The 144,179-nt window shown below is 45.5% G+C and overlaps 2 protein-coding genes across 3 annotated transcripts; both read left to right on the top strand.

Annotated features, from left to right (window-relative positions):
- Window positions 1–62,708: 62,708 nt before the first annotated feature.
- CNR2 (cannabinoid receptor 2) lies at window positions 62,709–82,272 on the top strand. Its single transcript, XM_073665758.1, has 2 exons — window positions 62,709–62,841; window positions 80,750–82,272. The coding sequence occupies exon 2, from the start codon at window positions 80,803–80,805 to the stop codon at window positions 81,880–81,882; it is 1,080 nt and encodes a 359-aa protein (XP_073521859.1). The 5' UTR covers window positions 62,709–62,841; window positions 80,750–80,802; the 3' UTR covers window positions 81,883–82,272.
- MTFR1L (mitochondrial fission regulator 1 like) lies at window positions 62,720–119,801 on the top strand. Of its 2 annotated transcripts, none has more exons than XM_073665760.1 (6): window positions 62,720–62,841; window positions 105,313–105,417; window positions 110,002–110,108; window positions 110,909–111,117; window positions 115,307–115,607; window positions 115,715–119,801. In XM_073665760.1, the coding sequence occupies exons 1-6, from the start codon at window positions 62,827–62,829 to the stop codon at window positions 115,824–115,826; spliced, it is 849 nt and encodes a 282-aa protein (XP_073521861.1). In that variant the 5' UTR covers window positions 62,720–62,826; the 3' UTR covers window positions 115,827–119,801. The 2 variants fall into 2 exon arrangements, with proteins under 2 accessions (XP_073521861.1, XP_073521860.1); XM_073665759.1 differs by lacking the exon at window positions 62,720–62,841 and adding an exon at window positions 96,112–96,379 and having other exon boundaries at window positions 115,715–119,800.
- Window positions 119,802–144,179: the final 24,378 nt, after the last annotated feature.

Raw genomic sequence — 144,179 nt, 5'->3', positions numbered from 1 at the left:
GCCGGAGGACTTCATCATATATAAGGCACCTCCTCCAAAATGGAGGTGCCCGAGCAATGTTGTTTGCACCTGTGTCTCACCTGTGCTTCAGCCCTCAGGTCCCGTTGCTAGTTACCTGCCAGTTACCTGCCAGTTTCCTGCCAGTTTCCTGCTAGTTACCTGCCTGATTCCTGCCTGAATACTTGTTACCTGCCTGCCTGAGGTCCGACGGTCTGCCTTACAACTCCGGTCAGTCTGTCTAAGGACCAACTTGTCCGCTCACCTGGGAGCGCACATCAGCTACCTGCCTGCTTGCCTGAGGTCCGACGGTCTGCCTTACAACTCCGGTCAGTCTGTCTATGGACCAGCTTGCCCGCTCACCTGGGAGCGCTTCTCCGCTACCTGCCTGCTTGCCAGCCCGGAGGCTCCGTTGTCACGTGCTGTGACCACCAGCTATCTCAGAGACTCTTGCCCGCTCACCTGGGAGCGCATCTCCGTTACCTGCCTGCTTGCCAGCCCGGAGGTCCCGTTGTCACGTGCGGTGACCACCAGCTATTCCAGAGACTCTTGCCCGCTCACCTGGGAGCGCTTCTCCGTTACCTACCTGCCTGCCAGCCCGGAGGTTCCGCCGTCACGTGCCGTGACCACCTGCTATTCCAGAGACTCTCGCTTGCTCACCTGGGAGCACACATCTACCATCTGCCTGCTAGCCTACCCGGAGGCTCTGCCATCACAGGTCGTACCTACCCCTTACCCAGAGACTGCCCTGATCACTTGCCGTAACTCCCTGTCCGTTCTCCCAGAGACTGCCACCCGCTCCCTTACAAGGGCCGCCCCCTTGTATAGTAGCTCAGAGGTTCCGCCTCCCGGACCCGTTACTGTTTGCTCGGGCCATGGAACCCGGTGGCACCCAAGCTCCCTCGCTCTCGGACCTCTGTCTTGAACTGTCCCGTCAGAGGTCCCAACAGGAGGCCATCCTGGGTCACCTGCGGAATGTTAATACTCGCCTGAACACTCTGTCTGATCCACCAACAACCTCCGCCAGTGCCATATCTTGCAATCCGGCAGCTCCGCTGCCCACTAATACTATGGTATCCTACCCCGGACCCCGGCTCTCTGCACCTCCTCGCTTCGGAGGCGACCCCGTCCAGGCTCGGGGCTTCATAAATCAGTGCACCCTGCACTTTGAACTTTTGTCCCATCAGTTTAATTCCGACCGGGCCAAAATTGCCTTTATCATGTCCCATCTCACCGGAGAGGCCCTGGCCTGGCTAAATCCTCTATGGGAGAGAGGAGACCCCCTGGTGTCCAACTTGCCTGCTTTTCTCTCGGCTTTCCGGAAAGTCTTCGACGAACCCGGACGGAAGACCTCATCCGCATCCTCTCTGCTACGCCTCCGTCAGGAGGGTCTCACCGTGGGCCAATATGCCATACGGTTCCGCACCCTTGCCTCGGAGCTGGCCTGGGATAACGACGCTCTGGTATCCGTCTTCTGGGAGGGTCTGTCCGGTCGTATTAAAGATGAACTTGCTGGTCGGGACATTCCTACCTCTCTCGATGATCTAATAACCCTTGCCACCCGGATTGACCTACGGTTCCAAGAGCGTGCCAAAGAGGTCACCCGTGAGAGAAGGATTCCACGTTTAGCTCCTACTTTCCAGAAACCCGTCATTCCCTCCGTCTCTCCCCAGGTACACTCTCCTGAGCCTATGCAGGTCGACCAGACCAAGATGGTCAAAACCCGTCAGGACTCACGCCGTGCCGAGGGGAGCTGCTTCTACTGTGGCAGTAAGGAGCACCGGATCCGTGCCTGCCCGGAGAGGTCGGGAAACGCCTGTGTCTAGGTTCGCTCAGAGAGGTCCACCTAGACAAGAATAAATCCTCTCCATCCCTGCTGTTGTCTGTTTCGATCATCTACGGGGAGAACCGTTATTTCGAACTAGCCCAACTTGACTCTGGAGCAGCCGGGAACCTTATTTCACAGTCCCTGGTTGAGAAATACCGCATCCCCACCAAACCTCTGGCTGTACCCTTGTCTGTCGCTGCCGTGGATGGGGGCCTCTTACCTCGCCCCATTCAACTCATCACCGAATCCATTACCCTGCAGGTGGGAATGCTGCATTCTGAAAGTATCTCCTTTCATGTTCTGCCTGGACTCTCTCACGCCCTCTTGCTAGGTCTGCCCTGGCTCCAGAGACATGCACCCGTGCTAGACTGGCAAACCGGAGAGGTCCTTCGCTGGGGACAAGACTGTCATAAAACCTGCCTGGTTCCCGTCCATCCCGTCCGTCCTTCTCCTACCCCAGCTAATCTACCTGGACTTCCGATTCCTTATTGGTCTTATGCAGATGTCTTTAATAAAAAGGAGGCAGAGACATTACCACCACATAGACCATACGACTGTCCCATCGATCTGCTACCCGGTACTACTCCTCCCCGTGGGCGTATCTATCCTTTATCCGCTGCTGAGACCCGGTCAATGTCCGAATATATTGAGGAGAATCTGGCCAGAGGATTCATCCGGAAATCTACCTCCCCGGCGGGAGCAGGCTTCTTTTTCGTCAAAAAGAAGGACGGCTCTCTCCGTCCCTGTATAGACTATAGAGGCCTAAACCTGATCACGGTGAAGAATAAGTACCCCCTTCCGCTCATTCCAGAATTATTTGATCGTCTGAGGGGGGCTAGGATCTTCACCAAACTGGACCTTCGTGGGGCGTACAACCTGGTTCGTATTCGTCAGGGGGATGAATGGAAGACGGCATTCAACACCCGGGACGGCCACTATGAATACCTGGTAATGCCCTTTGGTCTCTGTAACGCTCCTGCCGTCTTTCAAGAGTTGGTCAATGACATCTTCCGGGACCTTCTCTACTCCTGCGTAGTGGTGTACCTGGACGACATCTTGGTCTTCTCTCCGGATCTCCAGACTCACCGGAGGGACGTTCGTCAGGTCCTGCTCAGGCTAAGGCAGAACCATCTCTACGCTAAATTTGAGAAGTGCCTCTTTGAGCAGACCTCGCTTCCGTTTCTGGGCTACATTATCTCTCAGACCGGCCTACAAAAGGATCCTGAGAAACTGTCTGCCATCGAGAAATGGCCCCGACCGGAGGGGTTGAAGGCCATTCAGCGATTCCTGGGCTTCGCCAACTACTACCGCCTCTTCATACCACACTTCTCTTCCCGGACGGCCCCAATTTCTGCGCTCACCCGTAAAGGTACTAATCCCAAAGAGTGGCCACCCGAAGCAGAGGAGGCCTTTCTTTCCCTTAAACAGGCCTTTTCTTCCGCCCCGCTGCTGCATCGCCCAGATGGCAACAAGCAGTTCTTCCTGGAAGTTGACGCCTCCTCCTCTGGAGCCGGAGCAGTACTTACTCAAAAATCATCTTCCGGGAGGATGGTAACTTGTGGCTTCTTCTCAAAACTCTTCTCCTCCTCAGAGCGCAATTATTCCATAGGAGACCGAGAGTTATTGGCCATCAAACTGGCATTGGAGGAGTGGCGTTACCTGCTCGAGGGGGCTCTTCACCCGGTAATAATTTACACTGACCACAAGAACTTGGCTTACCTCCAGCATGCCCAGAGACTTAACCCGCGCCAAGCCCGGTGGTCCTTGTTTTTTGCTCGTTTTGATTTTGTCCTTCATTTTCGCCCGGCTGACAAAAACGTCAAGGCGGACGCCTTGTCTCGATCCTTTCTGGTGTCTGATCTCGAGGAGGATCCGAAACACATCATCGATCCCGCCAGAGTAATGCAGGTGGCTCCCGTGAGTCTAAATCGTCTTCCTCCTGGTAAGACGTTCGTACCAGTACCTGATCGGGAGAAGATCCTACACTGGGGTCATTCGTCTAAACTAGCTGGCCACGCCGGTCAGAAAAAGACCCTCCAGCTTATTACCCGGCACTACTGGTGGCCTAACCTGCACAAGGATGTAATTGACTTTGTTTCTGCCTGTGTGTCCTGCGCCCGCAACAAAGTTCCGAGACACCTGCCGGCCGGCCGCCTCCTACCTCTGCCAGTACCTGCTGCCCCCTGGCAGCATATAGCGATGGACTTCATAACTGATCTGCCCGTCTCTGCCGGTTGTACGGTCATTTGGGTGGTCGCTGACCGCTTTTCCAAGATGGCTCACTTCATTCCACTGCCAGGTCTTCCGTCTGCACCCGAGCTGGCTAAAGACTTTATCCGCCACATCTTCCGTCTTCATGGCCTGCCCCGTCACATCGTGTCGGATCGAGGAGTACAGTTCACTTCCCGTTTCTGGAGAGCCACTTGTAAATTGCTGGACGTCACCCTGGACTTCTCCTCCGCTTACCACCCACAGTCTAATGGTCAAGTGGAGCGGATCAATCAGAACCTGACCAGTTACCTTCGGCACTTCGTTAATGCCCACCATTCTGACTGGGTGGATCTCCTGCCATGGGCCGAATTCTCGTACAACAATCACGAGAGCGAGTCTTCCTCCAAATCCCCGTTTTTTGTAGTCTACGGTCAGCATCCTCGGATCCCGTTTCCCGTCTCCACCTCGGTGGACAATCCGGCTGCGGAATCTCTTGTTAACAAATTTTCCTCCATATGGGAGAGTACCCGGTCCGCACTCCTTCTGTCATCCGAGCGTATGAAAAGACACGCTGACAAAAAACGTCTGGACCCTCCTCAATTCCGCCCTGGGGATAAAGTCTGGCTCTCGTCCAAATATGTCCGGCTCAAGATCCCTTCCTATAAGTTAGGGCCTCGGTTCATCGGCCCACTGGAGGTCATCAGTCAGATCAACCCGGTGGCCTATAAATTGAAACTCCCGGCCAACTTACGGATCCCTAACTCCTTCCATGTGTCTCTCCTCAAACCTGTGGTGCTTAACTCTTTTTCCAAGTCTACAGGTACGCCTCCTGCTCCGGTTTCTGCTGAGGACGAGTTTGAGGTAGAGAACATTCTTGCCACCAAAAGGGTAAGAGGAAAGACCTTTTTTCTGGTAGATTGGAAGGGGTTTGGTCCTGAGGAGAGAACGTGGGAGCCCCGGGAGAACATCCATGCCCCTCTCATCCTAGCTAAATTTCTGTCTGGCCTAAAAAAGGGGGGGCCTAAAGGGGGGGGTACTGTAGTGCCGGCGTCCCTGCCCTCTGCTAGGCAGGGACGCTGCTCCTCTCACCGCTCTGCTCCGTGCCCGGCATCCTCCCCCCGCTCTGCTGTCAGCGCGCGCTCCGTCCCGGCGTCCTCCTCCTGCTCTGCTCTCAGCGCGCGCTCCTTCCCGGCCCCTGTGCTTAGGGCGCGCGCGCGCGCGCTCCCCTCCTCTTAAAGGGGCCGCGCGCGCCGCCCTAAAGAGTCCCCGGCCAATGGCCGGAGGACTTCATCATATATAAGGCACCTCCTCCAAAATGGAGGTGCCCGAGCAATGTTGTTTGCACCTGTGTCTCACCTGTGCTTCAGCCCTCAGGTCCCGTTGCTAGTTACCTGCCAGTTACCTGCCAGTTTCCTGCCAGTTTCCTGCTAGTTACCTGCCTGATTCCTGCCTGAATACTTGTTACCTGCCTGCCTGAGGTCCGACGGTCTGCCTTACAACTCCGGTCAGTCTGTCTAAGGACCAACTTGTCCGCTCACCTGGGAGCGCACATCAGCTACCTGCCTGCTTGCCTGAGGTCCGACGGTCTGCCTTACAACTCCGGTCAGTCTGTCTATGGACCAGCTTGCCCGCTCACCTGGGAGCGCTTCTCCGCTACCTGCCTGCTTGCCAGCCCGGAGGCTCCGTTGTCACGTGCTGTGACCACCAGCTATCTCAGAGACTCTTGCCCGCTCACCTGGGAGCGCATCTCCGTTACCTGCCTGCTTGCCAGCCCGGAGGTCCCGTTGTCACGTGCGGTGACCACCAGCTATTCCAGAGACTCTTGCCCGCTCACCTGGGAGCGCTTCTCCGTTACCTACCTGCCTGCCAGCCCGGAGGTTCCGCCGTCACGTGCCGTGACCACCTGCTATTCCAGAGACTCTCGCTTGCTCACCTGGGAGCACACATCTACCATCTGCCTGCTAGCCTACCCGGAGGCTCTGCCATCACAGGTCGTACCTACCCCTTACCCAGAGACTGCCCTGATCACTTGCCGTAACTCCCTGTCCGTTCTCCCAGAGACTGCCACCCGCTCCCTTACAAGGGCCGCCCCCTTGTATAGTAGCTCAGAGGTTCCGCCTCCCGGACCCGTTACAGATACGTGGAAGCGTTCCAGAGTTCTTACTTCATAAATTGACACTGGTCAGGATTGTAAAATTTGGCCTGGTCGTGAAGGTGAAAACAGGTTCAGGATTGAAGGCGTTGGGTACCCAGGCTCATACAGTTCCATTGACAGAAAATTGTAAAACTTATGGCTCTCAGGCGATACAAAAAGTAATGATTTTTTCTCAGTATATTTCTTCTACAAAAGTACAAAGTATTATCATAGCCGCCCTCACCCACAGAATAATGATAACATCTTATTTATACAGCACGGAAATAGTGGAAAATTTAGAACATTAGAAAATAACATAACTACTGTTTTTTTCCCTATTTTTTTTCCCCATGAAGAGTTAATAAAAATTTGGTAATATGTTATATGTACAATAGAATCTTGCCACTTCGAAATACAGCACTTCCCGAAAAAAGAAACCCTGATACCGCTACGTCAATGAAAAAATATACAGTAGTGTTCAAAATAATAGCAGTGTGTTCAAAACTATGAGTTAAGCACAAAATCTTTATACTAGCTTTTATTTCCATGCATTGGGAACATTACACTGTTTTCTAATTCAAAACATTAAGAGAAATATACTGTATATAATTTTTAACTACTTTACAGAAAATAACAAAAAATTAACATTGGGCTGTTCTAAAAAATAGCAGTGACGGCATTTGTCTTTACAAACTCACAATATCTACCGTATTTTTCGGACTATAGGATGCACTTTTTTCCTCCAAAAGTTTGGAGGAAAGTGGGGGGTGCGTCTTATAGTCCAAATACTATATACCTGGCTGTGCGTGGTGGTGGGTGTGGGAGAGCGGCAGCGGGGGATCAGCTACCTGCTGCAGCCTACGCTGTGCCGGCTACTAAAGAAAATGAATATTCCCTGCTCCCCACACCCATGGGCGTGTAGAGCAATGAATATTCATTTCTCTTAATAGCTGGCACACTGGAGGCGCAGCGCGGCTCCTGCTGCCGCTCTGCGGTCTTTGTGCCCGCTATTAAAGCTCATAAATATTCCCTATAACCCACTCCCATGGGTTGTAGTGAATATCCATGGTCTTTAATAGCAGACACACTGACCGCAGAGTGGCAGCAAGAGCCGCGCTGCGGTACAGTGTGCCGGCTATTGAACAGACTGAATGGTCACTGCTCCCCACGCACTGCATGGGGAGCAGTGACTATTCCAGCACAGCGTCTCACACTGTGTGAGGGCGCATGGCAGGGACGCCATGCGCGCCCTGCCATGCGCGGCTCACACGGTGAGAGTGTCGGCAGCAGAGCGGGACAGCGCTGGAGGAGAGAGGAGGTGAGTATGATTGTTTATTTTTTTTGTGGGCAGCGTAATGGGGGCTCAAAGGGTGCCATACATACCAGGATGGGGGCTCAGAGGGTGCCATGCATACCAGGATGGGGGCTCAAAGGGTGCCATGCATACCAGGATGGGGGCTCAAGGGGTGCCATGCATACCAGGATGGGTGCTTAAGGGGTGCCATGCATACCAGGGTGGGTGCCATGTATACCTGGATGGGGGATCAAGGGGTGCCATGTATACCAGAATGGGAAATAAAGGGTGCCATGAATACCAGGATGGGGGATAAAGGGGTGCCATGAATACAGGATGGGGGATCAAGGGGTGCCATGCATACCAGGATGGGGGATCAAGGGGTGTCATGAATACTAGAATTGGGATCAGGGGGTGCCATGCATACCAGAAAGGGGGATCAAGGAGTGCCAAGCATACCAGGATGGGGGACCAAGGGGTGTCATGCATACCAGGATGGGGGATCAAGATGTACCATGCATACCAAGATGGGGATGGGGGCCACGTATACCAAGAAGGAGGGACCATATATACCAGGATGGAGGATATTAACAGAATTGGGGGACATTATCCCAATACCAGTGTCAGCATAAGCCCCCCTCCCCCATAACAGGGCGTCATGACCACATTTTTTGCTTACACTTTTTTCCCCTATTTTCTTCCTCTAAAACCTAGGTGCGTCTTATGGTCCGGTGTGTCTTATAGTCCGAAAAATACGGTACTTTTTTTTTTGAGGATTTAGCATTCCTGTGGATCACTAACCTAATAATTTGTATACCAACTGCTTCACATCTATGTTGCATAGAGTCACCCAACTTCTGGCACCCTAAGGGTAGTTAGCTTTGCAATACTCCACAGGCTCCGTGCTTTCTTGGGGCAACTGTCCACTAAGTCACTAGCAAATTCAGAGACGTGGAGACCACGGGTTCGCACTATTAAAATCATTCAGCATATGCATGGCCTCCATGGGAGGAGCCATTGCTTTATGACATCCAGTCACATGACTATGGAATGGGCGGCTACTAGCCCACATGATGTAATAGAGTCACATGACCGCTGTCAAATGACATCTAGCCACATGACTATGGAATGGGCAGCTACTAGCCCACATGATGTAATAGAGGCACATGACCTCGATGTAGTGACATATGATCACATGATATATGCATCAGAGCACCAGGAACACATACAGCTGGTGTAGGGGGGAGCTATTAACACCTAATTGGATACATCCATAAACTGTGCACCTGTCATGCAAGGTGAGGTGAGGGAAAGACTAAGTGCAATATGATGGGAAGAGGGGGAGGAAGCCCAAACACTAGGGAAAGGGGGAGTGGAGACCCCTAGGCTGATCTTATATCACCCTGCCTACCCTATCATCCCTATATAGGTTCCACACCTATCGCCGAGCAGGAACCTGAGCCCTGAATATACCTAGAGCTTGACCCTAGATAGGGAGGGGACAGGGTGAGCACTAGTCAAGCCTCACTACAAACTAGTGACAACAAGGTAGACAAACAAAAGGGATACACTTGGCTGAGCAGACACCAGCGAGATAACGCCAATTGTCCTCCAAGGGCACCAGAGAAGAAACTAGCCGACTGCTAGTGCTCCAAGCCTATACAGAGGTACACAGAACTATCACCGGTGACTCTCTGGAGAAACTGAGGCTATTTAACTACCTATAAAGGGTGTGTCAATCAGCAGCAGAAGGTGGAGGTTGCTGCAGGGTCCTAAAGGAAGAAGGATAAAACTAAACGACAGAGATGAGGGAATCTCTGTAGTATAGAAGAAAAGAAGACGTCTGCAATGCCAAGCAAAGTGACCTTCTACAGCTGGCTCAAGAGCGACTGTCTGTCACACCTGACACACCCGTGACAGCACCAATGCCTGATACACTGACATGGGCAGTTACACCTAAGCTTGAGAGATATTACCTGATTGGTGTTTCCATAATAGGGGCGTTCCCCCTTCCTCTTTTGAACTATGGGATGAATACACTACAGCATTATGATCATGAGCATACTGTCAAGATGACAAGGCACTGCACATCACTGATAATCTTCTTACTTCGCTAAGTCATTTTATGTAAGTGTTGTTTTTAAATTGTATTATGTTTTAACGATGTCTTTCAATTGTATACAGTCTCCATGGTAACATGGAATGCGATGGCTCCTCCCATGGAGGCCATGCATATGCTGAATGATTTTAATAGGGCGAACCTGTGGTGCCCACGTCCCTACATGGAGGCGGTTATTCTCAGCTTAGATAAAGCCGCACAGTACCGCTAAACAGTCACTGTATATGAAAGTGTGCACTAATTGCATATAAAAGACATCACATTCTGTATATGGATGGGTCATTTAATGCTGTGTTGTTGTGATCAGCCCATATTAGCCACTAGGGACCTAATGATTACCAATATTTTTGCACATATTCATATATGGTAAGTATTAAAAAGTAGATGTATATATTATATACAGTTGAAACCAGAAGTTTACATACACTATATAGAAAGACACATATGCATGTTTTCTCAATATCTGACATGAAATCAGAATAAACCTTTCCCAATTTAGGTCAATTAGGATTACCATAATTTTTAATGCAAAAAAAGAAGTGAAAAATTCCAGCTCCAAAAAGTTATATTAAAAAATTCCAAGTTTTTATTACATCATTTTAAAATCTGACAAAGAACAAGCTTAACAAAGCTTGACAAAGAACGCTGGTTGGCGTTGGAAACGTTGTGAATTTCCATGTACCTTGTGACCTCATCAGATTTTAAAATGATGTAATAAAAACTTGGAATTTTTTAATATAACTTTTTGGAGCTGGAATTTTTCACTTCTTTTTTGCATTGATTCCACGTGTGACCACACGTTGTTCTTGGCTTCGACATGCTGAAATCCATGGAGGGTGAGCTGACTTCCATTTGTTCCCTATTGTTACACACAATTTTTAATGTTTGCCAAATGCCAGAGTAATGAGAGAGAGAGAATATTTTAAGGCATTTTTATTACTTACTTTTTCATTAGTATTTGGTACCATTGCCCTTAAAATGAATGACTTGGGTCAAACGTTTGGGATATCCGTCTACAAGCTTCTCACAATAGTTGGTCAGAATTTGGGCCCATTCCTCCTGACAAAACTGGTGTAACTGATCCAGGTTAGTAGGTTGCCTTGCTTGCACCTGCCTTTTCAGCTTTGCCCATAAATTTTCAATAGGATTGAGATCAGGGCATTGTGATGGCCACTCCAAAACATTGACTTTGTTATCCTTAAGCCACTTTGTTACCATTTTGGCAGTATCCTTTGGGTCATTGTCCATTTGTAAGACCCATTTCCGCCCAAGCTTTAACTTCCCAACTGATGTCTTGAGATGTTGCTTCAGTATTGCCATATAATCTTCTTTTCTCATGATGCCATCTATTTTGTGAAGTGCACCAGTCCCTTCTGCAGTAAAACTACCCCACAACATGATGTTGCCACCCCCGTGTTTCAAAGTTGGGATGGTGTTCTTAGGCTTCCAAGCTTCTCCCTTTTTCCTCCAAACGTAACGATGGTCATTATGCCCAAAAAGTTCAATTTTAGTTTCATCAGACCACAGGACATGTCTCCAAAAATTAAGGTCTATGTTCCTATGTGCATTTGAAAACATTAATCTGGCTTTTTTATGTTTATTTTGGAGTAATGGCTTCTTCCTGGCAGAGTGGCCTTTCAGCCCATGTTGATACAGTACTCGCTTCACTGTGGATATTGACACACTCTTACCAGCTTCTACCATCATCTTCACAAGGTCTTTTGCTTTTGTCCTTGGGTTGTTATGCACATGTCGGACCAAAACATGTTCAGCTCTGGGACACAGAACCTGTTTTGCTCCTGAGCGGTATGATGGCTGGACATTCCCATCTTGTTTGTACTTGCGTATAAATGTTAGTACAGATTAACGAGGCACCTTCAGGTATCTTGTACTCAAGGATGAGCCAGACTTGTGCAAGTCCACAAATCTCTTCCTGATATCTTGACAGATTTCTTTAGACTTTCCTATGATGCTACACAAAGAAGCAGTGGGTTTCAGGTATGCATTAAAATACATCCACAGGTGTGTCTCTAATTAACTCAGATGTTGCCAAAAAAAACACAGAAACTTCCAAACACATAACATCATCATATAGGCAGTCCAGAATTGTTTAAAGGCATAGTAATCTTAGTGTATGTAAACTTTTGACTTTGCAGTAAGTAATAAAAGTGCCTTAAAACATTCTCTCTCTCATTAATCTGGCATCTGGCAAATATTAAAAAATATGGTAATCCTAATTGACCTAAAACGGGAAAGGTTTATTCTGATTTCATGTCAGATATTGAGAAAAACATGCATATGTGTCTTTTTATATAGTGTATGTAAACTTCTGGTTTCAAGTGTATACTGTGGGTACGAAAAGTATTCAGACCCCTTTAAATTTTTCATTCTTTGTTTCATTGCAGCCATTTGGTAAATTCTAAAAAGTTAATTTTTTTCTCATTAAAGTACACTCTGCACCCCATCTTGACTGAAAAAAACAGAAATGTAGAAATTTTTTGCAAATTTATTAAAAAGGAAAAACTGAAATATCACATGGTCATAAGTATTCAGACCCTTTGCCCAGAATTGTGTAGAAGCACCCTTTTGAGCTAGTACAGCCATGAGTCTTCTTGGGAATGATGCAACAAGTTATTCACACCTGGATTTGGGGATCCTCTGCCATTCTTCCTTGCAGATCCTCTCCAGTTCCAACAGGTTGGATGGTGAACGTTGGTGGACAGCCATTTTCAGGTCTCTCCAGAGATGCTCAATTGGGTTTAGGTCAGGGCTCTGGCTGGGCCAGTCAAGAATGGTCACAGAGTTGTTCTGAGGCTACTCCTTTGTTATTTTAGCTGTGTGCTTAGGGTCATTGTCTTGTTGGAAGGTGAACCTTTGGCCAAGTCTGAGGTCCAGAGCACTCTGGAAGAGGTTTTCATCCAGGATATCTCTGTACTTGGCCGCATTCATGTTTCCTTCAATTGCAACCAGTCGTCCAGTCCCTGCAGCTAAAAAACATCCCCATAGCATGATGCTACCACCACCATGTTTCACTGTTGGGATTGTATTGGGCAGGTGATGAGCAGTGCCTGGTTTTCTCCGCACATACCGCTTAGAATTATCACCAAAAAGTTCTATCTTCGTCTCATCAGACCAGAGAATCTTATTTTTCATAGTCTGGGAATCCTTCATGTGTTTTTGAGCAAACTCTATGCGGGCTTTCATATGTCTTGCACTGAGGAGAGGCTTCCGTCGGGCCACTCTGCTATAAAAGACCCGACTGGTGGTGCAGTGATAGTTGACTTTGTGGAACTTTCTCCCATCTCCCTACTGCATCTCTGGAGCTCAGCCACAGTGATCTTGGGGTTCTTCTTTACCTCTCTCACCAAGGCTCTTCTCCCACGATTGCTCAGTTTGGCTGGACGGCCAGGTCTAGGAAGATTTCTGGTGGTCCCAAACTTCTTCCATTTAAGGATTATGGAGGCCGCTGTTCTCTTAGGAACCTTGAGTAATGCAGAAATTCTTTTATAACCTTGGCCAGGTCTGTGCCTTGCCACAATTCTGTCTCTGAGCTCATTGGGCAGTTCCTTTGAGCTCATGATTCTCATTTGGTCTGACATGCACTGAGCTGGACTCCAATGAAGGAGTAGAACTATCTTAAGGAGGATCACAAAGAAATGGACAGCATGTGACTTAAATTTGAGTGTCTGAGCAAAGGGTCTGAATACTTATGACCATGTGATATTTAAGTTTTTCTTTTTTAATAAATTTGCAAAAATTTCTACATTTCTGTTTTTTTTCAGTCAAGATGGGATGCAGATTGTACTTTAATGAGAAAAAAATGAACTTTTTAGAATTTACCAAATGGCTGCAATGAAACAAAGAGTGAAAAATTTAAAGGGGTCTGAATACTTTCCGTGCCCACTGTATTTATACGAGGGACGTTCATTAAAGATTTCCCCTGACCCACTTCAATTTATCACAGGATGCTGAAACTTCACATGTGTAATGATAGAAGTCTCTATAGGCTACGTGCCAATTTGCAACTCAGAACTGATAACGGTCTTGATTTTACAGGTGCTGAAGTGGTGTGAGGTTTGATAATGGACCCAGTGGAATACAGAGCAGTCATCAAGTTCCTTTACTTGAAAGGCCGCACACCAAAGGAGACGTTCGATGAGATGAAAGAGGTTTATGGTTATGATTACCCATCATATGATGTAGTCAAGAACTGGTATCGTCAATTGAAATATGATTGAACTTCGGTGCAATCAGCTCCAATTCCAGGGTGACCCCACTCTGCTACTGATGAAAACACCATCCCACAACTGGAGGTCGCCATTTTGGAAAATCACCGAGTAACCATTCGGCACCTAGCCCAAAATGTCAAGATTAGTGTGGGGTCCGTGGAAAAAAATCATCCAAGACCATCTTCACATGCATAAGGTATCCGCTCACTGGGTTCCCCAGCTGCTCACACCTTTCCAGAAGCAGGAACGAGTCAAATACTCTCAGGCTCTATTGACGATGTGCCATGGAAATCAGGGGGACTTTTTCAACAGACTGATCAAACAGAATGAAAGCTGAGTCCATCACTATGATCCTGAGACTAAAGTCCAGTCGATGCAATGGAAGCATCATGGCTCACCGCCTCCAAAGAAGGAACGTGCCCAACCCTCGGCAGGCAAGGTCATGCTCACAGTATTTTGGGACCAACACAAAGTAATATTGATGGATTTCCTAGCAAAGGGTACCATGTTCACTGGGACATACTACGCTTCATTGCTGCAGAACTTTTGGGAGGCCATCAAAACCAAGAGACGTGCATGCTCACCAAAAGTGTCCGCTTTCTGCAAGAGAATGCACCAGTTTACAACTCACATGTTGCCCAAATGGAAGCATGCTCCTGTGGCTTTGAAATTCTACCGCATCCCCTTATTCACCTGACCTTGCACCATAGGACTTCGACCTCTTTCCAACAATGAAGGTATTTTTGAAGGGCAAGCATTTTCCAGATGATGAGACCATGATATCCAAAGTCACAACATGACGTGATAAGTTATCTCAGAAGTTAGATATTTTAATAAAAATATGAAGGCTGAAGCCCAGCCCACGTCATGTCATCATAGGGGATGTGTGGGCAGGCCCCCTCTTCGACATAAAAGACTCAGCCGAAGATGGATCAGTACTCATGTTGGAAGTTACATATTTATGTGTAGCACGGGTCATGTTTGCTGAACTGGGCATTGGAGCGCTTCCCTCCAGCTAAACTGAATAGTCTCTGCGATCTTTATATTAAGTTTTTCTTTAATCCCATTTTATTTGTGTAACTATATATTCTGTATTGTAATATCTCCTTTTGTAAAACCTTTTGTATATTTTTCATAAACACTGCCTCCCTTTTGGGTTAAATATAAAATTTAATAGTCCTGTTTCTTTTGTCCTGTAATCGTTCCTTCCCCGAAACCATATATGGTCCAGGAAAGCTGGCGTCCAATCAGGCCTGTATTATATTTTAAAATTGATCGGTGGTGGCAGTGAATAATATTAATTGGACTCTCGTGAAGCTGGCAGTGACCGTACGGGGGCGTCTACACATATTCCATGCATTGGAATCCGGAGGTGTAAACGCAATATTCTTACTGGTCGCTGCCGATAGCTACGTAGTGAGTAATCGGGATCGTATGCGCGAGAATCCCTGACAAATCTTGACAGAGTGATCGCAACGGTGGGATATTGTGTCATCTCCCCAGTTTCATTCCTGTGAAACCCTGACAGGTAATATAATTTATACCAAAAACAGTGATTAATCTGGTTAGTCATATTGGACTGCTATTATTTTAAACACTACTGAAAATACTATGGGGGCAATTCATCAAAGTGTTTTCGCCAGAACACTAGAGCAAAATGCATTGAAAAGTTGCCAATTTTTTGCGCAAGGTGGAGTTGGTCTAAAATTTTACAACTTTTGGCATTTCACGCCAGTTTCAAATAGTTCTGCCAAAATGGGTCTAACTGGGGAGTAGCCAAGGTGGAAAAGGCCATGACTACAGCCACCTGTCAAATTCATCATTAGTGCCAGCATTTCATATGCAAAAAATGTTACTCCACTCTCTGACTGGAGTAATATTTCTGGCAAGGTGCACGCCACTAATAAGACCAATAAAATGCGCCAAATTCATTAAGTGGTGTGCGCTTCTTAATTAATTTGTCAAAATCAGTCTTAATATATTGGAGCCTGTGGCTTCTGGAGTGTCAGAATGAATAAAATTAAAAGAATTACTTTGTTCTAGAGCCTCAAAATGGGCAAGTCCTCCAGTGGTTAACTAAAAACAGCCCTGTTGAAATATTTACAAAGCAGTTACTGAAGCATAATATCATTATACCTGCTACCGATTAGTAACGGCTTTGTACATAAGGCAACAGCGCTATTTTAGCTAAAAGCATGAAATCTCACAATAACACATGGGATCTTGTGCCTTGACAGATAAGGGGGGATGTGGAAGGGGGGATGTGGAAGGGGGGATGTGGAAGATAAGAGGCACTGTTCTAGGCATTTTTGCTAATAAGTGTTATTTGGTAAAATTGTGTGCCTACGGCTGCCCATTGTTTCTTAAATTAAAGGATAACCATAGACAGATGAGAGGTATTCTAAATATTAGCTCTAAAATCATGAGTATTCTGAGTACAGAGATTATTATCGTCCAAATCGCATCAAATGCAAGGTTAATAAACAGTATAAGTAGGGCTCTAATATATACTGTAGTTTGGAGCCAGATAGTTTATGGAGCAATGTAGTAAGTGTATTAAGAGAGGAATCTTTAGAAAGCCAATGGGACAGTGGGACTTGAGTCAATCGCAGACGCAGGGACTGATGATTTAAAAGAGGAAACCTTGGTGATTATCCTATGACTATTGCTGACGTAGAGGCCTGAGGCCTTGTCTTGGTGATATAATTTATCCATATGTCATAACATAACTGTGGTGCATGTTGCATTTCTAGATACTAAGGCATTTCTTTTGAACAAGAAGAATAGAGTATCTTACAAGATATGGCCACAAACTTGTGTAACCTTCTTGGCTGGAATCCCATTTATACTTTACACTTTCATGTGGGTGTAGAAGTAGAGAAGGCATTTCTGAGAACTGAAACATAGCTATTCTCTCACAGACAACACAAAATCTCATCAATTGGCCAGCTGGATTTAAAGAGACATTAACTGTGATGAATCTCACTGTTTAGACTAGAGTATGGAATATAAACAATTCTCTAATTAATAGCTCTTACCTAAATCACATCTTTTTGAAAAGAGAGTGATTCATGAAAACAGTGAGAGATGAGGCAGGGAAATCAAGCCGCCCAGCCATCATTGAAGCCATCAGCAGAAAATATAGAACATGCACAGGGCAAAGTACCCCTTTCTTGCATACATTAAAAAATATTTAGCCCTTAAACATCATAGTATTTGCACCTTTTCTCTGGATTAAAAATTGAAAAATGATTCTAACAGTGAATTTTATTTTTGCACTTTATGCAATTTTTAATTTGTGTTTTTTTTTAGTTACATTATTGGAGTGGCTTTCCTCATCCAGATGTTTTAATTCATGTCTAATTCATCCTTTATGACTTTTCACAAAATTTTTGCACAATTGTACTTTAGTACACTTTGTAGCAGCCTTTGTTGGGTACCGCAGCTCAGCTCCAATTCACACCAGTAAGAACTGAGCTGCAGCACTGAGAACAGGTGCCACACAGTGTATGAAGCTATACTGTTCCAGCTCCTTACACTTTTTGCATCTTGCTATGGATGGAGCTGCAAACAGCTGATCATTGGGAGTACCAGCTAACGTAAATGGAATCTCAGGAAGATTTCACAACCCAAACCATGTATATGTGCATGTAGCTCTTTCAAAGACAAGTCTAGCAATACCTTTGCATGACTAGTCCATTCCTCCATTCCTGAGAAATAAGCATTTAAATTTATATGTAAATGGATGTTGATCTGAAGCCTCTGTCACTCCAGCTCTATTCCTCACCGCTCGTCTCTTTCTGCTTGATGGACAGCTTCTTTGCTTGAAGTTACACAGTAGAGATCAACAACCTCATTTGCATATCAATTCACACTGAGTTTTCCATAATAGAGGCATGGACTAATATATATATATTATGTATTTATTTTTTTAATTTATTCAATTTACTCACTTATATAGCGCCATTAATTCCACAGCGCTTTACAGACCTCAGCATCGCTGTCCCCATTGGGGCTCACAATTTACATTCCCTATCAGTATGTCTTTGGAGTATGGGAGGAAACCAGATAACCCGGAAGAAACCCACGCAAACACTGGGAGAACATACAAACTCCTTGCAGATGTTGTCCTTGGTGCTAACCACTGAGCCACCATGCTGCCCTGCATGTATATATGTATATATACACACATACATACATGTGAGAGTGAAATCCTGCTGACAGATTCACTTTAAAGATAGAATATTCATGAACAGATGAACAACTGAACAAAAATTAAAACTGTTACTTACTGGGGTCTAAAGAACTGTATACCACACTACAAATAGTTAAAGGGTATATCCGGGACTTTGTGAAAAACTAATGTCACACCCCAGGGGTCTGGTTGCCACAGTAATAGAGATATTATGTCTGAGAGCAAGTGGGAGGTTTCTCTGGTCAGGATCCCTAAACATGCAACACGGCCCACCCAGACCTGGGAGGGGAGGAATCTGCCCTTATAAACTGGGTCTGGGGCGGGATTAGACAGTTCAGTTCCAGACACAGGGAAAGCAAGAACAGGAGCTCTGTAGGAGCAGTAGCTGAAGTCCAGGGGCTGGAGCTGAGCAGAGATATAGCTCGCCCTGGACGAAGACACTAAAACCGGAAACAGGAGTCCGAGGCTGTGGGGACTGATATACACCCAGCAGCAGAAACCAGCCGGCAGGGGATTCCAGGTCCTCTGGCCATAGAAGCCCAGAGGCTCAGTCACAAGTAAGGGACCAGCACCGCCATCCAGGAGAGGAGGCTAACAGAAGGCCCCAAGTCACCAGCCATACGGGTGAGCACCACACGGTATACTCAGGGACGTGGGCTACTTGTAACCGCTGACAGCAAGGTAGCCAGGAAGAGTGCAGATAAACGGGGAGGCCTACAACTCCACCAGGCCAGGGGAACTCCTGCTTGCTCGCAGACTGACCAGGCCCCTTATACTAGCCAGTACTCCCGGGAGGGTCTGCCTTGTACCATCAGTAAAGACCCTGAACTGCACCTCACGTCTGATTCCTTGCCGCACCAGCACCATTAGCACTGGGACCCTCACACCATCACTCCCATCATCTCTCACATTAGCTGCCCTGAGGCAATACTTCTCCCGTGGGGAGTTATCCCATACTCGGCTGCGCAACCAACATCAGCCTCAGCGGTCGGCAGCGCAGCGGCGGTCCCCACTGACCGCAATCCACGGGTGGCGTAGTCGGACACTTATTATAACACAAAGACTGCCACAAAGACTGCCACTGGTTTGACCACCCTGGGCACGGACCGGGTCACCGCCACGGAGAACTACAACCCCCAGCGATCCGGCTCCGGGTATTCCCCCTGCACAGCAGCAGCAGCACAGGCCCAGGGGGCGCATCAACTTTGGCGTAGTCGGCAGGATTTCGTGCCCGCAACCACCGGGTACTGCGTGCCTGAAAAAAGAGACTTTTATACTTACCTGTGGTGAAGTTTCCCGCCGTCCGGAGCCGATTCCCGCCATCAGACGCCATCTTGGACTGTTTCCCGCCGTCTTCTGCCTTCTTCCCCCCATCCGCAGCTGCATCTTCGGGACGCCGCACGGGAAGAAGAGGGGCGTGGATGCCGAAAGCGCGCGAGATCCGAAGCTCCGCCCCACGCTCCGCCCCACACAGTGACGCTGCGCAAGGTCCTGGAAGGGAGGAAGAGCGACGCTGACGTCATCAGAGCGCGACGCCAGGTCCTCAACCCCGACGATCGACTGCGGAGCCGCGGCCTACGGAAGAAGAGCATCACAAGGTAGGCCACGGTCCACTAGGGGGGAGGAGGATGCCGGATACCGAGGGGAGCTCCACTGCCACAGCCACCGCCAGCGCAACCGCTGCAGCAGTCATGCCATTCACCATGCCCTATATCCCGGGGGCAACCTGGCTACCCCAGTACTCAGGGGAGTCACATACTCTAAATGACTTTAGAGAAAGATTGGATAGCCTCTTCCAGGTGTACCCCCTCACAGAAGAGCAAAAAGTGAGCATCCTGGTGGCCCAATTAATCGGGGCAGCCCAAAGGGAGGTAAAGTCCTGGCCACCTGGGAGGAAGAGGACTGTCAGAGACATACTAACCCGGCTGAAAGACACATTTGACACCCGCACCTCAGCCGAAATAAAACTAAGATTTTATGGGTGCAAACAACGGGCACATGAGAGTATAAGAGACTATGCTTTAAACCTACAAGAGGCCCTGAGAGCCATTAAGCAGGCAGACCCTGACAGCGTGGGAAATGAAGATAAGCTGTTGACTGAACAATTTATTGAGGGTCTACTATGCAATGCCCACCGAACCCAGTTGCGGGCAATGGCCTTACAGGACCCTGACCTGGACTTTGCACAGTTCAAGGACAGAGCCATCCGGGTGCTCCGAGAACCGGCACCAGGTGGCGCTGTGACCCACAGGCGCCCTGCTATCACTTATCACCAGGAGATGGCGCCCTTGTCTGCAGGGCCTGTGGGAGCTGATGCACAGGCTTTAAACAGTGACCCGGCTACAGACCTGCACCATCAGGTCCAAGAGCTGACTAAGAGCGTTGCCGCGCTAACCAGAACTGTGCAGTCTTTACAGGTCTCTTCTCCAGGAAAGATCCAGCTGGCATCCGGACCGGAGGACGTCCCGTGGCGCCGACTGAGGAGGACCCCACCGGCCAGAGGAAGACCCAGCGACAGATACAACGAGGACGGACGACCCATCTGCCGCCGCTGCAATCAACCCGGACATGTGGCAAGGTACTGTCATTTAAACGGGCACAACCTGGGGTAGAGGGCCAACCCTCAGGCATAAGACCATCAGGCCCATCAAACTGGCGTGATAAATACGTAGGGGGACGTCCAATCTTGCCTGTGGTACTGGATGGCATTCCTATGAGTGCCCTACTAGACACCGGGTCACAGGTCACCACCATCCCGTACGTGCTCTTCAAGCAGTACTGGAATGACTCGGACATAACCCGCTACCCAGATGACGACCTGAGTATCATCGCCAGCAATGGTCAGCCCGTGCCGCAGGTGGGATTCAAAGAGGTGACCATTAAGATCGGTAAAGTCGAACTGGCGGCACAAGGACTGATTATAGTGGACATAGACCGTCATAAGAGTCACCCTAGAATAACCTTGGGAACTAATGTGATTGAAAATTGTCTTGCAGAGGTGATTCTCATTTTACAGCAGGTTGCCAAGAACGCCAGTTCCGGCCAGCAGCGTGTGCTCCAAAAAGAGATCCGGGCACTGATGAAGCGGCAACAGGTGGAACTATCTGGTGGTGAGATAGGTAGCGTGAGAATGTGTGACCCGTTCCCTATTGCCATGCCCCCAAAATGTGAGATGATGATTTGGTGCCGGGCAGCTATTGGTCTAAGAGGTAGAGACTACCAAGCAATGGTAGAACCCGTCTACTCAGACAGTAGGCCCACCATTTTGACAGCACGGGGGGTGGTCGATGTACGCCATGGGAGGGTGCCCGTTCGCATCATAAATATTGGGGAGAGAGAAGTACACCTGCCCCGGTATGCCACACTAGCCAAATTGTTCACCATAAACCAGAATTCTGTACAGGCCGTGGAACCCTTGCCTCCATCTCAACCAGAGGAAGGTAACGGCTCTAAGAGACCAATGGAGGACTGGTGTCAGCAACTACATTTGGGTACTGACTCCACTCCCTCACACCAGAAACAGGGAGTCTATCGGGTGGTTCAAGAGTACGAGAGAGTGTTCAGCAAACACCCGTTAGACTTCGGGCGAGTAAAGGGGGTAGAACACCACATCCCGACGGGAGACCATCCTCCCATAAAGGAAAGATACCGACCCGTACCCCCGGCACACTACCAACACGCCAAGGGGATGCTTAGAGACATGAGGAAGGCTGGGGTAATCAGGGACAGCTGTAGCCCCTGGGCAGCTCCACTAGTCTTAGTGAAAAAGAAAGACAACACCATGAGGATGTGTGTAGACTACAGGAAGGTCAACCGTATCACACACAAAGATGCGTACCCGTTACCAAGGATAGAAGAGTCCTTAGCTGCATTAAAATCTGCTAACTTCTTCTCTACTTTGGATCTCACTAGCGGGTACCGGCAGGTTCCTGTAGCAGAGGCGGACCGGGAGAAGACCGCATTCACCACCCCGATGGGTCTCAGTGAATTTAACTGCATGCCGTTCGGGCTCTGCAACGCACCAGGAACCTTCCAATGGTTGATGGAATGCTGTCTGGGACACCGGAACTTCGAGACGGTCCTGTTATACCTGGACGATGTCATCGTCTATTCCAAGACCTACAAGGACCACCTGAAACACCTGGCAGAAGTGTTCGAAGCTCTGGCAAATTACGGCCTAAAGGTGAAACCCTCCAAGTGTCACCTCCTGAAACCAAAGGTGCAGTACCTGGGACACGTGGTGAGTGCTGACGGAGTGGCTCCCGACCCTGATAAGATCACTGTGATTAAGGACTGGCCAAGACCCTCCAGCATAAAGGAAGTGCGGCAGTTCCTCGGGTTGGTAGGCTACTACCGAAGATTCATTCCCGGTTTCACCAAAATGGCAGCCCCTATGCAGGACCTCCTGATAGGTCAATCTCGGAAAGCCAAAAACCAGAAGCCGCCCTTCAGGTGGGAAAAGCTGGAAGAGGAGTCCTTTTGCCAGTTGAAGATGGCCCTCACGGGGGATGAAATCCTGGCATATCCAGACTACAGCCAGCCCTTTATCCTCCACACGGACGCAAGCAACATCGGGCTAGGAGCCGTACTGTCCCAGATCCAGCAAGGGAAAGAACGGGTAATCGCTTACGCCAGCCGAAAGCTACGGCCCACGGAGAGGAACCCTGAGAATTATAGCTCATTGAAGCTGGAGTTCCTGGCAGTAGTGTGGACAGTGACCGAACGTTTCAAGCATTACCTTGCCTCCTCCAAATTCACCGTGTACACGGATAACAACCCGTTGACACACCTGGACACTGCAAGGCTCGGTGCCCTGGAACAGAGATGGATGGCCCGCCTGTCCAACTTTGAATTCACCATCAAATACCGGGCAGGACGCTCAAATGCCAACGCGGATGCCCTGTCTAGAATGCCGAACTTACCGGACGTAGGGGAAGATCCAGAAGATCTGGAAGAAGTTGAGCTCCCTGCATTCCACCATCATGGGATTACCCTGTATTCCCACCGTGTGAAGGACAGGCGCTCCGTGACGTTCAATCCCTTGCCCCACTACAACTGGGCGGAGACGCAAGACAGTGATCCCGCAGTCCATTTGGTGAAGGAAATGCTGACCCAGGCCGATGCCCGTCTTGACCCAGATGCTCCGGAGGAGACCAAGCAACTGTGGAAGGAGAAAAGTAAGCTGTTCCTCTACAGGGAGAAGCTGTGCCGGAGAATGGTTAACTCTCGAACACATGAGTTGACCTGGCAGGTAGTGGTCCCAAGACGAGACGCGGCTATGGTTCTGGAGGCATACCACAACGGAGCAGGGCATTTCGGATGGAAGAAGCTGGAGTTCTTGTTGCGTGAACGGTTCTACTGGGTAGGCATGAGAGGAGCCATCGAGAGGTGGTGCAGAGACTGTGGCCCGTGCCACCTGAGAAGAAAGGACCGTGCCAGCCAGAAGACTCCCTTGCAGCCCATCATCACCAGACAGCCACTGGAACTGGTAGCCCTGGACCATGTGAAACTGGCTCCAAGCAGATCTGGGTATGTCTACGCCCTCACAATCGTAGATCATTACTTCCGGTTCCTGGTGGTGGTCCCGGTTAAGGACTTAACGGCTCAAACAGCAGCTAGAGCCTTCCAGCAGCACTTCTGCCGTCCACACGGGTACCCGGACCAAGTGCTGACAGACCAAGGACCAGCCTTTGAAGCGGAGGTCTTCCAGGAGTTCTGCAACCTGTATGGCTGCAAGAAGATAAGAACAACGCCCTATCACCCTCAAACCAATGGACTCTGTGAGAAGATGAACCAGGTGGTGATAGATCTGCTAAAAACACTGCCCCTGGAAGAACACAGTCTGTGGCCTGAGAAACTGCCCGATCTGGTGGACCTGTATAACCACATCCCTGTAGGTTCCACCAACTGTACCCCGGCTTACCTAATGAGAGCAAGACCTGGTAAGCTGCCTATTGACCTGGATATGGGAGTCCTGACGCCTGAGGACACCTCGCCAGAGGCAGACTGGGATACAGAACGGCAGCAGCAGTATCGGAAAGTACAGGAGAGCGTCGAGCGAAGTCTGTCTCAAGCTAGAGAAAGGCAAGAGAAGGCTTATAACCAGTATGCTCCCGCTGTTCCCCTGGTACCTGGAGAGCAGGTCTTGAAGAGGAAGAGGCGGCTCCACAAGTTGGACGACCAGTGGGAGAAGGACCCGTACACCGTACTGCCATCAAGCCATGAGAACCCAAAAATCTGCGTAATCAGTAAGGATGGAGGAGAAACCACAGCCATTGTCTCCAGAGACCACCTGAAGAAGTGTCCCGAGCAGCTGCAAAGCCCTGAAGAAGATCAAGAAAACCCTCAACCCGCAGAGGAAAGGGAAGAAATGATCAGTACCGTACTCGGAGACTTCCCCCAGTCTTGGACACAAGTAAACGGCGCTGTCGTGGTATCCGTCCTCACCTTTCTCCAGCCAGCCCCGCAAGTGCCTACAGAGGAACCAGTAGAGCTGGAAGAGCAGCCGGCCCAAGAGGCAGAAGAGTCCACACCAGCAGTCCAGGAGGATCAATCCTCTGCTAGTAGTGAGCCTGCCGTGCCCCTAGTGAGCCAAAGAGTGCGCAGACAGCTGCCCAGCTTACCCATAACACCTCCTACACCCTGTAGTGCAGAACCAGTTAGTGAGCTCCGTAGGTCCACTAGAGTCACTAGAGGTCAGATGCCCGCTCGCTGGAGAATCTAAACCAATGCACTGTAAAGTTGACTGTTTATTGAAAAATGTTTATGGTTTATGTTTGTTGCCTGTTACTAATTATGTTTCTCAGTTACCCTGCAGATTTATTTGGACTAACAGGTTATGGACACTGGATAACCAGAACAGTTTTGTAGATAGTTGCACCTTGGTGCCTCTTGCGAAGACGGCCGCGGAAGAGAAAACCTGTCTGGCGTGGCCTCCTTGCGGCCCAAAGTAGTTAGTCTACCCTTGCAGCCACGCCCAAGGACAACGCAAGGGGTTTGCTTTGGACAGGTCCCCTATTCTGTGCCAAGACTTCGCCTTGTTGGGTGACATGGACACCCCCTTTGTTTCATAAACTTCACCTTGGGTGATATGGACACCCGGTCACGGAAACGCCGTGACCTCTACAGACTAAAGTTTCTTGTGAATATGTTATTGTATTATTGTTATACCTTGTATTTATGTTTCTTTAAAAAAAAATGTGTTTAGTCCCGGAGTACTAAAATTTACTAGGGGATAATGTGACACCCCAGGGGTCTGGTTGCCACAGTAATAGAGATATTATGTCTGAGAGCAAGTGGGAGGTTTCTCTGGTCAGGATCCCTAAACATGCAACACGGCCCACTCAGACCTGGGAGGGGAGGAATCTGCCCTTATAAACTGGGTCTGGGGCGGGATTAGACAGTTCAGTTCCAGACACAGGGAAAGCAAGAACAGGAGCTCTGTAGGAGCAGTAGCTGAAGTCCAGGGGCTGGAGCTGAGCAGAGATATAGCTCGCCCTGGACGAAGACACTAAAACCGGACACAGGAGTCCGAGGCTGTGGGGACTGATATACACCCAGCAGCAGAAACCAGCCGGCAGGGGATTCCAGGTCCTCTGGCCATAGAAGCCCGGAGGCTCAGTCACAAGTAAGGGACCAGCACCGCCATCCAGGAGAGGAGGCTAACAGAAGGCCCCAAGTCACCAGCCATACGGGTGAGCACCACATGGTATACTCAGGGACGTGGGCTACTTGTAACCGCTGACAGCAAGGTAGCCAGGAAGAGTGCAGATAAACGGGGAGGCCTACAACTCCACCTGGCCAGGGGAACTCCTGCTTGCTCGCAGACTGACCAGGCCCCTTATACTAGCCAGTACTCCCGGGAGGGTCTGCCTTGTACCATCAGTAAAGACCCTGAACTGCACCTCACGTCTGATTCCTTGCCGCACCAGCACCATTAGCACTGGGACCCTCACACCATCACTCCCATCATCTCTCACATTAGCTGCCCTGAGGCAATACTTCTCCCGTGGGGAGTTATCCCATACTCGGCTGCGCAACCAACATCAGCCTCAGCGGTCGGCAGCGCAGCGGCAGTCCCCACTGACCGCAATCCACGGGTGGCGTAGTCGGACACTTATTATAACATAAAGACTGCCACTGGTTTGACCACCCTGGGCACGGACCGGGTCACCGCCACGGAGAACTACAACCCCCAGCGATCCGGCTCCGGGTATTCCCCCTGCACAGCAGCAGCAGCACAGGCCCAGGGGGCGCGTCACTAACTGTGATGAACCTGTAGCCGCCATCTTGGTAATGATAAATCATATCCAGGGATGGCCACACTTCAGCAGCCCCCACCCTTGGGACCTTCTGTTAAAACGTCAACTAGATAGTTTCCCCCCATCCAGGCTCCTGTAAGATAAGAAGCCTACTTAACACTTGAATGCTAGGAGCTTCAAAGACTTCGAGAGGAAACACAGCCAGCAGGGGGGGGTGCTTCGTCTATCTGTACCTGACCATTTGTCCCATAGGACTAGTTTCTTTGTCTGTCACAAGCATGGAGGCATAAGATATAGAAACATGAAAAGTACACGCATGTTGCATGGGATGGGCCAATAAAAAAATATCACGGCGTCCCGGAGCCATTGCGCACACAAGCCTCCGCGGTAGACGTTTGTACGTGCTCTGGAAGCCAAGATATAGCGCGGAGCCATTCCTGAGGACCGTATGGTATCATAATTGATATCAAAAGGTCGGTTACGGCGGCCCGAATCCATGGGAACCCCTGGGGGTATCATGAGACCATCCCAGAAGAAGTTATTGGGTTCCATAGAATTTGGGCTTCTGATCGAAGTTAGACCTGAGGGTGGAGACTGAGCCAGCTGACCTCACCAGCAGTGGGCGGGACGGGGCAGGTAAGATAGCAGGACAGACAAGAGACAAGTCAGTCTTGACCCAAGAGTGGGGTGCTGAACATCTGAGCACCAGCTGAGGCCACCAAGGGGAGGAGCAGTTTGACCATGCGGTGGTAGGCCTCAGCCTGTAACAAAGAACCGTGCCTGCGACCGCAGAATCCTCTCCCTGCGTCACAAGAAAATCAAGAAACCGGTAACTGATATGCTGTGGTGATTCTGTGTGTTGTATTCCATTGTTGTATAGTTTAGCCTGACCTTATACCTGTGTATATTTAGTTGTATATCGTGTATCTAGTGTATTATTATAATCAATTACCTCAAGTAATTGTGGGCCTGCCTTTTATTCTGCATAACGAACGCACGTCCGTGTGAGCTCGGCTCAAGCCAAAACGCTACCCAGGGTTGGTTCCTGACCCGATATAGGCCCATTCACGGACTGGGCGTATATCTAAAATAGGGACTGGTGGCAGCATACCAACTGGGGATTGGGGAAGGCTGGTAGTGACGGTCGGAGGTTCAGATATATATATATTCCTGGCGCGGCCAAGGAAGATATATATACCGCCCTCACTACAGAGGGCCCCGATACCCAGTAGGTTACAGGACAGTCTCCCTGGCGACCGCTTATCCTAGGTGCAGTTCCTTGACTGACCTGAGGCTAAGAGGGCGCTAGCGAGTTGTGCTGTGTAGTGACGTTACGGTTTAGTGACGTTGAAGGGATAACACACTACCGTGTTCCCTGCGCTGGTTGCAGCTTCCTGGCACTACTTTCTCTAGGTGCAGTACCTTGACTGACCTGAGAGGTAAGGGGGCGCCAGAGAGCTGCACCCACCGGCCGGCTTTCATCACATTGGTGGCAGAGCGGTGGGATTGCAGAATAATAGTGTTGTGGGACCCCTACTCCCAGGCACTAAAGACTGCCAGTGGTAACTTCCACTGCTGGAGTCTTAAGGTCAGCCCAACGTTAGACGGTCAGGCTAAAAGTATAACAAGGTGTGTGCAAACTCAGAGTTGCAGCGGTGTCGGTTACCAAGATGGCAGACGGCACCAGGAGCAAGACCCTGCAGGAGGCTAATGCTACGGTCCGTGTGGCAGGAGGGGAGGACATTGTTACTCATGGCGAGGAGGAGTCCAGCCCGGGCACCTCAGGGAGCCAGTCCCCAGTATACGGTCCCGCAGTGGGCTGCCCACCACCTACCCAGCCCAGCCTGTCCAGATCACAAGCCCTTTTACAAGCGGCTATGGCAAGTCTCCAGTCTCATGGCGATGCCGTCTACAAAACCCTCCTGGCAGCATCAGAGAAGGCAGCGGAGGAGGAGCGCGAAGCTGCGGAGCGCCGGGAGGCTGCGGAGCGTGAAGCTGCAGAGCGCCGGGAGGCTGCGGAGCGTGCAGAGCGAGCTGCGGAGCGCCAGCACCAACTGGACCTGGCCCAGCGGGGGCTTCCGCTAGAGCAACCAACCCATCAGGAGACCAAGTCGTCCAAAGTCCGAGCTGAGGACTTCCCTCTACTGGAGAAGGATGGGGACCTGGACTCCTTTCTGGTGGCATTTGAACGGACCTGTCTTCAGCACCATCTGGCCCGGGATCAGTGGGCCAGATACCTGACCCCCCGTTTGAGGGGTAAGTCCCTGGATGCCTTGGGGGACTTACCTGCCGGGGAGGTACAGAACTACGACTGCATCAAGCGGGCCCTGATCCGGCAGTACAACCTCACTCCCGAGTCGTACCGCCAGAAGTTCCGGAGCCTGCTGCGTGGCCCCAAGGACACCTGGACCGATCATATGCGGGCGCTGTTGAGAGCCGCAGAGCACTGGACCTCGGGTCTAGCGCTTACTACCCGCCAGGAGGTCCAGGAACTGTTCGTCACGGAGCAGTTCTTGTGGAACTGCCCAGAGGACCTCCGACAGTTCCTCCGTGACCGAAAACCAACAGGGGCTTCTGCTACAGCCGCCCTGGCAGACGAGTATGCCAATAACAGGGCGCCTGAGCTGAAGAAGTCTGCCAGCAGCACCTGGAGAGGGGGTAAGCCCAGTCATGCCCCTGTTTCCCCGGCCCCTAGAACACAAGGGGTGTATCCCCCTGTTGCCCTCTCCAGGCAAGGACCAGACGTAAGACGTTGTCATCTATGCAACAAACCAGGACACTTTAGGGCTGAGTGTCCCCAGCGCCAAAAGACCCCATCCCAGTCCCAGAGAGCGCCCAATGTTTTGTGTGTGGGAGGGGGTGGTGGTAGGTCCCTGGACAACATCCAACCCGTCACCATAGGCCGTTCTGCGGTCATGGGACTGCGGGACACGGGCGCTGAACGAACACTGGTACGGCCTGAGGTGGTGTCCCCCCAGGACTTGGTACCAGGAAAGACTCTTTCCGTCTCCGGGGTTGGAGGCGTGGAGCCGGCACTTCCCGTTGCCATGGTGTATTTGGACTGGGGTGCCGGGAGGGGGATGCGGGAGGTGGGAGTAACGCCAAATATTCCCGCAAATGTTTTATTAGGGACCGACTTGGGGCGTCTAGTATCGCAGTATGTACCCTCTGAACCCCCAAGTTCGGCCCCCCAAGAGTGTATTGATTTGTCTGCTGCTAATGCCAACCATGTTGTATGTAGTGTGCGTCCTGCTGAGGAGGAGGGAGTGAAACCTGAGGGTAACACCTGCACAGACACAACACAAACAGGGTTAGTGAAAGCAGGTGGGGAGTGTGGGGATGCCCGCAGAGGTGCTCAGCCGGCGTGCCGTGACCTCTTGTCCTCCGGTGAGGGAGGGGGCGGGCAGGATTCTGTAGAGGGAAGCTCAGGGATGGAGAGGGGGGCAGCTACCGGCAGTGTAGGGCTCCCAGGGGTATCCAGGCTGCTGAGTATAGGCCCACTGCAGGGGGAGGAACAGGCCATGGGAGGTGGGGGTGTCCCAAGAGAGGAGCCGCCAGGTAAGACCCCAGGGCAGGAGTTCCCCACATCCGAGATGTCCAAAGGCCTAGGAAGCCTGCCTGATCGGGCGGCTTGGTCAGAAACAGAGGGGAAGCAGGCACTACCCACGGTCACAGCGGTCATAGCCGCTGTCACCAGGAGTGGGAGCGCCGGAGCCCAAGGAGCCTTGCAGAGGTCCGACGGCTTCCCCACTTCTGACCAAGTGTCTGCCGGGTCAGACAGCGGCCAGGTGACATGCCCGGAGGGGCTGACAGAGGATGTGGCAGTTTCGTCGATTCTGGCCACATCAAGTCAGGAATTTCAGGCTGCGTTGGAAGCAGACGACAGCCTGAAAGCTCTCAAGGAACAGGCGGCACAGCCTCCCATGGAGTCAGACTGCGAGCGTGTGGTCTGGGACCAGGGACGGCTGTACCGGGTAACGGTCCAGCAGGGTTCACCGAAGGCGTGGCCCAGGGACCGACAGTTAGTGGTACCCTATCCGTTCAGGGCGGAATTGTTGCGGATCGCACACGAGATTCCGATGGCCGGACACCTAGGGATCGCTAAAACCAAGGCCAGGATAGCTCAGCATTTCTACTGGCCTGGGATGGGAGCCGCGGTGGGTGCCTACTGCCGTTCGTGTGACACCTGTCAGAGGGTGGGGAAGGCGGGGCCGCGCCCCAAAGCCCCACTGGTAACTCTGCCAATCATCGAAGAGCCTTTCTCGAGGGTCGCTGTGGATCTTATTGGACCTCTGTCCACTCCCAGCCACTCCGGGAAATGCTTCATACTCACGGTAGTGGACTATGCCACCCGGTACCCGGAAGCGGTAGCTTTGTCGTCCATTCGGGCCGACAAGGTGGCTACCGCCTTACTGGAGATCTTCTCCAGAGTGGGTTTCCCCCAAGAAATGCTCACCGACCGAGGGACCCAGTTCATGTCGCGGCTGATGGAGTCCCTCTGTAAGCAAATGCAGGTGCAACATCTGGTGGCCAGCCCGTATCACCCACAGACTAATGGCCTGTGTGAGCGGTTCAATGGCACCTTAAAGCAGATGCTTAAGATGTTGGTCGACTCCCACGGGAGAGACTGGGAGCGTTACCTCCCACACCTCCTATTTGCTTACCGGGAGGTTCCGCAGGCCTCAACGGGGTTCTCCCCCTTTGAGCTCCTGTACGGGCGACGGGTACGGGGCCCCCTGGCTCTGGTGAAGGAAGCATGGGAAGGGGATTTGGCCACCCCCGAGGTGTCGGTCATCGAGTATGTCGTGCGCCACCGGGACAGGATGATGGCCTTGGCAAAGCTGGTGCAGGACAATATGGCCCAGGCCCAGGCCGACCAGAAGCGGTGGTACGACCAGAATGCTTGTGAGAGGACCTACCAGGTGGGTCAAAAGGTGTGGGTACTGGTCCCCGTACCACAGAACAAGCTTCAGGCAGCCTGGGAAGGTCCCTACTTCGTGCACCAGAAACTCAATGCCGTCACCTATCTGGTCACCCTGGATCACGCCCGTGGAAGGAGGAAGGCCTTCCACGTGAACATGATGAAGGCTCATCATGAGCGGGAAGCGACTGCCCACCCAGTGTGCAACCTTCCCGAGGAAGGAGAGGTAGAAACCCTCCTGGATCTGCTCACCCAAGCCAAGGCGGGTGGGTCCATCGAGGATGTGGGGGTTGGCCACCAGCTCACGGAGGACCAACGGTCCCAGCTGGGGACCACCCTGCACCCCTTCCGGGGGCTGTTCAGCAGCCTGCCCGGAAGGACTGAGATGGCTGTCCACGACGTGGACACTGGCGATCACCCGCCGATCCGGCGTTCAGCATATCGGGTCTCTTTCGAGGTGCAGGGAAACATGCGCCAAGAGATAGACGAGATGCTGAAGCTGGGGGTGATCCAGGCATCCAGCAGCGCGTGGGCCTCGCCTGTAGTCCTCGTACCAAAGAAGGACCGAACTACACGGTTCTGCGTGGACTACCGGGGGCTCAACGCTGTAACGGCCACCGATGCGTTCCCCATACCACGCATCGATGACCTGCTCGATCGGATGGCCGGGGCTAAGTACCTGACCATCATGGATCTGAGCCGGGGGTACTGGCAGATTCCTCTGACCCCCGCGGCAAGGGAACGCTCTGCCTTTATCACCCCTTTTGGACTGTACGAGTCCACAGTGATGCCATTCGGCATGAAGAATGCCCCTGCCACTTTTCAGCGGATGGTCAATACGCTGCTTGAGGGACTTGAAGGGTACGCGGCTGCGTACTTGGACGATATTGCAGTCTTCAGTCCCACTTGGGAGGATCACCTAGAGCACCTGCGGCAGGTGCTCGGTCGGATCCACCGGGCAGGCTTGACCATCAAGCCGGAAAAGTGCCAGCTGGGCATGAGTGAGGTCCTCTACCTGGGTCACCGGGTAGGCGGGGGGGTTCTGAAGCCAGAACCGGGGAAAGTGGATGCCATCGCATCCTGGCCCACTCCTAGGACCAAAAAGCAGGTGATGTCCTTCTTGGGGACCGCCGGGTACTATAGGAGGTTCGTCCCACACTATAGCACCCTGGCCAAGCCCCTGACGGACCTCACCAAGAAGAAGCTGCCCGTCGCAGTCGACTGGACAGTCGCCTGCGAGACAGCTTTCGGGGCACTCAAGGCCGCCCTAAGTAGCTCCCCTGTACTGCAAGCTGCCGACTTCGACCGGCCGTTTGTGGTACAGACCGACGCCAGTGACTTTGGCCTCGGTGCTGTGCTAAGTCAGGTCAACACGACAGGCCAGGAACATCCTGTCTTGTACCTGAGCAGGAAGCTACTGCCCCGGGAGGTGGCTTACTCCACGGTGGAAAAAGAATGCCTGGCAATTGTATGGGCCCTGCAGCGTCTGCAGCCCTACTTGTACGGGAGCCATTTCACCGTGGAGACGGACCACAACCCCCTCAGCTGGTTACACACGGTCTCTGGGTCGAATGGCAGGTTGCTACGCTGGAGCCTCGCTCTCCAGCAGTACCACTTCTCCATTCGCCACAGAAGAGGCCGTGACCACGGTAACGCTGACGGGTTATCCCGGCAAGGGGAGGGTGCAGAAGGACGCACGGGGGAACACAGGAATGTGCTACCCCCTCGCGCCCTCGTATAGGGGGAGGTGTGATGAACCTGTAGCCGCCATCTTGGTAATGATAAATCATATCCAGGGATGGCCACACTTCAGCAGCCCCCACCCTTGGGACCTTCTGTTAAAACGTCAACTAGATAGTTTCCCCCCATCCAGGCTCCTGTAAGATAAGAAGCCTACTTAACACTTGAATGCTAGGAGCTTCAAAGACTTCGAGAGGAAACACAGCCAGCAGGGGGGGGTGCTTCGTCTATCTGTACCTGACCATTTGTCCCATAGGACTAGTTTCTTTGTCTGTCACAAGCATGGAGGCATAAGATATAGAAACATGAAAAGTACACGCATGTTGCATGGGATGGGCCAATAAAAAAATATCACGGCGTCCCGGAGCCATTGCGCACACAAGCCTCCGCGGTAGACGTTTGTACGTGCTCTGGAAGCCAAGATATAGCGCGGAGCCATTCCTGAGGACCGTATGGTATCATAATTGATATCAAAAGGTCGGTTACGGCGGCCCGAATCCATGGGAACCCCTGGGGGTATCATGAGACCATCCCAGAAGAAGTTATTGGGTTCCATAGAATTTGGGCTTCTGATCGAAGTTAGACCTGAGGGTGGAGACTGAGCCAGCTGACCTCACCAGCAGTGGGCGGGACGGGGCAGGTAAGATAGCAGGACAGACAAGAGACAAGTCAGTCTTGACCCAAGAGTGGGGTGCTGAACATCTGAGCACCAGCTGAGGCCACCAAGGGGAGGAGCAGTTTGACCATGCGGTGGTAGGCCTCAGCCTGTAACAAAGAACCGTGCCTGCGACCGCAGAATCCTCTCCCTGCGTCACAAGAAAATCAAGAAACCGGTAACTGATATGCTGTGGTGATTCTGTGTGTTGTATTCCATTGTTGTATAGTTTAGCCTGACCTTATACCTGTGTATATTTAGTTGTATATCGTGTATCTAGTGTATTATTATAATCAATTACCTCAAGTAATTGTGGGCCTGCCTTTTATTCTGCATAACGAACGCACGTCCGTGTGAGCTCGGCTCAAGCCAAAACGCTACCCAGGGTTGGTTCCTGACCCGATATAGGCCCATTCACGGACTGGGCGTATATCTAAAATAGGGACTGGTGGCAGCATACCAACTGGGGATTGGGGAAGGCTGGTAGTGACGGTCGGAGGTTCAGATATATATATATTCCTGGCGCGGCCAAGGAAGATATATATACCGCCCTCACTACAGAGGGCCCCGATACCCAGTAGGTTACAGGACAGTCTCCCTGGCGACCGCTTATCCTAGGTGCAGTTCCTTGACTGACCTGAGGCTAAGAGGGCGCTAGCGAGTTGTGCTGTGTAGTGACGTTACGGTTTAGTGACGTTGAAGGGATAACACACTACCGTGTTCCCTGCGCTGGTTGCAGCTTCCTGGCACTACTTTCTCTAGGTGCAGTACCTTGACTGACCTGAGAGGTAAGGGGGCGCCAGAGAGCTGCACCCACCGGCCGGCTTTCATCACATTGGTGGCAGAGCGGTGGGATTGCAGAATAATAGTGTTGTGGGACCCCTACTCCCAGGCACTAAAGACTGCCAGTGGTAACTTCCACTGCTGGAGTCTTAAGGTCAGCCCAACGTTAGACGGTCAGGCTAAAAGTATAACAAGGTGTGTGCAAACTCAGAGTTGCAGCGGTGTCGGTTACCAAGATGGCAGACGGCACCAGGAGCAAGACCCTGCAGGAGGCTAATGCTACGGTCCGTGTGGCAGGAGGGGAGGACATTGTTACTCATGGCGAGGAGGAGTCCAGCCCGGGCACCTCAGGGAGCCAGTCCCCAGTATACGGTCCCGCAGTGGGCTGCCCACCACCTACCCAGCCCAGCCTGTCCAGATCACAAGCCCTTTTACAAGCGGCTATGGCAAGTCTCCAGTCTCATGGCGATGCCGTCTACAAAACCCTCCTGGCAGCATCAGAGAAGGCAGCGGAGGAGGAGCGCGAAGCTGCGGAGCGCCGGGAGGCTGCGGAGCGTGAAGCTGCAGAGCGCCGGGAGGCTGCGGAGCGTGCAGAGCGAGCTGCGGAGCGCCAGCACCAACTGGACCTGGCCCAGCGGGGGCTTCCGCTAGAGCAACCAACCCATCAGGAGACCAAGTCGTCCAAAGTCCGAGCTGAGGACTTCCCTCTACTGGAGAAGGATGGGGACCTGGACTCCTTTCTGGTGGCATTTGAACGGACCTGTCTTCAGCACCATCTGGCCCGGGATCAGTGGGCCAGATACCTGACCCCCCGTTTGAGGGGTAAGTCCCTGGATGCCTTGGGGGACTTACCTGCCGGGGAGGTACAGAACTACGACTGCATCAAGCGGGCCCTGATCCGGCAGTACAACCTCACTCCCGAGTCGTACCGCCAGAAGTTCCGGAGCCTGCTGCGTGGCCCCAAGGACACCTGGACCGATCATATGCGGGCGCTGTTGAGAGCCGCAGAGCACTGGACCTCGGGTCTAGCGCTTACTACCCGCCAGGAGGTCCAGGAACTGTTCGTCACGGAGCAGTTCTTGTGGAACTGCCCAGAGGACCTCCGACAGTTCCTCCGTGACCGAAAACCAACAGGGGCTTCTGCTACAGCCGCCCTGGCAGACGAGTATGCCAATAACAGGGCGCCTGAGCTGAAGAAGTCTGCCAGCAGCACCTGGAGAGGGGGTAAGCCCAGTCATGCCCCTGTTTCCCCGGCCCCTAGAACACAAGGGGTGTATCCCCCTGTTGCCCTCTCCAGGCAAGGACCAGACGTAAGACGTTGTCATCTATGCAACAAACCAGGACACTTTAGGGCTGAGTGTCCCCAGCGCCAAAAGACCCCATCCCAGTCCCAGAGAGCGCCCAATGTTTTGTGTGTGGGAGGGGGTGGTGGTAGGTCCCTGGACAACATCCAACCCGTCACCATAGGCCGTTCTGCGGTCATGGGACTGCGGGACACGGGCGCTGAACGAACACTGGTACGGCCTGAGGTGGTGTCCCCCCAGGACTTGGTACCAGGAAAGACTCTTTCCGTCTCCGGGGTTGGAGGCGTGGAGCCGGCACTTCCCGTTGCCATGGTGTATTTGGACTGGGGTGCCGGGAGGGGGATGCGGGAGGTGGGAGTAACGCCAAATATTCCCGCAAATGTTTTATTAGGGACCGACTTGGGGCGTCTAGTATCGCAGTATGTACCCTCTGAACCCCCAAGTTCGGCCCCCCAAGAGTGTATTGATTTGTCTGCTGCTAATGCCAACCATGTTGTATGTAGTGTGCGTCCTGCTGAGGAGGAGGGAGTGAAACCTGAGGGTAACACCTGCACAGACACAACACAAACAGGGTTAGTGAAAGCAGGTGGGGAGTGTGGGGATGCCCGCAGAGGTGCTCAGCCGGCGTGCCGTGACCTCTTGTCCTCCGGTGAGGGAGGGGGCGGGCAGGATTCTGTAGAGGGAAGCTCAGGGATGGAGAGGGGGGCAGCTACCGGCAGTGTAGGGCTCCCAGGGGTATCCAGGCTGCTGAGTATAGGCCCACTGCAGGGGGAGGAACAGGCCATGGGAGGTGGGGGTGTCCCAAGAGAGGAGCCGCCAGGTAAGACCCCAGGGCAGGAGTTCCCCACATCCGAGATGTCCAAAGGCCTAGGAAGCCTGCCTGATCGGGCGGCTTGGTCAGAAACAGAGGGGAAGCAGGCACTACCCACGGTCACAGCGGTCATAGCCGCTGTCACCAGGAGTGGGAGCGCCGGAGCCCAAGGAGCCTTGCAGAGGTCCGACGGCTTCCCCACTTCTGACCAAGTGTCTGCCGGGTCAGACAGCGGCCAGGTGACATGCCCGGAGGGGCTGACAGAGGATGTGGCAGTTTCGTCGATTCTGGCCACATCAAGTCAGGAATTTCAGGCTGCGTTGGAAGCAGACGACAGCCTGAAAGCTCTCAAGGAACAGGCGGCACAGCCTCCCATGGAGTCAGACTGCGAGCGTGTGGTCTGGGACCAGGGACGGCTGTACCGGGTAACGGTCCAGCAGGGTTCACCGAAGGCGTGGCCCAGGGACCGACAGTTAGTGGTACCCTATCCGTTCAGGGCGGAATTGTTGCGGATCGCACACGAGATTCCGATGGCCGGACACCTAGGGATCGCTAAAACCAAGGCCAGGATAGCTCAGCATTTCTACTGGCCTGGGATGGGAGCCGCGGTGGGTGCCTACTGCCGTTCGTGTGACACCTGTCAGAGGGTGGGGAAGGCGGGGCCGCGCCCCAAAGCCCCACTGGTAACTCTGCCAATCATCGAAGAGCCTTTCTCGAGGGTCGCTGTGGATCTTATTGGACCTCTGTCCACTCCCAGCCACTCCGGGAAATGCTTCATACTCACGGTAGTGGACTATGCCACCCGGTACCCGGAAGCGGTAGCTTTGTCGTCCATTCGGGCCGACAAGGTGGCTACCGCCTTACTGGAGATCTTCTCCAGAGTGGGTTTCCCCCAAGAAATGCTCACCGACCGAGGGACCCAGTTCATGTCGCGGCTGATGGAGTCCCTCTGTAAGCAAATGCAGGTGCAACATCTGGTGGCCAGCCCGTATCACCCACAGACTAATGGCCTGTGTGAGCGGTTCAATGGCACCTTAAAGCAGATGCTTAAGATGTTGGTCGACTCCCACGGGAGAGACTGGGAGCGTTACCTCCCACACCTCCTATTTGCTTACCGGGAGGTTCCGCAGGCCTCAACGGGGTTCTCCCCCTTTGAGCTCCTGTACGGGCGACGGGTACGGGGCCCCCTGGCTCTGGTGAAGGAAGCATGGGAAGGGGATTTGGCCACCCCCGAGGTGTCGGTCATCGAGTATGTCGTGCGCCACCGGGACAGGATGATGGCCTTGGCAAAGCTGGTGCAGGACAATATGGCCCAGGCCCAGGCCGACCAGAAGCGGTGGTACGACCAGAATGCTTGTGAGAGGACCTACCAGGTGGGTCAAAAGGTGTGGGTACTGGTCCCCGTACCACAGAACAAGCTTCAGGCAGCCTGGGAAGGTCCCTACTTCGTGCACCAGAAACTCAATGCCGTCACCTATCTGGTCACCCTGGATCACGCCCGTGGAAGGAGGAAGGCCTTCCACGTGAACATGATGAAGGCTCATCATGAGCGGGAAGCGACTGCCCACCCAGTGTGCAACCTTCCCGAGGAAGGAGAGGTAGAAACCCTCCTGGATCTGCTCACCCAAGCCAAGGCGGGTGGGTCCATCGAGGATGTGGGGGTTGGCCACCAGCTCACGGAGGACCAACGGTCCCAGCTGGGGACCACCCTGCACCCCTTCCGGGGGCTGTTCAGCAGCCTGCCCGGAAGGACTGAGATGGCTGTCCACGACGTGGACACTGGCGATCACCCGCCGATCCGGCGTTCAGCATATCGGGTCTCTTTCGAGGTGCAGGGAAACATGCGCCAAGAGATAGACGAGATGCTGAAGCTGGGGGTGATCCAGGCATCCAGCAGCGCGTGGGCCTCGCCTGTAGTCCTCGTACCAAAGAAGGACCGAACTACACGGTTCTGCGTGGACTACCGGGGGCTCAACGCTGTAACGGCCACCGATGCGTTCCCCATACCACGCATCGATGACCTGCTCGATCGGATGGCCGGGGCTAAGTACCTGACCATCATGGATCTGAGCCGGGGGTACTGGCAGATTCCTCTGACCCCCGCGGCAAGGGAACGCTCTGCCTTTATCACCCCTTTTGGACTGTACGAGTCCACAGTGATGCCATTCGGCATGAAGAATGCCCCTGCCACTTTTCAGCGGATGGTCAATACGCTGCTTGAGGGACTTGAAGGGTACGCGGCTGCGTACTTGGACGATATTGCAGTCTTCAGTCCCACTTGGGAGGATCACCTAGAGCACCTGCGGCAGGTGCTCGGTCGGATCCACCGGGCAGGCTTGACCATCAAGCCGGAAAAGTGCCAGCTGGGCATGAGTGAGGTCCTCTACCTGGGTCACCGGGTAGGCGGGGGGGTTCTGAAGCCAGAACCGGGGAAAGTGGATGCCATCGCATCCTGGCCCACTCCTAGGACCAAAAAGCAGGTGATGTCCTTCTTGGGGACCGCCGGGTACTATAGGAGGTTCGTCCCACACTATAGCACCCTGGCCAAGCCCCTGACGGACCTCACCAAGAAGAAGCTGCCCGTCGCAGTCGACTGGACAGTCGCCTGCGAGACAGCTTTCGGGGCACTCAAGGCCGCCCTAAGTAGCTCCCCTGTACTGCAAGCTGCCGACTTCGACCGGCCGTTTGTGGTACAGACCGACGCCAGTGACTTTGGCCTCGGTGCTGTGCTAAGTCAGGTCAACACGACAGGCCAGGAACATCCTGTCTTGTACCTGAGCAGGAAGCTACTGCCCCGGGAGGTGGCTTACTCCACGGTGGAAAAAGAATGCCTGGCAATTGTATGGGCCCTGCAGCGTCTGCAGCCCTACTTGTACGGGAGCCATTTCACCGTGGAGACGGACCACAACCCCCTCAGCTGGTTACACACGGTCTCTGGGTCGAATGGCAGGTTGCTACGCTGGAGCCTCGCTCTCCAGCAGTACCACTTCTCCATTCGCCACAGAAGAGGCCGTGACCACGGTAACGCTGACGGGTTATCCCGGCAAGGGGAGGGTGCAGAAGGACGCACGGGGGAACACAGGAATGTGCTACCCCCTCGCGCCCTCGTATAGGGGGAGGTGTGATGAACCTGTAGCCGCCATCTTGGTAATGATAAATCATATCCAGGGATGGCCACACTTCAGCAGCCCCCACCCTTGGGACCTTCTGTTAAAACGTCAACTAGATAGTTTCCCCCCATCCAGGCTCCTGTAAGATAAGAAGCCTACTTAACACTTGAATGCTAGGAGCTTCAAAGACTTCGAGAGGAAACACAGCCAGCAGGGGGGGGTGCTTCGTCTATCTGTACCTGACCATTTGTCCCATAGGACTAGTTTCTTTGTCTGTCACAAGCATGGAGGCATAAGATATAGAAACATGAAAAGTACACGCATGTTGCATGGGATGGGCCAATAAAAAAATATCACGGCGTCCCGGAGCCATTGCGCACACAAGCCTCCGCGGTAGACGTTTGTACGTGCTCTGGAAGCCAAGATATAGCGCGGAGCCATTCCTGAGGACCGTATGGTATCATAATTGATATCAAAAGGTCGGTTACGGCGGCCCGAATCCATGGGAACCCCTGGGGGTATCATGAGACCATCCCAGAAGAAGTTATTGGGTTCCATAGAATTTGGGCTTCTGATCGAAGTTAGACCTGAGGGTGGAGACTGAGCCAGCTGACCTCACCAGCAGTGGGCGGGACGGGGCAGGTAAGATAGCAGGACAGACAAGAGACAAGTCAGTCTTGACCCAAGAGTGGGGTGCTGAACATCTGAGCACCAGCTGAGGCCACCAAGGGGAGGAGCAGTTTGACCATGCGGTGGTAGGCCTCAGCCTGTAACAAAGAACCGTGCCTGCGACCGCAGAATCCTCTCCCTGCGTCACAAGAAAATCAAGAAACCGGTAACTGATATGCTGTGGTGATTCTGTGTGTTGTATTCCATTGTTGTATAGTTTAGCCTGACCTTATACCTGTGTATATTTAGTTGTATATCGTGTATCTAGTGTATTATTATAATCAATTACCTCAAGTAATTGTGGGCCTGCCTTTTATTCTGCATAACGAACGCACGTCCGTGTGAGCTCGGCTCAAGCCAAAACGCTACCCAGGGTTGGTTCCTGACCCGATATAGGCCCATTCACGGACTGGGCGTATATCTAAAATAGGGACTGGTGGCAGCATACCAACTGGGGATTGGGGAAGGCTGGTAGTGACGGTCGGAGGTTCAGATATATATATATTCCTGGCGCGGCCAAGGAAGATATATATACCGCCCTCACTACAGAGGGCCCCGATACCCAGTAGGTTACAGGACAGTCTCCCTGGCGACCGCTTATCCTAGGTGCAGTTCCTTGACTGACCTGAGGCTAAGAGGGCGCTAGCGAGTTGTGCTGTGTAGTGACGTTACGGTTTAGTGACGTTGAAGGGATAACACACTACCGTGTTCCCTGCGCTGGTTGCAGCTTCCTGGCACTACTTTCTCTAGGTGCAGTACCTTGACTGACCTGAGAGGTAAGGGGGCGCCAGAGAGCTGCACCCACCGGCCGGCTTTCATCACACTAACAATGTGCCAAAGCACTAACAGGCAAGTAGTTGCTACTTTACCTACCTGCATGTTGTGTCCTGAACCTTTCATCGCCAGCACAGAGCGGTCACAGACCACTTCTGCAGGCGATTCAATTGCCTCTGCTGAAGTCACGTGGACAGAGCGGCAGCTTCCTTTCCGCTCCACTCTGTTGAAGGGGCAGGACTTTGATGTCATTCTGATTATCAGCTGGATTCCCGGTGCCTAACTGGGGGAGCCGATTGCAAATCAGAATGACGTTGGAAGCCACGCTCTTTCAACAGGGCATAATAGGGAAAAGAAAATATGTAGCACTGAAAATGACTTTTCTTTTAATTCCTTTGCCCCCGAAGGTGGTTTGCATCTTAAGGACCAGGCCAATTTTTACATTTTCCAATTCTGACCACTGTCATATTTTTCATGACATATTATACTTAAGGATAGTGGTAAAATGTATTCGATATGAAATTTGGAGAAAATTCTTAAAATTTCGCAATATGTCACACAAAATAGTTAATAAATAACATTTCCCACATGTCTACTTTACATCAGCACAATTTTGGAAGCAAAATTTATTTTTGTTAGGAAGTTATAAGGTTAAAAGTTGACCAGCGATTTCTCATTTTTCCAACAAAATTTATAAAACCATTTTTTTAGGGACCACATCACATTTGAAGTGACTTTGAGGGATCTATATGATAGAAAATACCCAAAAGTGACACCATTCTAAAAACTGCACCCCTCAAAGTGCTCAAAACCACATTCAAGAAATTGATTAACCCTTAAGGTGCTACACAGGAATGTTTGGAATGTGGAAGAAAACAATGAACATTTAACTTTTTTCACAAAAATGTTAGACCCAAATTTTTTTATTTTTGCAAGGGTAAGAGGAAAAAATGGACCCCAATATTTGTTGTGCAATTTCTCCTGAGTACGCCGATAACCCATATGTGGGGGAAAACCACATTTTGAGCACAGAAGGGAAGGAGCGCCATTTGATTTCTTGAATGTAAAATTTGCTTGAATAAATAGCGGACGCCATGTTGTGTATGGGGAGCCCCTGATGTGCCTAATCAGTGGAAACCCCCACAAGTGAAAACCTTGAACCCCCAGGTGCTTCACAGAAGTTTATAACGTAGAGCTGTGAAAATAAAGAAATCAAACTTTTTCCACAAAAATGATTTTTTAGCCTCAAATTTTTTATTTTCACAAGGATACGATGAAAAAAATGAACCCCAAAAACTGTTGTGCAATTTCTCCTCAGTACGCAGATATCCCATATGTGGGGAAAAAACACTGTTTGGGCGCACGGCAGGGTTCAGGAGGGAGGAGCACTGTGTGACTTTTTGAACGCAAAATGGCTGGAATCGAGAACGCACACGATGTTGCGTTTGGAAAACCCCTGATGCACCTAAACAGTGTAAACCCCCCGCAAGTGACCCCATTTTGGAAACTAGACTCCTCAAGGATTTTATCAAGGGCTATAGTGAACATTTTGAACCCAAAGGTACGACACAGAATTTGATAACATTAGGTCATCATATTGAATCAGTTGTCATTAGTCTTGATCGCAAGTGCTCGCTACTTGAGTTTGCATCGGGTATTCGGGTATTTACCATGTATATTACATGCGGATTATCATTGAGGACCATGGGGTACGTATTACCAAGCGTTTTTTAAGCGTTTTCGCTGTGGAAATTCTGCGGCAAAAACGCTTGAAAAACGTATAGTGGGCACGCAGCCTAACCCTAACCCTAACACAACCCTAGAGTTTCTTTTTTACGCTGTTCCTCGCGCGGTATAAGGCTATGTGCCCACGATGCAGAAATGCTGCATATTTTTTCCGCTTCTCCCTGGCAGGAAAAACGCATGCGGATTTTTCCTGCCAGGTAGAAGCGTTTGTCAAGCGTTTTAGCATGCATTTCTGCATGCGGGTTATCAAGCGCTTTTCCAAGCGATTTTAGCATCACTTGGAAAAGTGCTTGACAACTTGGTCACACAATATAAATCCATGCAACCGGCATGGATTTATATAGTGTGACCAAGTAATAGTTAAGAAAAAAGTATAAGAATGGTGAAGAATAAAAAATAAAGATTATACTTACCCTCCGATGGCCCCCGGTCTCCTTCTCCGCTCCGTCCGGTCTCCCCAGTGTCTCGCGGTGGTGTGAAGGACCTGCGATGACGTCATTGAGTTATGTGACAGGTCACGGGCCGACGTCAGCGGTCGCGTGACCTGTCACATGACTCAATGACGTCATGTCAGGTCCTCACACCACAGCGAGCCGCCCAACAACACCGCACGCATCGTTGAGGGGGCTGGGGGACATCGGAAGGTAAGTATAATCTTTATTTTTTATTTTAAATTGTTTTTTTTACAGGTTGTATGGTACCGAGGTCTGGATGAGAGTCTCCTCTTCTCCAGGCCTGGGTACCATCCGCACATTGAATCGCTTCATATCCGCGTGTGCACATGTAGTGATGCGGATATGAAGCGTTTCAATGCAAGTCAATGGCGGCAATTACGCTGCGTGTCCGCAAAATTAATGGACATGCAGCGTATTTTTCCGCAGTGATAATCCGCAGCGGAAATTTCCGCAGCATGTGCACAGCACATGCGGATTATCATCGGGGACCATGGGGCACGTATTACCAAGCGTTTTTTAAGCGTTTTCGCTGCGGAAATTCCAAGGCAAAAACGCTTGAAAAATGCCTAGTGGGCACACAGCCTTAGTGATTAAATGACTTTATTCTTCGGGTTGGTGTGATTACAGCGATACCAGATTCATATCGGGCTTTTGTGTTTGGCAGCAGTCACATACTAAAAGATGCTTTTTTTTTTTTTTGCAAAGACTAGTTTTTGCAATCATTTTTCCATATTTTGGCCGACAGAGTCATGTAAGGGCTTGATTTTTGCGGGACAAGTTGACGTTTTTATTGGTACCATTTTGGGGCAAATGACATTTTTTGAGCGCTATCTATTCCGATTTTTAGGAGGCAGAATAAACAAAAACCAACAATTCAGGAATTGTTTTTCTTTTTTTTATGTCATTCCTCGTGTGGTAAAATTGATAAGGCAGCGTTATTCTTCGGGTCAGTACGTTTACAGAGATACTACATTTATATCTTTTTTATGTTTTGGCGCTTTTACACAATAAAAACTATTGTAAAGAAAAAATTATTTTATTTGCATCATTTTATTCTGAGAGTTTTAGCTTTTTTATTTTTCTGCCAATGGAGCTGTATGGTGGCTTGTTGTTTTCGGGACAAGATTACGTTTTCAGCGGTACCATTTTGTTTTACAGTCGTCTTTTTGATAGCATTTTATTCCATTTTTTGTTTTGTGGTATGATGATAAAGCATCAGTTTTTGCTTTGATTTTTACTTTTATTTTTTACCGTGTTCACTAAAGTAGTTAACTAGTGGGACAGTTTTATAGGTCAGTTTGTTCCGGACGCGGCAATACCAAATATGTTTACTTTTATTGTTTTTTTTCAGTATAATATTTATTTATGGGTACAGTATATTTTTTTTTTTTATTATTATTATTAGCTACGGCATTTTTTTTTTATTATTTATTATTTTTTCATTTTTTTACAATTTTTTTTTCACTTTCTGACACTTTTTTTCACTTTTACACTTTGTCCCACCAGGGACTTTCATTTTTTGCGGCTGGTCGCTTGTATAGCATAGAGATGCAGCAGCATCCCTGTGCTATGCAGGCTGTCAGCTCTGCACTGGCACAAGTTATATAGATCGTGCACTGTGCACAATTAACTTCCTAATGTCAGGTGACCCGGATGTCGTCGTGACGACATCGGGTCACCACGGCAACGATCGGAACCCAGCGCTATTAGCGCAGGGTCTCTGATCCAAGGTAAGAGGGGTGCTGTTACCTCTGTCTGCCCCAGAAATGCTGCGATCGACTTTGATTGTAGAATTTTGGGGGTGTCGGCTGTCAAAATCGTCTGACACCCGGCAACGATCGCGCCCGCACAGCTTCGGTGCGGGTGCAATCCGTGAGCCATAATAATACGTACCTGGTCATTAAGGCCCAGGTCACAGAGACGTATTATTATGCCTCACGTCAAAAATTGTTAATGGTGCAGCAGCGGTATACAAGTACACAAAAGCAATATTAAACCATGCCTATATGCCTGTAATCCAAAACTATCCCTCCACTGACGGAAAGTAACAGCGGTTTTAATAGAGAAAGGAAAATATGTAGCCCTGAAAAGGACTTTTCTTTTAATGTTGCAGCAGCGGTATACAAGTACAGCAAAAGCAATATTAACCCCTTTCCGACATGTGCCGTACATGTACAGCACATGTCAGGTTTCTCCCTTTGGTGCGTGTTCCGACAATGAGCCCGCACCTTTCCGGGGACATGACAGCTGATCTGATCAGCTGTCATGTGCTCCTAACAGCCAGGGGTGGAATCGCGATCCACCCGCGGCTGTTCACATGTTAAATGTCGCTGTCAATCTCTGACAGTGGCATTTAACATGGCTGCGGTGGAAGGACGCTATAAGTTACATGACCGCGGGTCGCCTATGGGTTGTCATGAAAACCCAGGGTCTGCAGAAGACCCCTGCGGATGTCATTGACGGGAGGCTATGAGCGTCGCCCAGCGGTCGGTGCTCATAGCCAGGTAGCATTTCTGCTACACACAGGCGATCTGATGATCGCAGCTTCTAGTCTCCCATGGAGACTATTGAAGCATGTGTAAAGTAAAAAAAAAATGTTTTTAAAAATATAAAAAAAAATAAAAAATCTAAAAGTATAAATAACCTCCCTTTTGCACCATTCAAAATAAAGCAGTAAAAAAAATTCAAATATACAGATATTTGGTATTGCTACGTTCAGAATCGCTCGACCTATCAAAATATATAAAGAATTAATCCAATTGGTAAACAGCGTAATGAATCAAAACACCAGAATTATGTTTTTTTGGTCGCCGCAAAATTGAAATAAAATGTAATAATGAATACATCGTATCTACCCCAAGATGGTATCTATAAAAATTTCAGCTCGGCGCGCAAAAAATTAAGCCTCACCCGGCCCCAGACCTCAAAAAATGGAGATGCTAATGGTCTCAGAAAATGGCGACTTTTTTAAAAAATTTTTTAACAAACATTGGATTTTTTTTTTTACTACTTAAATAAAAATAAACCTATACATGTTTGGTTATGAACTCATAATGACCTGGGGAATCATAATGGCAGGTCAGTTTTAGCATTTATTGAACACTAGATGGTGGCCCGATTCTAACGCATCGGGTATTCTAGCATATGTCTCCCGACCCTCCTTTATAATGCCCCATGCAGGAAGTCACATCCCCCGTATATAATACCCCATGCATATAATACCCCATGCAGGATGTCACATCCCCCGTATATAATACCCCATGCAGGATGTCACATACCCCCTATATAATGCCCCATGCAGGAAGTCACATCCCACTATAGTGCCCCATGCAGGCTGTCACATCCCCCCTATATAATGCACCATGTAGGATGTCACCTCTCCCCCATATAATGCCCCATGTAGGATGTCACCTCCCCCCCCATATAATGGCCCATCCAGGATGTCACCTCTCCCCCCATATAATGCCCCATGCAGGCTGTCACATCTCCCCTATATAATACCCCTTGCAGGATGTCCCATCCCCTCATACTGCCCCATGCAGGTCCCCTATGGCCCCATACAAAAAAAAAAAAAATCCAATACTCACCTCACTGCTTCTCTGGACTCCAGCGTAGCCGGCATCTTCACGCTGTGCGCTGTGACCGGTCAGGAGAGAGCGCGGTGTAAAGACGTCACCGCGCCCTCTGACCTGAGACGTCACAGAGCTGCAGCAAAAGACACAGGAGCTGCTGCGCAGGCACGGGGAGGGGTAAGTATGACGCCGGGTGCCGGGGTCCTGATCGAGCGGGGGGAGGGACGGGAGGAGAGGAGAGGGGAGGGGAGAGGAGGGGAGGGGTAAGTATGACGCCGGGTGCCGGGGTCCTGATCGAGCGGGGGGAGGGACGGGAGGAGAGGAGAGGGGAGAGGAGGGGAAAGGAGGGGAGGGGAGAGGAGGGGAGGGGTGTCACACTTGTCCTCGGGAGATAAGCGGCCGTAGCCACTGATCTTCCGACGATAGCCGCATGTAGGTCAGCGGCGCCTGCGGTCGGGGGACTTATGCTGCGAGCAGCCGGCTGCATCTCCCGGCTGCATCGCCGCTGACCTCCGTGCCACACATGAGCCGCTAATGGCCGCCATGTTTTTCTGAAATGCCGTGTCGCTGATTGGCCGCGGCCGGACCAATCAGCGACCCGGGATTTACAGAACAGACAGACAGAAAGACAGACAGACAGACGGGATAAGACAATTATATAGATAGATGGTAAAAAAAGAACACAATTGTGGAATTGCACTTTAGCAATTTCACCGCACTTGGAATTTTTTTACCGTTTTCCAATACACGATATGGTAAAACCAGTGGTGTTGTTCAAAAGTACAACTTGTCCTGCAAAAAATAAGCCCTTACATGGCCATATTGACTTAAAAACTAAAAAAGTTATCGCTCTGGGAAGAAGGGGAACAAAAAACGAAAGTGCAAAAACGGAAAATGGTCCAGGTTAAATCATGCCTATATGCCTGTAATCCAAAACTATCCCTCCACTAAATGATTGTAGCAGCTTTTTTACTAGAGAAAGGAAAATATGTAGCTCTGAAAAGGACTTTTCTTTTAATGATGCAGCAGCGGTATACAAGTACTGCAATAGCAATATTAAACCCTGCCTATATGCCTGCTCTAAAACACGCTCTCCCAATTCACTCTCCCTCCTATAACTACCCTCTCTGCTTTCTGAGGACAGTGGGCCAAGCATTACATCACCGGGTCTTATATAAGACCCTATGCGGCCAGCCAGTCACAGTAATGCCAGTAGCCAGCATAGCTATGGCATTTCCGTGTATGTCAGTTAAACCCCACATGTTTATTGACTATCTAACAGGCACAAAACATGCGGGGCGCGAACTCGAGCATGGTGCTCGAGCATGCTCGCTCATCACTAATGTTGATATGTTATTATATAAATGTTTGTTTCCAACTATGAATGCTTGTCTGCAGGGCCAATATTTTTAAATGTGGCCGCTATACACACTGTATGTTGCACACTTAACTCTGCTGCACACACACTCCATTCTGCACACCTATTGTTATACACAGACACTTCATGCTACACACAGACACACACACACTCCATGCTATACTTGCACTGTGTGTTATACACAACCCATGCCACCAGGGCTGTGGAGTTGGTAAGCCAAACCTCAGACTCCGACTCCTCAATTTCTATGACACCGACTCCAACTCTGACTCCACGACTCCCTCATACATGGCTCATGTTTAATTGATAAATTTACTGTAGCACAGATTCATCTCAGCTAAAAGTCTAGACCCTTAGATCAGGAATAAGACAGACATTTGTAGGACCTTTCATAACTTTCTCAAATTCTTATGAAAAAAATATTCCCCACAAACTGCATTGAACTACTGTACCCAATTTATTATATATTTTAGGAGTTGGAGTCAGTCCATTTTATACCGACTCCGATTCCACCAAAATGGACACCGACTCCATGACTCAGACTCCACAGCCCTGCGTGCCACACACACACTGCATGTTACATATTGGAAGGTAGCGCTATTAATCACGCTGGGGGGGGGCACTCGCTTCACCGGGTCAATCAAAGCACACATGAAACGTTTTTCCGGTAATTCACAGTACAGCAGTTTATTACATCTCATAAACCGCTCATAACCTAGTCCATCTAAGTGGCTCGCGGACATGTTACACATAATATCCCAGAGCCTTTCTAGTGACAGACTTGCCCACTTGGCTCCAGACACAGCCTTCAGCAAGGTAACAATATCAATGTCCACATGAAGCAGCGTTTTTACCTTTGCAGGGTCGTAGCTGCTTCAGTCAGCTCGGTTCTGCCACAGCTGTGGCTTTACGGCTTCCCAGATGGGGCCTCCAGGCCACGTACCCTCCAAGGCTAGTGGTATCTCAAACACCGGGGATCCAGCCTCTGCCTTCCAGGCTTCACCAGGCCTCTCTTTCTAGGCCTCACCAGGCCACTCTTTCTCTCCGTTTCAAAACTACCAGGGTTTATATATCCTTTTGTGCACACAGAACCTGTGATGATGTCACAGTCATGTGATCAGTCACCTGAGGGGGAGGTAAATGGTCAGCTAGAGCACACCCCCTGGACATTTTAGCAATGTAGCAAGCCGCTGCATTACATATCCCCCCCCTCTGTTCAAACTTGTGGGGTTGAACACATAACATACACAATCACATTATAACCCACGGTTCACACAGAGACCATGTACTTGACAATTGCGCTGCTCAGCCCCTGGAACATTAGTCATCGACATTATCCCATTCTTTAGGGACCTACACTCTGTCATTGTCACTAACTTCATCAATTCACATTTCCGAGTAGTAACCTTGTCAGACCTCCCCCGCTCCCAGAAGTCAGTCGTAACCTTGTCAGACCTCCCCCGCTCCCAGCGGTCAATACAGCAGTGTGACTTACTTGCCCTTCTATATACGGTCAGGTCTGACTTCGTGCTGTCTCGTACTCTATTGGGTCATTTGTATGGGCCTCTCAGACCTGAGTTACTGGAGGTCTCACTACCTCTAAACCCACGACCACTATCCTCAGGACATCTTGAAAGGTCTCTAACTTCTACTGTAGCCGTCCTATTATTTGAAGGGCCCTTTCTCTGTCTGGTCTCACAATTCATAGATGGCTGCCATCTTCTGCTGCTCAGACAATGCTGTCTTTCCATTCGCAGTCTGGTGAGATTCAACTGTTCTACCTCTCGCAGGTAGGTCACTCGGTACCCCATCAGCATGCGTATATATACAAGATTTTCTTCCTTTCCTACAGCAGAGAATGACACCATGCCGTCTTCATCTGGTATCCAGTCTTGACGTTCATGTGGACTGCTTACTTTCATCACACCAGACTTCTTTACCATCATTTGCATGGCTTGGCCATTTCTCCCAATGAGCTTTCTTACCAGAGCATGAGGTACTCGGATGACCTCTTCACGCAGACTTTGAGCTTTTCTCATAAGCTCCAGTTGTCTAATGGCTTGTTCCGTCTTCAACCGGACAAACCGCTTTGTGCGAATACATCGCCAGTGTATGTCACTTAGGATAGTCACCCTCTTCGCTGTGACTTCGGCTGTGGACAGGACCACCAGCTGTTTAGCTTCTGAGGTCGAGTACACCGTACAGGCTCCCACGGCCTTCTTAAACTCTTCATGCACTGACTCTCTGGTACATTCTTCTCCCAAATCTTCGGGTACATCTATGAGGCACTTGTACCAAGACGTTTCTGTCTTACCAGTGGTCTCCAAATGATCATCTGGCTCAGGTTTCAGGGACAACTGACTTTCAGCTTCTTCACCCTGTATGCTTCCCCTGAGCTGACTTACAGCTATGAACTCAAGAATTCTCGTCTTGACCACCCCCATTTCATACTTATTTTCTTTCAACACTTTCTCAGCTCTCCTCAGGTCCACCCTCTCATGGCCCAAAGGACTGAGCGCAACTTGTTTGCCCTTCTTCTTCTGCAAGGAGGCCTCGTTCACTGATTGGTACTTTGCCAGGCGACCTTTGAGCTCGCCAACTTCTTTCTCTAGCTCAGCTATTCGCCTCTCAGCAGCCCATCTCTGAAGCTCTTCCGGCTTCAACCGCTCCTTTATCAGCAGAATTTTCTCAGAGCACTCTGTCTCCAATGCGCCCACTCGGCTCTCGACAGCCAGTCTCTCAAGCTTCTCTTGCTTCCAATGGGCTTGTAGCGACTCCTTGAGTTCCTTGATCTTGGCTCTCACATCCACCAAATCACCCAAGCTCGCATTATCCAAAGAGGCATTTGCTTCATACCTCCCTTCTTCGATGGACTCCTCCATCCTGCAGATTCTATCCTTAAGGCACATCTCTGCCCTCTGGAGATCACCACAGAACGTCTACAGCTTCTTCACCTGAGCTTCCAGACCTGTGATCTTTCCGCGGAGATCATCATTCTCAGCACGGGTGTCCTGTAGAGTAGTCTCAATCACTTGGCGCATGTGCTCTGCATCAGTTTAATCATCCTCTAGTTTTTCCTTAACCTTGAGGAGATCCTCATAGTCTCTATTGATTTGTTGCAGTTCCCTATTGAACTTTTCATGCCTCTTTTCTGCCTCACGGTTGTGACCAGACACTTCATCTTTTATTGCCTCTTTCAGGGCGGATAGCTCCCGGTCTCGCTGGTACAGAGAGTCCACCAGCCGCTCCTTCTCCTGCATTAGAGGCTTTACTTGGTCCTGGAATTGCTGCAGCTCCCTCATGAGTTCACCATACTCCTTCTTGGAGTCACACAGCTCCCGGTTGAACTGTTCACGCAGTCGTTCTAGGTTTTGGTCACGTCCAGAAACTTCATCCTGCAGCGCCTCTTTTAAGGCAGACAGCTCCCTATCCATCTGGTGTAGTCCCTCATCCAGCTTTTGCTTCACCTGCATCAGTTCTAAGTGTGCCAGGGAGAACCGATCTTTCAACTCGCACAGCTCATCTTCAAATTTCACTTTGTCAAGCTCCAACTGAAAAACCTCCTCTTTACTTTTCTGGAACTTCTCCTTCCAATTGTTGCTTTCCTCCAGTTCTCGCTGTAAGTTCCTCACAACCTGATTTATTTTCTGCCGTTCAGACTCCAGGCCCAACTGGTTTGAGGACACGTTCTCCAGGTTTTTCCTTAGTTGTTGCACGTCACTCTTATACTGCTGCCTGATAGGCTCCAGCTCTTGGTCATGACTGGCCGCCTCCTCTTTCAAGGCTGTCGGATCCTGATCCTTCTGTCTCAGTACTGTACCGGAGGTTGCTACTGGCAACGTCACCTCCTCTTCTGCTTCTAAAGGAGGATCCACACTCGGAATAAAAGCACACAGCATTATATTTTCTTTATTTGCGCTTTCAGCAAAGGCTACAGGAGCAGCTTTTTTGTGGCCCTTGCGCCGTCGACGACGAGAGGGGGACTCTCTCACCTCGTCTAGCTCCTCCTGACTGAACTCTCTTTCTACTTTCGTAGTGTCACCGTCAGTTGTGGGGTCTGTGTCACTCCCCATGGTGTTGTGGACCAACAAGTCACCTCCCACTTTGACCTCAACCACTTCTACTGGAGCTACCCCGTTATCAACAGTCAAATTGTCATTTTTAGGCGGTACCAACCCACAACCAGTAGCCAATTTTGGTTTCCTATACTCAACGCTCTTTTGAAAATCCGCCCTCTTTTGAGACTCCACCCCCTTTTGGACATCCACACCTGTAGAGGGGTTTTTAAAAAAAAACACGCGATAGTCTTAGGACCCAGTTCACAACATCTCTTGCCACCTCCCCGGGCACTCTGGGACAATACTGGCGCCCCCGGAGAACTCACAGAATGGTCCACTGCCACCATTCTATACGGTGCCAACAGCTCCTGCCTTTCCTGCACCATGTCCTGTTGCTGCAATTTTAACAGGTACCTTAACCGCTCAGCAGCTTCAGTCTCATCTGCTGCTCCCTTCACAGCCATCTTTATCTGCTCCTGCATTTCTTTAGAAAACTCCATTTTGCTGAAGAGCGTTTGCAGCCGGTCATTTAACCACTTCTCCATTCCGTCTGGGGATATTACTCCATTCATAGCCATCGCGGTACACTGTTCACACTAGACACTTCACACAGCTCTCCCCGGAAAATTTTCGTGGCCCCACCAAGCCACAGTAAACCAGGTTTAAGTGCGACAACAATTTTCGTAACCCCGCCGAGTTACAGCAAGATGCTTTAATCTTCGTGACCCCACCGAGCCACAGCAAACCAGGTTTGAGTGCGACAACAATTTTCGTAACCCCGCCGAGTTACAGCCAGATGCTTTAATCTTCGTGATCCCGCCGAGCCACAGCAAGATGCTTGCATCCACAATCGTCGTCCTGTGCCGTTACCTCTAGCAACCAGGCTGCAGTTGCCGGCATTCTCCAACCACATGTAAGGTAGTGCTATTCATCACGCTGGGGGGGCACTCGCTTCACCGGGTCAATCAAAGCACACATGCAACGTTTTTCCAGTAATTCATAGTACAGCAGTTTATTACATCTCATAAACCGCTCATAACATAGTCCATCTAAGTGGCTCGCCGACATGTTACACATAATATCCCAGAGCCTTTCTAGTGACAGACATGCCCACTTGGCTCCAGACACAGCCTTCAGCAAGGTAACAATATCAATGTCCACATGAAGCAGCGTTTTTACCTTTGCCGGGTCGTAGCTGCTTCAGTCAGCTCGGTTCTGCCACAGCTGTGGCTTTACGGCTTCCCAGATGGGGCCTCCAGGCCATGTACCCTCCAAGGCTACTGGTATCTCAAACACCGAGGATCCAGCCTCTGCCTTCCAGGCCTCACCAGGCCACTCTTTCTCTCCCTGTTTCAAAACTACCAGGGTTTATATATCCTTTTGTGCACACAGGACCTGTGATGATGTCACAGTCACGTGATCAGTCACCTGAGGGGGAGGTAAATGGTCAGCTAGAGCACACCCCCTGGACATTCTAGCAATGCAGCAAGCCGCTGCATTACAATATACACACAACCTGCATGTTACAAACACATGTCCTCTACACTGTGTGAGTGTGTGTACCAGGCTCTGTCATCTTCAGTTCCTCCAGACTCCACAGGGTAACAGAACTTTGGTGAGCTTGAGATCAGCTTTACACTACTGACTTTTCTAATGTCAGAAACTGCACTGATAATGCAGGTCTGGTATTATTAGTTTCAAGTTTGTCAAGGCTCAGGGCAATGGTGTAACTAGATTCATATGGATTCCAGTGTAAATTTTGGATCTATCCCCTCTCACCTACCCATGCACCAGCATCTTAGACAGATGCCCCTCCCTCCATGGGCCCACTTGCAGTTGCACTCTCTGTAACCACAATAGTTATGCCCCAGGCTCAAAGGCCTTTTGAGGATGGGTCCCCTGTAGTGATGAGTGAACGTGCTATCCGAGCATGCTCGGGTGGTGTCCGAGTTTCTGGGGCGTGCTCTGCTAATATGTTTGAGTCCCTGTGGTTGCATGTTTTGTGGCATTAGACATACGCAACACATGCGGAATTGCCTATTTGTTAGATAATCCCCACGTGTGTTGCGGTTGTCTACTGCCGCAAAACATGCAGCCACAGGGACTCAAACATATTAGCAGAGCACGCCCAAGAAACTCGGACAACACCCGAGCATGCTCGGATAACATGTTATCCGAGCACGTTCGCTCATCACTAGTGCCCTGGGAAATTGCCTAATTTGCCCCAATGGCCCCCACAGCATGTACACCACCAACACTTGCATTACACTAGACATCAGTCCCTGACCAGTTTGGGGCCAAGTCTAAAGACTTTGTAAGGGACACCACCTCGGAAAAAAAACACTTAAAATTAAACTTGTTATAAAAGCAAAGGACAGCAATCAACATGAGCAGTCTTTCTTCTATTTACACTTCCATCAATCTGGATATGTTCCTGTAATTCCTCCAAAAACAGTACACGCTCTCTCACTGGCCTTTGGCCCAGCTGTTTGGCAGCCAAACTGTAATATAATGGAGAACTTGCCACTGGCTCACTAGGACAATTATCTCTCTTTCTCTATCATACTCAGCAGCCACTCTCTCACAGGTGTATCTCTCACAGGTGACCCTAAGAGGCCATTACCTTTCTCTCCCTCTGTTTCTCTCACTGTCCTTCAATGTTGGTGTCTATGACTCCACTTTTCCTCATGCTTCTGTGGCACCCAGGGGGATATAGGGGACTCGGTACCTGGGCCTTTTACCTTGCTTAGGATGTCACGGCAGTCAGCTCTCGGGCCCGTACTCTGGGGTCTCTCTTGAAAAAAAGGGGGTTTTAGTGTATGGTTTGTTTCGTGACGCCACCTGTGGTTTCCGGTAATGGTTACCGCCGCTGCTGCAGACCTCCGGGGGTGATGAGATGGCAGCTGGGATGTTTCTGCTCCCCACAGGCGGAGCGGACCCCCGGGGCAGAGTTGATGGAAGGGATGCAGGTGATCGATGGCCAGGTCAGGGGGAAAGACGGACACGCACACAGGGGGGTTTGCTTCAGTACCTTTACTGGTGTAACGGCAGGTATGGTCCAGGGTACTTGCTAGGAAGGGTGCACTTCAGGACTTCTCCCCAGTGAGCGGGTATAAGGCCTCCTGATCCGTGTCTTCCTCTCTCTAAGCTTCTAGCCAGCCTGGAACTTGGCCTAGCTTCTGTGTTGTGTTGCTCTCTCACCTTACCGCTTGGTAGTAGGACCTTTCTTTGGCAACCACTATCCCTGGATGTCAGGGCCTTCGTGGTTCCTAGTCCTGTTATTGCTGGTAGCTTCAGGATAACCAGGGGTCTGGAAGCCCCCTGGTATGCCGGTTGTCCCTACTGGGTATAGAGGACCCTGTAGGCGCGGACCCGGTGTCCGGTTTGTGTCTTGGGCTGAGCCTATGATGCTCCTCTGCCCCCTCAACTCCTCTCTCCTCTCCTCTTTGCCTCCGGACACACTCGGGGCCCTCAATACAGCAGCAGACGTGCTGCTTCTTCACTGGTCTAAGCGCCAGCACGCTCTCCTCAAACTGAACTCTCAGACTGAACTGAACTGCCTAGCTCCACCCTCCATATATATATCCCTAACAGGGCTCCCTCTGGTGGTATGAGGTGGAAGGGTGGAGGTGTTTGTTTGTAGTAAGGGCCTCTTGTGAAGTCCATCCATGCACCCTTTTGGGACTTGTGGTACCTGTGGTAGCAGGGTGCCACACTTCTGTCACTATTTGCCTCTCCTTTAGCCCAGAAATGTCTCTTCTTTTTTGCTAAGCAGATTTAGATGTCCACTCTCACTTCAGCAGGTCTGTCTTTTTATCATGCATTTTACTGCACCTGATCATCGCATTACAACCTATAGATGCTGTAACACAACAGCTCTGGTGGCGCAATGTCCACTGCTGGGCGCCAAGACAGCAACATTACTGACTGACACCTCCTGCATGATGACATCTGCTAATACAGTTCCTGGTGTCATCAGCTTAACAGGAAATGGTGATAATGTTAGGACAACATTTTGATATCTCTTGCACTACACTGATAATATTGCAGACATTGATACAATTCACAGGCATACAGACACGTTACATGAAGAGAAAGGTATGAGTTTACCCCTAATAAACATACATAACATCAGCTCCTCTATTTTCGGCATTCACATCAGGGGCGGACACCATTGTAAAGGGGCCCAAGAGGCACCAGCGGGCCATTTCTACCTCCAAATCTGCAAGCAGCTTCTGTCAAAGGCACAAAAAGGAGTGCATCAAGTCAGCAACAGACTGGGCATGTGAAGAATATCTTTGTATTGCACCAAATTTATTTTTCGTGTATATTAGTAAAGAAAATAATTCTAAGATTTACCAATAATAGCTAGCTGAAAATCTGCTGCATGCACGTTTTTTCACCCATAAGGGTATGTGCACACGGACCGGAGTCGGCTGCGGCCCCGACGCTGTGGAATAGCCAGCAGCGGCTTCCTCTCAATATGTTAATGAGCGGTGCCATTTTTTTTTACCTGCGGACTTTCCTCATAGAGGAAGAGAAATTGACATGGTGGGGTCTGGAAAGATGTCAGTTTCCACGGGTGAACCGCAGGTGTACAGAGACGCATAGTGGACATGGGATTTCTACAAATCCCATCCATTATGCTGTGACATCTGGACGCTGCGGGTTTGATGCTGCATAAGTCTGCACCGTCAAACTCGAAGTGGCTCCGGATTGGATGCACATTCCCTAAAAAGTCACTACGTGTGGATGCTTTTTTCACCATCCGCCACATCTGAACATACTAAATCTACATCAAATCCATCATGGCTGAATATACACTGCTCAAAAAAATAAAGGGAACACTCAAATAACACATCCTAGATCTGAATGAATGAAATATTCTCATTGAATACTTTGTTCTGTACAAAGTTGAACGTGCTGACAACAAAATCACACAAAAATCATCAATGGAAATCAAATTTATTAAGAAATGGAGGCCTGGATTTGGAGTCACCCCCAAAAGTAAAGTGGAAAAACACACTACAGGCTGATCCAACTTTGATGTAATGTCCTTAAAACAAGTCAAAATGAGGCTCAGTATTGTGTGTGGCCTCCACGTGCCTGTATGACCTCCCTACAATGCCTGGGCATGCTCCTGATGAAATTGCGGATGGTTTCCTGTGGGATCTCCTCCCAGACATGGACTAAAGCATCCGCCAACTCCTGGACAGTCTGTGGTGCAAGGTGACGTTGGTGGATGGAGCGAGACATGATGTCCCAGATATGCTCAATTGGATTCAGGTCTGGGGAACGGATGGGCCAGTCCATAGCTTCAATGCCTTCATCTTGCAGGAACTGCTGACACACTGCAGCCACATGAGGTCTGGCATTGTCCTGCATTAGGAGGAACCCAGGGCCAACCGCACCAGCATATGGTCTCACAAGGGGTCTGAGGATCTCATCTCGGTACCTAATGGCAGTCAGGTTACCTCTGGCGAGCACATGGAGGGCTGTGCGGCCCTCCAAAGAAATGCCACCCCACACCATTACTGACCCACTGCCAAATCGGTCATGCTGAAGGATGTTGCAGGCAGCAGATCACTCTCCACGGCGTCTCCAGACTCTGTCACGTCTGTCACATGCTCAGTGTGAACCTGCTTTAATCTGTGAAGAGCACAGGGCGTCAGTGGCGACTTTGCCAATCCTGGTGTTCTGTGGCAAATGCCAAGCGTTCTGCACGGTGTTGGGCTGTGAGCACAACCCCCACCTGTGGACGTCGGGCCCTCATACCACCCTCATGGAGTCGGTTTCTAACCATTTGTGCAGACACATGCACATTTGTGGCCTGCTGGAGGTCATTTTGCAGGGCTCTGGCAGTGCTCCTCCTGTTCCTCCTTGCACAAAGGCGGAGGTAGCGGTCCTGCTGCTGGGTTGTTGCCCTCCTACGGCCCCCTCCACGTCTCCTGGTGTACTGGCCTGTCTCCTGGTAGCGCCTCCAGCCTCTGGACACTACGCTGAAAGACACAGCAAACCTTCTTGCCACAGCTCGCATTGATGTGCCATCCTGGATGATCTGCACTACCTGAGCAACTTCTGTGGGTTGTAGAGTCCGTCTCATGCTACCACGAGTGTGAAAGCACAACCAACATTCAAAAGTGACCAAAATATCAGCCAGAAAGCATTGGTACTGAGATGTGGTCTGAGGGTGTCTTGATAATTGCCAATAATTTCCATCTATTGTCTATTCCATTTGCACAACAGCATGTGAAATTGATTGTCAATCAGTGTTGCTTCCTAAGTGGACAGTTTGATTTCACAGAAGTTTGATTCACTTGGAGTTATATTCTGTTGTTTAAGTGTTCCCTTTATTTTTTTGAGCAGTGTACTTTGTGTTTAGAATTTATTTCTGTAAGGCTATGTGCACACACCATTTTTTTCAGGTGGTTGGTTTAAACCAGGAATCCGCCTGAAAAAGCATTGCCAAAGTGCCACATAGAATGAACGTAATACACGGCAATGTTGAAGCGACACAGTGAGTGCCTGTGATTATGGGGTTCTTTTTGTAACCATGGGTACATTTTAATACTTAGCTCACTGACGGTAGAGGCACACATACTGGCCACAGAGCAGTCAGAACTTTGGACAATTGAAGTTTGATTACATTTTAAACATTAAAAGTTGATTGGTAATGCCCATATGGTTTTACAGGTAAAATCGTGTTGTTTGTACAACAGAAGTTGTTAAACCACTTGCGGAAAAAAATTTCACACTTGTGCAAATCACCATCACTGCACGTACTGTAACCGTTAGTCAAAAGATAGAAAACGGGTTACAAAGGCAGTCATTATTTCTACAAGACAGAGGAGTTTGTTCTCTTTCTCTGCATACTAGAATGTTTGCATATTTTGGCAGTTAAATAAAAGCTCCAAACAGATCAATGTCACATGAACTATATACTGTGAAGACATCACCTTAAAATGCCTCATACACATGAGATATTCCTACATTTAGTAGTCAGATGTATACCATTAGAACATGCATATGGTATTTACAGGACCAATAACAAAAGTTGTATGTGAATAATAAAATAATAGGCAGCACGGTGGCTCAGTGGTTGGCACTGTATCCTTACCCCGTTGGGATCTTGGGCTCATATCCCACCATGGACATCTGCAAGGGGTTTGTATGTTCTCCCTGTGTTTGGGTGGGTACGGAAAGGGAATTTAGATTGTGAGCCCCTATGTGAACAGTAATGATTATGTCTATATATTGCTGTGGAAATTAATGGAGCTATGTAAGGGAGTATTTATTTATTTTACTCACTTATACAGTGCCATTAATTCCACAGACATAATCATCACTGTCCCCATTGGGGCTCACAATCTGGATTCCCTATCAGGATTTCTTTGGAGTGTGGGAGAAAACTGGAGAACCCGGAGAAAACCCACACAAACATGGGGAGTACATACAAACTCCTATATACAAATATATATTTTCATCTTTTACATTTTAAAAAATTTCATTGAATCCATTCATTGTTGAAATTTCATTGAATCCATTCATTGTTGAAATGTCATTGAATCCACTCATTGTTGCAATTTCATTTAATCCATTCTTCCCTCTAGACATGAAATGTTCCACGTGCCATTGACTGCAACACAACCCCAAAGCATGAGTGATCCACCCCCATGCTTAATGCTTGGCGAGATGTTCTTTTGCTGAAATTCTGTGCTGTTTTTTCTCCACACATACCTTTGATCATTGTGGCCAAATAGTTCTATTTTAACCTACCTCATCAGTCCACAGGACTTGTTTCCAAAATGCATCAGGCTTGTTTAGATGCTCTTTTGCATACTTCTGACGCTGAATTTTATGGTGAGGATGCACAAGAGGTTTTGTTCTGATGACTCTTTCATGAAGGCCATATTTGTGCAGGTGTCTCTGAACAGTAGAACAATGTTCCACAACTCCAGAGTCTGCTAAATCTTTCTGAAGGTCTTTTGCAGTCAAGCGGGTGTTCTGATTTGCCTCTCTAGCTATCCTACGAGCAACTCTCACTAAAATTTTGCTTCGTCTTCCAGACCTTTTTGACATAATTTCACACAAAACCTCAAAAATAGGCTGGGCAAAATAGTTGGCATCCTCAACTTAATATTTGGTTGCATGCACTTTGTAATAAATAACTGCAATCAATCGCTTCCTATAACCTTCAACAAGTTTCTTAAACCTCTCAACTGGTATTTTGGACCACTTTTCTTTAGCAAACTGCTCCAGGTCTCTCATATTTGAAGGGTGCCTTCTCCAACAGCAATTTTCAGTTCCTTTTCAGGTGTTCAATGGGATATAAATCCGGACTCATTGCTGTCCACTTCAGAACTCTCCAGCACTTTGTTTCCATCCATTTCTGGGTGCTTCTTTAAGTATGTAGGGGTCATTGTCCCGCTGTGAGACCCATGACATAGGACGCAATCCTAGCTTACTGACACTGGGCACTACATTGCAACCCAAAATCATTTGGTAATCTTCAGATTTCATGATGCCTTGCACACAGTCAAGGTACCCAGTGCCAGAGGCAGCAAAACAACCCCAAAACTTCTATAAACCTCGACCATATTTGACTGTAGGTACTGTGTTCTTTTCTTTTTAGGCCTCATTCCATTTTTGGTAAACAGTAGAATGAAGTGCTTTACCAAAAAACTCCATCAATCTGTTCAGAAAACACTTTTGCAAAAGGATTCTAGCTTACTCACGTACATTTTGGCAAATTGCAGTCTAGTTTTTTTATATCTCTGTGTCAGCAGTGGAGTCATACGGGGTCTCCTGCCATTGCGTTTCTTGTCACTGAAATGTCGATGGATAGTTCGCGCTAACACTGATGCACCCTGAGCCTGCAGGACAGCTTGAATTACTTTGCAACTTGATTGGAGCTGCTTATCCACAATCTGGCTATCCTGCATTGCAATCTTTCATTAATTTTTCTCTGATGTCCACGTCCCGGGAGATTAGCTACAGATGGACTTGTAACCTTGAGACTGTTGATATTGTTCAACAATTTTGGTTCTCAAGTCCTCACACAGTTCTCTTCTCCTCTTTCTGTTCTCCATGCTTAGTGTGGCACACACCAGACACACAATGGAAAGATTGAGTCAACTTCTCCCCTTTTTATCTGGTTTCAGGTGTGATTTCATATTGCCTACACCTGTTACTTGCCACAGGTGAGTTTCAACGAGCATCACATGCTTGAAGCAAAATTGCATACACATTTTTTAATGGTGTCAACAATTTTGTCAGGCCCATTTTGGGGTTTTGTGTGAAATTATGTCCAATTTGCCTTATTTTCTCTATTTTTTGTGTTGTTCCAATACACACAAATAAAATAAACATGTGTATAACAAAACATGAGTAATTGCAAACTTTTCTGGGAGAAATACTTAATTTTCTGGAACAATTTCAAGGGTGCCAATACTTATATATATATATATGCATAAAACATTGATTTCTGTAGAGAAGACATTACATAAAAGGTAGATTCTACTATACTCTTCAAAGTACCAACTGGCCACAATATTTTTGGATAAGAAAAAAAGCATCACAGAAAAACACATGAAAAAGATGGCTTTTTAGTAAAACACTGTTTGAATCCAAAAAAGGACTGAGGGTTTGTTTAGATGTCAGTGATTTATCTTGTATGCAAAAATTGGTTGGAGTTTCATCAGGTTTTTTTTTATTAAAGCTTGGATTCTGTTCCATCAGTTTTTCTCAGATGAAAAAAAAATTATGAAGATTTCGCAAGCCTCAAACAGTCCATGAAAAATGAACAGCACATGAATGGCATCTGAGTGCTGTCTGATTTTTTTCACAGATACATAGACTTGCATTGGTAAGTTTGATCAGAGACTCTGATCAAAATTGAACATGTCTTCGTGATTTTGTGCAGACCACTCGGTCAACAAAAATACACGGATATGTGAACAACTCCATAGACTATAATAGGTTTGAGTCCTATTGGTGAAAACACTAAACGAGAAAAACTGACGTCTGAATGAGCCCTAAAGGTCAAGTACACATTTTTTTTACGACTGTGTTTTAATGAGTATAGAACAAATAGTGGTTAATTCCTATTCCTTTTTCAAACTGGGGAAATTCGACAACTAAAAAAAAAACATGTTAGTATTGAGCATACTTTTGCGTTTTCCGACTATATAGTCTTACTGGAAGTGACTTCATGGCACAAATATCTTATTGACAACTAACTCGAATCAACTAATGTTTTTTTGAACTATCCATGTGACTTGTGCTATGGAAATGATACATATGATCAGTCCATGAAGGGCGTTATTCAGGCATTTCATGACAACTATGATAGCTCGCTTTATGTTTGGTGGCATTATGTAGTGATGAGTGAAGGAAATTAGCAGACTTCCTGTTGGGTCATCTACTGCTTGGCAGCACGCAAGACTCCAACCTAAAGCATTTTATATTTCATAGTCAAAAAACCCAGAGACCACACAAAGGAGGAAGAGCTCAAAATGAGACTGTGATTAAGATTCATGGTCTTCTTAGGAAGAGAAAAGATTGTAAAGAACGGCAAGTGCAAATGCTGCACAATGAGGTAATACTTTTTAAGCCATTTAGTTCTCATTTAGTGTAAATTCATTGGGAAAGTTGTAGAACTAGTAGGGTAAATATTATGAGTAGTAGACATGGACTACTTATTATCTATGCCTTATATAGATAATTCATATGGTTAAAGTAAATTGAAATTGCCAAATTATCATGAAATGATGTGTTCTTATTTTATTCTCAGAATATCATGACATGTGTACGAATTGTTATGAATGTGATAAATTGTATGCATCTCTCCAAAGTAACCCTGAATGAGATACATTTCATATACAGTATAGTGACCTTAGCAAGCAGAATTGTGTACAATGTATCTCAGTCTAGGTTAGTGGATTGCAAATGTTGGCAGTGTGTCAATAGAATACTTCAGATACTTTGTTATACCATGCCTGAGGAAGAGAGCTAAGAAGTCTCGAAAGCTTGCTGTGTAACATCATTTCTATTATTTTTCTTAGCCATTGAAATGTATCATAACTACAAGATTATCTTGTTTTTCCCACTCAGAGCAATAGAAAAATCTGAACATCAATACACTCAGAACAGTTTTGTTGCATATACGTGTACAGGACATTGTAAGGTGTTTTTTTCAGAATTGCTGTTTTTCATGTGGCATTTTTTACCCACAGATGTCAACAGCTATCCACCAAAAGAACATAACCGCTGTGTCTTAGGTTACTTTCTTTAATTTTCACTAATACTTTATAATGAAGATATTAAAACTGTGAGATTCTCTTTTTTTTATTGTTCACACAAGAAGTGGAAACAAGAAAGGAGAAGTTTATGTTATTATACTTTATTTTTTTTTAACTTTGTAGGCTACCTTCACATACACATGGTAAGGTTTTCAAATAAGATTTTTACGGATATTTTTCATAGTTTTTTAATGTTTTTTTTTTTATTCACGTGTTTCAGTAGTTGTGTATGCTTTGTACATAAGGATATATGCTGTATATGTATATGAGACATGAAATATGTTCGTTTGTACCCAGTCTTACAATGGTTTTACCTGTTTTTTTTGCAGTTTGCTTAGACACATTTTTACACAAAAAAAACTTTGGATGTTGGCTGTAAAGTTTTTCTATGGTGCTTTTTCACACTTATAGTTTCATAAGAAAAAGCTTGTAAAAAGAAGCAAATAAAATGTATGGTGTTTTTTACATGGTGGAAAAATTTGTGTGAAGGAAGCCTTAGGCCTTACTCACATGTCAATATCTGGTCAATATTTTGTATCAGTGATTGTAAGCTAAAATTTACACAGAAAAAAAAAACTGGAATAGAAAGATTCACATCTGTTATGGGTTTTAGATGGATTTTATCTACGTGGAATTTGGAGCAGAGTATGTAATGTCAGAGAATAATAAAACATAACACTCATATAATGAGCAATTTGTTCATGTTTACATTTGTTTAGGCCATACATTTCTGTACCGGGTTATACCTACTAGCTTGTCCATCCTGATCTTTGGCCTACTGACCTCATTCAAAAATATACCAAGTACTTTTGAAGCCTGGCATAATTGCATTAAAGTGCTCCACTACTTCTATATTGATGACCTATCCTAAAGATACGTCATCAATATAAGATTGGTGGGGGTCTGACACCTGGCAACCCCATTGATTCAGCTGTTCTTAGTTTCGCCAGCGGACGGATGCTAGTAGATGCTGAGCTAAACAGTACAACTAGTAGTAGTGTAGTAACCGCTGCGGGATACTGCACATTCACTCTTATTCATATGTGTGGATCTTCAGTACCTGGCAGCGACCACTACAAAGTTGACGTAGCTGTAATGTTCAGTTCTACAACTGCTAAATTCCATCTGCCGTTGTCACTAAGAACAGCTATATGCAGTAAATAAAATGCGCACTCAGCGTTAATATATTGGTGCTGGCTGGATTGGAAGAGCCAAGGAGTCAATGTAAGGTAATCAGCCGAACTCACACAATTGTTTTGATTGATGTTTATTTTTATTTCAAAATTAATTCACCCCAGTGCTGGATATTATGACAAATAGCGATGGGTAAAGCAATAGGTTACGTTTTGACCCAGCCAGGGTCTTTCTCAAGCATCACTATGTCCAGAAATACAGGTAAAAGTGGTATATCGCACTTCTAGCGCTACCAGCAGTCGTGTAGCATCTATTGGGGCATTGTCTAGTACACTAGGAGGATAGGGAGGACACGCGCAGTGAGTGCTATCAGGAGTAATGTGACAGAATTGATAGTGCCTTTCAAGATGTGTAAGCTGCCAATGCCATAGGCACTAATGCCATCCCATATCATCAGAGATGCAGGGCTTTGAATTGAGTTCAGATAACTAGCTAGACTGTCCCTCTCATCTTGAGTCACAGCTCACTTAAATAATTTCACATTTGGCTTCATCTGACCAAAGAACAGTTTTTCATTTTGCCTTTGTCTATCATAAATGAGCTTTGACCCAGAAAAGATGGCAGTGTTTCTGGACTGTGTTGATATATGGCTTTCTTTGCACAATAGAGCTTTAATTTGAATTTGTACGTTGAGCGGTGATCTGTGTTCACAGATAATGATTTCAGTAAATATTCTTGGGCCTATGCAGCGATTTGCATGACTGGATCATGTCTGCTTTCAATGCAGTACTGCCTGATGGCTCATAGATCAGGAGCATCCAATATTGATTGACACATGGATTTCTCCAGAATCTCTGAATCTATTGATGATATTATATAGTGAGCAGATTGTGGAGTATTCTGTGCAATTTTACATTGGGGAACATTTTTTGGAAATTGTTCCACAGCTTAAGCTTCAGTTGTCCACAGATTGGTGAACCTGACAATCTTTGCTTCCGAGACTCTGCCTCTCTAACATACTCTTGTTACACACAGTCATGTGACTTAGTTGAAATTTGTCTCTACAGCTGTTTTTAATTCGTACCAATTACTTTTCCTGCTTTTTGTTAACCCTGGCCCAACATTTTTGAGATGTGCTGCCATCAATTTCTAAATGAATTAAAACTGAATGGAAAAATGTCTAGCTTACGACTCCTGATGTGTGTTTTATGTTCTGTTGCGAATAAAATAAGGCTATAACAGATTTCCAAATCATTGCATTCTTGTTTTCTTTAAAATTTACATAGAGTTCCAACTTGTTTGGAATTGGGGTTGGAGTAAAAATGTATGTTGCATACAAAATATATTATACAAATAGACATGTAATACAGATTTTTTTGAATTTGCAGCATGTCAAATAAGAGTAAGGGCTCATACCCATATGTGTGAAAAAAAAAGTTCCATATTCTGGACCGAAAAAACGGACGAGTGCCATGCAAGTGTCATGCGATTTTCATGAGAGGGCAATGCGATTTTTCACATCTAGCATCCGTATGGCATCCGTAAGACATACAGTGCATTGTGAAAATATTTGGCCCCCTTGAACTTTTCTACCTTTTGCCACATTTCTGGCTTCAAACATAAAGATATAAAATTCTAATTTTTTTGGGAAGAATCAACAACAAGTGGGACAAAATCGTGAAGTGGAACGAAATTTATTGGATATTTTAAACTTTTTTTAAAAAATGAAAAGTGGGGCGTGCAATATTATTGGGCCCCTTTACTTTCAGTGCAGCAAACTCACTCCAGAAGTTCAGTGAGGATCTCTGAATGATCCAATGTTGTCCTAAATGACTGGTAATGAGAAATAGAATCCACCTGTGTGTAATCAAGTCTCCGTATAAATGCACCTGCTCTGTGATAGTCTCAGGGTTCTGTTTCAAGTGCAGAGAGCATCATGAAGACCAAGAAACACACCAGGCAGGTCCGAGATACTGTTGTGGCGAAGTTTAAAGCCGGATTTGGATACAAAAAGATTTCCTAAGTTTTAAACATCTCAAGGAGCACTGTGCAAGCGATCATATTGAAATGGAAGGAGTATCAGACCACTGCAAATCTACCAAGACCTGGCCGTCCCTCTAAACTTTCATCTCGAACAAGAAGACTGATCAGAGATGCAGCCAAAAGGCCCATGATCACTCTGGATGAACTGCAGAGATCTACAGCTGAGGTGGGAGAGTCTGTCCATAGGACAACAATCAGTCGTACACTGCACAAATCAGGCCTTTATGGAAAAGTGGCAAGAAGAAAGCCATTTCTCAAAAGATATCCATAAAAAGTCTCGTTTGAAGTTTGCCACAAGCCACCTGGGAGACACACCAAACATGTGGAATAAGGTGCTCTGGTCAGATGAAACCAAAATCAAACTTTTTGGCCACAATGCAAAACGATATGTTTGGCGTAAAAGCAACACAGCTCATCACCCTCAAAACACCATCCCCACTGTCAAACATGGTGGTGACAGCATCATGGTTTGGGCCTGCTTTTCTTCAGCAGGGACAGGGAAGATGGATAAAATTGATGGGAAGATGGACGGAGTCAAATACAGGACCATTCTGGAAGAAAACCTGTTGGAGTCTGCAAAAGACATGAGACTGGGACGGAGATTTATCTTCCAACAAGACAATGATCCCAAACATAAAGCAAAATCTACAATGGAATGGTTAAAAAATAAACGTATCCAGGTGTTAGAATGGCCAAGTCAAAGTCCAGACCTGAATCCAATCGAGAATCTGAGGAAAGAGCTGAAAACTGCTGTTCACAAATGCCCTCCATCCAACCTCAATGAGCTCGAGCTGTTTTGCAAGGAAGAATGGGCAAGAATTTCAGCCTCTCGATGTGCAAAAATGATAGAGACATACCCCAAGCGACTTGCAGCTGTAATTACAGCAAAAGGTGGCGCTACAAAGTATTAACTCAAGGGGGCCGAATAATATTGCACGCCCCACTTTTCATTTTTTATTGTAATTAAAAAGTTTAACATATCCAATAAATTTCGTTCCTCTTCACGATTGTGTCCCACTTGTTGTTGATTCTTCCAAAAAAAAAATAGAATTTTATATCTTTATGTTTGAAGCCAGAAATGTGGCAAAAGGTAGAAAAGTTCAAGGGGCCAAATACTTTCACAATGCACTGTACGTATGCAATGTGTTTTTTTCTCTGCAACTATTATTCTGCAATCGTTTACAGGACCATTTACAGTGTTCTATGCTACAGAATGATAATGTATCTGTAAAAATCGGATGGCATACGGATGGTCCGTATGCCGTCCGTTTTTTTTCTCGCACCCATTGACTTGCATTGGCGAGTCTTGTCCGATATGCAGCATGCTGTGATTTTTTTCTCAGTTCGATTTCAGCTGAGAAAAAAATCGCAGATGAGATGTACCTCATAGATTAACATTGGTCAGAGTGCAATCCGATTTTAAACGTTTTGCACTCGTATATGAGTATGAGCCCTAAGGCCTTTTTCACAAGATGTGATTGAGCTGCATTTTTTGTCTCAATTTTCTGAAATTCATGTAAAAACTTTTTGGGAAATTCGCAGCAAAAAATGTAGATTAATTGCACCACGTTATCATGGCCTAAAAAAAGTAACGGCCAGGCTAATTTTTAGTGATTGATTGTTAAATAGATGTATGATTTTTCAAAAATCAGATGTTTCACCAGCAAAACTAATTAAAGTTAATCAAAAATCAATTAGTCAATTAATGGCGGCTAGGGTTTAATTAGACTAGCATGTTGTCGGTCCGTGTGCATGAGGGTCCGCATACTGATCAATTCTAGCCAATGTGCATGTGGGCAATTGTTCATGTGGACCAAATCACAGCATGCACTATACTTTACAGGAGAATTTGTACATGTGAATGTGTTTCAAAGTTGAATTATCTGAAAGTGAGAGTGTTGTCCTGTGACACATCTTATTACAACATGTTTGTCAGATGACATTCTCCTTACCCAACTTTTGACCTCCTAAGACATGTCCTTTTCGAATATCTATTGAAAAAAATACCATTAAAATGACATTCCTACAACAGTCCCCATTGCTATACAAATGCAACTGATTCCTAAAATTATAGAAATGTCTAGGGATCATTAGAGAAGGACAGCTGCATATTGCTGGTTTTACAATAGCAAAGCTAAAGTAATACCTATTTCACTTGGGAGACATCACAATAGAATCTATTCCAGTGTGATTAACTGTGTAATAGTGTTTTTTATTTTTTACCACCAATTATGCGTGTTTTTAAGAAAAAAAAATAAAATACATGGTAACATGTTCATATATATTGTACATCATTACACAGTTATATCCACACTGCATATATCTATACACGTACACAGATACACACATATATAGTAGACTAGATCAGAGGTCCCCAACCTTTTTTGCACCAGGGACCGGCTTTAAGCAAGACCAGTTTTCCATGGCCCGGTGGGGGTGGGGGCGGGGCTTTGGTCATATGGGGGTGGGGTTATGGAGGTGTGGAGCTGTATGGGGAGGATGCTGGCGGGACCTCGGTGTACAGCGCTGCTAAGTAGCAGCATTGTACATTGAGCGTCAGTGTATACAGCGCTGCTGCTTAGCAGCGCTACACACTGAACACCGGTACCGGGAGCCGCGTCACTGAAGCCAGTCTGCTGCCCCAGCACGCCCCACATAACATGTTCTGCCGGGGGCGTGTCAGTGAGGAGAGCCTGCCGCCCCACCCCGTCAGGAACACACCATGCTGTGCAGGAGGGCCGCGTCACTAAGACCCGCCCCGTGACGTACAACAGGTACCATGCTGTGCTGTGGAGGGCTGCGTCACTAAGACCCGCCCGACGCCCCACCCCGTCCTGCATAATGTTCTCTGCTGGGAGCTGCGAGCTGTCACGGCTATGGCAGAAAACATTATAAATCCACACAGAGCGAGTTCTGACCAGGCGCAGGGCCGCGGAGCTAGCTGTCAGCGGCAGGGCCGGCTCCAGGTTTTTCTGGGCCCCGGGCGAAAGAGTCTCAGTGGGCCCCTTTAACACATACCACGATTCATGATGCAGAGATACGGCGGAGAAATATATATATATAGTACAATGCAAAGATTTCACTTCATGAGTGATATCTATTGTAAATTCTACAATAGCTCAGAAACCGGTGAATCGCTCCACACAGAATAGTGGCCCCCATATAAGGCTCCATACGGAATACTGGTCCCCATATAACGCCCATACGGAATACTGGCCCCCATATAACGCTTCATACGGAATACTGGCCCCCATATAAGGCCCCATACGGAATACTTGCCCCCATATAAGGCCCCATACGGAATACTTGCCCCCATATAAGGCCCCATACGGAATACTTGCCCCCATATAAGGCCCCATACGGAATACTGGCCCCCATATAAGACCCCATACGGAATACTGGCCCCCATATAAGGCTCCATACAGAATACTGGCCCCCATATAACGCTCCATACAGGATACTGGCCCCCATATAACGCTCCATACAGGATACCGGTCCCCATATAATGCTGCATGCAGGCTGTTACCCCCCACATAATGCCCCATACAGGCTGTCCCCCCCCTTATAATGCTCCATGCAGGCTGTTACCCCCCACATAATGCCCCATACAGGCCCCTCCCTTTTAATGCTCCATGCAGGCTGTTCCCCCCAACATAATGCCCCATACAGGCTGCCCCCCCCCCTTATAATGCTCCATGCAGGCTGTTCCCCCCCACATAATGCCCCATACAGGCCCCCCCCTTTTAATGCTCCATGCAGGCTGTTACCCCCCACATAATGCCCCATACAGGCTGCCCCCCCTCTTTATAATGCCCCATGCAGGCTGTCACCCCTCCTCTTTATACTGCCCCATGCAGGCTGTCACCCCTCCTCTTTATACTGCCCCATGCAGGCTGTCACCCCCCCTCTTTATAATGCCCCATGCAGGCTGTCACCCCTCCTCTTTATAATGCTCCATGCAGGCTGTCACCCCTCCTCTTTATACTGCCCCATGCAGGCTGTCACCCCTCCTCTTTATACTGCCCCATGCAGGCTGTCACCCCTCCTCTTTATAATGCCCCATGCAGGATGTACCCCCCTCTCTTTATAATGCCCCGTGCAGGTTGTTCCCCACCTTATAATGCCCCATGCAGGCTGGTCCCCACCTTATAATGCCCCATGCAGGCTGTCACCCCTCCTCATTATAATGCCCCAAGCAGGAATCCCCCCCTCTTTATAATGCCCCATGCAGGCTGGTCCCCACCTTATAATGCCCCATGCAGGCTGTCACCCCTCCTCATTATAATGCCCCAAGCAGGAATCCCCCCCTCTTTATAATGCCCCATGCAGGCTGTTCCCCACCTTATAATGCCCCATGCAGGCTGTCACCCCTCCTCTTTATAATGCTCCATGCAGGCTGTCACCCCTCCTCTTTATACTGCCCCATGCAGGCTGTCACCCCTCCTCTTTATACTGCCCCATGCAGGCTGTCACCCCTCCTCTTTATAATGCCCCATGCAGGATGTCCCCCCCTCTCTTTATAATGCCCCGTGCAGGTTGTTCCCCACCTTATAATGCCCCATGCAGGCTGGTCCCCACCTTATAATGCCCCATGCAGGCTGTCATCCCTCCTCATTATAATGCCCCAAGCAGGAATCCCCCCCTCTTTATAATGCCCCATGCAGGCTGGTCCCCACCTTATAATGCCCCATGCAGGCTGTCACCCCTCCTCATTATAATGCCCCAAGCAGGAATCCCCCCCTCTTTATAATGCCCCATGCAGGCTGTTCCCCACCTTATAATGCCCCATGCAGGCTGTCACCCCTCCTCTTTATAATGCCCCATGCCTCCATACATTAAAAAAAAAAAAAAAATCAAATACTCACCTCCCTTCTCCTCACCTGCTACCTGCTGCCCGCCGCTCGCTGCTCGGCTCCGAACTCCAGCGTTGTCGTTTCTTCCCGCTCAGCGCTCCCTGTGACGGCTCAGGGGAGGGCGCGGTGTAAAGACGTCACCGCGCCCTCTGACCTGAGACGTCACAGGGAGCGCAGAGCAGGAAGACAGCTGATCTGCGGAGGCACGGGGAGAGGTAAGTATCGGGCTGCCGGGGCCCTGAGCAAGCGGCGGAGAAGGGCGGGCGCTGGCACCGCTCTCCTCCGCCCATAGCCCAGCGGGGTGCGCGACCGCCAGTGGGCCCCTCTGCCTGCTCAGAGCCCCGGCATTTGCCCGGGTGCTGACGCCGGCCCTGGTCAGCGGCGCCGCGGACCGGCTGAAAAACCCCAACGGCCCGTTCCTGGTCCGCGGACCGGCGGTTGGGGACCTCTGCTTTAGATAATAGCTCTGTAATTTCTTCACTAAATTCCTATATGAAAAAAAAACAAAGCCCTAATACATAAAAATGTATGATTTATTCAGTTTTGCTAGTATTTTTTCAAAACTGGAGAAAGCAGGAATAATACCTATGAGTATATACACTGCTCAAAAAAATAAAGGGAACACTCAAATAACACATCCTGGATCTGAATGAATGAAATATTCTCATTGAATACTTTGTTCTGTACAAACTTGAATGTGCTGACAACAAGATCACACAAAATCATCAATGGAAATCAAATTTATTAACCAATGGAGGCCTGGATTTGGAGTCACCCCCAAAATTAAAGTGGAAAAGCACACTACAGGCTGATCCAACTTTGATGTAATGTTCTTAAAACAAGTCAAAATGAGGCTCAGTATTGTGTGTGGCCTCCACGTGCCTGTATGACTTCCCTACAATGCCTGGGCATGCTCCTGATGAGGTTGCGGATGGTCTCCTGTGGGATCTCCTCCCAGACCTGGACTAAAGCATCCGCCAACTCCTGGACAGTCTGTGGTGCAACGTGACGCTGGTGGATGGAGCGAGACATGATGTCCCAGATGTGCTCAATCGGATTCAGGTCTCGGGAATGGGCGGGCCAGTCCATAGCTTCAATGCCTTCATCTTGCAGGAACTGCTGACACACTCCAGCCACATGAAGTCTGGCATTGTCCTGCATTAGGAGGGCCAACCGCACCAGCATATGGTCTCACAAGGGGTCTGAGGATCTCATCTCGGTACCTAATAGCAGTCAGGCTACCTCTGGCCAGCACATGGAGGGCTGTGCGGCCCCCCAAAGAGATGCCACCCCACACCATTACTGACCCACTGACTAAACCGGTCATACTGAAGGATGTTGCAGGCAGCAGATCGCTCTCCACGGCTTCTCCAGTCGCCGTCACATCTGTCACATGTGCTCAGTGTGAACCTGCTTTCATCTGTGAAGAGCACAGGGCACCAGTGGCAACTTTGCCAATCCTGGTGTTCTGTGGCAAATGCCAAGCGTCCTGCACGGTGTTGGGCTGTGAGCACAACCCCCATCTGTGGACATCGGGCCCTCATACCACCCTCATGGAGTCGGTTTCTAACCATTTGTGCAGACACATGCACATTGTGACCTGCTGGAGGTCATTTTGCAGGGCTCTGGCAGTGCTCCTCCTGTTCCTCCTTGCACAAAGGTGGAGGTAGCGGTCCTGCTGCTGAGTTGTTGCCCTCCTACGGCCCCCTCCATGCCTCCTTTTGTAATGGCCTGTCTCCTGGTAGCGCCTCCAGCCTCTGGACACTACACTGACAGACACAGCAAACTTTGTTGCCAAAGCTCGAATTGATGTGCCATCCTGGATGAGCTGCACTACCTGAGCAACTTCTGTGGGTTGTAGAGTCAGTCTCATGCTACCACGAGTGTGAAAGCACAACCAACATTCAAAAGTGACCAAAACATCAGCCAGAAAGCATTGGTACTGAGATGTGGTCTGTGGTCCCCACCTGCAGAACAACTCCTTTATTGAGTGTGTCTTGATAATTGCCAATAATTTCCATCTATTGTCTATTCCATTTGCACAACAGCATGTGAAATTGATTGTCAATCAGTGTTGCTTCCTAAGTGGACAGTTTGATTTCACAGAAGTTTGATTAACTTGGAGTTATATTCTGTTGTTTAAGTGTTCCCTTTATTTTTTTGAGCAGTCTAATTATCTAATATATCGTCTGTCCGTCTGTCCAGGAAATCCCGCGTCGCTGATTGGTCCAGCCGCGGCCAATCAGCGACGCGGGATTTCAGAAAAAGATGGCGGCCGTTAGCCGCTCATCTGCCGGACGGAGGTCAGCGGCGATGCAGCCGGGAGATGAGCGGCGCTAGCCGATCATCTCCCGGCTGCTGGCAGCACAAGTACCCCGACGGGCGGCGCCGCTGACCTCCATGCGGGTACCGTCGGGAGATCAGCGGCTTGGCCCGCTGATCTCCCGACGGCAAGTGTGATGGGAGGACCGGTGAGCGGCGCCGCCGGTCGGGATACTTCAGCTGCGAGCAGCCGACCATCTCCCGGCTCTTCGCAGCGGAAGTACCCGCACAGGCAACGCCGCTGCCCGGTCCTCAGAAATACGATTCGCTGATTGGTCGCGGCCAATCAGCGATTTTGGCGCCAAATTTAAACACCGCTCTGCTGATTGGCCGCGGCTGGGGGCCACTACCAATCAGCGATTTTGGCGCCAAATGTAAACACCGCTCTGCTGATTGCGCCTGGTCGGCCGCATAAATGTTCTAGAATACCCGATGCGTTAGAATCGGGCCACCATCTAGTCCAGAGGTCCCCAACCGCCGGTCCGCGGACCAGGACCGGGCCGTTGGGGTTTTTCAGCCGGTCCGCGGCGCCGCTGACCAGGGCCGGCGTCAGCACCCGGGCAAATGCCGGGGCTCTGAGCAGGCAGAGGGGCCCACTGGCGGTCGCGCACCCCGCTGGGCTATGGGCGGAGGAGAGCGGTGCCAGCGCCCGCCCTTCTCCGCCGCTTGCTCAGGGCCCCGGCAGCCCGATACTTACCTCTCCCCGTGCCTCCGCAGATCAGCTGTCTTCCTGCTCTGCGCTCCCTGTGACGTCTCAGGTCAGAGGGCGCGGTGACGTCTTTACACCGCGCCCTCCCCTGAGCCGTCACAGGGAGTGCTGAGCGGGAAGAAACGACAACGCTGGAGTTCGGAGCCGAGCAGCGAGCGGCGGGCAGCAGGTAGCAGGTGAGGAGAAGGGAGGTGAGTATTTGATTTTTTTTTTTTTTTTAATGTATGGAGGCATGGGGCATTATAAAGAGGAGGGGTGACAGCCTGCATGGGGCATTATAAGGTGGGGAACAGCCTGCATGGGGCATTATAAAGAGGGGGGGATTCCTGCTTGGGGCATTATAATGAGGAGGGGTGACAGCCTGCATGGGGCATTATAAGGTGGGGACCAGCCTGCATGGGGCATTATAAAGAGGGGGGGATTCCTGCTTGGGGCATTATAATGAGGAGGGGTGACAGCCTGCATGGGGCATTATAAGGTGGGGACCAGCCTGCATGGGGCATTATAAGGTGGGGAACAACCTGCACGGGGCATTATAAAGAGAGGGGGGGACATCCTGCATGGGGCATTATAAAGAGGAGGGGTGACAGCCTGCATGGGGCAGTATAAAGAGGAGGGGTGACAGCCTGCATGGGGCAGTATAAAGAGGAGGGGTGACAGCCTGCATGGAGCATTATAAAGAGGAGGGGTGACAGCCTGCATGGGGCATTATAAGGTGGGGAACAGCCTGCATGGGGCATTATAAAGAGGGGGGGATTCCTGCTTGGGGCATTATAATGAGGAGGGGTGACAGCCTGCATGGGGCATTATAAGGTGGGGACCAGCCTGCATGGGGCATTATAAAGAGGGGGGGATTCCTGCTTGGGGCATTATAATGAGGAGGGGTGACAGCCTGCATGGGGCATTATAAGGTGGGGACCAGCCTGCATGGGGCATTATAAGGTGGGGAACAACCTGCACGGGGCATTATAAAGAGAGGGGGGGACATCCTGCATGGGGCATTATAAAGAGGAGGGGTGACAGCCTGCATGGGGCAGTATAAAGAGGAGGGGTGACAGCCTGCATGGGGCAGTATAAAGAGGAGGGGTGACAGCCTGCATGGAGCATTATAAAGAGGAGGGGTGACAGCCTGCATGGGGCATTATAAAGAGGGGGGGTGACAGCCTGCATGGGGCAGTATAAAGAGGACGGGTGACAGCCTGCATGGGGCAGTATAAAGAGGAGGGGTGACAGCCTGCATGGGGCATTATAAAGAGGGGGGGGCAGCCTGTATGGGGCATTATGTGGGGGGTAACAGCCTGCATGGAGCATTAAAAGGGGGGGGCCTGTATGGGGCATTATGTGGGGGGGAACAGCCTGCATGGAGCATTATAAGGGGGGGGGGCAGCCTGTATGGGGCATTATGTTGGGGGGAACAGCCTGCATGGAGCATTAAAAGGGAGGGGCCTGTATGGGGCATTATGTGGGGGGTAACAGCCTGCATGGAGCATTATAAGGGGGGGGACAGCCTGTATGGGGCATTATGTGGGGGGTAACAGCCTGCATGCAGCATTATATGGGGACCGGTATCCTGTATGGAGCGTTATATGGGGGCCAGTATCCTGTATGGAGCGTTATATGGGGGCCAGTATTCTGTATGGAGCCTTATATGGGGGCCAGTATTCCGTATGGGGTCTTATATGGGGGCCAGTATTCCGTATGGGGCCTTATATGGGGGCAAGTATTCCGTATGGGGCCTTATATGGGGGCAAGTATTCCGTATGGGGCCTTATATGGGGGCAAGTATTCCGTATGGGGCCTTATATGGGGGCCAGTATTCCGTATGAAGCGTTATATGGGGGCCAGTATTCCGTATGGGCGTTATATGGGGACCAGTATTCCGTATGGAGCCTTATATGGGGGCCACTATTCTGTGTGGAGCGATTCACCGGTTTCTGAGCTATTGTAGAATTTACAATAGATATCACTCATGAAGTGAAATCTTTGCATTGTACTATATATATATATTTCTCCGCCGTATCTCTGCATCATGAATCGTGGTATGTGTTAAAGGGGCCCACTGAGACTCTTTCGCCCGGGGCCCAGAAAAACCTGGAGCCGGCCCTGCCGCTGACAGCTAGCTCCGCGGCCCTGCGCCTGGTCAGAACTCGCTCTGTGTGGATTTATAATGTTTTCTGCCATAGCCGTGACAGCTCGCAGCTCCCGGCAGAGAACATTATGCAGGACGGGGTGGGGCGTCGGGCGGGTCTTAGTGACGCAGCCCTCCACAGCACAGCATGGTACCTGTTGTACGTCACGGGGCGGGTCTTAGTGACGCGGCCCTCCTGCACAGCATGGTGTGTTCCTGACGGGGTGGGGCGGCAGGCTCTCCTCACTGACACGCCCCCGGCAGAACATGTTATGTGGGGCGTGCTGGGGCAGCAGACTGGCTTCAGTGACGCGGCTCCCGGTACCGGTGTTCAGTGTGTAGCGCTGCTAAGCAGCAGCGCTGTATACACTGACGCTCAATGTACAATGCTGCTACTTAGCAGCGCTGTACACCGAGGTCCCGCCAGCATCCTCCCCATACAGCTCCACACCTCCATAACCCCACCCCCATATGACCAAAGCCCCGCCCCCACCCCCACCGGGCCATGGAAAACTGGTCTTGCTTAAAGCCGGTCCCTGGTGCAAAAAAGGTTGGGGACCTCTGCCCTAAATCACCCAAAAGTTAAAAAAATAAACAAATAAAATACAAGGAAAGAACATAAAAACTTCTAAGTCTTCAGTTTATTTCAAAAGAGCACTCATGCTCTATTATTATTATTACTAAACCGTTAACAGCCTTGTGCTGCACAATAATTCTTTTGTTGTATGTTCAGCTGTCTCTGGAGTACTTCAGTATACCATACATGTCAAATAGGAAGAGAAGCTGGGAATAGTGTGCATTAAAGTAAGGGCAAAAAGAGTAACTGCTCAGAGGTCTACCATACCTTGATTATTCTGCCTTCCCGGTAGCGTTGCGATTGCTCCGAGTTCAACGCTATGAAGGGCCCACCCGGCAAGCCACGGGGCCACTATGGGGCCTGTCAGTCAGGGGGGCCCGATGCTGGCCCTGGCACCGTGGTCCCGCCGTACAATTGAAAGCAATTATGATGAAACAGCTTATAATCTTAATCAGCCAGACGTCTAGATTTGTTAAGCGAAATACACTATTTGTCAAGAGAAATACACTATTGTGTTTGTGTTGACTTGTGAATGTATGTGTTTTTCTTTAGCTGGTCAAGAAGGACATACTATTATGTGTATAAACCTGAATGTTGATTTCTCTTGGATTGCGAAACTGTAATGTTTGTTAATATGCTAATTACATATTGTACTGAAGCCAGCTAGTTGTTGATTTAAAGAGCCTCCCCAGCTATACGCATTATGTAAATTGATTAAATGCACAAACAATGAGACCTGAGCCCTGTGGAACAATACCCTCCCTAATCCTTGACCTGTGGATGTGTACTTGAAAGGATAACTATAACTATTTAAGGGACATATGCCTCTGTAGCAGTCAGAATGGACAAAGAGAATTGAAAGAAAGAATCAAAGAACAGTCAGACTCTTCAGAACAGCAGCTTGGTAGCATGGCTTGATCCAGAGAGACACAGATTTGGATTCTACAGGATTCCAGCCTAAGAGTATATGGCCCTGACTGGAAGGATACAAATCGGCTCCATGGACCATCAGAGAACTCATGGATACATTTGGGGAAACCAAGTTGGGACAATGAGGTCACCTGGCCCTCCGGTCGCCTGGAACCCACGGAGAGGTTCGGAGAAGCCAGATTGGCCCCATTTAAAATCTCGGAGAGGCCAGAGTGGAACCCTCAGGTCTCCTAGCCTTGTATCTCGAGGGACAGTCAGCTTCCTAAGCTTGCCACTACCTCCTCTCTGTGGGGTCCCGCCAAAAGCAGTGGGCCACTGGTTGAGGTAGTTGGGCCTGGAAGTCCCAAAGTCGCAGTTGTTCGGAAGGGTGAGACTGTGTAATATTGTACCATCTTGGGTAGTTGTTGGGACTGTGCTATGTGTTTATTGCCTGTTTGGTAGTTCAATAAAATATTGCCACAGTTTTACCCTCACCCTGTGTTGTCTGAGTAGTATTATGCCCATGGAAGACCCCGGGTCTTCACAGCAATGATGAAGGAGGGAATGTCAACTGATTCTTTCTCCCCCATTATTGTTCCTCGGCTCCTGACGTCTCAGCACAGCGGGTGCGATGACATCACTTCATGGCTCCTACTGTGCTGAGATGTGCGGGTGCTTCAGAATGCTCACTGAAGGGACTGTAGCAGCGGGGGAATGAGGAGAAGAGGTGTGTATTGTATTTTTTTTAATTTAATCAGTGAGAAAATTGTGGTGACCAGAATACTGTATAGGGAATGCATTATTCTATATAGAGGACTGTGGGGAGTGCATTATACAGTGTGGAGGACTATATTGAGTGCATTATACTGTATGGAGGACTATGGTAAGTTATACTGTTGAAAGACTATACTATATTGAGGACTATGGGGAGCGCAGTATACTATATGAAGGACTATAGAGAGTGCATTATATTATACTGAGGACTAGGGAGGGTGCATTATACTCATTATACTATATGGAGGACTATGGGGAGTGCATTATACCGTATGGACTACGGAGGACTATGGGAAGTGCATTATACTACACGGAGGACTATGGCAGGTGCATTATACTGTATGGAGGACAATGGAGAGTGCATTATACTATATGAAGAACTATGGGGTGCATTATACTATATGAATGTCTATGTGGTAACCTTTATACTATATGCAAGCAATTATATAGTGTGAAGTTTTGTGTGGGGCCCATCATATTTTCCATCATACTTTGTGGTGGGTCCATCATACTGTGTGGAGAGGTGTGGGGCCATTATACTGTACGTACCGTAGGTCCATTATACTTCATGAAGGACTGTGTGGGGTCACAGTTGGGGGATCATACCGTGTTGGGGTCACCATACTTTTCCAGGGGAGTTAAGAGGTGGGGTATAGTATGGTCATCATACTGTGCATGTGGAGGGTACTATGGAGGAATTCACTGTGGGGGTATATTACAGTGTTTGTGGGGCACTTTTGTTGACTTCATATTTTATGAGTGCAATGAAAGAGGAATTGAAGGCTCCAGTAGGTGCAGTAATAGGGACACATACGGCAGCAGCGGCTCAGCATTGGGGTATCAGCAAGATAAGGAGTTTGTGCAAGTTGGGGATAGATGAGGATGGTGCTGGAAATGTGAGAAGTCATATGTGGCTTTGTTGTAATCTAGATGGAAAATACGGAAAAAGTGAACGAATCCAGAATGAACATCAGAGCTGTAAATCACTATCTGTAACTGTACTGTAATCTCTTACATGTTCTTCAAGACTGATATATATCACTATATGGTTACCATATGGCGGTAATATCAGTGTTTGTCTTTGTATAGAGATTTTTTTTAATAACAGCGTGGTCATCTACTGAGGTTCTCCTACATCCAGTATTACGATGTGCCACCATAGTTGTAATCATGGTTACGTGGATAGGAACCCACTCAGAAGTCCCTCCCCCCTTGAACCAAACCCCTAGCTACACCTCTGTACCTTCCAGTTTCTCGAGCCCTTGTCAGACGCAACTGGATTTGCTTACCTCTTGGTGAACAAGGTGCAAGGAAATTACAACTCCACTTATCTCTGCTGGAAGAAAGCATCAGTATACAGTTTGGCTGTATGGATCAATTTTCTCTCCAAACCAGACTTCAGTTGGGCTTTCCCCCATTTTGGAGTTGACCAGCGGCATTTACCAACTTTGACCTTGTGTGATTTGGCTGTGCCAGACTGAAGGGCACAGTAGGAGACACAGGACCCCATCTATCAGATATGCCATAAGCTGCCAGATATTTCTGAATGCTACTCACTCAAGACAAGGTGTTGGTGTATATTACAGGCAGCAAGTTCAGGGGGTGAATGCACTGGTATTCTCTTACCAAAATTGTTTACATCATGTCAGTACAGAATATAAAAAGGAGATGGTTATATAATAATCCATGTAAATGCATTTTGAATAAAAATCTATGTATAATTAAATAGTTAACAATTTTGTGTTTTCTCCCACAGTGTCTATAACAAGTTGCTCCAATAATAATTTGGAAAAGTCAAAAAACGTTACAATGAATCAATGTGACACCGACTCCAATAGTTCTAAAAGATGTTCCACCCAAGGCATAGACATTCAGTGCTACTTGATCCTGGACAGCAGCGCTCAGAAAATCGTCATTGCAACTATCTGCATTATAATGGGTGTTCTATGCATTCTGGAAAACACACTGGTCCTCTCCATGATTTTTACCTCTTCTCGTCTCAGAAAAAAACCTTCCTACTTGTTTATCAGCAGTCTGGCTACAGCAGATTTACTGGCAAGTCTTATATTCTCCTACAGCTTCATTGATTTCCATGTTTACCATAGTGCTGGCACTCTTACTGTTTTTTTATTCAAACTTGGTGGAGTCACCTTATCCTTTACAGCATCACTTGGAAGCTTACTTCTGACGGCTTTTGACCGGTACATTTGTATTCATAAGCCATCTGCATATAAGGTAATGGTGACCAGAAAGAGAGCACTCCTGGCATTGGCAATAATGTGGGTCAGTACCACCATCATCTCATATCTACCTCTTATGGGTGTTAATTGCTGTAACCTTGAAGTTACCTGCTCAGAACTATTTCCACTGATTGGCAACAAATATTTGTCCAGTTGGATTGTATTAGTAGTAATACTTCTCAGTGCTATAATATTCTCCTACTGTCATATTTTGTGGAAGGCACACAGGCATACAAGCTATATGAAGAAACATAATATACAAGCAGAAAAAGGACAAGCCCGGGTAAGACTGGACATCATGCTGGCCAAAACTCTAGCACTTGTATTAATGGTGCTAATTGTTTGCTGGAGCCCTGTTCTCATTCTTATGATCCACAGCCTCGTACACTCACTAAATGCAAGAATAAAGGCTGTTTTTGCATTTTGCAGCACTCTTTGTTTGGTCAACTCCATGGTCAACCCAATACTCTACGCTTTGCGAAGCAGAGAGTTACGGCGCAGATTAATCAGACTTCTACGAAAGCTGAGATGTTTGAAGAAGCTATCTGACAGTCAGCAAGAAGTGGATGGGACAGAGAAGAACATGGCATTTGAGGCGACCTGTGAGGACACAGTTTGTGATACAGAAGTCAGTGGGGAAAATTTATAATGAGGGTAATTTTTTAAGTCTGTTTTGCCAGAGGTTACTTTGCTATTATACGCACCAAATTTTTTAAGTGTTGCACAATGTTCTGCATATCTTTCAATATAACACTTTTGACAAGAGCTATTTTTTCCACATTTTACATCACCTTTCAGCTGGAGCGAAAGCTGCAACTTTTTAAAAAGTGTCAATTCATAAATCTGACAAAACTCATTTGTATAGTGACCCACATCCACTTTCTCACCTGCTTTTTAAAACTAGCAAGAGGAGCACAAAATGGCAAAAACTCTAACATTTCTGCACAAAAACAGCAGCAAAGTCTGCTATTTTTGGACGCCCAAAAACTGGCAATAAAAGCCTATATACATATCCTAGAGCAGGGTTCCCCAACTCCAGTCCTCAAGGCCCACCAACAGGTCATGTTTTCAGGATTTCCTTAGTATTGCACAGGTGATAATTCCATCACCTGCACAGGCAATAATTCCATCACCTGTGCAATACTAAGGAAATCCTGAAAACATGACCTGTTGGTGGGCCTTGAGGACTGGAGTTGGGGAACACTGTCCTAGAGAATGTAACAGTTGCTTGAACGCTGACCTAACAGACTCTCGCTGCACCCCCATTCTCAAGATGATTTTAAGCGTGTCTGTCAGTCAATGAAATAATCATATTGTCACTGTGCAGCTGTTTTTTTCACATTACTAGGACCAGGAAACATTTTTTTTATATTTTAATTTCTTTGCAAAGCTACAGAGTCAATGTCCAATTAACAAAGTACGCAACAGCCAAGTGTCACAAACATGGTCTATAAATCATAATCTGATCACACTTTTTTTTCATTATAGGACACTGCTTTGAAGCACTATTAATTGACTTTAACTATTGAGTGACAGCTGTAGTTCACAAGATTGTATACAACTTAGTGTATTCTTTTGGAATGCAGCTGTAGCTCAATAGATAAATCCGTTGTGCTACAAAATGTCTCTTTCCAGCCCAGGCTATATGGATTTACATATATAAACTAAATTATTTGACACTGTAAAATCTGGCACATAAAAGAAGATTGTTTAACTCACAACAGACCCATTGCTGAATGTTATACTAGTCAAGAAGACACTTCCTTTCACATTTGCCACAGTATGTTTTTATAGAAAACCAGTTATCCTAGGAATGTCTATAAACCAGTATGTTTTGAGAATGATGTTGAGGAAACAACCAAGTTATTCTGCTAGTGTACTATTTTATTTCCTGGTATGCAGTTATGGTTATGATAGGATAATACCGTGTTATAAACAAAAGGATTGTAATAATTTTACATATTTATGATTGTGTAAATAACTTTGTAGCTGTCATTACATATATTAATGTAACTCATTCTATTCATTTCACTTATTTTAGTTTTTTTGACTAGCCATATGGTTAGATATTAATTCACATGTAACATTTTATAAAATATAATAAAAATAAAGTATCACAAATGGAATTTCTCTCTGATCATGATTTAATGATTTACTTCCATCTTTGCAGCACTTTAAGGCTGCGTGCCCACTATGCATTTTTCAAGCGTTTTTGCCGCGGAATTTCCGCAGCGAAAACGCTTAAAAAGCTCTTGGTAATACGTGCCCCATGGTACCCAATGATAATCCTCATGTGCTGTGCACATGCTGTGGAAATTTTCGTTGAGGATTATCATTACAGAAAAATCTGCAGCATGTCCATTATTTTTGCGGATATGCGGCGTAATTGCCGCCATTGACTTGCATTGAATCGCTTAACATTCGCATGACTACATGTGCACATGCGGATATTAAGCGATTCAATGTATGGGTGGTACCCGGGTCTGGAGAAGAGGAGACTCTCATACAGACCTGGGTATCATAGTACCTGTTAAAAAAAGAATTTAGAGTAAAAAATATACATTATACTTACCTTTTGATGGCCCCCGGTCTCCTGTACGGTGCGTCCTGGCTCCCGATGGTGTAAAAGGACCTTCCATGACGTAATTTAGTCATGTGACAGGTCACAGGACCACTGACGTCGGCGGTCGCGTGACCTGTCACATAACTAAATGACGTCATGGAAGGTCCTTTTACAGGACCGCGAGGCGCCCAAGACACCGGACACACCGGAGAGAAGACCGGGGGCCATCAGAAGGTGAGTATAATGTTTTGTTTTTGTTTTTTTTACCATTTTTATTCTTTTTTTAACTATTAACTTGGTCACACTATATAAATCCATGCCGGTTGCATGGATTTATATAGTGTGACCAAGTTGTCAAGCTCTTTTCCAAGTGATGCTAAAATCGCTTGGAAAAGCGCTTGATAACCCGCATGCAGAAATGCATGCTAAAACGCTTGACAAACGCTTCTACCTGGCAGGAAAAACGTATGTAAAATCATCATACGTTTTTACTGCCAGGGAGATGCAGAAAAAATCCGGAGCATTTCTGCTTTGTGGGCACTAGGCCTAAGCCTAAACATAAAAATGTATTTCATTTCTAAGAAGTTTGTTTTTGTTTTAATGCCTTCATGACCAGGTCATTTTTTTCTCCCTTTGGCTTCTCTCAAGCAACTTGGTCATGTCTTCCAATGAATAGGTATGCCTCGTCATAAGTTGATTTGTGGATTCAATGACCTTCAGAAAATGTTTGTAACCATCAGGTATGTTTTGCCGAGGAAGTGTTGGTACACAGTTCCAAACAATGCTGAGCTTTATTCCACAACTGCTCTAAGCCAGAAGATCAAGAACCACTCAAATAAGGAAAGAGAAACAATAGTCTACCATTACTTTAAGACATGAAGGTCAGTCAATCTGGAAAACTGCTAGAACTTTGAAGACATCCTCAAATGCAGTCAGGAAAACCATCAACGGCTATAATGAAACTGGCTCTCATGAGGAAAGGAAGACCAATAATTTCCTCTGCTGCAGAGGATAAGTCCATTAGAGTTACTAGCCTTAGAAAATTGATACCATATTAGATTACAGCCCTCATGAATGATGCCCAGACATCAAGTAGCATACGCATCTCAACATTTACTGACCAGAGGAGACTGCAGGTTTTTATGTTTTAATTAATTAACTGCAAAGAAGCCACTATTGAGGACCGCAAACAAGATGAAGAGACTTGTCTTGGCCAAGCAACACAAGGACTGGATATTAAGTCAGTGGAAATCTGTACTTTGGTTTGAGGAGTCAAAATTTGAGGATTTTTGGAACCAACTGCCATGTCTTTGTGAGATGCAGAAAAGGTGACTGGATGGTTTCTACATGTGTGATACCCAAATAACAGAGGGAAATGCGTGATGGTATAGGGGTGCCTTTCTGGTGACAATGTTGATGATTTATTCCAAATTCAAGGCACAGTTACCCAGCATAGCTACCACATAATTCTCCAATGACATGCCATCCCATCTAGTTAACACTTAGTAGGACCATCATTTGTGTTGCTGCAGGACAATGACCCAAAACAAACCTCCAGGCTACGTAAGCAAGAAAGAGAAGGATGGAATCCTGCATCCGATGACATGGCCGCCACAATTACCCTACCTTAACCCAACTGAGATGGTTTGGGATGAGTTGGATTGCAGAGTGAAGGCAAAGCAGCCAACAAGTGCTCAGCACTGAGAAAGCCTTCAATACTTTTGGAAATCCATTCCAGGTGGCTTCCTGATGAAGCTACTTGTGAGAATTCCAAGAGGGTGTAAAGCTGTCATCAGAGCTTGGTTTGTTTCACAAGCGTTTCTTTACTCTTTGATGTGTTCCTTCATGGTTTTGCTGCCATTTTGATGAAAAACATCCCCACAGCATGATGCTGTCATCACCATGTTTCACTGTGGGGTTGATGCTCTAGGGGTGATGATCTGTATTGGTTTGGTGCCAGACATAGCTTTTACCTTGGTGGCCAAAAACTTCAATTTTGGTCTCATCTGATCACAGCACCTTCCTCCCATACATTTATGGAGTCTCCCACATGTCTTTTGGCAAACTCAAAACAAGACTTACAATTTTTGCGTGTAAGTAAAGTATTCTTTTTACCCACTCTTTCATAAAGGCCACCTCTATGGAGTGTACGGCTTATTGTGGTCGTATGGACAGATACGCCAGTCTCTGCTTGGGAACGCTGCAGCTTTCTGTGCTTCCTCTTTCATTAATGCCCTCCTTGCCCGGGCTGAGAGTTTTGGTGGGCGGCCCTCTATTGGCAGGTTTGTTGTGGTTCCATGTTATTTCCATTTGAGGATAATGGATTTGATGGTGCTCCAGGGGATCATCAGAGATTGGGATAATTTTTTTTATAACCCAACCCTGACTTCTACTTCTCAACAACTTTGTCTCTGACTTATTTGGAGATCTCCTTCATCTTCATGGTGTGGTTTGGTTAGTGGTGCCTTTTGCTTAATGGGGTTGCAGCCTCTGTGGCCTATCAGAAAAGGTGTGTACATACTGACAGACCATGTGACACTTAGATTGCACACAGGTGGACTTCCTTTCACTAAGCATGTGACTTATGAAGGTAACTACTTGCACCAGAAATTTTCAAGGGCGTCATAGCAAAAGGGGTGAATACATACAGTTCAGACCAAAAGTTTGGACACCCCTTCTCATTTAAAGATTTTTCTGTATTTTCTTGACTATGAAAATTGTACATTCACACTGAAGGCATCAAAACTATGAATTAACACATGTGGAATTATATACTTAACAAAAAAGTATGAAACAACTGAAAATATGTCTTATATGTGTGAGGCAGTGACCAGGATCGTATACGAGGGACGTTATATATCCCCCAGAATGTGTACAGAGACCTATTAAATCCATTGGAGTGCATTGCAGTCACACACACAGCTGCGGCTGCAATGCAGGAATGAAGGTAAGCAATGACCTGGTCAGACTACCTGGCTAAGGCAGATTAAGTAAAACCCGGCAGGGCCTTCATTTCTTGGACGAGGTCACAGGAGGCAGTGGGGCGGCCTCCTCCCTCCAACCCGGGTTTTCCAGTGGCTCTTGCCACAGGTCCTTTAAAACTCCTGCACTAACTATTAGTGTTGTTCTATGTTGCAACCTGCTAGGAGCACAACAGGTTAGCTCAGCAGCACTGTGTGTGGCTGAACCACTGCCTAGGAAGGCTCTGCACCTGTCAGGCTCTGAGCGGCCTGGCGCAGCCGTTGTCCCCGGCAACCGTTGTTTATGGACTCATGTCAACCCGGCTGCGAACCGGCGGACTTTCTGTTTACCCGTGAGTTGCTGAATAAAAGCTGTTTATGTTGGACTTGTTTTGGGTCACTGCCTCAGTTACTGCATGGTGTGAACACCGCCGCCTTACATATGCTAGGTTCTTCAAAGTAGCCACCTTTTGCTTTGATGACTGCTTTGCGCACTCTTGGCATTCTCTTGATGAGCTTCAAGAGGTAGTCACCGGAAATGGGCTTCCAACAATCTTGAAGGAGTTCACAGAGATGCTTAGCACTTGTTGGCCCTTTTGCCTTCACTCTGCGGTCCAGCTCACCCCAAACCATCTCGATTGGGTTCAGGTCTGGTGACTGTGGAGGCCAGGTCATCTGGCGTAGCACCCCATCACTCTCCTTCTTGGTCAAATAGCCCTTACACAGCCTGGAAGTGTGTTTTGGATCATTGTCCTGTTGAAAAATAAATGATGGTCCAACTAAACGCAAACCGGATGGAATAGCATGCCGCTGCAAGATGCTGTGGTAGCCATGCTGGTTCAGTATGCCTTCAGTTTTGAATAAATCCCCAACAGTGTCACCAGCAAAGCACCCCCACACCATCACACCTCCTCCTCCATGCTTCACGGTGGGAACCAGGCATGTAGAGTCCATCCGTTCACCTTTTCTGTGTCGCACAAAGACACGGTGGTTGGAACCAAAGATCTCAAATTTGGACTCATCAGACCAAAGCACAGATTTCCACTGGTCTAATGTCCATTCCTTGTGTTCTTTAGCCCAAACAAGTCTCTTCTGCTTGTTGCCTGTCCTCAGCAGTGGTTTCCTAGCAGCTATTTTACCATGAAGGCCTGCTGCACAAAGTCTCCTCTTTACAGTTGTTGAAGAGATGTGTCTGCTGCTAGAACTCTGTGTGGCATTGACCTGGTCTCTAATCTGAGCTGCTGTTGACCTGTGATTTCTGAGGCTGATGACTCGGCTAAACTTATCCTCAGAAGCAGAGGTGACTCTTAGTCTTCCTTTCCTGGGGCTGTCCTCATGTGAGCCAGTTTATTTGTAGTTTCTTGAAGCTCATCAAGAGAATGCCAAGAGTGCGCAAAGCAGCCATCAAAGCAAAAGGTGACTACTTTGAAGAACCTAGCATATAAGACATATTTTCAGTTGTTTCACGCTTTTTTGTTAAGTATATAATTCCCCATGTGATAATTCATAGTTTTGATGCCTTCAGTGTGAATGTACAATTTTCATAGTCAAGAAAATACAGAAAAATCTTTAAATGAGAAGGTGTGTCCAAACTTTTGGTCTGTACTGTATGCACATGCCAATTTTTTGTTATTTTATCCCATAATGGGGTAGGTAATTTATGCCTATATTTTTCTCACTTCACTTCACCAACTTAGACTATTTAGTGCTGATGCATCACACACAAATTGTATTCCAAGACTATTTAAACACAGGTTGTATTGTAATGTAACAAAATAGATAAAAAGCCAAAAGGGGGTGAATACTTTCACAAGCCACTCTATACAGCGAGTGAAATACACTGTGTGCAGAATTATTAGGCAAGTTGTATTTTAGAGGATTATTTTTATTATTGATCAACAACTATGTTCTCAATCAACCCAAAAGACTCATAAATATCCAAACTTAATATTTTTGGAAGTTGGAGTGTTTTTTTTTTAGATTTGGCTAACTTAGGAGGATATCTGTTTGTGCAGGTAACTATTACTGTCCCGAATTATTAGGCAATTTATTAAAAAACAAATATAATCCCATCTCACTTGTTTATTTTCACCAGGTAAACCAAGATCAGTGCACAAAATTTATAAATAAACATTTCTGACATGCAAAAACAAAAACCAAAATAATTAGTGATCAATATAGCCCCCTTTTTTTATGATGACACTCAAGAGCCTTCCATCCATAGATTCTGTCAGTTGCTTGATCTGTTTTCGATCAACATTGCGTGCAGCTGCCACCACAGCCTCCCAGACACTGTTCGGAGAGGTGTACTGTTTTCCCTCCCTGTAGATCTCACATTTTATGATGGACCACAGGTTCTCTATGGGGTTCAGATCAGGTGAACAAGGGGGCCATGTCATTATTTTTTCTTCTTTTAGACCTTTACTGGCCAGTCAAGCTGTGGAGTAGTTGGATGCATGTGATGGAGCATTGTCCTGCATGAAAATCATGTTTTTCTTGAACAATACCGACTTCTTCCTGTACCACTGCTTGAAGAAGTTGTCTTCCAGAAACTGGCAGTAGGTCTGGGAGTTGAGCTTCACTCCATCCTCAACCCGAAAAGGTCCCACAAGTTCATCTTTGATGATACCAGCCCATACGAGTACCCTACCTCCACCTTGCTGGCGTCTGAGTCGGAGTGGAGCTCTCTGCCCTTTACTGATCCAGCCTCTGGCCCATCCATCTGGCCCATCAAGAGTCATTCTCATTTCATCAGTCCATAAAACCTTTGAAAAATCAGACTTAAGATATTTCTTGGCCCATTCTTGACGTTTTATCTTATGTTTCTTGTTCAAAGGTGGTCGCTTTTCAGCCTTCCTTACCTTGGCCATGTCCCTGAGTATTGCACACCTTGTGTTTTTTGATACTCCAGTAACGTTGCAGCTATGAAATATGGCAAAACTGGTGGCGAATGGCACCTTGGCAGCTTCACGCTTGATTTTCCTCAATTCATAGACAGTTATTTTGCGCCTTTTTTGGCCAACACGCTTCTTGCGACCCTGTTGGCTATTTGCCATGAAACGCTTGATTGCTCGGTGATCACGCTTCAAAAGTTTGGAAATTTCAAGACTGCTGCATCCCTCTGCAAGACATCTCACAATTTTTGGACTTTTCTGAGCCTGTCAAATCTCTCTTCTGACCCATTTTGCCAAAGGAAAGGAAGTTGCCTAATAATTAAGCACACCTTATATAGGGTGTTGATGTCATTAGTCAACACCCCTCCTCATTACAGAGATGCACATCACCAGATTTACTTAATTGGGAGTTGGCTCTCAAGCCTATGCAGCTTGGAGTAGGACAACATGTATAAAAAGTATCATGTGATCAAAATACTCATTTGCGTAATAATTCGGCACACAGTGTATGTATTGAACACGTAACCAATTTTGTGACTAAATATATTTCTAAAGTCCTATTGACATGAAATTCTCACCAGATGTCAGTAACAACCCATCCAATCCACACAGGCAAAATAAATCAAACTTTTTTTTACAAAGTATTAAATTTCAGTAAGCGTGTTCAATACTTTTTCCCTGTGTCATTTTTCATTATTACACATAACATAATTTATGGACATGTAGGGTGTGATTTCTTTGCCTGTGTGGATTGGATGGGTTGTGACTGACATCTGGTGAGAACTTAATGTCAATAGCACTTTTAGAAATATATTTATTTAGAAAACTAGTGATGTGTTCAATACTTATTTCACCCGCTGTAAACAATACACATAAAACACACACATATACTGTATTTGGAAGTCTCTTCATGCAGGGGGCTGCACATTTAGAGAGTCATTGTGCCAGTCAGCTTCCTTAGCACAGCAATTCAATGTAGACGTCCCCTCCCTTGCCTTCTGGTTCAGACTGCAGAACTGATAGGACAGTGTGGAAGAACACAAAGTGGGAGGAAGTCTGCTGACCTCAGAGTATCATTGCGGAAATGTTACAAATTTGCAGCACATTTCACTCTGCTGTTTTGTAATGTCAAGTGTCTGTTTTGTTGTCTTGATTATGTTCCTTATTTTTGGCAAAAATGAGACTGTAGACTTTCTTCTAGAGGAAAATCTGCAATGGCAAATATGAGGACCAAGGTAATAAATTGGCATGCTGCAGATTTTGAATTCTGAAGCTATATCCAGTACGTGTATGAGATTTCATAAAATCTCATCCACAATGCTGGTATTTTAATATACAGTAGATTTTCCACTTGCAAATCTACAGGGGAAAATCCACTGTTTGTTAGTCTCGTGTGGATGTACCATAAATTTTTTTGACCTTTCAGTAGTTAGCACTCTTGCATTGCAGCATTGGGGTCCTGGGTTCAAATCCCACCAAGGACAACATCTGCAAGGAGTTTGTATGCTCTCCCCGTGTTTGTGTGGGTTTCCTCCGGGTTCTCCAGTTTCCTCCCACACTGCAAAGACATACTGATAGGGAATTTAGATTGTGAGCCCCGATGGGAACAGCAATGACAATATCTGAAAAGCGCTGTGGAATTAATGGCGCTATATAAGCATGTTAGTTTAATAAATAATATCAAACTAAGTGTGCGTTACACAGACAGCTTATTGACTTTAATATACATATAATGCCTTAAAGGAGTTGTCCACTACTTGGACAACTCCTTCTCATACCCCAGGTTTGGCCCCAATAAAATAATAAAGCTTATACTCACCTCCCGTGCTGGCGCCGTTCCCACAGTGTCAGCACTGGCTCTCCACGGGGCTCCCGTGCTGTTGTTGTAACACGTGACGCTGGTGCCCAATCAGCGCTGGCATCACTGGCCCCGCCTCCTGTGAAATTGAACATGATGAGGAAATGAGAGATCAGCTGCAGCCCGGACTTCCTCTGGATGTCCGATTCATTAGGAGGCGGGGACAGTGACATCAGCACTGATTGGGCGCCTGGTTCACGTTTCACAACAACCGCACAGCAGCGCCGAGGCTGCAAGTGCTAGCACCGCTGTAACGGCGCCGGCACGGGAGGTGAGTATAGGTTTTTTATTTTATTGGGGACAAACATTTAGATCAAGAAGGGGTTGTCCAAGTAGTGGCCAACCCCTTTAATAATGCTCTTCCAATTAAAAATTTGGGCCCGATTCACCAGTTTTTACCAGAATTCTAGTAAATCAATTTGAAATGTTACATAATATTTGCTCAACTCAGTCTCTAAATTTTGGAGGAACTATTTCAGCTTTTTTGTGCGTGTTTCAGACATGTATACTAGCTTTTGAAAAACTGGTCTAGGTTTATCTGGGAGGGGAAGTGGCCGAGCAAGACCAGCAAACATCATAATTTATGCCACAAAAGGCATAATTTACTTCAGGAGTGTACTACAGTCCCTGACTGGAGTATATTTCTTGTGGTGGGACATGCCAGCTAAAAATGCACCAAATTCTTTAAGGGTTATGGTTTTTAATGAATTAGATGCATCTTACTCCAACACAATCTTCATCAAGACTGGAAAACAAAACACCCATTTTGATGAAGTGGTGCCTTGATGGCAAGTTTCCCATCAGATTACAGCTTTTTACTGGGGTCCCAGCACAAAACACCATGTAATCATCTTATTATTAGGAAAACCTCACAAAAAAAAGTGTTGTTGAAAAATGGGGGGCCATTATACTGTGTGTAGAGGGACTGTGGGGGTCATCATGATGTTTGAGTGGGGACACTGTGGGGGGCAATCATGTGGTTTTGGGACATTGTGGGGGCAATCATAATGTGTGGTTTTGGGGCACTGTGGGAGGGATCATAATATGTGTGGGGGCACTGTTGGGACATCACTGTGTTGGGGGCACTATAGGAGCATCATACTGTGCGTGTGGAGAGTACTGTGGAGGAATTCGTCATGGGCATATCATACTGTGTTTGTGAGGCATTTTTGTTGGGATCATACTCTATGGGGCCATGAAAGGGTTATTATAGTGATAACACTAAGGGGCTTCAATAAGGGCAAAATTACTTTGTAAGTGCTGCAATACATCTCCTTGTCTCAGTCTTTAAAGTTGAGAGACACACCCTTCTGTGACTATGCGCTGACTATGCCTATACCCCACCCGCTCTGCTAAATAATTTTTCTTTTTTGGGGGGCTATAAGGGGGTGGGTGAGGAGCGCAATTAGGACTTCTGCTATGGGGCTCCATGATTTCTAAGTATGCCTTTGTTTCCATCATTTAAATAGTAACTACAATTTTATATTTTTTCTGCATAAATTAATAGCACAAAGATAAGAAACGTTATAGTATATGACCTTAGATGAATATGCTTCTTTACTCACTTATCGAGCACTTTTTGTCTCCTGTACTGATCATTCACTCTAAAATCTACTTATATCTGTCTACAGTTCCGTCTTTAGTGAGAGATCCAATAGCAACATTTCAATAAAACTCCATGGAGAGGAAAGGGGGTGGGTTATTGGGAGAAAAAGGCAGTGCATACAAAACCAACTTCTACTGAGGGAAAAACCAGGGCTGTGGAGTCAGTAAGCCAAACCTCCGACTCCTCAATTTCCATGACTCCGACTCCCTCATACACGGCTCATGTTTACGTGAGAAATTTACTGTAGCACAGATTCATCTCAGCTAAAAGTCTAGACCCTTAGATCAGGAATAGGACAGACATTTATAGGACATTTCATAACTTTCCCAAATTCTTACGAAAAAATATTCCCCCACAAACTGCATTGTACTACTGTACCCAATTTATTATATATTTTAGGAGTCGGTCCATTTTATACCGACTCCACCAAAATGGGCTCCGACTCCGACTCCACAGCCCTGGGAAAAACTGCAATATTATGACCAGAATTCCTGATATAATATTATCCTAAGTCATATTGCAAGACTCGTTAAAGGGTCGATTGTGATTTGTAAGATTGTTGCTTCCAATAGGTGGCGCTATAGAGTTCTAGTCCTCTCTCTAGATCAGGGGTCTCAAACTCGGCTGGGTATATGGGCCGCACATGGAAAAAATTTGAATTTGGGGGGCCGCATTCTTTGTTCAATGTGACATTTTTAGTGATACCATTTTTTTTGTATACACCTTTTGAACATTTTTGCCGTGTTTATTTTTTTATGGCTTGGGTCGTTATGGATGTGGTGATAATAAACGTGCACTTTTTTGTGTTTACTTTAGTTTACATATAAAACAGCATTTTTAGTGCCCAATATTTTTTCATGCTTTATTTTATTTTTTATTTTTTTTACAATTTTATTTCCCCCAAATGGCCACATACAGTAATATTGTCTTACAATTAGCATCATATAGTAATAATGGAAAACATCTTGTAGTAATGTTCCCCATCCAAGTCCCCATCTTGTACTAATGTGCCCCATCCAGGTCCCCATCCAGGTCCCCATCCTGTGGCTATGTGCCCCATCCCGGTCCCCATGTTGTGGCTATGTGCCCCATCCCGGTCCCCATGTTGTGGCTCTGTGCCCCCTGTGCTGTTCTTCACACACATAAAATAGAAAAAAAAAAAGATGATTCTCACCTGTCCTCCGTTCCCTCGGCGGCCTTCCTGCAGATGTGGCCCGCAGGCACCACAGAGTCCGACCCCTTGACGATCCCGACCTGGTCCAGGAGGAGCCGCCGACAGCAGCGCTGCATTGCCGCACAGAGACTGTCTCCCAGCACAGCATTTTCAATGTCAGCCGCCGGCCAATCAGAGGCCAGCAGCTGACATCTGCATATGGCAATGACGTCATACTCGCTGCGCCGACACGCAGATATCAGCTGCTGGCCTCTGATTGGCCGGCGGCTGGCATTGGAAATGCAGTGCTGGGAAACAGTCTCTGTGCGGCAATTCAGCGCTGCTGTCGGCGGCTCCTCCTGGACCAGGTCGGGATCGTCAAGGGGTCTGTGCCTGCGGGCCGCATAAAGCAGCCTCAGGGGCCGCATGCGGCCCGCGGGCCGCGTGTTTGAGACCCCTGCTCTAGATGAAGAGACAATTTGCATATCATATAATACACCCACACAACAGCTTATGCTGAAAAGTTACCTCAAAGTGCAATTACACCTTAAGGAGTACCTACATTTAACCCTTGTGATCAGGTAGTGGAGTAAGATTTGTGGCGTAAGGAATGCCACTGCTTATATTGAATTTCCTGAGCGGGGTGGGTTCGCCACGCCTCTATTCTGCCCACTTTGTCGGAGCTTGGTGAAAATGGCGTAAAAATAGCATAAATTGCAAAATTTTGCACAGTCTTGCGTTGGGACTATTGAATTGGGCCCATTGTTTTTGAAAGCCTCAAATATCTCCATGGAGAATGAATGTAGACTTGGAATTGCTCGACAAGCCTTTACGACTCAGTTGCTGTGGCATACTGCTGGCCGGACATTTGAATCCCAAATTGAGCCATGTTTTAAGGTTGGCCACTAACAACTGACCCTAATGTGATGGTATAAAGGGAACCTGACAGTCGATTCATGCTGCCCGAACCACAAGCAGCATGGATCAGAGCCTGAGTGTACGACTGCAGCCAGGTATGTCTTCTTCTGAGATGCTCCGGTGTTTCAGAGAAATTATTATTTGATGATCTGGTCAGGACTAGAGGGAGGGACGAGAAGAGTCCAGTGAGCACCCGTCCTGCCCCTCCGCACACCGCTCTAGTTGATTGACAGGTCTCTCCCTATGTACACTGTAGAAGAGACATGTCAATCACTGGATTGGGGGCGGGGACAAGCTAGCTATTCTCCTCTCTCCGGATAGTCCCTGACCAGATCTTTAAACTATGTTTTCATGCTAATCGTGGTTTGGGCAGCATGAACTGACTGACAGGTTCCCTTTAAGACAAATTATAATTTCATTTGTGACAAACAGCAAGACTAATGAAGAACGGGGCAGGACTTGAAGGGGCTCCGCTGCAGTTTGTTTTAAAAAAAAAAAACAGAAATCACTTTTCACTCCCCTCCCCTGGTCCAATGTTGAGTCTCCTCCACTGCTCCCATGTCTGTTATTGTCTGCTGTGCGGGCATCACACTGACAACACTGCAGCCAATCAGTGAATTTGATGGATCGAGGCCAATTTATTTTTATTTTTTTTAAACAAACTGCAGCCAGGGAACAGTTGTTTTCCCAATATGGAAAACCCCTTAAAGAGAAGAATGTAATATGTAGCTTTGTGTGTACTCTCAGGTTTGTAGCTGTCAGTTATGAAACAGTGACGCTTCCAGAGCTGCACTGGCCACATTTGCATTGTGGTGTCACTGCTAGCCCCTGGGTTCGGGCTAATGACGTCTTCCCGCCACATATCAGTCAGCTCTATCGCTACAGCGCCCCCTCACAGCCGTGCAGTGGCCGGAGGATGGAGGCGCGCACACACCCGCACATGCGCAGAGGTAACCTGCTCAGCAGGAGCGCGCACGCAGAGAGGGCACCGTTGTGTTTTTGAGGCCGGTATAACAGAGCCTGATAGCGGTGCCCAGTCACACAGCCGGGGCCAGAAGGGCAGGGCGTCCTCTGTACGAGACTCACCGCTATCTCACCATGGCCTCCCGGGACGTATCAGGTGATGGAGCCGAGGACTGCGGGACCCCCGAGGGCGGCGAGGGGCGGAGAAGTGGTCGGAGGAAGCGATCCAAGGTGAGGGCTGGTGGCGGCCCGGGCAGTGGCCCAGTACTGCATGGACTAGTGGTGGCATCCTCTCGTGACGTCACCTAGTCCATCTGCAGCTTTATCACGACACAGCCACGCACTGCTGCAAAGTCCTGATGAGGCTGTACCACTACTGTGATTCTACACAAGTCATTGCTGCAGAAACCTCCATGGAAATGCTCTTATGCCCAACAATGACAAAAGTGTATTCGGAGTCATACCTTTATTGGCTAACCAGAAAAGAATAAAAAAAAAAATATATATATATATATATATATATATATATAAATGTGTGTGTGTGTGTGTGTGTGTATGCAAGCTTTCAGAGCACAGGTTTCATCTTTGTAGTCCGGCCTGATGAAGAAGCCCCTGTGCTCTGAAAGCTTGCATATATGTATTTTTCTGGTTAGCCAATAAAGGTATTACTCCGAGAATACTTTAGTCTTTATTGGGCATAAAAGTATTTACATCGATTTTTCTGGCGAACACAGTACCACAATATAACTTTGTATTGTACATCTCTGTAGAAGCCTGCAAGATGGGAGCACCCTCCAAATACCATGGACCGTGGGCCCGGTTGTCTCCCCCGACACGCGACCGTGGGCCCGGTTGTCTCCCCCGACACGCGACCGTGGGCCCGGTTGTCTCCCCCGACACGCGACCGTGGGCCCGGTTGTCTCCCCCGACACGCGACCGTGGGCCCAAAATGACGGTCAGTGTCCCCCTTTCCCAGTCATTTTATAAGCTTCGTGTCCCACACTAATTCATAGGCTCCTGCCTTGGGCACATTTAGGCTGTCCTGATGTGACTGAGCATGGTCAGCTGCCATAGGCCCTGCCCGTGGGAATTTATCTAGGCTCTTGTGCCAGCTCATTGGCATAAATAAATTGAAAAAAATTGTTGCCGTTTTGCTCAAAAATTTTCAACTTTTTTGCTCTTTTGTGCTCACTTTTTTTTTTTTTCTTTTGTAAGCAGAAAACATAGTGTGATGAGCTGTGCAAAATAGTTAAAGGAGTTGTCCACTTTTGGGAACAATTTTTATTTATTTTTCTCGTTACATTCATATATTTCAGGCTGCAAGTTGTTTTTGTAATTTGGCTTCATTAACAAATGTTGCAGTGTTTTTTTGTTTTTTTTACATAACTTTTGTGCTGTGTTGTTTATTGCTGGCTGTGAGTTAATTGAGGATCCATCAGCGAGCTCATTCTGACAGTCTTACATGAGTGGGGTTTTATGTAATGTCTTTTTCTGAGCTCCTCTCAGCAGATTTATGACCACAGAACACATCACAGCTGAATCTTCTGGGGACATAAAGAGCCTTTAAAAGCAAACCAGTGCAAAATCTTGAAACTCAATTGGAAAAATTATTTTTACATGCATATAAGTAAAAAGAAAAGGGTGAACAAACGCTTTAAGCCAGATTTAGGAATTGTTACTTTTTAAACAAACTTGCAAAACAAAGTCTCCATTCTCACCACTTTAACCCCTTTACCCCCGACCAGGCCAATTTTTTACAATTCTGACCTGTCATTTTATGAGGTAATTACTCTGGAACGCTTCAACGGATCCCCCTGATTCTGAGACTGTTTTTTTCGTGACATATTGTACTTCATGACTGTGGTAAAATTTCTTTGATATCACTTGTGTTTATTTGTGGAAAAAATGGAAATTTAGCGAAAATTGTGAACATTTAGCAATTTTCAAAATTTGAATTTCCAGACCCTTAAATCAGAGAGATATGTCACACAAAATAGTTAATAAATAACATTCCCCACATGTCTACTTTACATCAGCACAATTTTGGAACCAAAATTTTTTTTATTAGGGAGCCATAAGGGTTAAAAGATGACCAGCAATTTCTCATTTTTACAACAAAATTTACAAAACCAATTTTTTAGGAACCACATCACATTTGAAGTCACTTTGAGTGGTCTTTATGACAGAAAATACCCAAAAGTGACACCATTCTAAAAAGTGCACCCCTCAAGGTGCTCAAAACCACATTCAAGAAGTTTATTAACCCTTCAGGTGTTTCACAGGAATTTTTGGAATGTGGAAGAAAAAAATTAACATTTTAACTTTTTTCACAAAACTGTTATTTTAGACCCATTTTTTTATTTTCGCAGGGGTAACAGGAAAACAATGGACCCCAAAATTTGTTGTGCAATTTCCCCTGAGCACGCAGATACCCCATACGTGGGGAAAAAAATACTGTTTGGGCGCTCGGAGAAGGAGCGCCATTTGACTTTTTGAATATAAAATTTGCTTGAATAATTAGCGGACGCCATGTTGCATTTGGGGAGCCCCTGATGTGCCTAAACAGTGGAAACAACCCACAATAGACACCATTTTGGAAACTAGACCCCTCAGGGAACTTATCTAGATGAGTGGTGAGCACCTTGAACCCCCAGGTGCTTCACAGAAGTTTAGAACATTGAGCCGTAAAAATAAAATTTTCACATTTTTGCAACAAAAATGTTTTTCAGCCTCCAATTTTGCATTTTCATGAGGGTAACAGGAGAAATTGCACTATGCAGTTTGTTGTGCAATTCCTCCTGAGCACGTCGATACCCCATATGTGGGGGAAAACCACTGCTTGGGCCCGTCGGGTTCGGAAGGGAAGGAGCGCCATTTGACTTTTTGAATGTAAAATTTACTTGAACACTTAGCGGATGTGCCCCTGATGTGCCTAAACAGTGGAAACCCCCCCCCCCCACAAGTGACACCATTTTGGAAACTAGACCCCTCAGGGAACTTATCTAGATGTGTGGTGAGCACCTTGAACCCCCAAGTTCTTTGCAGAAGTTTATAACATGGAGCCGTGAAAATAAAAAAATCAAACTTTTTCCACAAAAATAATGTTTTAGCCCCAATTTTTTTATTTTCACAAGGGTAAGAGGAGAAAATGGACCCCAAAAACTGTTGTGTAATTTCTCCTGAGTACGCCAATACCCCATATGTGGGGAAAATACAGTGTTTTGGCGCACGGCAGAGTTCAGAAGGGAAGGAGCACTGTGTGACTTTTTGAAATCAAAATTGGCTGGAATTGAGAGCTGACGCCATATCGCGTTTGGAGAGCCCCTGATGTGCCTAAACAGTGGAACCCCCCACAAGTGACCCTATTTTGGAAACTACACCCCTCAAGGATTTTATCAAGGGGTATAGTGAACATTTTGAACCCAGAGGTACGACACAGAATTTGATAACATTAGGTCATCATATTGAATAAGTTGTCACTAGTCTTGAGCGCAAGTGCTCGCTACTTGAGTTTGCATCAGGTACATGGGTATGCACCATGTATCACGGGTGCTCGAGTGACATGCTTGAGTCCCCGCTCGCATGTTTCATGGTTATTAGACACCCAAAAAAAAAACATGCGGGGATCGCTCGTGCATAGCAGGCAATCCCCGCGAAGTTTTTTTGCCCACGAAGCATATGGAGCAGAGACTCGAGCATGTCACTTGAGCACCCGCGATACTCAGTGCATTCCTGAGCACCCGATGCAAACTCAAGTAGCGAGCACTTGCGCTCCACACTGGTCGCCATATCGTTTTTTTGTTTTTTTTTACTTTTGAAAAAATCCCAACCCTAGCACAACCCTAACCCTAGAGTTTATTTTTACGCCGTTCCTTGTGCGGTATAAGTGATTAGACGACTTTATTCTTCGGGTCGGTGCGATTACAGAGATACCAGAATCATATCGGGTTTTTATGATTGACAGCTGTCACACACTAAAAGACGCATTTTTTTGCAAAATCTAGTTTTTGCATCGCCATATTTTAAGAGCTATAATTTTTCCATATTTTGGCCGACAGAGTCGTGTGACGGCTTGTTTTTTGCGGGATGAGTTGACGTTTTTATTGGTACCATTCCCAGGCATGTGACATTTTTGATCGCTTTCTGTTTCGATTTTTGGGAGGCAGAATAAACAAAAACCAGCAATTCTAGAATTTTTTTTATGGATTTTTTTTTTTTATGCTGTTCCGCGTGTGGTAAAATTGATAAGGCAGCTTTATTCTTCTGGTCATTACGTTTACAGCGGTACCACATTTATATAGTTTTTCTTTGTTTTGGTGCTTTTACACAATAAAAGCTATTTTATAGAAAAAAATATTTTTATGAATCGCTTTATTCTGAGAACTATAACTTTTTTATTTTTCTGATGATGGAGTTGTATGGCGGCTTGCTTTTTGCGGGACAAGATGACTTTTTCAGCGGTACCATTTTTATTTATATTCGTCTTTTTGATCGCGTGTTATTTCATTTTTTGTTTGTCGGTATGATGATAAAGCATTGTTTTTTGCTTCTTTTTTTTTTTTTACCGTGTTAACTAGTGGGACAGTTTTATAGATCAGGCCGTTCCGGACGCAGCGATACCAGATATGTGTACTTTTATTGTGTTTTTTTTTTTTTTCATAATATTTATTGATGGGTACATTTATATTTTTATTTTTGGTGGATTATTTATTTTATTTATTTATTTATTTTTTCATTTTTTTAACACTTTTTGGATTTTTATTCTGTATCCCACTCTTGGACTTTCACTTTTTTTTATTCTGATCGCCTGTATAGCACAGGAATGCAGCACCATCCCTGTGCTATATAGGCTGTCAGTGCTGCACAGGGAGAAGATAGTTTGGTCATTCACTGCGCATGACCAAAGAATCTTCCTGCAGTCTGGTGACCCGGATGTTGTCATGACATCGGGTCGTCATGGCAACATCCAGGAAGCCACATCAGACAGCACTGGAGGCCGGAAGAGGAGGCGAGTATTCCGATCACCTCCCCTTGCCACCGCAATGCTGCGATCGACTTCGATCGCAGCATTGACGGGGTTAATGTGCCGGGAGAGGTGCAGGACCGCTCCCTGCACATAGTACCCGGTATCAGCTGATAGTACTGGGTGTCAGCTGTGACTATCAGCTGACACCCGGCGGCGATCGCCCTGCACCGCTTGTGTGCGGCGCGATTGGACCAATGACATACTATTAGGTCATGTGGCAATCGGCCCAGGTCACCAAAACGTACTATTAGGCCATAACGTCAGAAAGGGGTAAATCTAGAGACACCAAACTTACTTATTTATTATGACCAGTTATATAGCACCATCATCACTGTCCCCATTGAGGCTCACAATCTAGATTCCCTATCAGTATGTCTGGAGTTTGGGAGGAAACTCATGAAAACACGGGAAGAACATACAAACTCCTTACAGATGTTGTCCTTTGTGGGAATTTAACCCAGGACCCCAGCTCTCCAGTGCTAACCACTGAGCCACCTTTGTGGAACACTTTGATAAATTTCGTACAAATAATGGCAAAGCAGCCACAAGTAAAAGTTCTTTTGCCGAATCTCCCACAAAATGTTGAATTTTTTCCACCACTATGCAATGTGCAAACATTATAATGCCGTAAAAGGCTCAGTTTTGTATCTGGTGTCCTCAGGTGTGATGGCTGTCCTCTGTGTGTTCCTCTGTCTGACGAGCCATAAATATACATGCACACGCCCTAATCTAGCAGGTATTTAGGTTGGGTGCATAGGCGTAATTGTTTGCCTGTTACACTTTTTGGCCACATTCAGTGAGTCTGCACAGAGACAGACTTAGCAGGTAAGAACTCACTTTAAGGCCACATTCACACGTTCAGTATTTGTAAGCCAAAATCAGGAGTGGAACAATCAAAGGAAAAGTATACTAGAAACACGTCACCACTTCTGTATTTTTCACCCACTCCTGGTTTTGGCTTAGAAATACTGATGTAAAATACTGAACATGTGAACATGGCCTTAAGGTATTGCCTGATCTTGCCTCTGTGGTATGGTGGCAGTGTGACCAAAACTCCTGCCACCTGCAGTGAGTGAATGGCCACACAATCAAGTGCGGCAGTAGGCCATCATAGTTGGCGAAGTTTCACCCATTGCTTAACTCGAGCAGCAAGTGCCATGTTATGACATTCCTTGCTTGGCTCAGAAGTAGGACCCCATCTTTCTTATCTATCTCCTGTCCTGAGGAGAAGGAATATTCCAGATAAATCAAGCTGTCACCTAACAGTAGGATGGGTGATACTGAAGGGTATGATAACTTTTATGGGGCGCTCATGGGGTGCAGTCTATCCTAGTCCATCTGACAAACGATAGGGCTGTTCAGGCTGTAGTCGCTTATGTTATGAAGTGGAGGTAGGAGGAACAGCACTTCAGTCCTAGGCTGCATTTCCTCCCAAAACCGGACAGATGAGTACTTATGCATCTAGGACGTAGTAATCCTCTTTCTCTAGGTCAGTGCTACCAAGTCCTAAACTAGCTCTGGCACAATAGAAACAAGGACTGTACATTGTGAACTTCATGATGCATCACCCACCACGGGGCTGGTTATGAAATGGCCCTAGGTAGTCTCATGATAACTCCACTTAAGAGATGGTCAATAAAAGAACCAAGGCTGGTGACCTGTGTAAGAGGGCATTAAATGGATTTGCCAATGAAAACCAAAAATCATCTCCTATCCACACAATAGGTGATAACTTAGTGATTCTTAGGGCTGGACCTACCACTGGGACCCACACTGACCAGCAGAACGGGGAACTTTTATCCTTGTTAGCACTGTAGACGACCGTATTTTCGATCGAAGCGTGATCCGACTAAACATCGGATTGCAGTCAGACCAGTGTTATTCTACAGGGATGTGCACATGGCTGACTTTCTTTTTTTTTTCAGTCTGTCCAAGGAAGAAGCCCCAGCATGCACAATTTTCATCCGATATTTGACTATCCAATTTTCACAGACTGACAGGAGAAACTTTTTTTCCCCATCTTCTCCTCACCTGGAAAAATCTTATCACACTCCAATGTGAGTATGACTAGCATAATCGGGCTGATTTTCTCAGATGAGAGAAAATGTGATCCCAGCCTTAGGGTTAATTATGTGCACATGGGGTCTTTAAGACAGTGGAGGAACCGCCGAGTTCTTCAAGCTGAAAATACTTCAGGAAAATGCCGGTTGTCGTTTTCCTGAAGCTTCTTTTCTATTGTTTTTGCGGCAGCTCTTTACTATACTTTCAAGAGTATATATAGCTGGTGTCTTCAAAACAAAGCCTCCTGAAGAACGAACGTGTTTCTTTTAACATCTTCTAGATTTCCGAAGCCTGAATCGTATAGAAGATGTGACACAAGATGGAATAGGTTTTTCACATGGACCGTGTGTTCGTGTGAAAAAGCCACTGACATACCCTTTTTTTTTTTTCCCCGCGGCACGGAAGAATGCGTGCCGCACACTGATGACACACGGATGACATCCGTGTGACACGTACTGAAATGAAAAGCTCTGGAAGCTGGTAAAAGCAGTACAGTTAGCGCTTTTCCGAGGTGAGGATGCTGACTACAGCTCTCATCATCATCACCTGGTCTCCCTGTGATCACCAAGACCAGGCGGTGCTGATGACAGTTGTAGTCTGCTCCATTCCCTGGCGGCGGGTGCTAACTACAACTGTTGTCATCCTCGCCTGGTCTAACTCTGCGAGCGGTGACTTCAGTAAGGTTACCGCAGGTCAAAGCTGGTTGGCTCACACAGAGGTTACCGTGAGAACCGCCGGCTGTGACCTGCGGTAACCTTAATGACGTCGCTGCAGCTGGGTTCTCACACTACTCTCATTGTGTTTCGGCTGCTTTAGTGAGCGGTCACGTTACTGATGTCACCGCTCACCACAGCATCCGGATGCAGCAGAGTCCGGGATCGTCGTAGGACCGTATGGATTTACGGCAGACCCCTGTAGATTACTTTTTTATTTTTATGGTTTTAAATGGGTAAATGAGGGTAATTGTCGGGGAGTGATTTTTACAATTAAAGGACTTTTCTCTGTGTTTGTTTTATTACTTTTGACTACAGGGTTAGTAATAGGGGCATCTTGTAGACTCCCCTCCATTACTAACCCCTGGGCTTGATGTCAGCGGACATTACCCAGCTGACAATAACCCCAAAACAATTACCCTGATTGCCAACGCACCAGGGCAGTCGGGAAGAGCCGAGGCTAAGTGCCAGAATTGGTGCATCTAGTGGATGCACCATTTCTGGTTCCACTGAGGGCTGGTGTTATTAGTCTAGGAGGTGGCCAATATCCATGGACCCATCCCAGCCTATTAATATCAGCCTGCAGCTGTCTATTTAGCCTTTGGTTAAAATAAGGGGGATCTCACATCATATAAAATATATATATATATTTTTTTGTTCCCGCTGTTTTAATAACCAGTAAAGGCTACGCAGACGGCTGAGAAGATGCATGGATATTTGCACCTTCCCAGGATAATAACACAAGCTTACAGCTGTCTGCTTTCCCTCAGCTGCTTATTAAAAATAAGGGGGACTCCATGCCATTCTTTTTAAATTTAATTAGATAAATACAAGTCCAGAAAAAGTACACGCAAAGCACTGATTATATATCTCACTGACATATTTCTATCTATCTTTGCACATTTAACACCTAAACATTTGTCATTTGTATTCTTCATTTTATTCCAGTACTTGCTTCACGGACTGTCATGCTGACACACGTCTGAAATCTGCCTAAGAAAACACTGTGTACACATGTATCATTAGAATGGAGCAGCAGTGTGCATGCTCAAGCTGCGTTCCATTTATTGCCTATGGGGTTGCCAGATTATTCCAACAGCCATATAGAGAATGAATGTAGTCATGGTCGGACATCTGACCTACTTGTCAATTGAGTAATGGGGATAAAAGTTCCCCTTTTCTGACAATCTGTACGGGCCCATTGGTCAGACACATACCAATCAATAAGTTATCACCTGTCATGTGGGTATGTAGTAACTTTTCACTGGAGAACTCCTTTAATATTTGGGAGGAATTAATATACTTTGGTAATGTTTTGATCTTGATCACCTTGTTGCTTTCAGATGTTTTTATCTTTATTTCAGACTATCCCTGTGTGGGAGAACAAGCCATGTGGTTCGTCTCGTAGCCTTGTAAGGAAAATCGGGTCTCACCTGCCTCTAAAGCCATGTACAAGAGCGCACTTTGAGGTATTACTGGACTGTGTCTGTCTTTTTGTCATTCAATATATCATCCGTTTTTCATGTACATAAGAAAAAAAACAGAAGGAAAACGTACCAGAGTTAGGACATGTCTGTTTTTTTTTAACCACTTCGCGCCAGAGCCTGTTTTTGCCTTCGTGACCAGGCCAATTTTTTCAATTCTGACCACTGTCACTTTATGAAGTAATTACTCTGGAACGCTTCAACGTATTCCCCTGATTCTGAGACTGTTTTTTCATGACATATTGTACTTCATGATAGTGGTAAAATTTCTTCCATATAACTTGCGTTTATTTGTGAAAAAATCGGAAATTTGGTGAAAATTTAGAAAATTTTGCAATTTTCAAACTTTGAATTTTCATGCCCTTAAATCAGAGAGATATGTCACACAAAATAGTTAATAAATAACATTTCCCACATGTCTACTTTACATCAGCACAATTTTGGAACCAAAATTTTTTTTTGTTAGGGAGCTATAAGGGTTAAAAGTTGACCAGCGATTTCTCATTTTTCCAACAAAATTTACAAAAACATTTTTTTAGGGACCACATCATATTTGAAGTCACTTTGAGGGGTCTTTATGACAGAAAATACCCAAAAGTGACACCATTCTAAAAACTGCACCCCTCAAGGTGCTCAAAACCACATTCAAGAACTTTATTAACCCTTCAGGTGCTTCACAGGAATTTTTGGAATGTGGAAAAAAAAAATTAACATTTAACTTTTTTCACAAAAATGTTACTTTAGACCCAATTTTTTTTATTTTCACAGGGGTAACAGGAAAAAATGGACCCCAAATTTTTTTGTGCAATTTCTCTTGAGCGTGCTACCCCATATGTGAGGGAAAACCACTGTTTGGGCGCACTGCAGGGTTCGGAAGGGAAGGAGCGCCATTAGACTTTTTGAATGTAAAATTTGTCTGAATAATTAGCAGACGCCATGTTGCGTTTGGAGAGCTCCTGATGTGCCTAAACAGTGGAAACCCCCCACAAGTGACACCATTTTGGAAACTAGACCCCTTAGGGAACTTATCTAGATGTGTGGTGAGCACCTTGAACCCCAAGGTGCTTCACAGAAGTTTATAATATTGAGCTGTAAAAATAAAATTTTCACATTTTTCCCACAAAATCGTTTTTCATCCCTTAATTTTGCATTATCATAAGGGTAATAGGATAAATTGCACCATGAAATTTGTTGTGCAATTTCTCCTGAACACGCTGATACCCCATATGTGGAGGCAAATTACTGTTTGGGCGCATGGCAGGGTTTGAAAGGGAAGGAGCGCCATTTGACTTTTTGAATGTAAAATTTGTCTGAATAATTAGCAGACGCCATGTTGCGTTTGGAGAGCTCCTGATGTGCCTAAACAGTGGAAACCCCCCACAAGTGCCACCATTTTGGAAACTAGACCCCTTAGGGAACTTATCTAGATGTGTGGTGAGCACCTCGCACCCCCAGCTGCTTCACAGAAGTTTATAATATTGAGCCGTGAAAATAAAATTTTCACATTTTTCCCATAAAAAATGTTTTTCATCCCCTAATTTTGCATTATCATAAGGATAACCGGAGAAATTGCACCATGAAATTTGTTGTACAATTTCTCCTGAGTACGCCGATACCCCATATGTGGGGGAAAACCACTGCTTTGGTGTACGGCAGGGTTCGGAAGAGAAAGGAGCGCTATGTTGGCTGGGATAGGCAGCAGACACCATGTCACATTTGAAGAGTCGCTGACATGCCAAAACAGCAGAAACCTCCACAAATGACCCCATTTTGTAAACTACACCTCTCAAGGAATTCATGTAGGGAAGTAGTGAGTATTTTTTAAATTTATACCATTGGGCAGTGAAAAAATCATAATTATATTTTTACCACAAAAAAATGTTTTACCCTCAGATTTTACATTTTCACACAGGGCAATGGGTAAAAATGGTGCCGAAATGTGTCACACAATTTCTTCTAAAAGTGTCAATACCCCATATGTGGCTGCATCGTACCGCTTAGCCATACGGTGAGATCTGGGGGGGACGGAGTGCTATTTGACAATTGGAGAACAAATTATTGTAGAATAGGCATTTGGATTTGGGAGCACAAAATTTTCTGAATTTCTTTTGGGGGGCAAGGGTCATTTTGCTTTTCCAGAGCCTTTCTGCTACCAGTAACTTGGAAGTCCCTTATATTTTTAACAGATGACGGACCTGAGTTGGGACTAGCTTTTTTTGAGGACTGAGTTGAAGCTTTTATTGGGAACATTTTACGTAACATTTATCCGGCGCTCTAGGCTGAGCACTTACATCGGGGTTTCCATCTAAATTTCCAAGTGATGTAATTCAGATGAAACCCCTGCAGGATCCATTCACTGTAATGAGGCAGCAGAGTTACTCTGGACACCGTCTGGCCTCTGTGTAGCGGTGTCCTTTTTTTCAGAAGTGCACAAAACTGTGGCCAACCGCACTTTTATGCACGCCTAAAACAAATGACACCGTGGGATCCCAGGCTAGACGGCGTCCACAGTGGCCTATATCTGTCTCATTACAGGGAATCTTCCGTCATGGGTTCCGGCTGAATCATGTATTTCAGAGATTTACACGGAAACTCTGGTGTAAGTGCTCAGCGCAGAGCACAGGATAAATGTGGGCAGAGCCTTACTGGGATCTTTGGGAGACATAATAAACAAATCAGTAGCAGGTGAAGAATTGGTTTTATTTATTTTTTACGCCGTTCCTAGTGTGATATAACTGATTAGATTACTTTATTCTTCGGGTCGGTGTGATTACAGAGATACCAGATTGATATCGGGTTTTTATGACTGACAGCTGTTACACACTAAAAGACGCTTTTTTTGCAAAATCTAGTTTTTGCATCACCATATTTTGAGAGCTATAATTTTTCCATATTTCGGCCGACAGAGTCATGTGACGGCTTGTTTTTTGCGGGACGAGTTGACATTTTTATTGGTACCATTTTTGGGGACGTGACATTTTTTGATCGCTTTCTATTCCGTTTTTTGGGAGGTAAAATTAACAAAAACAAACAATTCAGGAATTGTTTTTTGAGGTTTTTTTTATGCCGTTCTGCGTGTGGTAAAAGTGATCAGGCAGCGTTATTCTTCGGGTCAGTACGTTTACAGCGATACTACACTTACTGTATTTTTTTTGTTTTGGCGCTTTTACACAATAAAACTACTTTATAGAAAAAAATATTTTTTTTGCATTGCTTTATTCTGAGCGCTATAACTTTTTTATTTTTCGGCTGATGGAGCTGTATGGCGGCTTTTTTTTTGCGTAACAAGATGACGTTTTCAGTGGTACCATTTTTATTTCTATTTTGTTTTTTGATCGCATTTTTTTCCACTTTTTGTTTGGCAATATGATGAAAAAGCATATTTTTTTGCTCCGTTTTTTATTTATTTTTATTATGGTGTGCACAGAAGGAGTTAATTAGTGTGACAGTTTTATAGCTCGGATTGTTTCGGACGCGGCGATACCAAATATGTGTACTTTTTTTGGTTTTGTAAAAATATACGGATTTATTGGTTTAATATTTTATTTATTTATTTTTATTTATTTTGTGATTTTTTTATTAATAGTTTAAAAACTTTTTTTTTTACTTTTTTTCACATTTTTTCTTAGTCCCTGTATGGGACATTAATTTTTATTTTTCTGATCTCATGTAATGTAATAGACATATATTACATTACATGAGATCTTCCCTGACTGTTTCAGTCAGAGTCTCCTGTCTGGCTACAGCTGCAGCTGAGCCAGACAGGACACCATATATGGCAGAGCTGGAGGCGGTCATGTGACCTCCAGCTGCCATAGCAACCCCAGGTCCTGGAAGGACTCGGAGGTCTTCGGAGAGGTAAGTTGGCGACCCCCTCTCCTCCTGCTGTCTCCTATATGCCGCGATCACTATAGATCACAGCATATAGAAGACAGCTAAGGGTTAACATCACTGGGACCTGATCTAATCAGGTCCCGATGATGTTCCCTGTCAGAGCTAACGCTCTGCACCGGAATCGCAGCGCTTGCAGGACCCTGGGGGTCCTGAGCGCTGCGAGACCACCCACCGTTTTTAAACGGCGCTGCACAGAGCCCGGCAAGCGCCGACGTTTATCTACAGTGGGCGGTCGGGAACCGGTTAAATGCAGTCCATTTGTTCTAAAAAAAAAAATTGGACTTGTGACTTGTCCCAGAAAGTGTAATGTACCCATTTGCTGTCTGTGGAAAAAATGACAGGACATTGATGACAAACAGTAGCATCTGAATAAGACCTTAAAGGATTTCTGTGATTTTTCCATGGTAGATGATGGGATCACAAACAGCTATATACTTCTAAGTTGTAAAAAGTAGCCCAAGTTCACTATACACTTTCTAACAGGTGGATAGGTATTGGGCTACAGGAAATGGCCTCCAGAACTACTGTACCCAATCTTTGCCTGCACCACATTCCGCGTTCATTTTCTGCCACTTAAAACCAAAATGTCTTATTCATTAATACGCGGTCTTCTCTAGTGTTTTCATAGCAAAAGCATTATTTCTTTTTGGTAACGTCAATGTTTTTCTCTTACAGGCTCTCCCTGGTTCTGACGTGTATTTCACTGACGCTCCAATGGTACCTACCCTAGCTGACATTAAGTGGATAGCTGCAGATGATGATGAAACATATGCAAGAGTTAGGTATTTATTAGCTTTCCATGGCTCGGTTTTATTGAACGTCAGCATTATTTTTCTTTAAAGGGAGCCTGTCCCTAGTTTATGTACTCTGGTCATGGCAACCCATCAATGTCAGGAAATTGCGTCTGTTTGGCCTGTTCCGAGCGCTTGAATGTCCAGTAGCTGTACATTTATGGCCCTGTGTATGAAGTGCTATAAAATAGGACTTCTGCTATGGGGCCCCATGATCTCTATGTAAGTCCCTGCACACATTCATTGATGGACTACTTCCCAGGCTTATCACACTGATCCTGCAGACAGTCCTATTTTGTATTTTTCAGCAATTTTTTTTTGTAATTGTGTACATTAGATTCCATTAATGCATTAGTTACCTTCCCGTTTGCTAGTAATATTCTCATATTGCTTTTAACTTCCCTCCTTCCACGCTTCATGTTTACTGCCGTATCTATTGCTTACATTTAGTTGAGGGTGTATTATAATAAATGATGTATGATCCAATAATAAATTGATTGTCTAGAGCAGGGTTCCCCAACTCCAGTCCTCAAGGCCCACCACCAGGTCATGTTTTCAGGATTTCCTTAGTATTACCCAGGTGATAATTGCATCACCTGCACAGGCAATAATTCCATCACCTGTGCAATACTAAGGAAATCCTGAAAACATGACCTGTTGGTGGGCCTTGAGGACTGGAGTTGGGGAACCCTGGTCTAGAGCTCCGGCAGTGAGACAGCTTTGGCCGGTTTCTGGAATCTGAGGTATTCTTCAGTTATATGTTACATATTTTGTTATGGCTTCTCTCTTAGGAGCGACACAAGACCTCTGAAGCATAAGTGGAGGCCGAGTCCTCTATTAGTGATGCAAAGAAATTCATCTGTCCCCAACCTAAAGATAAAAGAAGAAAAAATGTTTTGTTTAAAGAAACCAGGCATGTCCTTAAACAGGTCCACAGACTTACAAGATGAACTAAGTCTCCTCAGAAGCCAGATTGCTAGAATAGTTGCTACAGACACAGGTACGCTGCAACTATCAATAGATTTGTCTTTTGTGCTTAAATAATCCTTTCCCTAAAGGGGATGATGCAAGTTATCAGCTGTCCACAGGAGAATGGGAGACTCCAAAGCCCCATTCTCGGGCTCTGTGGGCATCCCAACAGGGTGACTACCCCAACTATCAGCACGTTATCCTATGAATAGGAAATAATTTGTAGGAGCCCCTTTACAGAAGCAGTCCTCCCATCAAAGTGTTTATCCTCTTAATATATTGCAATCCTCATATTATATGGTACTGTGGACTTATAATTGCTCATTTTGCCTTTCTACCCAGCTTTTTTTAATGGCTAAAACCAAGGTGACAGGTTCCCTTTTAAGATGAGAATTTTATTTTCAAAATTAGTAAAGCATAGCAAACTATAGAAACTGGGCATCTCCGTAATCGTATCAACCGGCGGAATAGAAGTTAACATGTAAATTACACTGCATGGTGTATAGTAAATGCCATAAGAAAACAATTTCAGATTTATTGCTTTTGGTTCAATGATATAAAAAGTTGCATGCATCTGAAAATGGTACCAATGAAAACTACAGCTTGTCCAACAACAAAAACTACTCGGTTGACAGAAAAGTGTAAAACTTACAGCTTTTGGAACATGGCAACACAAAAAAACAATAATTTTTTTTTAAACAGTATAATTATTGTAAAAAAACAAAACAAATTAAGCATAAATAAAACTGCATAAATTTGGTATCGCCCTAATCATACTGAACCACAGAATAAAATTAACACTTCGTTTTCTTTACATTTTACGCTATTTACCATGTTGCGCAAATAATGGCAGATTTGCTGGGTTTATTTTTGTTTCCCTTCCTCATAAACGGTTAATAAATATGTTAGCTTATACAACTGAAAATGGTGGCACTGACAAATACAACAAATCCTGCAAAACATAAGCCCTCATACAGCTACTTTGACAAAAAAAAAAAAAATTTGTTCTAGCTCCTTGAATACTGCAAAATAATTAAAGCGGGGTATTTCTCAAGTTATTAAATTTGTTTAGCTAGTTAGTATAAGCAAGTCAATTGCAAACTTGCTTATTTTATCTCCTGTCATTCTCCTGTAATGAGAATTTTTATCTTTCATAGTTTAGTTTTCATGGATCTCGGCTGCCAGTGCCTGCCTAGGTAGTTACATTCCAGGAGAGGGGTTAACTCTTAACATTCCTGCCAACTCTCTACAGCCCATTGATTTCTATACAAGAGTTATCTGCTCACTTCTCCACCTCCCTCTCAGCCCCTAAAAAGCATCTGTTATCAATCTTGCAAAATCAGCAGTCTGCAGGTCTCCAAATCACAGATTACACTTTCCAGAGCTGTGTACCTGTTCAAATGCCCTGTTATCTGTATGTGTAAATATAGTTATAACAGTGCATACTCCAGAACAAACCACTGACAGCTGAATGTGTAACAGCAGGAGGGCGCTTTATTGTTCTGTTAATATTACAGTTCCGCTATCACCAGATCTGTCACTCAAGGAGGAGCCCATCCCGCCAGAAACCAGGAAGTAAAGAGACTGCTTGGCTCTGAGTTGCTCAAAAGACAACCTGAGGGTACCCCTTTAAAGCCCAAATAGGCCTGGCCCTAAAGAAGTTAACATCAGAATCTTACACTGTCTAAACCTTCAAAAGGAATTTGAAATCTCACCTGATAAGAATAGCTGACACTCTACAATAACCATAACCCAACAGTTTTAACTCTTGCCAGTTGTCTCCTTCCCTATTTTCTTGTCGATTTTTCCTCTGTATGCACTCCCAACTGTCACCCAGTGAGCTCTCCTGTATTGTATTAACCCCTTTTCGCCATGGCCATTTTATGGTTTTTCATTTTTGCCTCCCCTTCTTCCAAGAGCCATAACTTTTTTTATTTTTCAAACAATATGGCCATGTGAGGGCTATTTTTTTGCGGACGAATTGTACTTTTGATTGGCACCATTGATTTTTATCATATAATCTACTGGAAAATGGGGGAGGCGGGGGATTCCTACTGCAGTAAAATTACGAAAAAAGTGCAATTCTACAATTTTTTTTTTTTTTATTTATTTACCATGTTTACTCTATAGTAAAACTGACCTGGCAATATGATTCCCCAGGTTAGTATGAGTGCGCAGATACCAAACATATATAGTTTATTTTTTATTTAAGTGGTGAAAACAAAATTCCGAAATTTGGATGAAAAAAAAAAAGTTTTAGTGTTTTGTCGCCATTTTCTGAGACCGTTTTCACTTTTCCTGTTCTGGGGTTGTGTGATGGCTTATTTTTTGGCCCCTGAGCTTACGTTTTTATTGATACCATTTTGGGATTTATATATTTTGATCTCCATTTATTGTAATGTTGCGGCGGCCAAAAAAAAAACACGTAATTTTGGTATTTCAATTTTTTTTTCTTCTTGTTGCACTGTTTACCAGTCTGATAAATTTTATTTTCGATTTTGATCGGACATTTGAGTGCAGCAATTCCAAATATTTGCGAAATAAATGTACTGTGTGTGTGTGTGTGTGTGTGTGTGTATATATGTATGTGTAATATATATATATATTTATATTATAATTGTCAGTGGGGCAAAAGGGGGTGATTTGAACGTTTGTGTTTTTTTTTTTTTTTCTTCTTTACTTTAACCCCTTAACGACCTTTGACGTATCCATCTTTCCAGGTCGCCTGGTACTTACCGATCTTGGACGTATGGATACGTCATGGCAATCGCCGCCAGTTGTCAGCTGATGCTGACACCCGACACTCAGTGCCAGGAGTGGTGCCGCACCGCTCCTGGCACTTTAACCTCCTAAATGCTGCAATCTAAATTGATCACAGCATTTAGAGAGCAGGCAGAGGGAGGAAGCCCACTCTACCCTTGGATCGGTGCCCGCGGGGGCCCGATTGTTGCTATGAGAGCTAGCAAAGTTGGTAGATCATGCTCAGTGCATGAGCTAGCAAGTTTGCCTCAGTGCAGCACTTACAGTTTGTACAGCATTCCTTTGCTATACAAGCGACCAGCCTGCAGAAAGTGAATGTCCCATAGTGGGACAATGTAAAAAAAAAAAAGTGAAAAACAAATTGTGTATATATGTATATAAAAATGGTACCGCTGAAAAACGTCATCTTGTCCTGCAAAAAAACAAGCCGCCATACAGCTCCATCAGCGGAAAAATAAAGTTATAGCTCAGAATAAAGCAATGCAAAAATAATAATTTTTTTTTCTTCTATAAAATCGTAATCGTACTGACACTAAGAATAAAGCTGCCTTATCAATGTTACCACACGCGGAACGACACCAAAAAAAAACAATTCCCGAATTGCTGGTTTTTGTTCATTCTGCCTCTCAAAAATTGGAATAGAAAGCGATCAAAAAATGTCATGTGCCCGAAAATGGTACCAATAAAAGCGTCAACTTGTCCCACAAAAAACAAGCAGTCACATGACTCGGTCAGCAGAAATATGGAAAAATTATAGCTCTCAAAATATGGCAATAAGCCTAAAAGATGCTTTTTTTTTTGCAATCTGCCCACGATGCTGAATTGATGTGGATTTTTCCTGAGCGTTTCTGTGTTTCCCTGGCAGAAAAAATGCATGCTGATTTTACATACGTTTTTGCATGCATTTTCGCATGCGTTTTTTCAAGCGATTTTGAGCATCACTTGGAAAAGTGCTTGACAAGTTGGTCATACAATATAAATCCATGCAACCGGCCCTGCTATGTATAGTGTAAATCATGGTCTCACATGAATGCCAGCCACGAGACTGTGTTCACAGGAGTATCAAAATGACAGGCGTGGGGGGTCCCACGACAGGGGCACTGATGGGCGGCCGGGATGATGCGCTTCTGGCCAGTGGTACATTAAGTGCTTGAGAATAATACAAGTTTTCTTTGTTTTTTTTAAGATGTAATGTAGATTTTAATATATGTGCATTTGAATTTTGTAACTACACATACAGTGCCAAAGGAATACATGGCAAGTTGGTAAAGTGTAATTTATGCTGTAGGGTTATTGATCACTGCTAGCGTTTCATACATGGCTATTGCACTGTGCAGGCTCAATCAGTACATAGCGAGTCATACTGTAGTGATTATAATTTTCCACACTGTGATGCACTACAGTACTATAGCAGCTTGCTATTGGGACCTAACATTTTATTCATACCCTTATTGTTTCAGCTTCTCCAGGTTCAACAGATTCTTTAACAGCAAACGTGGACACAAATACTTCCTTTGCAGACTTCGGTCCTTCTTTCCAGTCAACGTCATTTGTAATCAGTGACATTACAGAAGAGGATGAGTTGGATGTGTCTGAATACTCGACTGCTTCTATAATGGAATCTTCCTTCAGCCACCAGAAACAGCTGGAGGCCAGCATGTCTGATGATGAAGATTCACTTTGCCTCTCAAAGTCTAACAGTTTTGCAGATATGATGGGCATATTGAAGGATATCCACAAGATGAAAGTGAACAGAGATTGGTAATATAAATGTGCTGCAGTATTCCTCCTCATCGTCTCTCAGTATAGTAATGCCACTTTTACAGTTTTTTGTGTGTAATTTGATCTGGGTTTTTTTTTCTTCCTAGGTCTAATCGAAACCAGGGTTTACATAAAGAAGATGATCCTATAAATCTTATTTCAGAGGTCCTGAGACAAAAGTTTGCACTAGGTGATCAAGACGATAAAAAGAACATTTAACCAAGTCCATTAAATTATTTTCATGTAGTAGAATTCTGTAAAGGTCACTTATATTGTTATAAAAAGAACATGCGCGTTCACACTTTTTTTGAGGTTTTACTTTTTAAAACGCCTCGAGGAAATCCCTTCCCATTGAATGCCAGTCACCTATAAAATAGTGTTTGGCAGCGCAATGTGAGCGATTTATAGAACTCAACCAATAGGTGGTAAATGACACAGGTATGAGGATACAATAAACTACTGCATATATACAGCCTCACAATCTGTAGACTTAAGTTAATTGCCACTTCTCATGTTATGCATTGCATGTTATAGTACTTATACATGTTTTACACCATCTAATATCTTCTCTCTGCTAGTATTTGTTTCCTTCAAGAGTCAGTCTGCCATAGTTCACCACTTAGGTAAAAGGGCTTGATCGCCAAATGGAGAGTTCTACTAACATGGTGAAGGCATGTTCACAAATCTGCATGGAAACGGAATTTTAAATCCACAGCAAGTGTACTTTTCCTGCAGATTACCCATGGATTTCACCTTTTAGGACGCATAGGGTGAATTGTGAAACAAAACCACAACAATCGAAATTTTGCTGTAGTTCTATGGCAGTATCCGCAACAGAATTTTTCCATTATGTGTGGACGTAAGCGCCTTAATATCGTTCTATAGAATGCATAGATAAATGCTCCTTGTTACACTAGAACTGAATCCTACTCACCATTTACCGATATGACGTAATGGTATGTTCTACGTCGGGTCCCGATGTATGGAGCAGGCTTAGTAGCAGTTACATAGCCGGCATGTGCCTGTAACAGCAGTGACCGGAGCTTGCTCAGATCGCTGCTGTTTAACAATTGAAATGCTGTTGTCCATCACTGACAGCGGTATTTAAATGATGCAAGTGCCAGTGCACCATCTGCCTCCTGAAACAATATCTCAGGATGCTGATTGGTTGTCGTGGCAGACAGGGGCCTGCTGAAGGCCCTTGTCGCCACCATTTTAGTCCTCGTGTGAAGCGCGTCCATAGGCTGTGCTTTATAGATCATCAGCTCTATATACTGAAATAGTGTTGTATTGCAATGTATAGAACAAGCTAGCAGATGTTTGCAAGTTGAAATCCCCAAAGAAAAATATTGAAGCACCCCCCTTTTCTTCACCATTATAAATGAAAAAACATTTTGTATCCGCGTCCGTAAAAAGTTTGATCGAGCAAAATATAAAATAAATGACCATATAGTAAATTCTGTAAAAGGAAAAACAAATAACCATAAACCTCCAGAATTGTGGTTCAACATAGCTTTTATAGGGAGATATCAAAATGATCTACCCCAAAGTTATATCAATAAAAACAGCTTGCCTTGCAAGAAAGAAGACCTCGCAGCACAACTCAATCAACAAGAAAATCAAACAGTTACAGGTCTCAGATAATGGTACATTGACACAAACCATTTTTTTCCCCACCAAATAAATAATAAAGGGAAAAAGTATACATGTTTGGTATTTCTGTAATCGAACTGACCTGGAGGATCATGTAGTCAAGTCATTTTTACCGCTCAACGAACACTGTAGAAACAAAACCCAAAAAAAACCATGACAAAATTTGCTTTGCTTTCACCATTTATTTGCACTTGGAATTGTTTTTTTTCCCGGTTTTCAGTGAATGATGGCACTCAAAACTTGTCGTGAAAAAATACTAGCCCTTCTACTGCCATGTTAAAGGGTAAAATTAAAGATATGGCTCTATGAAGAAGCGGAGGAAAAAAATGGGAGCGCAAAAAAGAAATTTGGAAATGGTGGGAAAGGGGTTAACTTGTTTAATTTGTCTCCAGGTATTTCTCACCTTTTGGGATTTCATCTTTCTACAGATATTTGCTGCCTTGTATAGGAAATAAAATAATAGAAAATGGGATCAAAATTACTCCATCAAAGAAAGACCTAGCATATGCTATACATAGTCACAATTAATTGTTATGTTAGATTCTATAATAGTTCAGGGCGGCACAGGTCACTGCGGAATTTCACGGATTCATAAACTTGCCATGTTATTACATATAGTAATCTGCTGCTCTAGTTATAAACTGATCCATTTCTGCCATTGAATAGTTGTCAGGACTTGTGAGGGAGGAAGCTGTTACATGATCCCATAAAACAGTGTGTGCAGGAACTCTGCTGTTGTTCATGAGTGGAGCGCCCCCTGCAGTGTTGTAGTAACATGTTACATATTTTTTTGTGCATTTTGAGCGTATTTGTTATTTTAATGACCTAGGTATGTAATCAAGAGACACTGTCTTTTTTCTTCTAAGTTGTATACTGTTTTTGGTTTACATAAACGATGGTTCGGTTGATCGTTTGTCCAGCCGCCATCTTCCCCCATAAACTGAAGTGCTCACTTGGCCGAGAGCTTATGTGATCTCTTAACGACGCTGCCAAACAGTCCGAAATGGAAAAAGCCCAATCTTGATCATCTGTTGAGGGAGAGTCTGGAGGCCGCCATACACATTAGACTATTGTCAGCTTTGTCTGACCTTAATCTAATGTGTATGAGGGCCTTAAAGGTTCTATGCTCACGTAGTTTGTCTGCCCAATAACTACAGGCCTGGCATGTGCTGTGTGCACAGATATTCTCTCCTAGAAGCACCACTTTTAGAGGAAGATGCCTCGATATACAGCATCCGATGAAGCCTGCCCTGATTTATTATTTTTCTCATATTCCATTCAAAAACATCCATATGAAATCTGAGTCATATGGAAGTACATTCCCTATTTTTAATAGGAGTAAATTGTGACAGTCTATAATACAGTTTTCTTCATAATATACATGATGGTGGCACAACCCCTTTAACAAAATCCTACATCCAGCAATCTTTGCCTGTATGTTGCAGAAATGGTTGTATTGGGGTCATTCAGATGGATAATGTGTCTGATTAAAATTGGAGAGCACAGTGACCAGTGTTATTAAATAAGGCTGTTCAGATGAGTTATATCACATGGTCCATGTAAGAAAATCGCAACATGCACTAATTTCTTCCATATTTTGAATGAGACTTGCTCATATAAGTCTATGGTTGTGCATAAAAAGATCCGATCCCATACGGATCACCTGTATAGCATTACATTTTTACAGATAAATTCCCATTAACATCGGAAACTGAAATTGGTCATTTGTTTTAAATGTTGATGTATAAAAACAGATGAAAGTCGTCCATCTTTTCACATGCTCGTCTGAACTTGGCCTATGTTTGATGGATTTTTACTTAAGAGGTAAGGATAATTGAAGCTCGGTGTCGCACCTGTCTATTGTATTTGGTATGGTAACTTATCCCATTCACTTGAATGGAACGGAGCTGCAAAACCAAACACAGCCCATGGAGAAGAGGGGCCTCGGCTTCTGAAAGCACCTTTTTCTGGTCTAACACTATATTCAGTATAGAGTACAAAATTGTGCTATTTGCCATCATTTAAGAGATTTTTTTTACTAACCATTGAAATAACTTTTTTTTTTTTTTTTTTTTACATTTAACACATCAAATTGACCTGTAATAATAAATTTTAAAGAAATTTATTGTGATTCGAAGATTAACATGCAAAATCCTGAGCCAGGCAGGTGCGCCATACCCAGGAGTACATGCTGATTGCTCTGTGGTTTCTGTAAGTGTTACATTTTACATTTGCACCACATTTGTCTCAGCTGTTTAAAGAAATTGTAGTTTTTCATTCAGGTTGTTCGTGTTTCTGTTTTGAGTATGGATTTTTTTTTTCCTTTTCATTACTTGCACCTCTATTAAATAGGGATTTTAAAAAAATGTGCGTATTCTCAGAAAATGCCTTATGCCATTAATGAGTATCCTTTTATCTTATCGGGTGTGTCTTTTAATACATGCAATGATGGGAGTAGCATGGATTGCAAACAAGAAAACTGCTACTTTTCCCATCCAGCATGGCTTTTATGAAGGCTGCTTGTTTGCTACCATTACTGGACTATGTACTGTATAGCATAAAGGTATACTTTGAAATAAACAACTTTTAAAATCTAACAGCCTTTGAGTGACGTCACTTAATATTCTTGGGAAAGCTATTTGCCTATATTCATATGATTCGATCATGCTACATCTATTTTATTTATTTTTTTTGTCATAATTTTTCATATTGGTGGTAAAATTCCACAAACTTTACCCATTAGACAAAAGCTTTTCAATTTTATTTTCTGTTATGGGTGGGGGGGAGGGAGCTGTCAAATTACATTATTATCGTAAATACAGCCGTAATAGTTATTACATTGGCTTTCATTTATGCTTCCGATTGCATGCAGAGGGTTTTATTTTCCTGTGACATTCCCTACAAATCCAACAAAAATAAGTTGTGGCACACATCCGATGCCCAATAGTGAAGTTTCTTTACCCAAGGAATATACGCTGCTCAAAAAAAATAAAGGGAACACTCAAATAACACAACACATCCTAGATCTGAATGAATGAAATATTCTCATTGAATACTTTTGTTCTGTACAAAGTTGAATGTGCTGACAACAAAATCACACAAAAATCATCAATGGAAATCAAATTTATTAACCATTGGAGGCCTGGATTTGGAGTCACCCCCAAAATTAAAGTGGAAAAACACACTACAGGCTGATCCATCTTTGATGTAATGTCCTTAAAACAAGTCAAAATGAGGCTCAGCATTGTGTGTGGCCTCCACGTGCCTGTATGACCTCCCTACAGCGCCTGGGCATGCTCCTGATGAGGTTGCGGATGGTCTCCTGTGGGATCTCCTCCGAGACCTGGACGAAAGCATCCGCCAACTCCTGGACAGTCTGTGGTGCAACGTGACGGTGGATGGAGCGAGACATGATGTCCCAGATGTGCTCAATCGGATTCAGGTCTGGGGAACAGGCGGGCCAGTCCATAGCTTCAATGCCTTCATCTTGCAGGAACTGCTGACACACTCCAGCCACATGGGGTCTGGCATTGTCCTGCATTAGGAGAAACCCAGGGCCAACCGCACCAGCATATGGTCTCACAAGGGGTCTGAGGATCTCATCTCGGTACCTAATGGCAGTCAGGCTACCTCTGGTGAGCACGAGGGCTGTGCGGCCCTCCAAAGAAATGCCACCCCACACCATTACTAACCCACTGCCAAATCGGTCATGCTGAAGGATGTTGCAGGCAGCAGATCGCTCTCCACGGCGTCTCCAGACTCTGTCACGTCTGTCACATGTGCTCAGTGTGAATATGCTTTCATCTGTGAAGAGCACAGGGCGCCAGTGGCGACTTTGCCAACCCTGGTGTTCTGTGGCGTTGTAGGGAGGTCATAGAGGCCACACACAATACTGAGCCTCATTTTGACTTGTTTTAAGGACATTACATCAAAGATGGATCAGCCTGTAGTGTGTTTTTCCACTTTAATTTTTGGGGTGACTCCAAATCCAGGCCTCCATTGGTTAATAAATTTGATTTTTGTGTGATTTTGTTGTCAGCACATTCAACTTGGTACAGAACAAAGTATTCAATGAGAATATTTCATTCATTCAGATCTAGGATGTGTTATTTGAGTGTTCCCTTTTATTTTTTTGAGCAGTGTAGCTTAACCTGTCTGGACAGCTGGCCACAGGTATATGCATGTAAATGGATCCATAGTCATTTTTAAGAAGTTTTCCATTTTCAGGAAAGTTGACCTCCAAACACTATGAAATAACAGAGCAGGTACTCGCCCTCCCCAGGTCTAGTACAGGCTCCTTGGTGCTTCTCGGGTCTCCGTGTTTTGGCTGCAGCGCTGATGTCACATCGGCAGAGCCCATCTCTGCCATAGCCAATGACTAAGCGCAGTGGCATTTCCTGCACAAGCTGCTGTGAAAATGGCCATCCTTACTAGTGTGAACAGGAACCAACTAAATATATATATATATTACTACTAATATATGGCTAGAGAGGTTATGCAGGTTGTTGACTTGAAATCACAGCTGCAGCCAAGACCCGGTAAGCCGGCACTGGACACAGGGAGGTTGAGCATACAACTGAGTCTTTAAAGATTTTTTGAGTGGGGTCCGCTTTCCTGAAAAGCAGAAAAAAAACTTTTAATCTGTTCTTCTAATTGTGTGCTTATAAAATATTTAAATTTTTTTTTCCTTCCTTCCTTCAATTCATATTTTGCACATGGTTAACAAACTTATTTTGCAGCACCATAAAAAGTGTTGTGAAATGCAACTCTGGGAAATCATGCAAACATATGTACATACAGCCATGGCCGAAAGTGTTGGCACCCTTGAAATTGTTCCAGAAAATGGAAGTATTTCTCCCTGAAAATTATTGCAATTACACGTTACACATTATACACAGGTTTATTTCCTTTGTGTGTATTGGAACAACACAAAAAAGCAGTGACATACAGTAATTTCACACACAACCCCAAAAATGGGCTGCACAAAATTGTTGGCACCCTCAACTTCATATTTGGTTGCACACCATTTGGAATAAATAACTGCAATCAATCGCTTCCTATAACCATCAACAAGCTTCTTACACCTCTTAACTGTCATTCTGGACCACTCTTCTTTTGCAAACTGTTCCAGGTCTCTCATATATGAAGGGTGCCTTCTCCTGACAGCAATTTTAAGATCTCTCCACAGGCGTTCAATGGGCTCTGGCAAGTCACTTTGCTCTACTGCTGTAGGAAAAAAAAGCAATTAAAAAATAACCATTTAAAAAACATTATGAAATGTTTATCACTGGAGAGCAGAATGAGATAATCTATTCATAGTAGAACTAGCCCAAATTGAACTGAATGTTGTAAAAATAAAGACAATTTATTGGTAATATTCTCTCTGCATTGTGAAAGGTTTATTTTGTTATCTTATTAAGTGATGTAGAAGATAGTGTAATTTTCTTAGATTCCAATACCTGAAATACTTCCCTTCTGTTTCAGAGTAGGTATAATTAGGGTGGCCAGCAGGTGGCAGCATCACACAGCTGTCGGAGAACTACAGAAGTCTATTTTCTATTGAAGGGAAACTGTTCCTTGCTCTATAAATGAATGGGTGGGTCAGCACTTATTTTATTGCTCTGATGTACTAGGAAGAAAAAAAAACCTTTTAAAATAGTCTTGATTGAAGTGATGTTCCCACCTCTTAGACAATAAGGGAACATGCACAGGACATGTCAGATAATGTGGGTCCAGTAATGGGCACCCACACCTACCTCCAGAACAGGGTTCCCAGAGACATGTACTGCCTTGTTGAAGGACTGCTGCATCCAGTTAGAGATTGAATGGAGAGATGACAGTACATGCATTTGGCTTCTTGGAATTAACAACTAGCCATAATTCTTGTGGCTATGCCGTAAATGTCTAAGATGGCAATACTAATTTAAATATATAATCCCTATTTATATGTATGCTGCTTTCATGCATGCATATGGCTCTATATGGTGACGGAGAACACATAGCAGTCTGATCCTGCATTCTTGCCTTATTCTCCAATGCCCCCTTAGTTTGTAGTGTTTGTGGGTTACCAAAAAGAGGCTGTTTATGGGGTAGTTTAGGCCCCCCTTAGCGTAAATAGACTACAGTGGCCCTTAATGTTAGTGTTTCCCCACTTGGGGATGTTGGAAAGAATGCAGAAGTATAAAGATAACATCAACATTTGTACCCACACGGAGGCATTGAGCTTGATGGTTACCAGATCTTACATGATGCTATAAATTAATGGTAGACAAAACGGTAGGCTGCCATACATGATGCTTGGGACTGTCTACGGGCAATCTCTTCGGTGTTACTTCTTCCGATTTGCCACCAACTCCTGACCCAGCTGCTGTAGAATTGTAGTTCTAATGATAACAGGGAAAAAAGACCTCCTGTTTCTACATAGGGCTTAGAAGGATTCAGCTAGTCAGATTTTAATCACGTGATATCATACATCTAATGAAAAAGAGAAGAATTAGCTGGGTAGAAGGGCAAAAAGAGCAATTGTAAGTACACAGTGCCATATAATATGACTGCAATATATTAAGAGGATAAAAACTTTGATGGGAGGAGTGCTTCTTTAATATTTGATCAGTTTTTGGGGGCAACATCCTGATAACCCCAGAAGTTCTTGAATGCTGCCCGAACTCAGCAGCGCTGTCATTTCTATACTGGCTGCGTTTGGGTAATGCAGCTCCACCTCCTATTCAAATGAATGTGAAAGGTGGATCTGTAGTACCTGGCTGCAGCCGCTATAGAAATCACGGAGCTGATATGTTTTGGCAGCATCCGAGAACTACTGGCCACTGCTGGTAATAGCTGGTCTGCGGGAATGCCACACTCCCCCTGATCAGATATTGGGCCTATCTTAAAAAAAGGCCATCAATAAAGTAGTGACCAACCCTTTTAATGGTGGTACTTTCATTCAGGTTGGCTAGTCACGTTAAACTTCGCCACCTTGCTCTAGGCATTTCTTGACCCAGCGCATTTCTCCCATATATTAGCTCTGATGAGACTACTTGCTTGAACATCACAAGTCACATAACACAAAGTAATGCCGTTGGTAACCAATTTGGCATCACACTGCATACCTAACTAGAAAGGGCGTAATGCTACCTAGAAATGGAACGTTGGCCGTATACATCATATGACATGGAATATAATCGCAAAATGACCAAAGCGTAGTAATAAGGCAACATGGCTAACAAGGTAGGATCTCTATTCCAACAAGGTCAAAGGCAACCTATAGCAACCAATAAAGGATGTTTCAGTCATAGACTGTTCAGATGGCAGTCACAGCCCTTTATGACACTAGGATGACACAGGGCTTTTGAGTTGTCTGTTACCATGGACACACACATGCCAGCATTGCTCCTGTAGACACAAAAGTCTAATTCTTGGTAGAATACGAGACAAAATGCAAAGCAGCTCCATTTTCTTAAAATGCAATAGGGCCAAAAGCAAAAATTAAATAATTGTACTGTTTTAAAAACACAGGATAGGTTTTCTTTATAGATTTTTTTTCTGGCTGTGTCTTGTTAAATATGTTCCTGTCTCCAACAAATAAGTTTTGAAACTTTCAAATAATTATTTAGCACTTTGCATTTTTAGCCATTTAGCTTCAGGCTGGTATCTTTATCCCTTTAACACATTTTTCATTTATCTCCCTGTTCCAGCTTGTCTTTCCAAGAGCATGCATTCCCACCCAAGTGAAACATCTTGTGCAATTTGCATACAAAAGGGAAAAACTTGCACTACCAGTTCCCACCACTGGTGGGAGACACTTCCCATTGAGACTATACTATAGAACATGCATATCAATTTATCTACATTTAAATTAGATGACTTATGATGTAGAATTGGGAAAAGGTCTTGTTCAACTATTGGTGTGTCACTTAGGCTTCTGGGAAACGACCGTGAAGGGAAATATTCCTTAAAATGTACATTTCATTTTTTACCTCTGCCACCAGTAGCAAGGAAGATGGAATTGCTCATATGCCAAGACACTTTCTTAGTTTGTTCTCTTGAATTGTCTACCTGATTTTGCATTCTACCTCCCATTATTACCATCATTTGCTACTGTAAGGTATTAAAACTTTAACAACTCATGTCAGACCATTTATTAGACAGATGGACGTGTATCTCCGTTATTACTACTTTGTGTGGCATGTGTCTTTGTTCTGTTGGTCTTCTCACCATTGCATGATTATTATCTCTAAGTTCACATAGATATCAGCCTGAGAAAGTTCTTTAGGCCTCGTTCACATGACCCTATTTTCAGTCCAGTGCTGTCCTTGGAAAAAAAACGAACAGCACCAATTTTATTTAATGGGACAGATGAGTGATTTCTTTTCACTGACCAAATTTGCGTGTGAAAAAAAATGGCAGCATGCACGACTTTCTTCTGTAAATCGGATGAGACGCACCCATTCAAGTCTATGGTTGCATAAAAAAATCGGATGTTATATGGAGGCACAGTATAGCGTATGTTTTTCATGGATACATTGCAATTCTATAATATAGGAAATTGTAAATGATAGCAACTGCTATAAAAAATGGATTGCATACAGACTGTATATGGATGACAAGTGAGGAAAAAGAATCGTTAAAAGAGATATCCAGGAAAAAAATGTGCCTAAGCACTAACAGGTAGTTGCGACCTACCTGCATGTTGTGCCCTACACCGTTGTCCGCCAGCACAGAGTGGTCACCCACCACTCCTGGCAGCGATTCAGCAGCTCTGTCAACAGAGTGGCACTTCCTCTTTGGAGCTGCTCTGCTGACAGGGCAGGACTGCTGGTGTCATGCTTATTGACAGCCGATTGCCCCAGTTAGGCAGCGGTGATCCAGCTGTCAATCAGAATGATGTCAGAAGTCCCGCCCTGTCAACAGAGCAGAGTGGAAAAGAAACCACCGCACTTACAAGCCTTGGTATACTATCACTGAGGTTATTAATGGTTGCCTTAGGGATTGTCTGCAACGCTGAATGCACTTGGGAATGGAAATCACCAAGATTTGTTGCTGGCAGCTCCCTTTGGAATTGTGACCAATGCTGTTCCAGATGTGCTTGATTGAAGACAGGTTTGCAGAGGCTGCAGGCCATGGTAGCATGCTTAGGTGACACAGACTGCTCACAGTAGCACCAGAAACGTGGCCTGGCGTTGTCATGAATAAAAACATCTCAGGGACAGTTTGGAGAAATGGTCATACAACTGGTTACATGCCAAGCAGATAGTGTACCTGGAATTAAAAATTATAGATGTCTGGCTACTCTACATTGTGCCACCCCCATGCCAGAATCCAAGAGTAGGACCAGTGTGATATTCCCTTGCGAAGGCCTCCAGCCCAGACAAAAGCGGGACTCGTCACTAGAGTGGATAAACCTCCATTCCAGCCTCCATTGCCGTATTGCTCTGCACAATGTTAGCCTTTGAGAATGGTGGCATAAAGTCTGTGGAACACTTGTAGCCCAAGGTCATGCAAACGCTTTTTTATTGTTTATTGGTTTGTGTAGATGATGCCTGACACTTTAGGCTTGGTATGTGGCGTCCAATTTCACTTACAGAACAGAATGGATCAGTCATGGAACTAGTTGTATGACAATTTCTCCAAAGTGTCCCAGGAGCCCATTTTCAACATGACAATGCCAAGCCACATGTTGCTTGTGCTACTGTGAGCAACCTGTGTAACTTAATGTGCTACCATGGCCTTCAGCAGTTCCTGACTAAGATCACTTTTGAATGGAGCTTCCCTTTACACAGTCTTACTAGAACCCAGCATTGTTTACAGTTTTCAACCCACACCCTTTCTGAGGAAGATCCGCCAAAACGCGCGTCAAGGGGTGACGCTGCTGCGCTTCGTGGTCCGGGTAACAGAAACTTTTCAGACATTTACTTTTAGTAACATTTTATAACAATTTATATGTTCAGCTGATGGTTCTAAAATAGTTTCTTAATATTCCACCATATTGTGTTTGCCAGATCTCATGGTTCACATGCAAGGAGGAGATCTATATGTGCAATCTACTATGAACTCTCTAAAATTATTTGCTGTATTAATTTACTTGCTTCAGCAGTGTGGCCTAGAGATCGTCCTGGCACTTCTTAGTGTTTACTGGTTATACAGTATATCCCATTCATTTTTTATTGAATGCTGTATGCTACATTTCTGTTCACATCTATCATCTGCTCAGTGCTGCAGACTAAAGGTTTATTTAGCTAGAATATCTTTGTACATGAATTATGTAATCCAGCGGCAGTGACTTTCGGAGCGGTTTAGCCTCGGCCTAGAATACTAGTACTACATCCCAGACACACTGCTGCCCACCGTTATTTTTTTTCATTCCCTGTCTGTAACTTTCTGGCATTTTTTTAATCTTTTGTATGTTTTATTGGCTGTCTTGTTAATAAAGAATTATTTTTAATTCAAGTCTTATATGGTAGTCCTTTTTTCTTTGTAGGTTTCTGCTCTCAGATGAGGTAGCAAAAAACGTCTGACAGATTCCCTTTAATGAAATAAGCGAATCTGTTAACTGGCGTCAAGGAGTGGAGTGCATTTCTGAAGTTACAACCCAAAGATGATGCACTATTTCATAAATATGATGGGCAGGCATAGCTACACCCCACCCGTCTTACACCCATATTGGCATACTGGCCGAGACTGGTATGTGAAAGCCAAAAGTCACAGTTTTGCCACAAATATTGAGGCTTATTAAGGTGTTTTATGGCGTACACCCCATAATTTATTGAGATCTTTGTGTCTAGTAGAGTGTTTTTCCACTGATGACTACTGGATACAAAATATATTGTTAAGTAATGGAAACAACGTAGGTTTGCATGGATCAGTGTTGAAGAAAATCCAGCATCTGTGACATTACTTCCCACAATGCATCTTTGCATTCTTTGTGTTTACTGGAGGTTCCTGAGCAAAGTGAGGCGATGACATCATCACCCTGGAATGCATGGTGCATCCGGCTGTGCTTACAGAAAGTAGTTTTCTTCATGGGGGACTTTTCTTACCGACAATGACTTAAAGGAATATGTAGGACTGAATCATGTAAAAAGAGAAGGCGAAAGCTTGTGACAGTGTTTTGTAATCGGCCCATCTAACCTTGTATCAGTTTAGATCTTATGGTATCTATTATAAATGCTGGCATGATTAAGTCATATTCTTGGTAATTAATAGGTATTATATTAACTGGAACATCTATTATTCTCCATATTAGTGCAATATATGAATACATACATCTAGCTATTTTGGCAAAGTTGTGAAAGACTGGCGTGAAAATAGCAAGAGTTACTAAATTTTTGCACAACTGTGAATAGCACAAAAATGTTGTGACTTTTCAAGGCAATTTACACCAGAATTCTGCCAAAATTACTTTGCTGAATAAAGATTTTTGAATGAAGCTGCAAAGCACAGCGCCATTCAGTGTGTGGTGGCCATAGCCAGGTACTGCAGATAAATAGCTCTTAATAGGAGCTTATTTTAAATTTATTTTACTCAGTTTTATATAGCACCATTAATTCCACAGCACTTTACAGACATTATCATCGCTGTCCCCATTGAGGCTCACAATCTAAATTCCCTATCAGTATGTCTTTGGAATGTAGGAGGAAAGCAGGGCAAGACTGGGTCAAAAAAGCAGCCCTGCCACACAAACCCCACCAGCCCACATACTATAAGGGTATGTGCACACGATCGGTATGAACAGCGCTTTGAACGCACTATACTTTATGCTGCGTCCAAAGCGCTGCATGCAGGTGAATCCGCAAGTGTTCATTGAACCATGCGGATTCACCGCGTCCTATACATTGCACTGATAGAATTTCTCTTGCGGAGACTAACATCTCCGCAAGAGAAATTGACATCCTGCGGTCTGGAAAGACGCACCGCATGTCCGTGTCCACAGGTGATTCGCAGGGGCACGGAGACACATAGTGGACATGGGATTTCTACAAATCCCATCCACTATGCTGTAACATCTGGCCGCTGGCTGCTGCAGCAAGTGTGCTGCGTGCAATCCGCAGCAATTACTCATCGTATGCACGTACCCTAACACTCATTACCCCCGGATCAGTGAATTTTTCTTTACTTTGTCATGCCCCTCACTCTCCTAAAATGAGTTATTTAAAGAACCACATGTGAATGGCACCACAGTGTATATGATCGGCCACAGCTCCATTTACATGGTACTCTACAGAGCTCTGATTCTCAGGATCATGGGGGTCCCAACAGTCGGATCTCCAGTGATTGGACAGTTATCCCCTATCCAGAGGAGAGGGAGTTACTTGGGATAATCAATTTAAACAGGTTTTCCAATATTTATTTTTATTTGGCCATAGTAATATTGAAAATACTAACTCAATATTGACGCCTCTCCGATAACAGGACTGGAGAAGTGGTACTGTGCAGTGTATATACAGGGCCAGAGAAGTGGTACTGTGCAGTGCATATATACAGGACAGGAGAAGTGGTACTGTGCCGTGTTTAAAAGGGCTGGAGAAGTGGTAATGTGCAGTCTGGGCCTGGAGGAAACCAGAGTACCCAAAGGAAACCCACACAAACACGGGGAGAACATACAAACTCTTTGCCGATGTTGTCCTTGGTGGGATTTGAACCCTGGACCCCAGCTCTGCAAGGCTGCAGTGCTAACCACTGAGCCACCATGCTGCCCAGTTCTACAGTACCTGATTGCAAACACTAGACATTGAACGGAATCCAAAAAGCACAGCTCCGTTCAATGTGTTTACAGCTGGTGGCTGCAGGAGCAAATAATAGCTAATCAATGAGGGTGTTAGACTCCCACCAATCACATTCTATGAATAAGTCACCAAAATTAAGTGTTTTCCAATACACCTGCTAAGAAAGTAAGAAAGTAACGTGCAGAAAAACTCTTTATAGTTAGCTTAAAGGGATATCCTGATTTTGTTTGTATAATTTAAAAAGTTTATTATGCTTCGTTTTAATTTCTTTATTTTTTACATATTTCTCTGATTGCGGTCATTCAGTAGGAAACTTCATAGTTTGCTGGAAGTGGATTAAAATCTGTCGATCATGTGATGGAAAGAGAGTTGCCGTACTGGGTGTCAATCACATGACCAGGACAGATTTTTATCTACTGCATATGAAATTAGGAAGGTTGCTATTGAATAACAGGGTCCCCTCTGAATGTCGCAGAGGTTGACCATACGCACCGCCACTCCATTCTATGGGATTGCCATAAAAAGCTCAGTACTGCGTGCGGATATCTCTGGCAGACCTATAGACAATGTAAACAAATTTGAAACAAAAAGTATGTAGGAAAATTGTATGTCTTATACAAGTAAATATTGCAAAATATTACTTTTTCCTGAAACCAGAACATCCTTGGAAGATAGAAACAAACCTTTTTTTCTAAAAATCCTACATTTGGGTATTGTATATTGACTGATTTTATTGTGAACAAGATGACGCACATCACTTGCTTAGCTCTGTAAAGCTTGGTAATGAAATTCCACAGACTAATTTACGCCACGGAATTATGGGGAAAAACATGCCTAACGTTAGTTATGACCCTATAAAGAGTCTAATACTGATGGTTGGAAAGTAAAGTCATGAGTGAATAGTGACTAGACAAACAAGCAACATGAAATTTACCTGGTACTTTCCTCAAATCATACTTTAGTTCCACCTTTTCCCGCTTATGACGTTGAGAATTATAGCACATTCTTAGCACTAGTTAAAATATAGAAATGAAAGAATTCTTATGATATCAAAAATAATACTATGTAAAGCTCCCAAACTAGGGGTGCCAGATTGATTAGTTTCTATTACATATTATTATGGACAAGTTTTAAGGCAATGTACTGTACAGTGGATGGATATAAAAAGTCTTCAAACCCTTACAATTGAGGACGTGGTTGTACTCCGAATTAGCTAATCACATTTAAACTCATTTTAAATAGTACAACAAATTAAATAGAAAAACACCAATATAGTAGTAAAACATATTTTTATTAGATCATTAATTAAAAGCTGCCAATAGGCAGACCAGAAAAATTGTAAAAACGGGGGGGATCAACACACAGGAAAGGAGTCACAGGAAAACGTAAGTGTCATGGGTCCAATAAATCGGAAAGGATTACATAATTATGAAGCAAAACATGATGGATACAAAGTATTAGATAAACACGGTAGAAAATGTAGATGTCCTAGATGGCACAGTATATACTAATGTCCCAAATAAATCATATAATTATGCAAGAACCCAAAACTATGTGGGCAGAAGATAGTATATGAACTATGGACTAATAAATACATCTATAGTGCATCCGTACTAGGGATGCTGCAAAGTAAGAACGACCATATAGAGATAAATAAATAACGGTAATAATACCGGACATAGCTGTCCCAGCACTCAACTCCAACATACGTTTCGCCTAGTGGCTTTCTCAAGGCACGCCCCCAGAAAAAGCTTGTGGGGAAACGCATGTCGAGGTGAGGGGACGCTGTGGTGACTTACATTTTCCTCCAGGACCCACATCGATTACAGGTACTTTTTTGTCATTCCATCGCCATTTCTCAATCAGTCTTTGCATCTTGCATTCCTATTGCCCCTATTCACCTGGACACTGATCCTTATTATTACTACATCTTCATAGAAAGTAGTCTATAGCTTACCATATTCTTGGGTTTATATTCTTGCACCTTATATAGATTAACTTATATTTTTCCTATTTAGGACAGTCTTTGGCTGGTTTAGTACTATATTTATATATGGCATTTTGGTCCTGCTGTGAGGCTGTATTATTCATTTGTGGATATAGAAATATTCCACCTGCATTTATTTATTATCGTCACCACTATGTCCCCTGTAGGACATTTTGCCTTTTATTCTCATTTATTATATGAAATAAAGTTTGGTTTTTAATTATGGATCGCTTCTGGGTATGGACTTATTTAAGTCTGTCATTCTGAGTTAATTGTATATGGAGTGCTATTTTTTTTGCATTATTGAACGTGTAATTACAGCATTGTAACACTGATATGAAGGGTCAGTACAGAGATCTTTCTAATGATCTTTTTACATCTAGGCAAGCAAAAACATTCTGTAGAGGATTTGGAGAACATTTTGCTAGTTTGTGAAGCATATTTTACCATCTAAATGGCGTTTTTAACAATATGCTTCATGGTGATTAGTGTGTATGGTACTCCTTAGGCGAAATTCAGACAGCCATAAAAAAGTCCCCTTATTTTTATCCAAAAAAAATGGATGATTTTTTTTATCTGTATTGTCATCCATATGGCATTTTTTATACATCAACAGTTAATGAAATTTACAAGACCAAGTAGAATTTCCTTTGTTGAGAACGGGAATGTATCCATAAATATCGGATGCTATACGGTTGATATATATGCGATCCAATTGTTTTTGTGAATCCATAGACTTGAATAGATGAGTCTCACTGAAAAAACAGCTGAGACTAGAGCAAGCTGATATTTTTTCAAGCAGACACTTAATCTGTGTCAGAAAACTATCATCTGTACATTCTATTTAAATTACACTAGTCCAAGTGCTGTTCGTATGAGGTCAGTTTTTTTCATGGACCACACTGGACCGAAAATACTGTCGTATGAATGACGCCTTAAAAAAATACAGTGGATACGGAAAGTATTCAGACCCCTTTAAATTTTTCACTCTTTGTTTCATTGCAGCCATTTGGTACATTCTAAAAAGTTCATTTTTTTTCTCATTAACCCCTTAAGCCCCGCGGGTGGTTTGCACGTTAATGACCGGGCCAATTTTTACAATTCTGACCACTGTCACTTTATGAGGTAATTACTCTGGAACGCTTCAACGGATCCCCCTGATTCTGAGATTGTTTTTTCGTGACATATTGTACTTCATGATTGTGGAAAAATTTCTTCGATATCACTTGCGTTTATTTGTGAAAAAAACGGAAATTTGGCGAAAATTTTGAAAATTTTGCAATTTTCAAAATTTGAATTTTTAAGCCCTGAAATCAGAGCGATATGTCACACAAAAGAGTTAATAAATAACATTTCCCACATGTCTACTTTACATCAGCACAATTTTGGAACCAAAATTTTTTTTTCTTAGGGAGCTATAAGGGTTAAAAGTTGACCAGCGATTTCTCATTTTTCCAACAAAATTTATAAAACCATTTTTTTAGGGACCACATCACATTTGAAGTCACTTGGAGAGGTCTTTATGACAGAAAATACCCAAAAGTGACACCATTCTAAAAACTGCACCCCTCAAGGTGCTCAAATCCACATTCAAGAACTTTATTAACCCTTCAGGTGCTTCACAGGAATTTTTGGAATGTGGAAGAAAAAAATGAACATTTAACTTTTTTCACAAAAATGTTACTTTAGACCCAAATTTTTTTATTTTCACAGGGGTAACAAGAAAAAATGGACCCCAAAATTTGTTGTGCAATTTCCCCTGGGCACGCAGATACCCAATATTTGGGGAAGAAACACTGTTTGGGCGCACGGCAGGGCTCGGAAGGGAAGGAGCGCCATTTGACTTTTTGATTGTAAAATTTGCTTGAATAATTAGCGGACGCCATGTTGTGTTTGGAGAGCCCCTGTGTGCCCAAACTTTGGAGCTCCCCCACAAGTGACCCCATTTTGGAAACTAGACCCCCCAAGGCACCTTTCTAGATGCATAGTGAGCACTTGGAACCCCCAGGTGCTTCACAAATTGATTCGTAAAAATGAAAAAGTGAAAAAAAAAACACTTTTTCATTTTTACGAATCAATTTGTGAAGCACCTGGGGGTTCCAACTGCTCACTATGCATCTAGATAGGTGCCTTGGGGGGTCTAGTTTCCAAAATGGGGTCACTTGTGGGGGAGCTCCAATGTTTGGGCACACAGGGACTCTCTAAATGCAACATGGTATCCGCTAACAAATTGAATGGAAAATCGGCTCAAATTGTTAGCGGACACCACATTGCGTTTGGAGAGCCCCTCTGTGCCCAAACTTTGGAGCTCCCCCACAAGTGACCCCATTTTGGAAACTAGACCCCCCAAGGCACCTTTCTAGATGCATAGTGAGCACTTGGAACCCCCAGGTGCTTCACAAATTGATTCGTAAAAATGAAAAAGTGAAAAAAAAAACACTTTTTCATTTTTACGAATCAATTTGTGAAGCACCTGGGGGTTCCAACTGCTCACTATGCATCTAGATAGGTGCCTTGGGGGGTCTAGTTTCCAAAATGGGGTCACTTGTGGGGGAGCTCCAATGTTTGGGCACACAGGGACTCTCTAAATGCAACATGGTATCCGCTAACAAATTGAATGGAAAATCTGCTCAAATTGTTAGCGGACACCACATTGCGTTTGGAGAGCCCCTCTGTGCCCAAACTTTGGAGCTCCCCCACAAGTGACCCCATTTTGGAAACTAGACCCCCCAAGGCACCTTTCTAGATGCATAGTGAGCACTTGGAACCCCCAGGTGCTTCACAAATTGATTCGTAAAAATGAAAAAGTGAAAAAAAAAACACTTTTTCATTTTTACGAATCAATTTGTGAAGCACCTGGGGGTTCCAACTGCTCACTATGCATCTAGATAGGTGCCTTGGGGGGTCTAGTTTCCAAAATGGGGTCACTTGTGGGGGAGCTCCAATGTTTGGGCACACAGGGACTCTCTAAATGCAACATGGTATCCGCTAACAAATTGAATGGAAAATCGGCTCAAATTGTTAGCGGACACCACATTGCGTTTGGAGAGCCCCTCTGTGCCCAAACTTTGGAGCTCCCCCACAAGTGACCCCATTTTGGAAACTAGACCCCCCAAGGCACCTTTCTAGATGCATAGTGAGCACTTGGAACCCCCAGGTGCTTCACAAATTGATTCGTAAAAATGAAAAAGTGAAGAAAAAAAACACTTTTTCATTGTTACGAATCAATTTGTGAAGCACCTGGGGGTTCCAACTGCTCACTATGCATCTAGATAGGTGCCTTGGGGGGTCTAGTTTCCAAAATGGGGTCACTTGTGGGGGAGCTCCAATGTTTGGGCACACAGGGACTCTCTAAATGCAACATGGTATCCGCTAACAAATTGAATGGAAAATCGGCTCAAATTGTTAGCGGACACCACATTGCGTTTGGAGAGCCCCTCTGTGCCCAAACTTTGGAGCTCCCCCACAAGTGACCCAATTTTGGAAACTAGACCCCCCAAGGCACCTTTCTAGATGCATAGTGAGCACTTGGAACCCCCAGGTGCTTCACAAATTGATTCGTAAAAATGAAAAAGTGAAGAAAAAAAACACTTTTTCATTGTTACGAATCAATTTGTGAAGCACCTGGGGGTTCCAACTGCTCACTATGCATCTAGATAGGTGCCTTGGGGGGTCTAGTTTCCAAAATGGGGTCACTTGTGGGGGAGCTCCAATGTTTGGGCACACAGGGACTCTCTAAATGCAACATGGTATCCGCTAACAAATTGAATGGAAAATCGGCTCAAATTGTTAGCGGACACCACATTGCGTTTGGAGAGCCCCTCTGTGCCCAAACTTTGGAGCTCCCCCACAAGTGACCCCATTTTGGAAACTAGACCCCCCAAGGCACCTTTCTAGATGCATAGTGAGCACTTGGAACCCCCAGGTGCTTCACAAATTGATTCGTAATAATGAAAAAGTGAAAAAAAAAACACTTTTTCATTTTTATGAATCAATTTGTGAAGCACCTAGGGGTTCCAAGTGCTCACTATGCATCTAGATAGGTGCCTTGGGGGGGGGTCTAGTTTCCAAAATGGGGTCACTTGTGGGGGAGCTCCAATGTTTGGGCACACAGGGACTCTCTAAATGCAACATGGTATCCGCTAACAAATTGAATGGAAAATCGGCTCAAATTGTTAGCGGACACCACATTGCGTTTGGAGAGCCCCTCTGTGCCCAAACTTTGGAGCTCCCCCACAAGTGACCCTATTTTGGAAACTAGACCCCCCCAAGGCACCTTTCTAGATGCATAGTGAGCACTTGGAACCCCCAGGTGCTTCACAAATTGATTCGTAATAATGAAAAAGTGAAAAAAAAAACACTTTTTCATTTTTATGAATCAATTTGTGAAGCACCTGGGGTTCCAAGTGCTCACTATGAATCTAGATAGGTGCCTTGGGGTCTAGTTTCCAAAATGGGGTCACTTGTGGGGGAGCTCCAATGTTTGGGCACACAGGGACTCTCCAAATGCAACATGATATCCGCTAACAATTTGAGCCGACAATTTGTTAGCGGATATCATGTTGCATTTGGAGAGTCCCTGTGTGCCCAAACATTGGAGCTCCCCCACAAGTGACCCCATTTTGGAAACTAGACCCCCCAAGGCACCTATCTAGATTCATAGTGAGCACTTGGAACCCCAGGTGCTTCACAAATTGATTCATAAAAATGAAAAAGTGTTTTTTTTTTTCACTTTTTCATTATTACGAATCAATTTGTGAAGCACCTGGGGGTTCCAAGTGCTCACTATGCATCTAGAAAGGTGCCTTGGGGGGTCTAGTTTCCAAAATGGGGTCACTTGTAGGGGAGCTCCAAAGTTTGGGCACAGAGGGGCTCTCCAAACGCAATGTGGTGTCCGCTAACAATTTGAGCCGATTTTCCATTCAATTTGTTAGCGGATACCATGTTGCATTTAGAGAGTCCCTGCGTGCCCAAACATTGGAGCTCCCCCACAAGTGACCCCATTTTGGAAACTAGACCCCCCAAGGCACCTATCTAGATTCATAGTGAGCACTTGGAACCCCAGGTGCTTCACAAATTGATTCATAAAAATGAAAAAGTGGTTTTTTTTTCACTTTTTCATTATTACGAATCAATTTGTGAAGCACCTGGGGATTCCAAGTGCTCACTATGCATCTAGATAGGTGCCTTGGGGGGTCTAGTTTCCAAAATGGGGTCACTTGTGGGGGAGCTCCAATGTTTGAGCACACAGGGGCTCTCCAAACGCAACATGGCGTCCGCTAACAATTTGAGCCGATTTTCCATTCAATTTGTTAGCGGACACCATGTCGCGTTTGGAGAGCCCGTGATGTGCCTAAACAGTGGAGCTCCCCCACAAGTGTCCAAACTATACCCCTCAAGGATTTTATTAAGGTGTATAGTGAACATTTTGAACCCAGAGGTACGGCACAGAATTTGTTTACATTAGGTCATCATATTGAATAAGTTGTCATTATTCTTGAGCGCAAGTGCTCGCTACTTGAGTTTGCATCGGGTACTCAGGTATGCACCATGTACAGCGTGTGCTCGAGTGACATGCTCGAGTCCCTGCTCCGCATGTTTCACAGTTATTAGACACCCAAAAAAAAACATTCGGGGATCGCTTGTGCATGGCAGGCAATCCCCGTAAAGTTTTTTGGCCGCGAAGCATATGGGGCAGAGACTCGAGCATGTCACTCAAATACCCACGATACTCAATGCATACCAGAGCACCCGATGCAAACTCAAGTAGCGAGCACTTGCTCTCAACACTAGTCGCCATATAGTCATCTTTTTTTCTTACTTTTGAAAAAAATCCCAACCCCAGCCCTAACCCTAGCACAACCCTAGCCCCAGCACAACCCTAGCCCCAGCACAACCCTAGCCCCAGCACAACCCTAGCCCCAAACCCAGCCCTAGCCCCAAACCCAGCCCTAGCCCCAAACCCAGCCCTAACCCTAGCCCAATCCTAACCCAAGAGTTTATTTTTGACGCCGTTCCTTGTGCGGTATAAGTGATTAGACGACTTTATTCTTCGGGTCGGTGTGATTACAGCAATGCCAGAATCATATGGGGTTTTTATGACTGACCGCTGTCACACACTAAAAAACGCATTTTTTGTAAAATCTAGTTTTTGCATCGCCATATTTTGAGAGCTATAATTTTTCCAGATTTTGGCAGACAGTCATGTGACGGCTCGTTTTTTGCGGGATGACTTGACGTTGTTATTGGTGCCATTTTCAGGCACGTGACATTTTTTGATCGCTTTCTATTCCGATTTTTGGGAGGCAGAATAAACAAAAACCAACAATTCAGGAATTGTTTTTTTTTGGTTTTTTTTTATTCTGTTCCGCGTGTGGTAAAATTGATGAGGTAGCTTTATTCTTCGGGTCAGTACGTTTACAGCGGTACCACATTTGTATCATTTTTCTATGTTTTGGCGCTTATACACAATAAAAGCTATTTTATAGAAAAAAATATTTTTTAGTATCGGTTTATTCTGAGAGCTATAACTTTTTTATTTTTCGGCTGATGGAGCTGTATGGCGGCTTGTTTTTTGCGGGACGAGATGACGTTTTCAGCGGTATCATTTTTATTTATATTCGTCTTTTTGATCGCGTGTTATTCCACTTTTTGTTTGGCGGTATGGTGATAAAGCATTGTTTTTTGCTTCGTTTTTTTTTTTTTTTTTTTTTTTTACCGTGTTCACTGAAGGGGTTAACTAGTGGGACAGTTTTATAGGTCAGGTTGTTCCGGATGCGGCAATACCAAATATGTGTACTTTTATTGTTTTTTTTTATTTTTTTTATAATAATATTTATTGATGGGTACATTATATTTTTATTTTTGGTGTATTATTTTTTTTATTTTTTTATAATATTTTTGCACTTTTTTTTTTTTTTTTTTTTTCACTTTCACACAGTTTATACACTTTATTACTTTGTCCCACTCTGGGACTTTCACTTTTTTTTTTCTAATCGCCTGCATGGCACAGGAATGGAGCACCATCCCTATGCCATGAAGGCTGTCAGAAGTGCACAGTGTGAAGATTGCTTGGAGATGCACTGCGCATGTCCAAGCAATCTTCCTGCTCTCTGGTGACCCGGATGTTGTCATGACGACATCGGGTCGTCATGGCAACACCCGGGAAGCCTTTGCAGACTGTGCTGGAAGCCGGAAGAGGAGGTGAGTATCGGCGATCACCTCCCCTTGCCCCCGCAATGCCGCGATCGACTTCGATCGCAGCATCGTGGGGGTTAATGTGCTGGGAGCGGTGCAGGACCGCTCCCTGCACATAGTACTGGGTGTCAGCTGTGACAATCAGCTGACACCCAGCGGCGATCGCGCCCGCACAGCCTGTGTGCGCGTGCGATCGCGATGACGTACTAATACGGGTCTGGCTCTTAAGTCCCAGGGCACAGACGCGTATTAGTACGTCAGATGTTATTAAGGGGTTAAAGTACACTCTGCACCCCATCTTGACTGAAAAAAAACAAAAATGTAGGAATTTTTGCAAATTTATTAAAAAAGAAAAACTGAAATATCACATGGTCATAAGAATTCAGACCCTTTGCTCAGTATTGAGTAGAAGCATCCTTTTGAGCTAGTACAGCCATGAGTCTTCTTGGGAATGATGCAACAAGTTTTTCACACCTGGATTTGGGGATCCTCTGCCATTCTTCCTTGCAGATCCTCTCCAGTTCCGTCAGGTTGGATGGTGAACGTTGGTGGACAGCCATTTTCAGGTCTCTCCAGAGATGTTCAATTGGGTTTAGGTTGGGGCTCTGGCTGGGCCATTCAAGAATGGTCACAGAGTTGTAATGAAGCCACTCCTTTGTTATTTTAGCTGTGTGCTTAGGGTCATTGTCTTGTTGGAAGGTGAACCTTCGGCCAAGTCTGAGGTCCAGAGCACTCTGGAAGAGGTTTTCATCCAGAATATCTCTGTACTTGGCTGCATTCATGTTTCCTTCAATTGCAACAAGTCGTCCTTTCCCTGCAGCTGAAAAACACCCCCATAGCATGATGCTGCCACCACCAAGTTTCACTGTTGGGATTGTATTGGGCAGGTGATGAGCAGTGCCTGGTTTTCTCCACACATACCGCTTAGAATTATCCCCAAAAAGTTCTATCTTCGTCTCATCAGACCACAGAATCTTATTTCTCAAAGTCTGGGAGTCCTTCATGTGTTTTTGAGCAAACTCCATGCGGGCTTTCGTCTTGCACTGAGAAGAGGCTTCCGTTGGGCAACTCTGCCATAAAGGCCCGACTGGTGGAGGGCTGCAGTGATTGTTGACTTTGTGGAACTTTCTCCCATCTCCCTACTGCATCTCTGGAGCTCAGCCACAGTGATCTTGGGGTTCTTCTTTACCTCTCTCATCAAGGCTCTTCTTCCACGATTGCTCAGTTTGGCTGGATGGCCAGGTCTAGGAAGACTTCTGGTGGTCCCAAACTTCTTCCATTTAAGGATTATGGAGGCCATTGTGCTCTTAGGAACCTTGAGTAATGCAGAAATTCTTTTGTAACCTTGACCAGATCTGTGCCTTGCCACAATTCTGTCTCTGAGCTCCTTGGGCAGTTCCTTTGAGCTCATGATTCTCATTTGGTCTGACATGCACTGTGAGCTGTGAGATCTTATATAGACAGGTGTGTGACTTTCCAAATCAAATCCTATCAGTTTAATTAAACACAGCTGGACTCCAATGAAGGAGTAAAACCATCTCAAGGAGGATCACAAGGAAATGGACAGCATGTGACTTAAATATGAGTGTCTGAGCAAAGGGTCTGAATATGACCATGTGATATTTCAGTTTTTATTTTCTAATAAATTTGCAAAAATTTCTACATTTCTGTTTTTTTTTTCAGTCAAGATGGGGTGCAGAGTGTACTTTAATGAGAACAAAAAATGAACTTTTTAGAATTTACCAAATGGCTGCAATGAAACCAAAAGTGAAAAATTTAAAGCCGCAGCATTCCGAGAGCAAAGTGAGGTAAGTACGCGCCTCTTACCTTGTTTCCGGGGTCCCGCGCTGTGTCTGCTGGATCCCGGTTGTTGCCATGGTGACCCGATGTCGTCATGACGACATCCAGGTCACCAGGCATCAGGAAGTTACTTTGATCATGCGCAGTGCACAATCAAAGTAACTTCTGCCTGTGCAGGGCTTACAGGCTGCATAGCATAGATATGCGGCTGCATTTCTATGCTAAGCAAGCGATCTGCCTGCAAAAAATGAAAGGGCTCTGGAGTTGGTTACTGGTGGGCCTATGGCACCCCAGTCTGACACATGGCATATGGATTGCACATGAATGACAATACAGATGAAAAATCATCAGTTTTTTTTTAGATGAAAAAGGAATGATTTGTTATATACTCTTCTGAACTTAGTCTTAGTGAAAGATTTATTCAAGTCATATTCCCATTTAAGGACATGAGATTGTTATCTACATATGTTTAGGTCAGAATACATTGAATAAAAAGTACCAATATCTTTTTGTGTGAGTCATTTAGGAAAGTAAGATATAAAGGGAAGAATAGTGAGGAGAGGATGTTCTTAAGAGTGAAATGTTCTAATCTGCAGATATGTATAGAAATCTGTTTTGGATAAAATGTATTTTTCACTAAATTCTCAGAAGCAATAAATGTTATAGTTTTTTTCCTATATATATATATATCTATATATATAGATAAATCTTCTATATAATTAATTCCAGCAGAAGATCAAGAGCAAACAGAGAGTTTAGGAATAAGAGTCTCTAGAAGAGTCAGTAGAGTAAGAATCTTGTTTTATTGCTAATAATCATTTTTGAGATCATGTATATTCCAAACTTTCAGTGAACAGAAGGAAGATGAAGATGTTTTACAATTATGATCTATTTGTGCTGATGAAAGTACATCTTTAAGACTTAAAGGAATCCGTCAGAACGATCAAACGCCAAACTGTTCATTTGGTCATGATGCTCTCTGAAAGATAATGCTATCCTCCTATTTCTTATGCAATCTGTTGCGCCCTGACTGGAAAAAGGACGTTTTAATTGATATGCTAATGAGGATTACATGGTCTGGGACTTGCCAAGCCTTTGTCTTCTGGCTCTGTTCCCTGCCCAGCACCACCTTCCTCTGCTTGACAGACTGCTCACTGGCTATGCAGTCAAGTCAGCAAGTTGTAAATTAAGCAAAGAAAAGTGGTGCTGAGTGGGGAATAATGCCAGGAAGGCTGATGATTGGGAAGTGCTTTTACACTCCCAGAGCACAGGGTTAGGGTTAGAGTTGTGCTAGAGTTGTGCTAGGGTTAGGGTTGTGTTAGGGTTAGAGTTGTGCTAGGGTTAGAGTTGTGCTAGGGTTAGTGTTGTGCTAGGGTTAGAGTTGTGTTAGGGTTAGAGTTGTGCTAGGGTTAGAGTTGTGCTAGGGTTAAGGATATGCTAGGCTTGTGCTAGGGTTAGAGTTAGGGTTGTGCTAGAGTTAGGGCTGTGCTAGGATTGGGGTTGTATTAGGGTTGGGGTTAGGGTTGTGTTGGGGTTGGGATGTTTCAACAGTAAAAAAAAAATGACGACTATATGGCGACTAGTGTTGAGCGCAAGTGCTCGCTACTTGAGTTTGCATCGGGTGCTCGAGTATCGCGGGTGCTCAAATGATATGCTCGAGTCTCTGCCCCATATGTTTTGTGGCTGTTATACAGTTAAAAAAACACGCGGGGATTGCCTGCCATGCACGGGCAATCCCTACATGTTTTTTTAGGTGTCTAACAACTGTGAAACATGCTGGCAGGGACTCGAGCTTGTCACTGGAGCACCCGCGATACATGGTGCATACCCGAGTATCCAATGCAAATTCAAGTAGCGAGCACTTGCACTCAAGACTAATGACAACTTATTCAATATGATGACCTAATGTTATCAAATTCTGTGTCGTACCTCTGGGTTCAAAATGTTCATATATCCCTTGATAAAATCCTTGAGGGGTCTAGCTTCCAAAATAGTGTCACTTTTGGGGGGTTTCCATTGTTTAGGCACATCAGGAGCTCCCCAAACGCGACATGGCGTCCGCTAATTATTCAAGCACATTTTACATTAAAAATGTCAAATGGTGCTCCTTCCCTTCCGAACCCTGCCGTGCGCCCAAACAGTGGTTTTCTCCCATATATGGGGTATCAGTTTACTCAGGAGAAGTTGCACAACAAATTTTGGGGTCCATTTTTTCCCGTTACCATTGCAAAAATAAAATTTGGGTCTAAAGTAACATTTTTGTGAAAAAAGTTAAATGTTCATTTTTTTCTTCTACATTCCAAAAATTCCTGTGAAGCACCTGAAGGGTTAAGAAACTTCTTGAATGTGGTTTTGAGCACCTTGAGGGGTGCAGTTTTTAGAATGGTGTCACTTTTGGGTATTTTCTGCCATAAAGGCCCTTCAAATGTGATGTGGTCCCTAAAAAAATGGTTTTGTAAATTTTGTTGGAAAAATGAGAAATCGCTGGTCAACTTTTAACCCTTATAACTTCCTATCCCCCAAAAATTTTGGTTACAAAATTGTGCTGATGTAAAGTAGACATGTGGGAAATGTTATTTATTAACTATTTTGTGTGACATATCTCTCTTATTTAAGGGCATGAAAATTCAAATTTTGAAAATTGTGAAATTTTCAAAATTTTCGCCAAATTTCTGATTTTTTGACAAATAAACGCAAGTCATATAAAACAAATTTTACCACTATCATGAAATACAATATGTCACGAAAAAACATTCTCAGAATCAGTGGGACCCGTTGAAGCGTTTCAGAGTTATTACCTCATAAAGTGACAGTGGTCAGAATGGTAAAAATTGGCCTGGTCATTAAAGTGCAAACCACCTTGGGGGTAAAGCGGTTAATCACCAAGTTTTACTTTGAAATATGCAAAATAGGCTTGCTTGACAAATGTGCTGATGTTCGTCCTTTGACTGGGAATGGTGAAACTGTCACAGATATAAGAAAAGGAATAATTGCTGTTTAGGCACTTACGACGAGAAATAGCATTGACAGACATGATCTGATTTGAAATAAGGGTGTAAATAAAATAAAAAAATTTGCTAACCCCTTGTATACAAAGTTTTGGAATACGTTTCATTATATAGAACAGCACAGAACCTCTTGCCACACTGTCTCACATGTAACTGAATAGCCTAGACAAATAATGAGTTGCCAGTCGTCAAGGAAGTCCTCCAC

This window comes from Phyllobates terribilis, unplaced genomic scaffold (genome assembly GCF_046119375.1).
Source record: "Phyllobates terribilis strain yellow unplaced genomic scaffold, ASM4611937v1 Scaffold_2__4_contigs__length_985480577, whole genome shotgun sequence".
In the NCBI taxonomy this organism is placed as follows: Eukaryota; Metazoa; Chordata; class Amphibia; order Anura; family Dendrobatidae; genus Phyllobates; species Phyllobates terribilis.
The sequence above is the reverse complement of the archived record's forward strand: the minus strand, read 5'-3'. Positions and strand labels throughout refer to the sequence as shown.

Bases quoted from the DNA above. Each gene is read 5' to 3' on its own strand.
- CNR2 (XM_073665758.1), top strand. From the start codon at position 80,803: ATGAATCAATGTGACACCGACTCCAATAGTTCTAAAAGATGTTCCACC.
- MTFR1L (XM_073665759.1), top strand. From the start codon at position 96,284: ATGGCCTCCCGGGACGTATCAGGTGATGGAGCCGAGGACTGCGGGACC. The intron at 96,380-105,312 runs GTGAGGGCTGGT...TCTTTATTTCAG, and splicing joins GTCGGAGGAAGCGATCCAAG to ACTATCCCTGTGTGGGAGAA. The intron at 115,608-115,714 runs GTAATATAAATG...TTTTCTTCCTAG, and splicing joins ATGAAAGTGAACAGAGATTG to GTCTAATCGAAACCAGGGTT.